Here is a 124,435-nt window from a genome sequence, read left to right as displayed (position 1 = left end):
AAGTTTTGAGCCTAGTTTTAAAAGTGGTCAAAGTTGAGGCGCTTCTGAGATCTTCTGGGAGTTTGTTCCAGCTCTGTGTAGCATAATAGCTAAACACTGCCTCACCATGCTTAGTTTTGACTCTGGGAATAGTTAGCAGACCAGGTGCCAGATGACCTGAGGGGTCTAGAGGGTTCATATGGTAAGAGCAAGTCAGAGATGTATTTAGATCCTAAACCATTGAGCGATTTGTAGACCAACAGTATTCAATTCAATTCTTTGACAAATTGGAAGCCAGTGCAGCGATCTGAGAACTGGTGTAATGTGTTCAGCTGTATTAGTTTTAGTTAGAACTCTAGCAGCAGCGTTCTGAATCAGCTGTAGCTTTTTTGTGGAGATCTGAAAAAAGACCATTACAGTAGTCGAGAGATAAAGGCGTGAATGAGCTTTTCTAAGTTTTGTATGGACATGAATTCTCCAATTCTTGTTATATTTTCTAAGATGATACTAGGCTTATTTTGTTGGCCTGGTTTTTTGTGTGCAAAGAGAGAGATTCAAGGTGAACACTAACTTTCAGCCTTTCTTTACAAGCCCCGAAGACAATTATCTGAGTTTTGTCTTTATTTAGCCGAAGGAAATTCAGGCACATCCAATCATTGATTTGTTTAATGCACTGAAGCAGCAAATCTATGGGACTATAGTCACTCGGTGAAAGAGCTATGTGAATTTGGGTGTCGTCTGCATAATTATGGTGAGCAATTTTGTTATTTTCCATAATTTTGCTTAACGGGAGCATGTAAAGTTTTTTGAATAAAAGAGGCCCAATGATTGAACCTTGGGGAACTCCACGTCATGTTGATTTGCTCTGGCACACACTTGCAAAATAGTCCCTGTCCTGCAGATAGGACTTGAACCAATTAAGGACCGAACCAGAAAGTCCAACCCAGTTTTCCAGTCCGTCTAGCAGTATTGTATGGTCTATGGTGTCATAAGCAGCTCGAGAGAAGATTGAGTAACACTAGAATTAGTGTTTAAACGAATGTCATTTAGAACCTTGACATGCCTGCTGTGATGGTGCTGAAATCCTGATTGTAGGTTGTCAAAGCTGCCATTTGAGGTTAAAAAGTTGCTAAGTTGCTGGTAGACAACTTTTTTGCTGATTATGCTTATGAAGGGTATGTTTGATATTGGTCTGTGGTTTTTAATAGAGGCTTAATAACAACAAAACAGTTATACCTACTAAGCCCTTGTATGATACATGAACTCCTACTTAAAATCACAGGGAAATGGCATTCCAACGGTGTCTTGATTCTGTAATTTAATGTATTTCCTGTTGAAACAGGATGTTGGGGTGGGACATAACGTGGGGAGGGACTGGTCAAAAGTGGGAGGGTTGCCGCAGAACAAACTAGAAGGGCACTCAGAGAGCGCAGACCTCCACCAAGGTTCGTGCTATTATTGCTTGTTCATGAGTCGGATCCGGATCCGCTCCAAAATTTAATGGGTTCTTCCTTGGCCCATGCTACACCCTTCCACGAAGTTTCATGAAAATCGGGCCAGTAGTTTTTCCGTAATCCTGCTAACAGACAAACAAACAAACAAACAAACAAAAAACAAACGGCACCGAAAACATAACAAAGCCAGTGTAGCCAGTGTATACTCGGTGTAGTTGGGGAAGCAAGGTTTAAGTCGACCAATGAGATTATCCCTGCCTCCGAGAAATATTTATAGAACTAAAACTCCAATCTACAAACAGTCGACTCAGTGTTGGACCATAATACTAGGTCAAGTCTTAATATGGTGCTGACTATCTCTGTTTGGATTCTACATTGACGTCCAATGTCTACTTGCATTTCTCAATCTCTAGTCTTAATTTGGATTTTTGTGAATCTTTAATGTGTCTTAAAATACAGCTTTGCAGATATTTTCCGTGGCTAAAAATTCCACAACACAAGTCCAAATAATTTCTATATGTTCCTTCACACCTTCATACCTTCATCTTCCCTTGCTGCCCTGAGTTGTGCTCCTTCATGTATCAAGACAATATAATGCATAGGGTTATCTGTTCTAACAGATAAAGTATTAATTTCCGTTTGTTCACTTTCAATTGCTGCTGCTGCTATAACTAAAACGTAAAGGTTTGTTCTGGAGGAATATGGCATGCTGATGTCAAAAGCCTTTTGCCTTTACCAGCTTCAGAATTCATAACTTAATTGTTGGCCATGAAGTGAATCAAACTGAAGATGAAAAAACAATGCTCCCATGATGTTTTGGCCTTTTATGGCACAGCGATACCTTTATGTTTGGATTATGGGCTGGAGCTGTCAGGATGTTTAAAGTATTTTTTTATTTGTGGAATAGTTTTCCACCTTTCTTGTCTGATATAAATCTGTATGGCTTAAATTCAAAGCTTACATCATAGCAAATATTATCAAACTGACGTAAAAAAGAAAGAAATGAATGTTTTTTGGGAAAATGTAATTGATACATAATTGACCCACCTTTTTATTGACCACTACATCAATGGAGATAGATGGAAAGTGCATGCATTTTAGCATTTTTCATGGAATATCAAACATTAATCATATGCTCAAATCTTCTAAAACTCTACTTATGTTTCCTCAGTGACCATTATGGGATGATGGTGAAAATGTGATGAAATGAAGCTGAAGTATTCACTGTGTGTCACTAGAGGGAGGTGTAGGTGTAGAAACTGGAAACAGACTGGAGGCCTGCAGGATGATCTGCTGCAGACAAGGGGCCACTGACGGCTGAGTTGGCTGCTTGGTATGCTGTTTAAGTTACTACTACAGCAGAAATAGTTAAATTAAATATATATATACGTATACATATGGAGAGAGAGAGAGAGAGAGAGAGAGGGAGAGAGAGAGAGAGGGGGAGAATTATATGCATTCAGGAAGTAATGTTGTAATTCATGGCAATGAATCATTTGAACAGTTTTTCTCAGTTTTAAAGGTGAAACATAGAAAGGCTTAACTATCAATAAATAGTGTCTAATAATAATACTAAATAATTGCTAATCATATTTTTGCTCTGCAATTTAGTTCAAATTTTAACTTTTTTCAGCCAAGCCAATGTTGTATAAACGTCCAGCTTAATTATTAAGGACTTTCCAAAGCCATCATAATTGTTTCCAAACTTATGCTTTAATTTGAAAATTGACTAAATTACTTGTATACATGAATTATAACAAAATGACTTGATCATGCAATAATATGATTTTTGCATATATTTTATATGTAATATGTTCTTATGCCATTATCAAGCACATGCATACCCTTTAAAGTTAATTCCTACAACTATATCAGACTTTTGACATCAACAATTAAAATGCCTATTTGCTGTTATATTCCCAAGATAGGTCCTAATATACTACATGTAATATTTCAAATGAAAAAAATATTAATATTTCCACTCACAGATCCAATAAGCAACTGAATAAAAATTTGGTAAGGTGTGTAAATATAGACCTATAGAATTTTTCATTGGCCATATCCTTGAAGACTTATAGTATTGGGACAATTTGCTCTAAGCAATGTCACATAGCCTGCTGAAGTTTAAGTGTCTTTTTGGACCACAATTGTAGTCTGCACGTCAGAAACAAGGAGATTTTGTGTAAAGTACACTCTTAAGACTTGGCTTAATAAGTGCTGAACATCTTTGTTTTCCAGTCATTCTCCTAAGGCTGCTAAGAAAGGGTTCACGGACAGGTTGGACACTTCTTAGGCTTACACAAAGGGGCGTGCATGACTCATAAAGCTGCTGGGCTACCTGAACATGGGTACAGATTATGTACAACTGATCTGCCCTCTCTCCCTTCTTCACCTCCCAGGCAAAAACCCATCTTTTTTTTAGCGGCAGATGTCAAAACAAGGCACTTTTTTATTTTTTATTTATCACCATTTTAGGCTGATATTAATCTGTATGACCTCAATTCATAGTAACATAGTAAGTAGTATCAAACTGATGTTCACTTATATGAGGAAAGGGTCTTTTAAAGGAAAAAAAAACCCATAATTGATTGTTCATATTGGTGGTTAATTTCCTTATGATGGTCATGCAGGCCTTATGGTCCATAGGACATATAAGAAAAATATACCTGTAATGCATAACCTGTTGATAAAGCAGGTTAGTATTAGTAATGAAAAATCACTATAATATTCCTAGTGACCTTGACATCCATTATGGTATTTTTTATCTCCTATAGTATCAGTATAATGTTCCTATAATATTCTTATAGGGACTTAAAGTGTGTTTGTGTTTTCATCTCCTGGTATCACTATAATAATCCTATAATATTCCTGTGGGAGCCTATTGTATCTCTGGTACTCACTAGTGAATTTATAGTGACCTTACTGTACTTTATGGTATGTTTATCTCCTATGATATTACTATAAAATTCTGATAATGTTCCTATGGGGACTTATAGTTTTGCTGTGATATTTGTATAGTATTCTTCTAAAATGTATCATAAGATTACTGGTTCCTTCTCATAAGGGCTCGATATTCAGCCTGATTTAATCTAAAGAACATTATTATACTGATGACTATTCAACAACTACAAAATTAAAGAATTAAGGCATACTGCATTTTGAAAAAAAAAAAATCATTTAAATTGAATTAGTCTTACATTTTACTTTTTAGAATTAGGCTTACATCAATTTACCCACCTTTTTAATCTGACATAAATTCATAGTGTATATCATAAGTAGCATCAAACTGATGTGGATGATGAGGATTGCATCTTTTAAAGAGAAAAAAAACATACATTAATGCTTTTCTGAGAATATATTTGTTTATATTGGTGGTTGTTTTCCTTATGATGATCACTCACTGGAGGTTATAGTTCACCCACTTTATTTTATTTAACACTACTACTGACTACTTGCATCATTCTGGATCTAAACTGCGCCTAATGGATGCTATCGTCATAAGTCTTTCAGTATAAACCTATCTATAGGCGACTGTCTCTCTAGAACAGGCTGCACACACACACACACACACACATACTAGTCAGTATGCAGGATGTGCTGTGAGAAAAACAGCCATGGAAATACACTCTCAGAAGTGTATGCTGCACATCCCCCCTGCGACAACAGCAGCTCAGCCCTCTATATCACAGTCAGAAGCGATTCTTCTCCAGACACCAGCCTAAAAAGAGACTTTTAAAGCCCACAAATACTCCCATTCAAACCACACCTGGTCAAGTTTGAAAACATGACTAGGAGGTTTTAATTAGAGGCAATTAGAGATGGCGACCATGCGAAGAGGTGCATTTGCCCCTACTTTTTAGACTGGGGAAGAGACGCGCTAATTAGGCCGGAGGCTACTTGTATTCGTGTGACCCGGCGAGACCCCTCGCAAGCTGTTTAACGTCACCGGTTAAACAATTAAAACATGCGAGTTTGTTTGAATGAGCCGCGCATGTTGACATAAACAGACACTATTACATTTTGCGGCGGTGGGACGTCGTCGTCTATCCGCCTTGAATGGCGGATTGCAGGAGTAGGCCCGGGCCTGCCTGAATGAATGGATAAACGGCAACAGGTGACCGGCAGAAGAATCCATTGTGCCGGCCATGTTCCTTTAAAGCAGGAGTTCCCAAACATTTTCATGTCAAGGAGCCCCCGAATAGACACACATTAAACCACACAGCCTGATTGGATAAGATTTTATCTGAAGAAATGCCATCTGACAGGAGTTTTCTGTTAGATATGCCTTCATACAGAATTACATAACGGTCTATTCTGGCCTGACGAGCCAAAGAGCAGCAACTGTGTGAGGAGTGAAACTGAAAAAAAACATGACTTCAAAGTCCTGTCCCAGTAAAAGTATTGCTGGTAGAGAAGTGGATTGTATGTCATTGAATAGCATGTGTGTGTACAACTTTTGTTGATATGAAATCTAAACCATAGTCGGGACCTTTGGCCTTTTAAACGCACAAAAAGTAGGCCTATACTGTTTTTTGGGGGACAGTGGGACACGTTCTCATTGTTCTAACTTCTAGTGAGTCAAATCAAAGCGCTCTTCGTTTTACTGTGGACCCACGGAACCCTTTCAAAGACCCCTGGAACCCCCCCCTCAAGGTCCCCCCGGCGGACCCCACATTGGGAAGCGCCGCTTTAAAAGACTTTCCGAGTTCTTTCCTGCGACAAATTAGCTACAGACAAATTTCATACAGGCCAATTTCATATGCCATTTGTGTCATTTAGACCGAACCCGAACACGCGCAAATCATTTTCTTGGCAGCTGCTGCGTTTTTTTTAATAAAAAGCCCGTAGGCACCCCGCTGTTGTAGTCTACCATCCTCTAGAGAGAAAAAAAAAAAAAAAGAAAAGAAAAAAGAAATGATGGCCCTATTATAGCCTCAGATGTGAGAGGAGTGTGTCCAGGAGGAGGCTGCTGTTTTGCTGTGGCTGGGTTTCATTGGCTGAAAGCTGCACCTTTTAGGATTTAACATCTTAAAAACGTGTCCCTTTTTTTTTTATGACAGCCCTGAATGGGGTTTTACTTTCTTTTAATATTGCCTGAGGCTTCTACCAAAACTATCGCTCTAGGCCTGCTAATCCCGCTCTGCCGTCTCCCCATGCAGCTCCTTCTCTATTGTAGGTAAGGTAATATGATTTTGTAAAAGTTGAAGGATCTGTTTCTCTGTTTCTGTCAGTTCATTTGCTTTATTTTCTGTTTTAAAGTCGTTGCGCTGCAGCACTCAACTCAGTGAGCGTTCATTATCTGAAGGGGAAGTTGCAAAGAACTGGGTAGACTGGGAACCGGCCAGTAGATGGGGGGGTTGGTGCTTCATCCAAAACACACGGCAGGCTTTTATTTTCTTCGTCCAGGTGGTGGCGGCAGCAACTTTCTAAGGACGAGCAACCTGACCCATAACCTCATGCGGAAGTAAACACCAGATTACATGTTCGAGGATAAATATTTAAGGGATATATTATAAATCATGTACATAAACTGTATTCCCGTGTACTCGAATGGAATAAGAACCAAGAGAGCTCATTCTTTGGATTCATTATTAATCTCATTCATAAAACTTTTGCATGTTTATCTAATTGACCTTACAAGCCTAATTAGGTTGATTATTTGCCCATGTCGCCTGGGTGCACCAATCAAAATGAGGCTCACAGAGGATTATGGGTGTTAATTAGGTAGGGTAAGGTGTCGGCATGTGTCATATCTGAGTCCAAATGTAATCTTGTAGGTTGGAGAGCAAAGAACATGGAAAAAAAATGGAAGAAAACCTATTTGGGAGTTGTATCCTACATAGCATCAGAGAGCGTTCAGGATCAGCGTTCCCTCTATAAGCTGATAGTTCGGTGACCTACATCTGATCATTTATCACATTGATCAAATCATATCTGGTCATCGCTCTACTTTTTTCTCCAGAAATGTAGTTGATTCATATAAGCGGGTTTGGAAGTTTTGCTGGGAAATGATGTTAGGTGTAGCTTAGGCTTCAGCGAACTGACGCCCCTGCTGAGGACGGGAGCGCTTTGATGGGACGTAATAATCTGTGGTGACATTAAACAGGGCTGTGAACCTCTGCCCAGTGCCAGAGCGATAGAGATAAAAGAGTTTCTCTCCATAACGCTCATTTTCCCTGTGTGTCAGATACGATTCGCGTCAGCGGCGTTGGTAGCAACCCGGACGCAACCTGGATTCCAGCCAATGAGCGCGGCCAGGGGCTGCGTGACGTGGGACGTCCGCCGGTGTCCCCCGGTTGACTTCCTGTCCTGGAGCAACGTGACCCCTGGGTAACCCCTGGGTGACCCCTGGGTGACCCCTGGCTACAGGCTGGAGCTGATTGAGGAGCCTCCTGGGGGGCCCCGGGGCCTCCAATCCAGTACGGTCTGCGAAACGCCAGCTTGAATTCGGGTAAAGGGAGGAGTGAAGAGTCTACATAGAAAATGTAACATGTTTATTATTAAGAAACTGGCCATAAACTGCAGACACCCCCCCCCCCCCCCCCCATATATATACTATAGTAATCCTATAGTACTCCTATAATACATTTACAAGGATACTATGGAAACATTTTAGCAAAATTATAAAATATGATAATTATAGCCATATTATAGGATCATAGGAGTATCATAAAATATCATAAGAATTACAAAAAATACCATAAGGTACGATAGGATCACTATATACTTACTTTTGAGTAGACACACTACAAGTCCCTACAGGAATATTATAGTAATACCATAGGAGATAATAAAAATAAATACATTTAAAAAAAAAGCTACCATAGGATCAGATACAGATACAGCACAGACAGACTTTAGGCCCCTAGAGGGATATTTTAGGAATATTATTGGAATATTATAGTGATACTGTAGGAGTTAAAAATACATAGAATATTATAGGAATATTACAGTGAATTTTCTTCAGTGGTTATACGCGCACGTCTCCATATTACGCACAGCCACATCTGCTAGTTTTATTTAAATTTTTTATTTTTATTTTTTTTCATTAAATTATTCTGCCCTGTATTTTTGCCTGTAAGGGGTTTATTTATGTATGTATTTATTTATTTTTAATCAGAAATTATTTCCGCGTCTGAGCTGTGCGGAAGAATTGAAAATGACAGTATAATATGTTATTATAATTGAAATGAGCCGAGGCTGCGGGCACAAAACCACACACATCTCCAAGGCTGTATAACTGTCTGAAAACAATGGGATTACATATACATTACATACACTGTAAAACAAGACACAACAAGCCATTAAAACAATTTAATCTAGTAGTGTGTCATAAAATCTAATTGTCTTGGTAAGATCATTTCACTTACAGTGTGGTTCCAGTTCGAGAGTTTCACTGAATACAGCGCCATTTTTTTTTTTTATATTAGTGCAGTGATTAGTGATCCGCAGTGATCCGCGTAATTCCAGAAAATACTTGAAACGACAGTGGAAACAATAGGAATTATGCAGAATATTTTACTTAGTTTAAGAAAAATCTGATTTTCACTTTTTAACGATACGATTGGAAGATCTTAAAGGATGAAAGTGAGGCTAAATGACCTGTGGAGACGGGAATTTTCGCAAAAATCAACTTTGAGGCAGCCACATTGTCAGAATGTGTCTTTTTTATGTTTTCCAACCTGTAGAGTTCAATGCTCAGTGTTATTTTGTCTCCAGAAGGTTCCAGGCGCATGGTGGAGCCCTTGACTCCTTGATCCGTCTTTATTTATGAGGAATTTATCCGTTCATAAAGCCAGATTGGTGCTAATCTCACCTCTGCCCGCTGGTTAACCCTGCAGCCGGTACAAAGACTAATAACAGAAACCCATGTCATGTGCTGCATAGACTATATAGTTCATCCTGTATGTGAAATGATTCTATATGAAACTGCTTATGCCCAATCTTTACTTGGAGCTTGTTTGTATTATACATAGGGGGTACGGCTTGTAATAACCTATTGCTAATGTTTCTTATATCCTTGACCTTGGTAATAACCAGTGGTATTGTAAGTCTAGTGGTAAATAAAAAGGTGATGATGATCATCATATGGCAAACAACCACCACTATAAACAGAAATCAATGCTATTTTTTTTAATATTAGACTACTAACCCAGAAAAATTATTTATGATTTTTTCCTTAAGACACCAGTTTGATATACTTGCTATATGAATTTCACATCATAAAGATTAGCTAGAAAAAATGATAAACTGCAAATAAAAAGGTGGGAAACGTCATTTTTCCAAAATAAAAAGGTGGTAAACTGCTAATATAAAGATGGGTTAAGTCATTTTTTTCTAAATAAAATGTGGGCCAACTGCAAATAAAAAGTAAACTCATAAATGTAAAGGTGCATGGTAAACTCGTTTTTCTACATAAAAATGAAAACTGCAAATAAAAATGAACTCAAACTAATTTTTCTGTAACTGTGCTAAACTGCATCCTGGAATCTGCATAAACAATAAACAATAAAGCCCCCGAGCAGACACACTGAAAGCTTTATGACCCATATTCTCATTTCTACCGCCACAAGTATTTGTAACTCAAATACGTGTAATTGTGTGTGAGAGAGAATTGTCCATTATCCCCCAACAGGATTTGAAAGTCAAGAGTTCATTGTGGGCATAAACGCTTCCCCCCTGGGTGATTAAGGTCACAAACTCAGTCTGTGTATTTTCACATCATATGTGGAGAAATAAAGCTTCAAATGGTCAATGGTTTAGGAGAATTATTTGTCCCCGCAAATGGTTACATTAGAGGCTCATATTTGATTGCGCCATGGCTTCAGGGAGACGCGCCGTGGATTTAAATTTTTTTTTTTTTAAATGTATTTGTCAGTTGAATCTGGGGGGTTGATTGCATCTGAAAGCATTTTTTGTGGTCTATACAGCAAAATCATAGATTGTTCATATTCTGATGTCTGTGTGGAAGCTGTGAAAATATAATGTCTCGCCATATGCTGGGGCAGAACTGCGGCTACTGAGGCCGACACGTCCAGGAATTCAAAATGCTTTTATTTACGAGGAGGGAGCGTTATTGAACCCATAGGCCTTTAGGCTGCAGTGGAAAAAAAAAGAAAAAAAAAGAAAAGAAAAGCAGTGTAACGGAAAAAAACGTTCTGATATATTATTCTGGATTAGGCCTAGCTATATAATCAAGGTCATTAATATAGATACCAAGTTACCAAGTATTATTATTATTATGCTATAATTAGGCTAATCATAGACCTATCATTTGATACGCCTGATTTATTATTATTATGTGTAGTGGTGGTAGTAGTAGCAGTAGTAGTGGTAGTATTATTAATTAATTAATTATTATTAGTATTATTAGTGTTATTAGTAGTATTGTTATCCTGGGTTTTAGTGTCCCATGATGGTCTAAATGCTGTTTCACAGGCTTTTCCACTCTGACAAGAATACAGTTGTTGTACTTCATACTTAGAATTTTTGGCATTAAAATGGTCAAATTGAAATATTTTGATCATTGCCACAAAATACTGGCTATCAGCAAATTCTATCCAAAAATATCAGGTATTTAAAACCCCATATAGACCATATATTATTGTTTATTATTATTATTATTATTATTATTATTACTATTATTGAATTTAAACAATTTCTGCAAGTGGGCCAAAAAGTGAATTACATCACCCTCTCATTTGCAGTGAGGAACTGCCAGGGTACAAACACCACCAACAATGGGTTAGTCTATAAATACATAAAAACACATTAAAGGTAAGGGATTACATTACATTACATTATTACATTACTAACAGTCACAGGATAACAATAAATACTTAAAATGGCTAAGGCCTACATTGTTAAAATAGTTGTTTTAAACCCCTTGTGTTACAAAAACTTTTTCAAATTCACTGTATGTAGCCTACTAACTAACTTTGCATTCTTGTGCCGTTCTATACACGCTTCTTCATTTGTTCCTGTGTACTTTTGTTGACAAATACTTATAAAGTTGGGAATTCAACTGGTCCTGTGACCTTGTGGGTGTCATTGCTGAGATTGAGTGTTTGTGAGTTCAATTCACAGCCGAGTAATAACTTGACACTCAACATAATGAAACTGCACCAGGGTTAAGGTCCTGCAAATAATGCCCCTCTGGTGTGTGTGTGTGTGTGTGTGTGTGTGTGTGTGTGTGTGCGTTTGTGTGTGTGTGTGTGTGTGTGTGTGTGTGTGAGTGTGTATGGGGAGGTTTGGGTTAGTATGTACTAGGGTTTGACTGATATGGGTTTTTGAAGGACAATACCAATATATTCCTATTGAAGATGGTGATAGCCGATATTTTGTGCTGATAGTATCTTTACATTTTTCCATGTTCATGCCGAAAATTATAAGTATGACAATGTGTTTTCCCCAGAATTGGGTGGAAAACCTCTGAAACAGCATTTAGACCATCATGGGACACTGAAACTCTCCACTGAAACCCAGACTAATGAAATTCTTTTAGTGTTAGCTGCTAAGGCCGGGTGACCCACCCCAATGGTAGAGGGAACTCTGGGAAGCATTACTGCCTTTAAATGAAAAATGTATTTACAACAAACATTATTGAACAATTAATTAAATAAATAAATGTGCAAAGAAACTAAAATGTCATGTCAGGTTTCCAGCCATGTTTTTTCTGTAGCTGTGGTCAGAGAGGAACCTCCATCATATCAGAGGTGGATGACACTGACTAGCTGATAATGAAAGGCCAATATTGGCCCCATATATCGATGTAACCCTAGTAGCCTATGTACTACACTAATATGTAGGCCTACTATAAAAACTGACCTGATTCTGGGGTCCTGGTGCCTCAGTGGTCATGTGCCATGTAACTGAGACGTCCTGGTTTCCAATCCGGCCTGGGACCTTTGTCGCATGTCTTCCCCCTCTCCTGTCTCTCTCTCAACTTTGCTGTCCAATAAAGCAGAAATATCATAAAAATAATCTTTAAAAAAGTTACCCAATGTACACTTCAGACCAACAAGTGTCTTAAGCTTAATAATTTATGAATTCCTTACCACTAAAAGTGAATAGTTAAGTTAGATTATGTTTCCAAATTGAACAAAATGTTTTTTGGCTTTGTTAGCTAGCTAACTAGCAAGCAGGCTAATTTAGCAAAACAACTAATGTTAAAGTTACATGCTAGACACTGCTAATGCTTGCTTCTTACTATATACTTTAGCTAGTGTGCTAATGTAACCATGTGTGACAGTGCTGGTTAGCTGACCAGATACTATGGTTAGTTTGCTAACAAGCTGACATTACCTGACACTCTAGCTTGGCCCCCCTGACACTTCGCTTTTTTCCCATATTAGCGGCACCCCTATATTATCATTACAATCAACATTACTTTATAGAAGTTACTTAGAGGTTAATAAAGTCATTTAATCCCAGCCAAATCTAACCATTATAACCAGATTTTTATATGAGCATACTATTTAAACTATATAAATAGACTTTTTCTCCGTTTGTACTATGTATATATGCACTCAGCCTAGACCTACCTCACAAACACAACTGTCATAAATTATCATTTGGCTTTATGATGGTAATGATGGGCAGTCATCCAATTAAAAACCCTAATTAATTTTGTTTTGCTGTGGGTTACAAAGAAGACATGATGTGCTCCTACAGGGAAAAAAAAATCTCAGCAGTTGTCAATTATATGGCAAAGTAAGGCATTCTCCATACCTTAGTACTTCGCCTAGTTTTTTTTTTTTTAATCATTTTAATGGATATGAATGTGTATAAATACAATCACTATCAATCTATAGGCTATATTAATTTTTGGAAAGTTTTAAGCTCCCTCTCTCTTTTCAAAATAGCATCCAAACACTTCAGTAGGCTACAAAATCAAGCCATCTATCAGAAAAGCCATTACAATCACCTATAAGTAAAATTTTACAACTAAAGAAAAATCATAACAACACAACGTGCAATCCTTACGTCACCCTCAGTTGCCGGGCAACTACTGTTACACCGGTCGTTTCCTAGGAAACATACCGACACAGAAACTACCGTTGAAGACTAGGGCCACTGAAAACATCTTGACAATGTCTTATAAAGGACTTCTTCGCTGTGACAGTCGGCTGTCAAAAGAGGAACATGACTTCTATGAACTGAAAAACAAAGCTGCTGAATTTTACCAGGGAAACAGAGTCCCGCAGGAGATAGAGCGAGCCTTGAGTGACTTGTTCTTCCACAAGCCCGACGACATTTATGGCTACCTGGTATGAGCTGCTTTCATTTTGAATACACGTCAAGTAATTGATTTGAAGTCTGGCCAGTTTGAGCAGCAGCACGTATGCTAACGTTAATGCTAGGTAAATTGCCACAGTAGAAACAGTAAGACATAACGGCTAGCTAGGTTAGTTATGAACTTACTAACAGCTCCCTAGCTAGCTTTTTAGCTACTCCTAACTTCAGGTACTAGTGCTGCCTTCAAGTGCTGTGGGGAATATCGTAATTACAAGCGGAGCGCACGTGAACCAGAAGCACGCCACCTGATGAACAGTGAAATTGGCTGGTGTAGTGTGTTGTTGGAATGAAAACCCGCATTGATTTGGGCCTTGATTGTACGTGGTGTAGAGCTAACGTTACCATTCTATGATACCCAAGTTGCCGAAATGTGATGTTTAGGGGGCAGCCTTGAGGGAAAATTGCGGCGAGCATAGAGGCCGTGTCACTAATAGAGCTGAAGAATGTAGTAATCTCAACCTCACCAAGGTTCTGGAGGTATTTTGGTCATTCAGTTCTAGCATAAACATTTCAAAATAGCTTGGCTGTATGTGGTTCCACTTATTGAGGACGTAGGAGGCAAGAAAATGGATTTGCGTTTTGAAATAGAAGAAAAATGAGAACTAGAAGGGCATTCGGAGAGCGCAGACCTCCGCCAAGGTTCGTGCTATTACTGCTTGTTCGTGAGTCGGATCCGGATCCGCTCCAAAAATGTAATGGGTTCTTCCTTGGCCCATGCTACACCCTTCCACAAAGTTTCATGAAAATCGGGCCAGTAGTTTTTCCGTAATCCTGCTAACAGACAAACAAACAGACAAACGGCACCGAAAACATAACCTCCTTGGCGGAGGTAATAAAAAGGTACAAGACTGTGTCCATTACAGCCTGACTACAAATTCTATAATTTAAGTGCCACACTGGGATTAAGCATCTGGTGTTCTGGAAGAAATATAGACTGTCTGTGCAGTCAACAGTAACAACAATGGTGCAGTGTTTTGCACATGATCGCAATTTAGCAAGTTATTTTTGGCTTGACCTGACAAGCCTGGCCAGTTCATTATCTAGCCTCTACATACAATATACTACAGCATGACTACAGCTACACTGCTCTACGTGTGCAGAATTGTAATGATTTTCACCTGTGCCAACATTTTTTTTCATCATCCTTGAAGCAGGACATTTGGGGTATTGGCTTCAAATCAGACGCTGCCTAGTGGGGCACACATCGCTTCTGTGGGAATCTAGCTAGGCTAGGCTTATGAGTATTGAAGTAGTTGTCATGGAAACCTCTGTAATTGATGGTGAAAAAGCTTTTTTCTCAAGACAAATTAATTCATAATCAACAATGAAATTAAATAGCTAGGCTATTAAATTGCATGAAACATCTACTATCTACTACTACGATTTGGCTCAATGTTCTTATTGCATTGCATGTGAAACAACAACTATTGGTTGAGGTCCAGGCAACCAGGGTGAAGATGTGGGTATTTTCAGACTGAATGAACAACTAAAGAACTACTTTTTGTTCATTGTCCCTGCATTTCAGGTTGGACAAAAGCAATTGGGCCGATTATGACTATATTCATAAGGTAGACATTTGTATGTCAAGCATTTTTGAATATATCTCTATGTGATGGATCTAAATTACTCTTCAAATTACTATGCATTATGTGGTTTGCTAAAATTTAAACTTTATGTAATCAAGGGCATGAGCTATCAAACCAGCCTTGAATCATCCTGCTCCTGCTTCAGAGCTAAAAGACACACATAGTTGTTTTTCTCTACTAATTTCCCCTCAGAGTTCAAGAGAAAATGGACCTCACTGTGTTTTCCTCATTAAATGTCACTCTAGGCAAATTACTTTACAAAACTGTCTGCACCACCAAGGATAAGCAAACTAAAGGGAAAGGAGGTTTACGACACAAGAGGACAGCTATCCATTCAGGCAGAGGTCTTCTGCATCATCAGAAATGAAGAAAAGGTAAAACTCATGAGTCATATTTTTACTTTTTTTTGTTTCATGCTGCAGACACTACCTTTCTTTCTCTCTGTGGTGGAAAAAAGTAACACTAGACCAGTATGTATTTATTATATTGCCATTTATAGTATGTGATGACTAACCATTGAGATTACAGCCTACCAAACTATACTTGGCCTGTTGCTGACACATGCTCATCTGGCAGATTCCGGATACTCAATCCAATGTATGCATTCAGTCAGTGGAAGTAATTAACAAATAATGGTGTAACGAAGGAGATCTGATTCATTAGTGGCGTGCTGACGTTTTGAAGGAAGCTCTGATGTGAAGAGGCAGCTTGGGGCGACAAGCGAGCAATAAGGGTAGCAATCAGAAGACAGCCCGCAACCTTTGACCCTTGCCATTTCAGTTTTTACAGTATCACACAGGCCAAGAAAAATTAGATGTGACACCATGAACCAGGGGCACGGTGAGGTCACTGAGGGCAGACACCTAGGGCCTAATAACCACCTCTCAACCTCCTTTTACTCCTCCGCATCTTATTAGAGATTAGATGCAAATCAAAATACTACTTAAATCCTATACTACTCAAAAAGGAGCCAGATGCCGCCAACACAGAAAAGCAAGCGCGTAAAATACGATTTTAATGAAACCTACAATGCCAAAAACAATTCAAATTCAAAGAGGATAGCATAGAGAGTTCTTCTTTTGGGTTTTGGTGTGTGAAGGAATTTGGTTTGGGAAGGGAGTTCCAACGCACTCGTCAAGCAAACATTTAATCAGCGTCCTTCATGCAGGTTGGTGTGCCACTCCCTGATGAACGCCACATGCACTGGTGATGCTTTGAATATGTTCTTTTGAATTAGACATTTGACTTGAAGTATCTAAAGTAACTGCTGATCCTCACGACATGTTTTGCTGAGCGGGCACCGAGAACAAAGCTCCCTCTCTCTTTCTTTCTCTTTCTCTCTAATAAGAAGAAAGAAAAAAAATGTGGCACAAGAAACGGGGTAGCGACTTTCAAGCCATGCTCTCGGATCGCGGCCGGGCCCGTTTGCGAACTCAGCACTGACCGTAATCTGTCATGACAGCAAACAGTGATGCTAGTGGTCCGACCTAAAGGAGGAGAGAGGGATGAAGAGAGGGGGATGGAGACAGAGAGAAAGAGGAGGGGTAAAGGGAGGAGGGTGGAGAGAGAGCGGACATTAACTCATATTCTCCCCCCCCCTCCAACCACACTGGCGGCTCCAGGTCAGGAGTATGTGCCTGTGTTGGCAAATGCAGCAGTAGCAGTGCTTTGGCTCATCACAGTCTGGGCCGGGGGTTTGTTTTGGCAGGGTAGCTGTGTGCAAAAAAATGCAAACAAGCCTTTATCTCACCGCACTACCTTACTGTAATAATTGGCTTGGTTCACACATTGGGTCCTGCCACAAGGCTTTTGCCATCTGTTGATGTGCTTTGACTTATTACTCCATCTGTGACATTAGAACTGGGGTTGGACCGATATGGGTTTTTGGAGGCCGATGCTGATATTTTGTGTTGATTTTCAAGCCAAAAAAAAAAACAAATCCAGAAAATTAGAAGTATTCAGTGTTTCCACCAGAATTTTATTCTTGTCAGGGTGGGAAAATCTATGAAAGAGCACTTAGACCCTCACAGGAAAAATCTCCATTGAAACCCAGGATGATGATCATAGAAATAAGAATAAGAATAAAACATATTCGGCAGATCCAAATGTCTCATTAGAATCAGCTTCCCATAGACAACCAGTGTATGACTGATCAATACAATACATATGTATATAATCAATCAAACTGCATCATATGAGAGGTGGACCACACTGACTGGACCAGATTGGATTTTTAATGAAAGGTCAATATATCCGTCTAAGGCTCATTACAGCCCCCACTCCAGTTAACTGTCCTATTCTAACTTTACATTCAAAACAAAAAAATCTCCCCTTGTTTTAGCCCATATGTGAGCAGATATGACGCCATATTCTGGTTGAGTGAGCAGATGAGGTACAGAACTATATTTACCTCTGAAGTTTGGTTTTGAGCTGCAGTGTTGTAAACCTTGCTGCTACCCCCACCATAACATGAAATATATATTTCATGCCATATCATAACAACACAACGTATAAAAACTGCAAGGATCTTGTGGCTTGTCCTTGCCCATTTCAACTAGTTCTTTCTTGTCTTGGTGTACAGAGGCTTTCCTCGGCTGCCATTTCCAGCGAATGTGGGCACCCTAAGGAGACTTCACTGGACCCGAGTGCAAAGAATAAGGAGAGGGCAGACCATGTGACGACTGCTCTCCAGTGGATCAATGAACCTTTGAGCGAAATACTGAAGGGCCTCAATCCCTGTGACCAGACAGGAGTCGACCACATACTCAGGTACTGTATGTTGGAGTCTTTTTCTAGTCATGGAGGAGAGTTTGGTTGCTGGAGGCATATCAGAATGAAAAAGGGCCCCATGAGCACCTTGTGTGATCATCCATCTCCAGAGATTTCGGATTAAAATAGCGCAGCCTACAAGATTCTTATGTTATCTTTCGCAATTATGAGAACAGCACTATGACTTATTTCTTCATATGTACAGTAGGAGCTATATTTTATAGTTTTGTACTGTAATTCAATCTGACAGTGATGATGCATATGCACTGTGACCTATGTCAAACGCCTGAAAAAAGCTCCTGTACATAAATGGTGCACAACTAGGTATTTCACTTTAAAGCTACAATATGTAACTTTTCACCTTGAGGCAGGAAGTGTATTGTCAGTCCTACCCTCCTCCCCCTCAGTCGGTCAGCACTTGTCTCTCATCTTATTGAGCTGTCAACCTTGAAACAGCAGCTAGCCTGAGACTGAGGTAACCGGCATCTGTAAAGCCTCCACAGGAGTTTAATAAGCAGATGGAGAACGCAGCCGATCTGCAATGAAAAAAGCAACGCTGCTCACCATGTTTTTGAATGTTTAGCTTGCTATTTTTTTTCTAACTGCTTTCCTCCATTGTTGTTGTTGCTGTGACTTCCTGCTCTGTAGCCACTAGCCTCACCTTGTTAGCCACAACCAGCTCACCACAGGCCATGCCCATACAACACACCCCAAAGGCGTATTATGCCCCAAAGTGACAGTGAAAAGCCTATTTGAAGCAAACAAGGAGATTTGGGCATGAACACACAGACTGATAATGTAGAATATGTCCAATTACTGTTATTGCAGTGTAAAAAATAAATGTTGCATATTGCAGCTTTAACAGATGGTGCAGCCTCTAGTGCCAAGGCTTGTATGCCCAGAGCATTCACATTAGATTTAAGATTTAAGAGGCGACAACCAAGGTGCTCCTCCAAAATGGCAGCTTAAGGCCATGAGGATCACACGACATTCAGCATGGACCAGGGATTCGAGAGGCCACTGGGTTAGGAAGGTGGGGGGGTGAGGTAGTTGCCAGGTAGAGGGGGTAAGGCAGGGGGTGAGTTTAGCTTAGTTCAAGTCTACTGGATACTCAGCAAACATACATTTTTAACATATAAACTCAATGCTACCATGTAAACATCACATCCAATTATACATGTGGGCTCGCACAGGGTACTGTGCTTTTGATTGGGGCTAGACCGATATATCAGACCGGTTACTGACCTTTTATTGAATATCAGATATCAAACAATCATGCCATCCATCTCTGATATGATGGAGGTTTCTGACCACAGCTACATAAAAATAGTCTGAAAAACCTGGCATAACTTTTTAGTTTCTTAGCAGATTTTATTTAGTTGTCTAATTGACAACTAAAATTAATTCTTCATTTAAAGGCAGCAATGTATCCCAGAGTCTCCCTACCATTGAATAGGTGTGGTGGGTCACCCTGCCTTAAAGAGCTGCTAAAACTAAAATAATTTCATTAGTCTGGGAATCAATGTGGAGTTTTAGTGTCCCATGATGGTCCAAATGTTATTTCAGAGGCTTTTTCACCCTGTCAATAATACAATTCGGGGGAAACACTGAAAACTTGTCATTTTTGGTCAAATTTAAAGATACTGAATATCGGTCCAAAATATCAACTATCTGTGGCTTTGATACAAAAGTAATGGTCTTAAAAACGTCATATCGGTTGAACCCTACTCTTGATATTCACTACGGCTATATGTGTGGCTGCTTACTGATTTAATACTGCATTAGGGAAAATGCATGCTGGGAGAGACACCCCCTGCCCCCAGGACTCTCCCAGGACACCAGCGTCTAGCCCACTGTACTGAATAGCCCCGTCACATCACTTAATATCTCATTAAAAATACCATTGGTTTATGAATGTATGGTAGAAATGCATAAACTCAGCTGCTCTACATGATTTTTGTCAGCAATGATTTGGAATGCAGTCCTATAAATTATAAACAAGACAAACAAACATAAATAAATAAGGCGGTTCTGTTTGTATGTTAAGATCCAATGGGGTCAAATGTAGCTGTGCGTTGACCTTCTGGAGTGGGGTCATGCAGGGGTTAAAGCTTTGCACTTGCTTGCCAATTGTCACAGCCTATCATATCATCACAGTGCACTGGGCTCCTCTTATTGGTTGCTTTTGCACCATCTCCCATGAACCAACAGAGGTGCTTGATGAGTTACTGTGCATCACTGTGGCTTGAGGGAGCAAACTGTGCCATAATTATTGCAACGCCGTTCTTTGGGTGGGTTGGATTTTGGTGTTTGGAAAGTCACAGAAAAACACAAACGGTGGAAATATTTAGGTTATAGAATAATTAGTAATTTGTAATTAGCATACACTATAAGGCTGCATCCTTAGGCAACAGCATCTAGGACTAAATTGACATTTGCATACTGCAACCTAGTCTAGATTCCAGGCTGCAGATGGATGCATGTTTCTAGTGGGAAATAGGAATCTGGCATTTCTACATGAAATATACAAGTCTTGTGACTACTTTAGGGCCTCTATACATTTTACATGAATACAGCTGAGATGCATACAGTGCCGCAAGCAATCTTCAACACCCTCTTCTTACGAGTGCCAGAAATACTCTATTCCACATTCATTCAGTGTCATATTTTAACATGGCTCCAGTAACCCAATGCTGGATGGAGGGCAGCAGAGAGCTTTGGTTTCCTGATTAGCCTCGGCCTTCTGAGCTTGCTGCTCACGAGCGGCCGACTCGTCCTCTGAAGGCCAAATGTGATTGTGTCTGTGGTATCTGGGCAGCAATTTCTTCATGGCTCGCTACCTGGAGGTGAAGGACATCAGGGAGAAGGAGGAGAACCATGCAGCCAGCGAGCCTGAGGTAGAGCCTCCCACTCCACCGCCTGCACAGACTAAAGAGAAGAAGAGTGGTGATAAAGGTAGGACAGCGACTAGTCATGCAACAATACTGGCTGAATCAGAATTTCCCCAATACTAAAATCCAGCACCAAAAGCCTTGTGTATATGTGTAACACGTCAGAAATCATACCGAAGAAACTTGATTTTTTGCTGTTTTCACACATAGTAGGATCTTATAACTCTTAGAAGAGTATGTCTGAATTTCCCACCTGGGAGACATGTGGAAGATGCTATTTTAAGAGTCGTTTCCTGTACGAGGGACAAGCAACTCTATGCAGAAGACTTGGGTTGAAACGGTGGTCCGATGCATTTGTGTCCATGGATAATATCTGTTCTGGTCTCTATGCTAAACCACCTTGTCTTCCCTCTATCCCTCTATTGTTGGATGATAGAAAAAAAGATTTTGGTCCAGAGTCACTAATATTGTGTTACGAAGGCAATCTGTTTTGGTCTTATTCACAAAGAAATGTATGCACGTTGTGGTGAAAATAAGCCCTTAAAAAGAGCACTACACAGGCAAATAGCCCCTTCATCACCAATCGTAAGCCCAAATTCAGCATTGAGACTAATCCACCAAGGCTGGCACCCTTGCTTCCTAAAGCCCCTTTATAATTGGAGCGTTCTCTGATCTGATCTGAGATTCTAGGATGGAAACCCTCTCCCTTACTGCCTGACTTGCTCCCTTGCTGGGTTTGTGAAGTGTTCGTGAATTAGGTGATTTAATCTCTGGTGAATTCTCGATTTGCATGACCTCAGCTACAAATAAATGTTATTGGGGCAAAATCATTAGATTTACATATAATTTACATATGTATGACCATGACAGGCAAAAATAAGTTTTATTTTCTGACCAGCCCTATTTGGCAACTTCCCACTCATTGTGCACAGTTTGTGAATAGCATTAGTGCACTCTCCCTGCACAAACCTGAGCCACTCCTGGATTCACCTCATGATGATTTTTGATGACGATTTTTCTACTACTGTTGCACTCCTTGTAAGACACTCTGAATAAAGGCCCATTCACATCTAGAACGATAACTATAAAGATAACTATAAAACAATAAACTAAATCGTTCTAAGTAAATAGAATATCCGTTTTCCCGTTACAATGATAACTATATAAACATCCAAAATGATAACTCACAGAACTTGAATGGATAGAACAGTCCTTCCACTATTTGCTATGGTAATTTGGCTAGTACACCATAAAATGGCAACTATGGAATTTTAAGGGTTAGTTGCTATGAGGTGACAACACAAGTCCGGGCATTCAGGCCGTTACGTGCGTCACATTTGCTTGAGAACTGTGCAGATGAGTCTGTTTTACGAGTGCTTAGCAAACTGTCAAAACTCAATGGAAAGCTGACGTTAGCAATGAGGCTAACAAAGCATTATCAAATATTGTGCTTCTCTTGCTAGGTCTTCTTGTCAAAATCAGCATATTCGCAAACTGGTAAGCATAATCAACTTAACTTAAAATGGCCCCTTAAATGCTATAAACTAACGTAGCTTAATCTACTTTTAGTGGAGAAGAAAAGTTAGCATTCGCTAACTTTAAACAGCTAACGGGCATCGGCTAAAACAGATTAACTCAACTATAACCTGCACTTCTACTCACTGTGCAAAGATGTCAAAACTTTTGAACGACTTAAAAAGACAGCAGTAACTTGTAAAAGAGCGCCACCTAGTGGCTTGAGTTACAACTTAATTCAGCTGCAATGGCAGTTTTCCACTGCTTTGGTCCTTGCTGCAAAACCACGGTTCACATAAAAATGTCCGCCGCTGCGACCGTCAAGGAACGTTGATTTGAATGGCAAAGACCTTTCAAGTTCTGGGTGATAAATATAATTATTTATAATTATATATTTTTGGTTTGATCTCAAATTTTATGGATGCAGAGACAACGACAAAACATTTTCAACCAATCAAATGAAAGTTGTAAGAAAGAAGTGGGCGGAGCTGCAGTGACGCTTTATCTGTTGATCAGATATCGCTGTAGTGTGAATGCTGCAGCAACAAGGTATCTTTATAGTTATCATTCTAGATTGAATGGGCCTTAAGAGTGTCACCTAAAAGCCCAAAATGTGAATGTAGACTCTCCATGTGTCACGTGAATCTCCTGAAGTCGCATTTCAACACTGAAGCGTTGACCCTGGTCTTTGCTTTTGCTTTTTTTTCCCAGGAAAAAAGGGCAACAGTGTAGAGAAGCCAATTCCTCCACGAGAGCCACCAGAACCGGTGCTGCCTGGAAGCTTGGCCGTCGGCTCTGTGTCCCTGGCTGTGGCCAAGACTGGGGCAAAAATACACGGCGTCCCACTGTACAAACACATTGCAACTCTGAAGAACCAAGAGGTTATGTTCAGCGCAAAGTCCACGCATGCATGTAGATGTACACAAACACACAAACATTCAGACAGCTGAGGGTGACATGTAATGTGTCCTTTACAATTTGATTCAGGTTCAAACAGAGTTCCACGTTCCTGTGTCCTTGGTAACTTTGCTGAGCTGCGGCAAGACATCTCCGGGAAAACTCAATTTACTGGAGGAAATCATCCTGATCCCCAAAGCAGGACAACAAGTCAAACAAGTACTAAACACAACATCTTTTCAGCCCTTGTCCTTCTCTATGCAGCTGTGACATGCGCTTTCTCTCTTTGGCCAACTTTTATGTCGATAGTTGGCATAGGCTTAAAGTTATTGTTCTTTGTGTGAGTTTTCTCAAGGTGAGGCCAACAAACACCTTTCTTTGTTGTCGGTATGATACGGTACATTGTCGGTGAAGCGCCTCAATTCTTCCATGTTCAATATTCGCCATAAGGTTTAAAAAACATGCTGAACTTCGGTGAACTTCTTCAACAGATCATCACAATGGCCCTCGAGTTGCAAAAGGAGATGATGAGAATAATGAACACTTCATCAAAAGCCGGGGTGAGGGACATTTCCATTTATTCACTGTAGGAAAGAAACGGAGTTCACACAGAATGTAAAAGGTGGAGGATTCAAAGCTTTCCTAACAGACACATACTAACCTGATAAAAGGGGATTTGTATTCGATTTTCATGGCTAATCTTCAAATTAACTCAAAGGTATGCGGGCTTGTAGTTATGTAGAAATGATTATTAAAGCATTGAAAACTGCACAATATCATTGAATACTTCTATTCAAGTTTTCCTTTCATGCAGTATTTGTAGTGTATACACAGAGTATTTCTACTTCATTGTTCAGTGACCCCTAGCACATAACCTTGCATTGGCAACTGTGTCTCTTTCAAACCTCTGAATACTCATCCACTGTGTCATTCACATGCAGCATCAGCTAACCCTACTTTTCAACAAATATGTTTCCAGGGAGAAGATGTGTTTAAAAAAAACCCAAAAAACCTTGTAGGTGAATGTGTTCCTTACGATCGAGGCGCGTAAAAGCGTAAAACACGCCGATTTTGCTGACAAGGCATGGCGTGTGTTTGCTCCCAGGCGGCGCAGGCGGCTCCGTCTGACACGGGCGCGCTCGTTGTCGGGTACGAGCGACCTGAGCAGCCTCTGGATCTGATTGCCGAAGCTTGCGGCAACCTTGGACTGGCACTTGGAACAGAGATTCATTTGGCAGTAAACTGTGCCGCTCATGAGCTAATGGACTATGTAAGTTGAGGAAAGGTACGCTCTCCACTGTACGTGAATCATTGGGGGGGGGGGAGTCCTTGCGTTGGGAGTCCTTGTGTAAATCAAAGCGATTCTATATGCACACTGCTGCAGAGTGCGGTTCAACTCGCAAAGAGGGAGATAAGACGTAGAATAGAATTTAATATGTTTTTTCTTTTCTTTCCTTCTTCCCAGTCTAAAGGAAAGTATGATGTGGCGACAGGAGGTCTCAAGTCTCCCGATGAATTAGTGGATATGTATCAAGCTCTGATCAGTAAATACCCGGCAGTGGTGGCCTTGATCGATCCACTGAGGAAAGAGGTAAGTTCAGAACGCCGTCATTCTTCCACAGCTGTTCAAGGTCTGACTTCATCATCTCTGGTTTCACTGCCTGTTGAGACAACCTGAAGGAAGCAACAATGTATGAGTTCCATTGCAGTTTCTATTCTGGCACTCACTGTAAATCAGATGTCGAAAATGTAAATGCGCTGTGATTGGAGAAAGGGATAGAAAATTCCCTTTAACTTGGTTTCAACTGGCTGCTTCTTACTTTTACTGAATTGAGTGGTGGAGTTTTAGGTTATTGATGCATAAAGTAGTTCCTCTGTGCCCTGAAGGAAATGTTTAAAATCCACTATTTAGCATGTAATGCGTTAGGGATGGGATGATATGTTTTTCTCATGATACGATACCATACGATACGATACATGATATGGGGTTCATGATTCAATACAACTACGATATGATGTAATAAATAAAAGTTCAATGACAACAAAGTATGACTGCAAAATTAGGTTTATTTCTGAGCCACAAATGCAATGGCATTGGCTTGCTAGAATGTAAACAACAATTTAAAAATGTCATTATACACTGCAAATAATATAATTTCACTGGAGAGCTTGTGAAATTGTGATGGGCAAGCCGTCTCATTTGTGATTACTACAGCAGAATAAAATGTAGCTATTATCACGATTAATTTTTCTGCCCCACGATACGTATTGTCACATTTTTATATTGCGCTGAATTTCGCTATATTGTCACATCCTTATAATGGGTATTTATTATCAACTGAAATTACACAAAGTACACAAATAATCCAGTAATCTATAATTTAATAATAATAAATGCTCCTTTTTAGCAGTTATTTTCCAGTTCAACCATTTTTTTTGCAGTCACTGAAATGAACTGACACTGACCCTTGACACCAGACTGACTCGGCAATACAAGCAGACAATCTGATAGTCACATATAAACCGATTATCTCTCGACCATTCAACCACGCTCTCTGCAACCCGACCAGCTGAGCTTAGGTATTAAGCCATGTACCTAGTTATGTAGAAGATGTAACAGAAGATCATGCATACTCTTCACAAAAAGGGTTCTACATAGTACCAGAAAATGGTTCTTTATGTTTGTACCATAGCAGAACTTTATGGTGTTTAAACTTCAGTAAGAGGTAACTGTGTGAATCTTGAGGACTTCAATACCCAGAAATCCTGTAAGGTGACGTCAGTAAACTTCACAGCACGCTCATGTTTACCAACCCGGCCGCTCTGTGATGCTTTATACCAAAGAAACCAAAGAGACAAGAGAGGCAAAAGATCTAACGTTGGTGAGTCCAGCTTTCTCTGGACAGAGTGTTGCTCACTGCTGTTTAGGAGACAGTTTGGACAGTTTTTCACTCTTAAGTTTTGATTTGTCACTTCCTTGTGGAGAAGATTTCCCACCAGTGACCATACCAGAATTTAAAGCTGCAGTTAGCGATTTTCCAAGCGATTTTCCACTAGAGGGTGACAGAAACCACAACACATTTGTAAATAAAGCACAGCAAAGCTACTGCACTACGGAGGCCCCTAAGGACAAACCTAGCAGAGCACCGTGCATAAAGGCTTAGCTAAGCTAACCGTACCTACGGAGAAGTGTCACTGGCTACCAGACTCTCTTTGCCAGATCTTTTTCCCGCTGAAGGTTACATGTCACACAATGACAAGTGAAGAGGTAGGTAGCAAGTTTACTAGTTTAACAAGTTTACTGGTTTACCAAGTTTATAAGTTTAACAAGTTTACTCGCTCACTTCAACGATTCCGCCATTCCGAGAAGTTGTTTCAGGAATGGGAGGGGGAGAGCGCTGCTTTTAAACAGCGAGGGAGGAGACAAGCTAGTTTAAAAAAAATGAAAAGCTACTGAATGGGCTGGGAGGAGCTTCATTCTGGTGCGGAATTTGACAACAAGCTTTAGAAAAGAGGTGAAAACAGCAACATAGCTGCTGCTGTGTGGATATTGGTTTATATCATTATGTGTCAATGAAATCTCCACATAGCATACATTAGCTTCAGGATTGTTTATAAGGTCTGATATCGCTTATTGCAGGTTTAATTTTGTAAATAATAGGGTGAATCTACAGCGTCTGAATTTGTGGAGATGAGACGCTCCTCTCTATTGCTTTTTGAAAACTGATTTACCAGTTTTTTGAGTTATTATGGCTCTATATTGAACCAAAGAACCCTTGAAGAACCCCCCTTTTTCTGTGCGTAGAGTCTGGTTTATGAGTATGTGTGTGTGTGTGTGTGTGTGTGTGCGCCTGTGTGTGCTTGTGTACATATGTACGTTCCTTTGTGTGTGTGCTAAGGATGTGGACCAGTGGGAGAACCTGAGCAGTGCGATTGGAGGCTCATGCTCACTGCTCTCTGACATCACCTCCAAGCCACAGGCCCCGCCCCTTCCGGGGGTCAGAGGTCACGTCCTGAAACAAACCAATGAGACATCAATCAGCGACTTGATCCGCCTCACATCAGAGCGCCAAGGTAACAGATCCACTGTTCATTCAATACTACTAGGAAATACTGTTCACTCTGCTTAAAATGACCAAAATGAATGGTTTTCCTCCCATACGCCATTTGGTGATCACAGATGTTAAAATGCCATGGCAGGACACAGCTACTGGTTGGGTTTTTGGTTTGTGGTTGCAATGTTTGTTTTGCTGTAAAACATGAATTCAGTTGTATCACCCACAAAGTTCATGTGTGTTAAGTGTGAAAAAGCTGATCAGGAGCAACCAAAGTCTCCCAAAAAACTTCAATTATGGCGCCTTGACAGCTAGTTTGAATGTGTAAATGCTTCCGAGTGGCTGCTTGAAATCATGAATATTTTCCATCAGCAGGGTTTATTCCTAACCCGTGTCAATCTACAACACCACCTCATGAAATTTACAATTTGCTAATTTCCACTTTTTAAAGTCACAATGAAATAAAAAAAACTTTTTCACCTCATTAGCTAATTATCCATGTTATAATATACACCTGTTGAACAATAAATGGCAAAAGATATTCAACATTTTTATTTTCTGGCATATTTTTCAAAAATCGCATTACTTTTACTTCCCAGAAAACAGCATCTTTTAGTCGGTAATTCATGGTGCACCAGTAGGCGAACATAACAATTCCTCTCCCTACGTTAAGTCCCGCCCCTATATCCTGTTTCAACAGGAAATACATTGAAGTATGATTCTATCAAATTGTGGTTTCACTGTGACTTTAAACTTATGATTGATGGATAAGAAAATGTGTGTGTGTCCATCCATGCGTTGGATCGCCAGGTGCAGTGATAATGGGGACAACATGCAGTGAGCCCTGCAGTGATGACTCTCTATCAGATGTGGTGAGCCTCATCCACGCTTTCTTTCTTTCTTTCCTTCCGTCTTTTCAGCTCCATGTCATTTGTCTCCTCAGAGCGTAGTACTGCATCTATTCACAACGTTGTGCTTGTTTAGCAGTTTCTCAGAGCGGAAAACCTTCACCGTTCCAATGCAGCAGCTAATTGCAGTAATAATGTGTTCTGAGTGTCACAGTCCACCTACTGTTTTTCAACTGTTGTGCTATAACAATTTTAGCCATGAATGTCTGCTCTCACCACAATGAAGTAACTAGAGTTTGACTGGTGTGGGTTTTTGGAGGCTGAAATCGATATTTTATGCCGATATTCAATCTTTAAATTTGACCATTTTCATGCCAAAAAATTCCAAGTATTCAGAATTTGATTTTGGGAGGGTGGAAAAGCCTCTGAAACAACAATTAGTAGGGATGGACCACGATACTCAATATGAGGTTCATGATTCAATACAACCACGATACGATGTAATAAATAAAAGTTCAATGACAACAAAGTCTGACTGTGCAGAATTATGTTTATTTCTGAGCCACAAATCTTTCTAGCGATGGTATTGGCTTGCTAGAATGTAAACAACAATTTAAAAATGTCATTACAAAGTGACAATAATATAATTTGGATGGAGAGTTTGTGAAATTGTGATGGTCAAGCGTCTCATTTGTGATTACAACAGCAGAATAAAATGAAGCTAATATCAAGATTAATTTTTCTGCCCCACGATACGTATTGTCACATTTTTGTATTCCGATATAATGAATTTCGATATATCATCCCATCCCTAGCATTTAGCATCATGCTAAATAGCATTCATTGAAACTCTTACAAATGAAATTATTTTAGGTAGGTTGGCAGCTCATTAAAGTGATAATCCTCAACAGTTTCCTTTTAATAAATGTCTATTTTGCAACCGTGAAAGCTTTTATATTTGCTGTTCAATATGCCCAGTGTCTGGTAGCTCTTTCCTGGGAAAAATCCTCTGGCGCACAGGAACTGATGCGTTTTGTTTGGAATAAACAGAAGAACTGGGTAGTTAGCATGAGCAGTGATAGCCATCATGGCTGAACGGACAAAGAAAAGAGTGCCACCTACAGAAACTCAACCTTCAGAAAATAAACAGAAAAACAGAAAATACAAGCTCCGCCCACACTGTTTGATTGACAGTGATCGCTTTGCATCAAAGATGTCAACAAAATCCCCCCAAAAACGAGGAACTCAAGGATTACCACTTTAAGACAAACCCATCAGTCAAACCCAAGTGACAATGTCCTCATCTCTCCCTCTCTGTCTCTTTTTCCTTCCCCTTGGTGGCGTCACACACCTTCGCTCAGCGCGCTGTAACGCCTCCTTCTCACCGTCTGTTGCCCTTCTTCTTCTTCTTTTTCCCCCTCAGGCCGTTGGGCTGGGCATGGGCTATGTCAAACTGGGAGGTCTGAGCAGCGGTGAGAGGCTGACTAAATACAACCGACTGATTTCTATAGAGGAAGAACTGGCCCAACAGGGAATCCTGGGTATGTTTTTTTTTTTTTTACCCCTCCCCTGTCTTTTTTTTTTTAAGCTGGGTAGAGAGAAAAAGGAGGCTAGACAAAGCCAGAGAGAGAGAGGGAGAGAGGTAGTAATGCCTGGGCTTGTGAGAACACATCTCACCCTGTCTCTCTGCTTTGGATGTGAAAGGAAACTGTGTGTCAGGAATCATACAAGTGTGTGTTTGTGTGTGTATGGTGGGGTGGAAGAATGAAAAAGAAACGAAAAAAAAAACCTACCTTGGATCTGTTAATTGGCCACCTAATTACTCTCCCATCCACCCTTCCTCATAAAAAAAAAAAAAAAAAGGGACAGAGACATTGGACAATGACTGAAAGGCGAGTTCGTTTGTATGAAATCAACTGCCGACAAAAAGTTTGTTTATTTTGCGTGTTTACTGGTATTGTATGGAGTGTGTGTTCACGTTCGGTGGAATACAGTAGATGAAAGCAATAGACAGAAATAGAAAATGTGACAGAGGTGGAGTGAAAGGCTTAATGTGCTTCAACTCTAGCAGGCAGCAGCAACACAGGTTTCAATCCAGTCATCTGAGGCTTATGTGCTCCGCTTTCAAAAAGCTTTTGTTGTCCATTCAGCTTATTTGCCCATCTTGTCTTGTCCGCAGTCTCCGAGGAGAAGCGCACCCCCCGGCTGTTTGGCGAAAAACCAGAAGAGCAGTCAGCTACTCCAGATGATATTCTCAGAGATGCGGATTAAAGGAGTATCCTGTATTTTATTTTACTGCCGGGTCACTAATATATTGTCAGATTTAAAAAAAAGAAGAAAAAAAAAAGAAAAAGGTAACACTTTAGATCAGGGAACACATATAAACTATTAACTATGGGTTTTCCCTTAATAGTTTAATAATTTCCCTTAATATGTGATACTAGCACCTTATAAACCCCATACTGAGCAAAGCAGACTGAGAGCCTGATTCATGTGACACAACTTCCTCACTGACTGCTATAAGCACTAATTAGGAGGGAAAACCCATAGTTAATGGTCTATACTTGAAGAATACAATAGTGCAGAATAAGATGCTAATAAGTGGTTTGTAATGAATAATAATGAATCATACACTACTAATATGTATGTTAATAAGCAACTTATTAATAGTTAAAATGTGTCCCCTAATCTAAACTGTTACCAAAAAAAATTTGGGAGATTTTAAAATCTCAATTTCAGTGATGCCACATTATATTTTCCTTTCACAATAAAAACCCTCAGTTATCGCCTCATTGCAAATGCAGGTCAGGATTTCCCTCAGAAAACCAAACTGAGTTGATTATACACAAAGTGCGTTAATGTTGCATTAATATATTTGTTATATATATATATATATATATATATATATATATATATATATATATATAAAAACGGTGGAAAAAATAAAGATGAAGCTATTCAATGGGAGACAACGTGGGTAATGTGACCTTGAATAAACCAGTTTTTAAAAGCCAAAACATCTTGTTGCCATTTCTGTATATAAGCCATATTAGCTATTGTGGGCTGCACCTTGGCCTTGCACAAACACAGGCCCGCTTTCCTTGATAAAAGAGCTGATGGAGGCATTAGCAGTTGAGGATTCATCATCCCAACGACAGACAGAGAATCCAAGGATAGCGGCTCTCATCAGCCTCAACGCAGCTACTGTAACTACTGAACAGTTTCAAATCAGCCTTCGTTATTAGCTCCACACGCGCTGTAAACAGTAGGAGATCCGCTGATGGAGGCACAAAGGCCCAGGCTCATTATTTGATATGACCGGTGCGATTTGAATATGGGTTTTTTTGAAGGCTGACAGATATTTGGGGATTGAAGCTGCCAAGAGCCAATGTTTTATGTTTTATTCAATATCTTTAAATTTGACAAAAAACAAAAAAAAGAAGGAGTATTCCATTTCCCCCAGAATTTTATTCTTGTCATGGTAGAAAAGCCTCTGAAACAGCATATAGATAATCATAGGACACTTAAACTCTCCATTGAAACCCAGACTAATTAACTAATTCTTTTAGTGATAGCACCTCTTTAAGGCAGGATGACCCACACTACATATTTAATGGTAGGGGAATTCTGGGACACATTGCTGCCTTTAAATGAATTAAATTACAACAAACATTATTGAAAACTAAATGAATAAATAAAATGTGTAAAGACACTAAAATGCCATGTCAGGTTTTCCAGATTTTCTGTAGCTGTGATCAGAGAGGAACCTCCATCATATCAGGTGGACGACACTGACTGCTGATATCTGATATTTAACAAAATATCAGCCTGATATATCAGTCTAACCCAAATTTTTATAGTGCTTGCCATTTTTGTGTTCATCTTTTTGTGTTCATCGCCATTGTTCATGGGGCAGCTTCCTGTTTTAAACATACTGAATGAGAAAAGACAATGTGGGATAAATGCCAGAGCGTGCGCACACACACATCCACACACACACAGCCTTCTCAATGTTGGCCAACAAAGAGAGCCTCCTCATTGTAGGATGTGTGAGGAAAGGCCCCCTTCATAACTGGTCAGCGCCTCGTCCGACCCCTCTCACACCTCCTCAGTTCCTGGAGGAAATGATTATGTCAAATTGTAAAAGAGGATAAGAAAGGTCCGTCGCTGCATCCGCCTGGCCGCCGAGACAGGAGGGCCGATTTTTATACAGTGGGAAGTGGAGGAGCTTCACAAGTGCTTTGTGTACCAGCCTCATACAGCTGCATCAATGGGCCTGTCAAGTGAGTTATCCCTTATTCACGGCTCCTTTCTACTTAACAGACAACAGACAGAATCTGGCTGACTTGGCCCTGGCTGTCAGCACAATAGGCCTGCTTAACTTTTTAAGGATACAAACTGAATATGAAAATTAATAGCAATGCATGTTGATGGAAGGTTCAGAGACGATTCAGAATTGAAATTGTGCTGAACTTCTAAGGAATTGAGATTCAATTCAGCTCGCTTCATCAATTCAACTAAATTTTTTTACTCTAAATCTAAAATAGAATATAAATTGAGTTGAAGGAAGTAGAATTTGATTGAGTGAAACTGAATTCATGAATTTCCCATGATCGCATTCTCTACATTTTCGTCCAATATATCGTCAGACGATTGGTATTAAATTGCTTCAGTTTCCTCGAATTTCATGTGTACGTCCTTTAATTTGATTTTCAATTTAAATGAAGTAATTCACTTAACAAATTCTGAATTGACCAAGAGTAGTACTTCAAATGACATCAACAAATGCTGTGCTTGCTGCACACTGCATACGTGCGCGCTCGCTGTAAATGTTGGGGAGCGTAGACAACCTCTAATCAATGAAATGTGCAGACGCAAAGCGAAGCCAGACAGATAGCAGCGTCTTAGAGTACTGGCCCTGAGCAACTGAGGCTCCCCACCAGGCAATTACTGTGTTTGGAAAATAAATGAAATGACTAACAAAATAGGTCAAATTAAGTGTTTCCCAGACACACTAAAAGGGCCTCCCTAATTGCCGGTCCCTGAAGGGACAAAAATACAAAAACAACAAAACGTTATATTGTATCGGCCGATGATGAGAAAAAGACAGAACGCCAAGAATGGGCCGCGCCGGCAGAGGGAAGGCAGAGGAAAGAAAAGGACACAGCGTGGTTTTGAGTAATTGCATGTTTCGTCTCGATCGGCAGAGTGTTTACCGTCCGTCAATCAACGTCGGCGCGTCCGACGGCCGGAGCAGATGGCGGAGGAAGGAATTGAACTGGTCATTGACTGTTTCTGGGAAGGGAAGGAAGAGGAAGGCGGCGGCTCCAAAGGACGTTCGGCATCAATCCTCTGAATGAGACTCCGTATTGTACATGCCGTCGACTTCTGCAGAGGCGGCCTTGGTCAGAACTACCTCATTGGATATGGAGGATATGAGGAGGCCACAGCTGAGACATAAATCATTACTTAGGCCTTCTCTTCTTCTTTCTTTACCTCTCCGTTCGGTGCGTGGAGCAGCTAAGCCTACTCGAGCGGCTCTACCAGTCATGGACACTCTATCCCTGACGACGTAATCTGAGATAATTCAGAGATAACCTCACCGTCCATCGTCCTTAGTCCGTGGAGAAACTCTTCATGGATGATTCTCCATTGTCCGTGAGGGCCATTGTCGCGGCTAAGTCTGCTGTTAAATAAAATTAGAGAGTGCGACTTCCTCTGTGATTTTTTGGGTCAGTCAAGTGAGGAATGAATGAGCTGAATGTATGGATGATGGGGTCGACCCTTTGAAGCCGGTCGGTGATGAATCTGTTTCAACAAGAAGGTGAGAGGAGGCAGTCTCGGCCACATTGAATTTCCTCCGCACTCTGTTAGGGGGGGATTGGAACTCATTCTCTGGGGTGGAAATTTCACCTTAGTGCTAAATGAAGCCTAAGCCTTAATTAGCAGCAGCACACAATAGCTGATGGACATCGCCCACAGTTTACAGCTCTCGTGTTTCAATCCCTCGCTCAAGAAACAGTCTGGGAAATTTGGGCAGGTGCCGAGGGGAAAAGAAAACAAAATGAAAGAAGCCCAACATTGTGGCTAACTAACCATCGCGGTCATTGTAATTTTCGGAGGGCACAGGTTGATCCTCCAGTCCATTCCTCAGTAAGACACATCCTTAACAACGGCTTAAAGGAACAATCCACCCTACAATAGTTTAATGCTGTTACAAAACAGCTATTGGCAATGTACCTTGCATTTCTGGGCCCATGTTGTTGTGGATAACTGGCCAAATGTAGACGAGGTGACGTCACCTCCAGATATTTCCAGCAGCTACAATGGAGTTTGATAGCACAAAATGTTTCAGTGATCTAAAACATCAATAGTGAATGTCAGGTTTTGATGTCAGTCCCTCAGAATCAAAGAGCGAGGGCTTCTTTCTAGATTTTGCACCAACGTTAAGCAATCATACAGGGAGAAATCCATCATAGTTTCCACTGACAGGAGCCTCAATAGACCAGAATGCAATGCAGCCACAAGTCATGTTGCATTGGAAATGTAGGAAATAACTAACTGAGGTAGAAGTAGACGAGGCAGGTTGAGGGAAAGTGGGTACACCAAAAAAGTAAATTCCAACACAGGATGACTTTTCAAGACAATGTGTGTAAAGTAATTGGTAACACAGGACAACCTAGAAAAGTTGCCACTGGACCAGAGTTGAGACTTTGGTCTGATCTCCACATCTGGATTGTTGTTTGTCATAGAAAAATGACAAAGTCCAAAAAACTTTGACTGTAACAGGAATAGGGCTGACAACAGGGATGTCAATTGGAACGGAACAGTTTTACCTGAGGTCATTTCTACTGGGCATTTTACAGGCCAGGCTAGTGTTTTTGTTTACTGACATGGCAGATTTGGACAAGATTAAAATGACAGACATGCAGTAGGGTTAGGGTTAATGATTACACCACACCTCCATGTGTGAAGCTAATCCCGTCCGAAAAGAACTTTCGTCACAAAAGTGACTCCTGGAATGCATTGAGCACCACAGATTGAAGATATCCAACAGTGTAAGAGTATCCGAGGGTGGAATTTGCCTTTAACTTTGGAGTGACATGGCCAAACACTGAAGTCCATTCTAAAGCAGTAGTTAGCCAACTAAGTAAAATACTGTATTCTGATATGCAGACTATTATTTAGTCTTGGGTGTGTTCGTGTGTAGCCATAGATGAGGTACTGTTATAAAGGATGCTGCAGATAGGAGACATCCCAGTGCCCCAAACAAAATGGTGGTCTAAGAAGGACAAGGGGGGGATAGTGAGTGAGTGAGGGGGGCAGTGGAAACAAAATCTGCCACAGTGCCCCGTAATTGCTCACTGGGAGGCTGCAAGGTTAATACTGGTCTAGACAGACCAATTCAAAGACATACTTTGCTTTGGCAAAAGCTCAAGGCTACAAAAGCTGGTCGACTGTTTCTTGCGGTGCAAACAAAGAGCGTGTCAATAAATTGGGCTTCACCTTCAATATTGGAAAAAGTTGAACAAAGCCTTGAAAAGGAGGTGTGGGAAACAAGTCTTTGATTCCTGCAAAATTAAATGGCCCGAATGTTAATCGTTCATACAGTTGTGCACTCTGTCCCAAAACTGGGCTGTGGAAACTGTGGCTTGATTCATAACCGGGGTGTCTATCCTTCATTTTAATTTCTTTATGTGGAAATCCACTTAAATCTCACTGAATGCATCTCTGACCATCTCTCTAGTAATTATTTAGAATTTATTGTGCTGTATACACAATAGAATGAAATGCATCATGTGATCGCCAATCACCCACATGGACTCCGTATCGATGGAGGCTTACGTCTGGGCCGACCTCAGCCCACTGGCATCCATTATACTGCTGGGGAAGGGATGGGATGAGGACCTGTACGAAGAGACAGACATTCAATGAAAGCGTCAATGTTGTGGCTTTTCCCACAAACCAGGTAAAAACTGTTACATTGCGCCTCTGACTGTCATTAAAGTCACAATGAAACAGCATTTGGATGGTGTCTTGCTTCTATAATGTGACGTAAGGTAGGGAGGGACTGTTCAAAAGTGCTCAAAAGTTCCAAAATGCTTTCATCTTGAACTTCACAAAATCTGTGATGGTTTTATTGGTTAGAAATTGTATGTATGCATGTTAAATAGGTATACATTATGATGTGGAGAATTAGCTAAGAAGGTGAAAAAGTTATTTCTCATTTCATTGTGACTTTAAGTCAAGTGTAACATGGTTGAGAATGGATTCAATGTGAGCGCTGATAGAGTTACATTCACTTCAACATCTGTTCAAAAAAAGTTCATAACGGGAAAATTATTGATAATACAATTATGACTGATGTTTTAAGGTTTGTGATACATTCAAGAGCTTTTCCAGCTATTCTGCCTCTCCTTGGACAACTAATGAGACAATGCTCTTATCTGCTTGAAGAAAGAAAGATATGCTGGAATCAACATATTTGAAAAATCTGTTCAATTAGAAATTGAAGACCAGAGTCTAATCATACACTAAACCAGTGATTCTCTACTTTTTCATTACAAGGACCCCTAATTTAGTACACATTAGAGCCCCATTTGACGAGATTTCTCTCAGACCCAAATCTGAGAATATTTTTATTGTTAGATATGATTTTGTCCAGAATTCCATGAATATCTGTATTGTAGGTAGAGAGATAACAGAGAATCTATGATCAAAACAGTCATTCCTTTACATTCTCTAATTGTGTTAACTTGTTGTAAATGAAATAATGCTGAAGTTTAACAATATATCAGTTTGCTGGGGACCCCGTGGAACCCCCTCAAGGACCCCTGGTGGTCCCCGGACCCCACGTTGAGAACCACTGCACTAAAATCAATGAACGAGCAACACTGAAGACTACAATACATCTATTATTACTCACAAAAATTACAAACGTAACATAAATCCCCCTCCACACACACAAAAACCAGGAACTCTTTAGTGGCAGGTTTCAAAAACACAACATAAGTTTTGGCTTCTTTCATGGTTCAAGCTGAAGGAGACAGAACTCACCGCCGTTGCGTTCGGTCTCCAGGGCATCCCGCCGTTTCAGCAGGATCTTCCGCAGCTCTGCGTCGCTGTTTGTGGACGGAGATCGCGCCTTCGGTTTGGGGGAGGACCTACCGAAATTCTCCTGGACAGTTTGAACAAAAAGACACATATACATACAGTAGGCACGGTGGGGGGGGGGGGGGGGACAGAACAGAGGTGGAATGGAACTAGTTACAACAACAAGAGTTGATTTTATTGACTGTGCAAAATCTTTTATGTCTGAAAGTATTTGAATATTTATCTTTACCTACACTCATTTCCTACACACTGTGACTCTGACCACTGTAGAATTTAAGAGGCAGCGGTGCTTTGACTTTCGCAAAACATTTGAGTTCTCTTTAGATTCGATTTTTGAATAACTTAAAAACAATACCTTGCTGGTTTTAAAGCGTCCGCGTACAGTATATTCTCTTACTTGTAAAAATCGAGCCTCCGCTGACAACAAAACAGTTAAAGTTCAAGCAGTGAAATGTTCTCAAAATGTACTTTGCAAAAAAAAAAAAGTGGATATTGGCTGTGAGGACATTTGATTGTTTGAAAGTCCCATTACCATGATTCCTTTAAGTTCCTGAATGGCAGAATTAGAGGGCAGCCTCTCCATCTAGTAAAAATAAAAGGAGAGGGAAAGATGGGTTTGGTAAATAAACAGCAGTTTGACACATTATACTTATTTTGCCTCATTCAGCACTTAGAGGCTGAACTCTGCGTCTTACCATAGAGACTAGACACTGTAGGCAGGCGCTGGGGTATATATTTTCTAAAAGGAGTAAATGTGTCAACATTGAATCATTTTGAGTCAAGTCAATTTTCCCATCCTCACATTATTGATAATTACTTCACAGAACAGGTCCTAATGCTATCTAATTTTGCAGGGTTGTTGTGGCAGAGAAACAGACTAAAAGATGTCTTGGACGTGTGTCATGTTTTTATCAAAACAAGCTACACTTAGATAATCCCCCACACTGATGGATTTAAGAGCATTGAACACTATACGCTAAACAATGTACAAAAAATAAATAAATTCGGATTCAAGAATATGTCTGGCGCCGGGGTTTTAGTTTGGTGATTTCAGTGAGGGTGAAAACACATTTCGGTCAAAATTCACAAGAGTGAGAGTGCCCATGTACTTTCTGTGTTGGTGTCCAGTGATTCTTGCCAGTGTTTTTTACTTAGTCAAACAGTGTGTCCAGTACTTTGACAAATTTTTCCTTGGATTTTCTGTTGATGAAGTTTCTGTAGGTGGCGTTCTTTTCTTTGTCTGTTCAGCCATGGTGGCTATCACTGCTCATGCTAACTACCCAGTTCTTCTTCTGTTTATTCCAAACAAACCGGAAATGTAAAGCGCATCACTTCCTGTGCGGCAGAGGATTTCTCCCAGGAAAGAGCTACCAGACACCTGAGCTGCGTTCGGAATGGTTGACTCGTTCACTCACTCACTATTCCCTATGGTGTGTCAAATAGTGAACTATATGGGCAACGACCGAACAAAGTTTCAGTTTCAAGTTTCCCAGCGTCTCATAAACAAACCAGGCATCATGACAGCGGGTTGTTGTTGTTAAATTACAAATAAATTGTTGAAATTCTAATCATGTGCAAGTGTGGTTTTGTCAACTAAGGTGCTGTCTCCTAATGGTAGCAAGCTGTTTTGGTTTGGCAAACAATAAGCTTGTGAGCTAATGTTAGCTAGCTCACAAGCTAGCGACTAGCACGACTCTTCTTTGTTGAGACACGATCGCATTGCATTGTGGTATACAGGAGAAATTGACATCTGTTCACTAAAATTTGCAGTACATTGTGGGTATTTTATAGTGAACTATATAGTGAATCAAATTAACCATTGAGAATTCGGACACTAGTACAAAATGGTGGACACACTATATAGTGCACTATTTCTGTAACAGGGAATGTCAACCAGCGATAGCAGTGGCAAAACGGATAGTTATTTATATGAAAATATTGCAGATTGCAAACACAACAACCCCCAAATACTGTAGGGGTAGTACATGGTTTAAGGAAATTATTTATGGTACCCGTCTGCTCCTATTGGGCGACTGGCCGACGGGTCGAAGTTGAACCCCTTTCTTGATCCTCTGCATCATTTCGTCCACTGCCTGCTGTCTAACGTCCACCTCTGGCAGAGAGACATACAGAAAAAGAGTGAGAGAGACACAAACAAGTAGCGTAAGAGGCATACTGTGTTTGGCAGCTGGTGGTAAATGGGAGAGTGACTTAGTGGAAGCCAGTGCCAGGAACCAAAGTGCGTTTAAGTGATTTTGAGAGGATATGGAGCACAGTTTCTCATTCATAACTGTTAGCACTACAAATGAAATGAAGCTCATTTGGATGGAACGGCTCAAAAATTGTTATGAGCCCACAGAATCCGAATCAATAAACTGTTGATGGAGCAGCTCCAGGTTTTGTCTCTTGATGATGTCACACTTGTAAATATTGATTGAACTGTCTTACTGTGAATTCTGTGCTTTGCTTTATCCACGGAACAATTATGATTATTATTATGATTATTATTATTGTTATTATTATTGTTGTTGTTATTATTATAACAATAATAATGATGTTGTGTTGTAGCCATTCTTTTGCAGTGCCACATTTTATGTTCTGTTAAGAATACCATTGAGTGTTGACCAGTGAGAAAGTATTCAAAGCAGTTGGGTTCAGGCTTCAAATTACAGGGTTCAGGCCTTTGTCGTGTGTGAGGTTATTAAAATTACACTGGAATGAATTCAGCTGTGACAAAAATAAATACTATCAAGCAATTTTTCTTTCCAAAGTTCTGCAGGAAAAGGAAAGTTCCTCAAGTTCACAAAAGACGTGAAAAAAAAAAAATTCCAATCCTGCAATAATGTAACCGGTTGGCAAAGCAATGTTAATATTTAATTTTCTAACATCTAACATTCAATGACATACACAATGGTCCTATTGTCAGTAAGATGTCTTTAAAATGTCATACAAAAGCTATTTCGTATTAAAGTAATATTAAAATATTTTCCTCCAAAGTGCTCAGAAAGAGTCTATTATTCAGATGTCAGAGTAAAAGATCCTTGGGTGGCACCTATTCAGCCCTGTATGTAATTCCAACAAACACCCAGTGCGTAGTGCCCAATTCAGGCATCAGAGATTAAAAAACTATTGACAAAATGAGGACATATAGCCTGTTCAGTCAACATGGACGCCCCACCTGCTTCAACAAGTCAAGGTTTGCCTTTTGTTTGCGCAAATTGAAGAATTTAACATCGTGACCTAATAGGCCAATGGTGGAGGCTTGAGTTTTAAATTCTCATACACCACTAGCTCCAATATTTGTCCTTCTACTCATAAGTGATTTAGATTTGCAAAAGAAAAGGCAAAAAGGAAAAAAATCTCAAAGGCAAAAATATGATTCAAGACCAGTTCTCCTGCTCTGAGATGCATGATAAATTAAATAGCAACCCTGGATAGAATAAATCCAAAATGAACATAAATCACCGCAGGAAAGAGATGTTTGAATTTTGCAGGTAGAGAGAGTATGAGTTAAAGAATCAGGTCAGTTATTTAAATATATATTAATATATATATTGAAATATAATGAAATCCTGCATATACTATATACCAATAAGGCATGCATATTCAAAAATCCCTATATAGTCTTCTTTAAAATTAAAAAGATTTAACTATCTATCAGCAAGTAAATCATGACCATTTAACAGAATAGGCTACATTATTACACTGTTGAACATTTTGTTAAATTTGGTTAACTGGTCAGGTGGCAAACTTTTATACATTAGTTCAAACTATAGAGGCTTTGCAATTGCTTCACAAATCTACAAACAACCAGATTTGGCTCCATCATGGAGGCTGTACACATATAATGTCTAAATATACACCAACCAGATTCAATACCCAATATGGGGTACACGATTCAATAACCACGATACAATGTAATAATAAAAGTTCAATGACAGCAAAGTGTAACTGTGCAGAATTATGTTTATTTCTGAGCCACAAATCTTTATAGCAATGGTGTTTATTTAAAAATGTCAAAGTGCAAAAAATACAATTTCAATGGACAGCAATTGAAATTGTGATGGGCAGCAGAATAAAATGTAGCTAATATTGCAATAAATCTTTCTGTCCCACAATACGTATTGTCACAGGTTTGTATTGCAATATATTGAATTTCAATATATTATCCCATCCCTAACAACAACAACAAAAAGAGAGATCCCTAAAAAATCTTTTTATCTAGCATCTATCTTGATGTAGCTTGAGAAGAGTCAGCTAGTTCACCTAAACAAACTGTTGGTTTTTGGCTTTGTTAGCTAGCTATGTAACGTTAACAAGTGTGCAAATCAGTTGCATTTACAATGAGACAGTGATGTTTAGCTAACCAGATAATATGGTTAGCTAGCTATCAAGCTGACAAACAGAATCAATCAGATGTATCAGTGATGAAATAATCAGTTCAAAAACAGCACAGAAATGAACCATGTCTATTACATACTGTTGAGATGGCCATAACTTTAGAAATTCAATCAGCTGTTTTGTCATGAGCTAAAGATCTCAAATATGGCTGCCAGAGGGCTTGATACATCACTTCAAAGCCCTCTTTAGTCTCCTGTGGAGATTAAATCTTACAAGTTATCAATTCGGTCTCAAAAGCCCTTTTCACTCTGCACTTCGTCAACTAACTGCATTGTACGAGGTGTTGGAGAAGTCCCTGGTTTCTGGTCTCTGAATGGAGGTGGGGGTTTGAATCCCACTTCTGACAAGCATTTTTAATTACTCGTTTAGTTGGCGGATTCCCTATTCCAGACTTTTTGGACACACAGAACCTTCCTGGCCCAGGGTTAACTGGGCCCTCAGTCATAAACTAATTGTGCATTCAAGTGTTGTCAGGATAATTGGATATGACTTTCCCACCAGGAAGTACCACCTCCTCCCAAGTCGAGCACTGAAGTCAGGGAAATCGGGATTCTACATGGTAAACAAATTGGCAGAGTTGTGACATTGCTGTCTTATGGTATATTCAGATTATGGGCTACAAAAACTACAAAACGGTCTGGCGTACCAAGCTACACTGTCGCCAACAAAGCAGCAAAGTGGGTGGTCGTTGACTGTTCATGTCGTCATCACGTTGGAGGCACAACTAATAATGTCATACTGTCATAGCTTTGTTTTTGTCTTGTTTTTATTTTATCTTTTTACTTTTATCTTGTTGTTCTTGTAAATAATTCATCAAGTAAATAATAATAACGTAAATATAATTACCCTATGCAACTTTCTCTCTACTCTGATTGGTTCACCGCATCATCAGATCGTGGAAAAAAGTTGAAGCTGAATTGTAGCTGCGCTCGCCCGACACGCTGCTACATTTTTCACGCTGCTGTTTGTAGCTTTGTGTCGCCAGCTTCCATTAAAAATGAATGACTTCCTGTTGCTTTGTAGCCCGTAATCTGAACGTACCTTTAGCCAACATAATTGACAACAACATCACTCTTTTGCCTAGATAATTACTTATTTCCTATAATTTTTGGTTATGCTTCATTTTCCATTCCTTTTCCAGGACTGGAAGACAGAAGCCACGACTTTTCCAGGTTCCCAACGACCTGGGGAAACCTAAAATGTGATATCTGTCATCAGTGCTTTCTTAAATGAAAACAGAGAGGTCAATAAGATCAAAAGTTTACCTCAATGAGCCGAACCCTAGATAAGGTATGGTTCTTTGCAGTGGTTGGGAAAAGTTACTTTTGAAACTAACTAGTTACTTTACTTCGTTACTTGCCCTAAATAGTAACTAGTTACGTTACTAAGTTAGTCTTTATTAAAAGTAACGTGTTAGAGTACTTTCACGTTACCCACTTAAAATAATGCCTTTAAAATATGTCTTCTGCTGATGTCATCACTATTAATGTACAGAAATCATCACGTTTGGGACGCAGCCTTTAATAACATCTACCGTTGTCTAAAGAAAACATCAAGGAGCTTTCAGTTACCACAGTAAATACTCAGTGGATGCATTTCTGCCGTCACTGCATCACAACTGCAGGTGATTTTGACTTTATCAACACTGTGAAACATTGGCTCCGTGTTCCTCTCTATAAACACACACGACACGTTAACGCTAACCCTAACCGACACGTTAAAAGCGTCAACCGTGAATATCAAACTTCAAACTAACGTCACCCCGGTGATCAACGGAGCCTTAACTGATCCGGTCTGGTCTCAAAATAAACGGCCTGCGCTCACAAGCGCTTTCAATTCAAATCTTCAGGTTTGATAGTGAAAGCTAAACTTACAGTTAACAATAATGTTCTGATCCTTCTTCGATCAGTTCAAAGTAATGTGAATATTTCCAAGTTCTGCAGTTTATTGTTGTTCATTCTGAAAGTGAGTCGTAACCTACAAGCCTCCACCGCACTGCCAGCCTGCTGCACAGTCTGTTTTTAATAACATGCTTGCAGTGTTTCAGCATGGTAGGTCAGTTTACCTCCGTTGTTAAACTATAATAGACAGTGGTCAAATTGTGTAGTAACATGTGTAACTATCTTTGCCGTCAAAAATCATGTTGGTAGCCCAAGTGTGTAATGTGTGCAAACTAACGTCTGCATTTTTTGTAAGCATATAGTTTGCTAACAAGCAGTGTTTGTGCTAGCTAGTCTGCACGTTTGCACTTTTGCTGTTGTGCTTTGCTTGATTTATTCTTACACCGCCTAGGTTTTGTTAAATGTTCACACACAATAGAATTTTTTTGGTGCTCGATAGTGGAGGTTAGTCTGTTCTTGATAATGACATCAAGATTGAAGAATTCTGTGCTTTGTTAACGACTATTGAAAATGTTGCTTTGAGGCTTGGGAATGAGACTTTTAATTTTTTGATATAGAAAAACTCTAGAAAAAAAGATTTTGTGAATTATTGGGTGTATTTGTGAACTGGAATCGGTTACACAAATGGCCCCTGATGGCGGGAATTACATAATGTTCGCACTTGTTCTATTTGCACTGAGTATATATTTTATGTACATTACTACACAGCTTTTTTGAATACATGAACACATTCTGAGGTCTGTTCTTGCTGAATAACAGACTGCTGTTTCACATCTAATCATATCACTCCGCAGTCAAGTATTCCAGTTGATTTTGTTGATTTAGAATCAAATTCTTGTGGTAAAAAGACGTTACTCCTTGATTACTGCAGGCAAACACTCGGCTAACTTAAGTTATCCACATTTAAATTTATTCCAACAAAACTTTTTATTGCTGGTTAGAAGCTGAACAGCAGTCTTACCGGATTTGTTTATGTTGTTATGGTTCCAGATCTGCTACAATGTAGCCATGGATGCTAGCTACAGATGTTTCTATGGTTACAGTTCTGCTACAGTGTAGCCATGAATGCTACTTAAAGATGTTTTTATGGTTACAGTTCTGTTGAATAATTTATGGCGGAAGCTTGTGAATTGCTATAGCTTGCGATAAATCAATTGAAATCAATATTTCATGTCAAATGATTCATGTATTTGGTAAGTAGCCGTGTAATCAGTGGGATAATGTACAGGGAGCCAGACATTATTGCAAAATAAACCTCAAATTATCCCTTACTTAACTGTTTTATATTCTATATGTTTATATACTCCACTATTATGATGATAATGATGATTATTATTATGATTATATCAGTTTTAATTTTATGGTGGTTATAACTAGCCTATACTTTGATACTTTTAAAAAAATGTTCCTCATTCCTATTCTATTCTATTACTATGACTATACTATACTACTACTATATGTTTGTGATAATTGCCTATCTGCTATCTGTATGGAAGTTATTACAGCAGCGTACAGAAAGCAGATTTGGTTTGTACCTGGTTTCTTGGCTGAGTCCTGGACCACTAGTGGGATTTCAGTGCTGATGCCTCTTCTCTTGCGGATCATGGACAAGAGGGAGCTTCAGGGAAAAGGAGAGTGGAAATGGAGATGCATTGGTAGTTATTAAGGCAGTTACTTTCATAGGCTCCAAAAGGTCTTGTTTGCTGCTGAAAGCTTTTGTCATTTTAAAGACTTACAGAAACAAATATAGGTTTAACACTACTGCAGTGGTCTTTTCTCCGGTCTCCCCAAAAAAACTTTGGGGCGTTTACAGCTCATTCAGAATGCTGCTGCCAGAGTTCTGACTAAGACTAAGAAAACAGAACACATTACACCAGTTCTTAGATCACTGCATTGGCTTCCAGTGTGCCATAGAATTGATTTTAAAATCCTGCTGCTTGCCTATAAATGGCTTAGCTCCAAAATACATTTCTGACCTGTTCTTAGGATATGAGCCACCCAGACCTCTGAGGTCATCTGGGACCGGTCTGTTAGTTGTTCCCAGGGTGAAAACTAAATCAGGTGAAGCTGCTTTTAGTAATTATGCTCCCAATTACTGGAATAAACTTCCAGAAGCACTGAGATGTGCTCCCACTGTCAGCTCTTTTAAAAGTCGGCTCAAAACATTCCTTTTCTCTGTGGCCTTCCGCTAAATCATCTGTATGTAGATGTAACAAGTGTTATCTTTATTATTATTTATTTATTTAATTTATTTATGTTTTACCTATTTTATCTCTATCTTTCTTTCTTTCTCTTTTTCTTTATTTTTTAATGTCATTTTAAATAGTTGTGGTGTGTGGCCCTGAGCAAGTTGGCTTAGGTGGACTGTTATGTATTTATTCTGTTTTATGTGAAGCACATTGGATTTGCCTTGTGTATGAAATGTGCTATATAAATAAAGTTTGCTTTGCCTTGCCTAACAGTAATCATACATTAGCTTACCCCAGAACTAATATTACCATCAGAAATGCTACACAGCCATAAATCAAGGTTCTCAAACTCTTTCTCTCAATACCCATAGTTTTGTTGCCCAAACTGATTTTGTGGGCTGTTTTGTATGTTAATCTATACAAAACAAAGCATGTTTTTATGCTCCTGCCCTACTGTATTTCACTCAGCCTACCTTGTATTATAGGTAGTTTCATGGCAACACAACATATAGTGGATACATAGCCTCTCAAATTGTCAAGTTTTTTTTTTTTTTTTTTTTCCCCTCATGCCCATTAAATCTACCTTTTCAATTACATTTGGATTTGGATTTGGACGGAGCCAGCAAAATCAAGGTAAAACAAAAGGATACTCGTTTCTGACAATGTATTAAAATGGCAAACTAAGACATCTTGGCTGCGTAAGCATGCACACTCTTCAATTAGTACTTAGTAGAAGCACCTTTTACTTTGATAACAGCTGTTTGGAGCAGACTTGACCAATTTAGCACATCTGGATCTAGCAATTTTCCCCATTCTTTCATTCTTCCTTGCAAAAAGGTCATGATGATCTCTCTTCATCTCTGGTCGTTTTATCTCTTCCTGACATAATAGCAGTTAGTTGGATACGGTCAGACACTGTCCTTTCCACAAATGAAATGTGTTCATATGTCAAAAGAAGTTGCGTCCTCCCTACTGAGTTTTGGGTGAGGAGGCTGTTACGAGGCTTTCAAATCCCTTATTTATTCTTCATTAGCGTAATTAGTTGTACTGTAATTTGCTCCTTCACAAAAAATCTCAAAAGCTAAGGCACTGGAGGAATTGCTTCTGCTATTAGTTTTCCATTTTTAATATGGTGTCAGAAATGAGTAGCCTTTTGTTTTTACATGGATTTTGCCAATTACTATATCCAAATGAAAGTGAAAAAGTCTGATTTAATGGGTTTTCATTTCAGGCCTCAAGGCAATAAAAACTACAATGTTCGAAATGGTTTATAGACTTCTGATATCCACAGTAGTGGACAGTTGCTAGTTTCATACAAACATATTGTAGTGTCAAAATCCATTAGTTATTTTAGTCACTAACTTGGTAACCCATCTGTCCACCTTAATGTGCTCACCCAGTCCATACTGTCCTTGAAATCATGAAAGCTTACCATACTCTGCTTAACTGACTGTATACATTATACTGTACATATTGTATAAACCATACAATGTGTTACGTATGTATGTTAGAAATGGTTCAGTCTCCGAATATGTCCTCCACTTGCTTCCAACTGCCTGGATTCAAAACCCAACACAGTGTGTTGTTACATCTCTCTCTACCCATTCCCCACTTCACTGTACTATCTAAAAAATTGCTTGAGGAAGAAAAATGACATTCTATTGATATACTATGCTATTGTATTGAAGATATACTGGGGATACTGCGTCTCATCAAACCTGAGAGGGTTGGAGGTGGGTGCTGGGGGTGGAGGAGGCGGAGGTGGCGGGGGAGGTGGAGGTGCCGGAGCAGGGGGGGGGTTGGTAGCCGCCTGGAGCTTCTTCTGGAGTTCCTCGACTAGCCAATCGCAGACATGATGAGTAACACGCACAGACAGACAGACAGACAGCATCGTCCGATTATAATAGACAACACATACAGAAACAGTGCTGAGAGCAGAAAAGGAAACTTTGCTCGCCAAAGAATATTCAGGACTCTCTTATACCGAAGAGCGACCTTTATTTTTTCAGACAGACAAAAGAGTTCCTCGCTCGTCACGCCCACATGAGGCCTGGCGTGACCGCTGTGCCGGTTTAAATGTATTGCCAGCGCAAGATATCGTGAAGAGAAATCTCAGGGCCATACCTTGACTCAAGTGGGGCCTACTAGGATTGTTGTGTGCATAATGTTCCCTCTTTAGTGGAGTTTCTGTGCTCTGCTGTATAGCGCGCAGCACAATGCCTCTCACTGCGGCCTCTCCTTACAGGTCCAAATATTTCCTCACCAGTAAACCGCAGATCCTTGACCGCCACCTCGGTCTTGGAACACTTCTCGCTGCACTCCCTCTTCTCCTCTTCCACGAGTTCAAGTTTGCGCCTCAGCGCTGTCAGCGTCTGCTGAGTCTCGCTGCTCCGGAGGCTCTCCTCCATTTTCTTTATCTGGGGGACGGCCGGACCACACACACACACACACACACACACACACATTGTTGTAGAATAGGTGCTTGATTTTGCCATGGAGGGTCTGTAGAGTACTGATGCGAGGAGACAGTCCTGACCAAGTTCAGAGTGAACTCGCTTAACTTCCATTCAGCATGAACTGAGCCTATAATGGCGCTTTTAGAGATCTGCTCTGTCATTTTAAACACACTTCTTAAAAGGACATTCCTGCTTCTTTTTTCGCTTTCCAAAAATGCTGGAACAGGTTAATGTGCAATGATAAATCAAATGTTTTTCTGCAAAAAAAAAGAAAAAAAAGAACAGTGATGCAGGGTTGTGTTTGGAGTGGGTACTGCAACACTGCTCCTGCAGTGATAATTTCTGATAAGTAGCATTGGGTAGCTGCCAGTCGACATTCAGTCACTCGCTCCCCAACCCCGGTTCCTTAACCAGTGTTTTAATTGTTCGTTAAATGGAGGGTATGGCTCACCTCCACCCCGGCACCAGGAGAGATCAGTGATCCCACTCAGGCATAATTGGTTTCCATCAGTGCCAGAGGAAACGGGAGGCAACGCTGCTTCTTGTCATTATGAATCTGGCAGGTCACTGCCCTTGGTTTTCTGTCATGGCCCATGATAATTCACCAGGCATTTCCCCCCTCTAATTAACCAGCTAAATGATTCTTGTTTTGACGCATATGAATTATGGAGGCGTTAGAGGTGTAAAGCACAGGGGCAAACCCTTTTTTCTTAGCGGATATTTGAGCTGTTTTAGCATTGCTAATGAGTTGAATGAATTACTGTATACATGCTTTTGCTTGATTGTCACCCATGATCTGATGCTGAAGTTTGACATTTCACAGGCATAAAGCTTTATCAATTTATTTCAATCACAGATCTCCCCTGTGTATGTCTTGAACTAAGATGTAATATTCGAAGACAGCCAACACTGTAAGACTTCAAACCTGAATTAGGTTTATTCTTATGTTGAGGCCCAGTATGTGATTGGACTCCAATAGCGCTGCTATTATTTTGTGTAATCAGGAAAGTTAAGATGTGTTTACACCAAGCATGTTTGGAGCAGTTTATCTGAACTCTGGAGTGTTTAATCCTTTAATTTGATTCAATTGGCCAGGTGAGAACAATGCCATTTGAACATGGGTGGCACCAAATAACTGTACCGAGACGCCTGAAAATCCGGGTCTTGGTCCTCTTCCATGCAAACTGCGGACTGAGAACGTAATCTAAAGCAACGACATGAAACGACCCCAAAACACAATGGTTTATGGGTATAAGGAGATAGATGTTGACATCTGATGGCCAACAGTTCCTCATGTTTGGAAAGCCTTGCATAACAAAATGAACCGAAGGCAAACTGCAGTCTGGACTGATGCTCATATTCTGCTTCGCATGTTCTTAACTGGTATAAACACCAGAGAAGGTAAATTAAGGTAGTTAAGTGTGAACCAAATGCAAAAATGCAACAAAGTAAACTTTTCTACTATGGTTCAGACCAAAGAAAACAAACTGTAGATGTGATCACACCCCACTTGTCTAGTTCATATAACAGTTGTATGGATAGACCTGGTGCTGGTGCTCCAGCCTCTGTGCTTCCAGGTCCTGGGTCAGTCTGGTAACCTGGCAGAGGGCTTCCTGCAGGGCCTGGCTGGGCGAGGAGCTCTGGAGCAGGATCTGGCTCTGTCTGTTCAGCTTCTTCTGCTCCACCAGCATCTGAAGGACGGCACACAGGTTAGAGCGACATTCCAGCGTATGGACAACGGCAAACCACTACTGGGAAACTGGGAAACTACTGGGAAACACAGCACTTCAGAAGTTAGAAGGAGGTGAAACAGAATGAAAACCCAGCAACTAAGAAGCACAAAAACACACTTCCAGCATCTTAGAGAGACATGCTCAGAATGCAGCATACTACTGAAAACATGCATAATAGACTATTGAACATTACATGGTGTTGTGATTTGGGTTAAAAAACAAAGGTGAAATTTAATGAATTGACCATTACCTTTATGGAAATTGATTCATTGGCATGCCATAAGCTTATTCAAAATGTCTGATCAGAGCTGTGAAACATCCTTTTTCAGGCAGGAGGTGGTTCACTGAGCAGCAGGTAGGAATACAAATGGATTCCTCTGGCGTCAAACCATAATGTGTAGAGTGTTTCTAAACACTGTTGAGGCTGCAAGAACAATGGTATTAATCTGGACGATCTAATGTAGAGCCTATTCTCTTACTGTGTATCTGAGAGATTCAATATTATAATCTTGAAGCAATGTCCTGAACCACATGGTGCACATTAGACGACAAAATCCAAAGCCAAAGAGGTGAGACAGAACTGAATTTATCTGAATTTCAGATTTCAAAAATTGAAACTGAGACTGAGACTGAATGGGCACAATGCATAGCATAAGCCATTAATTTAGCAGGGAAATTCCCTGTTGATAAATGTAATTAAAAGCAAATCAAGTGCAAATTTGACTGTAGGGGACATTCTGAGATGTATATGTCCTTTCCCTCTTCAAAGGCTGTATCAAACAATGCAATGTTATTTCATGAGGTGAACAGTAAGGATGTGATAGGATAATCAGGTTGTGTGTAATGAGTTTAGATGTTGCATTGAGCCAGCGCAAATATCCCTCCAACCTGATGAGCCTGTAATCGGTATACAGAAAGAAAGACAGACAGACAGACAGACAGAGGGAGGGATAATGTAGAAATCTCACCTCTCTGGCAAACTTTTCTGCCTCTGCCCTCAGGTCCCTCTCCAGGTTCAAGTTCTCCTCTAAGACCTTGTATTCCTCCACAGCAAACTGCGACACTGGAAAGAGAGACAACAGGTTTCACAATCTTCACATTTTGTGTATTCTCTCCATGTTCTTTACCAACAGAGATTGGGTCAATTAGGCCTTTTACGGTAAAAGTGCTACTTGCATCATTTTTCACCATCAATATATCCTTATCAAATTAATGGTGCTACCTTGGTATAATTACCGTAAACAAATGAGACCATGCCCCCTCGCCCTCTCTGGCATCTTTGGCTTTACTGAAGAGGATCAACATGTTGGAAGTGATTTTTCCATCGGCCTTTCATTCCTTCCACCATCTGCCATTACTAGAAACTCTGAAAGCTTTAGCTCTGTTTGCTCTGGAAGAACAGCGCCCTCTAACTGGTTAGTGCCGTAAAGCAATCCAGCAGATTTCCCGCCAGCGATGGTCTCATTTGTTTACAGTAGTGTTGTAGTACTCGAGTCTCAAGTCCCAATTTTGATGACTCGTGACTTAACTCGGACTTGAATATCGATGACTTGGATTTGGACTCAGACTTGCGCACTGAGGACTTTAACTTAGGACTTAGACCTTAGACATAGGCTACGCATCTTTTTAGCATTACCCTAAATTTGTACCTGATCATCTGTTTGGTTAACAATATAGGCTGTGAAAATGTATCTTACAACACGACCACCGATAGGATGATGTAACAACTGTTCATTTTTGGTCTATTTTGAAACACAAATCAAAACACACAAAGGAAATGACTGAAATCTACAACCTAGAGTCAGAATTCTAACCAATAAACTAGTTTTTAATGTGACAGATGTAAATTTGTATGTGTTCTTTTCAATTTGTTCTAGCATGGATCACCTGAACTCCGACTGGTTAGTCGAGTACTGAGGACTTAAGAGTCAACTCGGACATCTTGGTGACTCAGATTTGAACAATTACAATTACTTGGGACTCGAGGTTTGGTGACTCGACAACAACACTGATGTTAAAATGTGTTTTAACCTTCCTTAAATAACTTAACCTCAAGGAAGAGCGCGAAATGACCAAAGTAATTGTGATTACAGTAGGGTTTAGAAAAAGTAGGAATGTATGATTTGTATACATAACTACTGACAGAAACTAGAATGCTGCAGAGTGGGAGAAATATCAACTAACCTTGCTTTTGTAACCATCTGTATTGAAAAGCACTGCAGATTGCATTAGATTGCAGTTATAGCCGTCCCAAGAATGCTTGTCACTTTTACGACTAGCTTGGCTATACTTCAAGACGACTTGAAACTTATTTTTAAATCAAAACTTGAAAACCAATCATCCAGACTATTCACCTGTCGGCTTATGACAAAAAACAAATAATTTTGCTATTTTTGCTTTTCTGAGAGAAACATATTTCCAGACATTTAGGATAACTAGCTGCATTGTGAGGGTGGGCCCAGACTTCACTTGACTTTTCCCTCTGCAAAATGCAACACCACTCAAGGTTACTTCACTGAGAGCATCTGAGAGTGGGGTTTCTTAATTGCTACGCAGGATAGGGGCCACATTGATATCATTCTTCTCGCTTCAGGATGAGTGCAGCGGTTGGACGTGAAAACATTCCTGCGAAGAGGAAGACGCCCGCTGACCTCTGTTATATTTGCCCAAGAGCTTCTTTTGTCGCAGCGTCTCGGCAATCAGAACAGTGTTGTCGTGTTTCTCCTTCAGCAGCTGCACATGTGGGAAGAGAGTAGAAAAACTTAAAAAAGAGGAAAAAATAGAGCTTGCTCGCTTTAATTGATAAGTGATTTGTTACCTTGCATGAGCTCTATTTTATAGGAATCACTGTGTTTCATAATGGAGGCATGGAAGGCATTCACGGTAGCAGTCATTGTTATCATTGTCAATACTATAGTGTAACTCATAAGCCAGACTTCACATGTCATACACGTGTCCCTGAGAAGACTGACCCAAAACAACAATGATTTTCTGCATCAAGGAAGAATGTTCCTACCAGTAACTTCAATTTTAGGCTCAAAAACATCTGAAATGCAGCCTAAGCCTTTGTGTCATCCATGCCAGGGAACTAACTTTTTTGTTTGGGATGCAGGACTCTAAAATACACCAGACACCAGGAGTTTACAACCAGTAGAGGATGCTTGTTTATCTGTAAGTGCCTGGTAGAAATGTTACATTTACTAGCCACAGTCAAAATGTAACAGAATTTGGCTGGTGGGTAATGGCTGGCGTTTCAGATAAAGACAATTTGGGGGCATAACAGTCACTGGGCAAAGATTTATTGTATTTGGGATGAGATCAAAGTGACAATGCAAAATAACCCACAAACTCACTTCTTCCCTGCATTCCCTTAGTTGCTCTCTTACTGCCTCGAGATCGATGACAGCTTGCTTTTTCTCCTCCAGTGTCAATTCCAACTTATTTCGCAGCTCTGAAACAAAGAAAACAAATCTAATTCCAGTTCCTATAAGTTACGCTAAGCATGATGGACCTGTCTGTGCTCTTTGCTGTAACTGACTTTCTAAAACTTCCTTAAGACTTAAAAACCCATGAAGATATTTCAAGGTTTATATGGAATGGTCAAAGGCCAAGAGTCAAATTTGAAACATTACAGATTGGGAAACATAAAGGGGGTATGGCGTTGCCAAATCTTAGGGAATATTTCCATGCAGCACAAATTAGACCAGTGATTTATTGGTGTGCTAAGGACTATGAAGCAAAATGGAAAAATCTAGAGAGATATGTACAAGGAAGGGAAATTCAAAGCCTCACTGGAGACAGAGATGTAGCAAAGGATTTACTTGAACAGGTAGATGCTGTTACTCGATTTACATTAGAATTGTGGTTTAATTTAGTACAAAAATATAGATTAGAGAAAGAACTCTACTACGACTACTTCGATGGATAGCCTATGACAGACATTTTATCCCGGGCACTCTTGACCAGAGGTTCAAACAATGGATTCCAAGTGGTATAACAGCATTATGCACAGTAATAAAAGATGGGAATGTTATGAGTTTTCAGGAGCTGAAACAACAATATACACTAAACAACCAGGACCACTTCAGATATTTGCAATTAAGGGACTTTTATGACAGAGAAATAAAGCACAATGTAAATTTAGATAAAAATTGAATAATTAGAACCATAATTGGAGTTTACAATTCAAAGAAATATAGAATAATATCTACATTATATCAGCACCTAATGGAGAGAAGAGGAAACACAACATTATATGTAAAGCTGAAATGGGAAAAAGAATTAGGTGTGAATATTGCAGAAGATGAATGGTTGCATATTTGGAGAACACAACAGTCTACAACATCACATACTTGGAGAGAACACTGTTGGAAGAATGTAATTAGATTCTTTATTACACCCAAAATTAAGAGCAAATACATGTCTATAGCACAACCATGTTGGAGACGATGTGGGGCAATAAATGTAGACCATTCTCATGTATTTTGGCTTTGTCCTAAAATTGTACAGTTTTGGGAAAATGTTCATATGGATATTATCAAAATTCTGGGCTATGATATACCTAGGTCATGTATAGTACTGTACTTTGGTAATATGACAGGAGATATTGTGTTAAGAGAAGACAGATATTTGCTGAAAGTCTTGTTGGCAGCTTGTAAAAAGGCCATTACGAAGAGATGGTACACGGCAGAACCGCCAACACAAGATGGATGGCTGAAAATTGTGAATGAAATATATGATATGGAACAGTTAACTCATAGGATAAGAGTTCAAGAGGACCGATGTCAAGAGAAATGGGAGAAATGGACAATATTTACATGTCAACGACAAGACAAGAGAATGAACCACTGAATATGTCACAGGAATAAGTAAGCCTTGTGGAGAAGGTGCAACCCAGACCTTTTCTTTTCTCTTTTTTTTTCTCTATGTGTATGTGCTCTTTTTGTAATGGAAAAGCAATAAAAATAAAGTATTAAAAAAAAACCCATAAAGAAATAGCTGAATATGAGCATCAGTCCAGAAAGCGGTTAGGCTTTCCACTGCTGGCTATCAGATGTCAACATCCGTCTCTTTGTTCCTATAAACCCTTGTTTTGGGGTTGTTTCTTGTAGTTGGTTATGTTCTCACTCCTAATGAACTGGAAAAAGAGTGAGACGCAGATTTTTAGGCATCCCATTATGGATATTTGGTGGCACCTGAGTTCAGATGGCATTGTTCCCACCTGGCCAAAGGAACCGAGCATGCTCCAGAGTTCGAATAAACTGCTCCAAACACGCTTGGTGTGAACGCACTCTCAATGTTGAGACTTTATTCTAGAGGAAATAGGAATATCTGAATGACTGTATGTACACAGCATGCAACACTGTTATTCTGAGGACCTTGGTGATGAAGCACCCAGGACACACAGCATACTTAAATACATCTACATACTGTAATTCTCTTTAATATATCACTGTAAAACTAATTGTGGTGGTTATAGATTAAAAAAAACAACAGCAACATCAAAAGACCACTCTATTGTAAAGAAGTAGATTCAATGATCTGCTTCATGTGTTTATTTCGTACAAGTTAGGAATATCTGTGCCCAAGACATTAGAGAAATCTTCAAACACTTCTGTAGTGAAATCTTGTAAAGTTAGAGAGAAATTCAATCTGTTAATACAAAGCAGCTCACAGCAGGACCATGCTGAGACATTTAGGAGGGTACTTACGCAGAAAAAAAGGTCGCTGGCTCTTCAAATTAGCCCTTTTTTGAGTAGGACACATATTTTTATGGATGAGCTTCCCACACTGAGTGAAAATGCTGGTTAAAAAATTGTTTAACGGATGAACAAATTCTATGACGGCAGTTTATGAGTGGCAGGGCCTGACAATTCATTTGATTATGATATATTTAATGCAAATCCTACACATGATACTTTTAAAGCAAACACACATAGGTGAAAGTATCCCATGTGTTTCCTTATGGCTACTGAAGCAACAGGCAGGAGCAAGCGCCTTGACCAGCTGTCCATTAACGTACAATTATGAATCTGAAACATAATAAGCCCAGATCTGCGATCTTTGAGCCAGTCAAGACGCGGCCTATTTCTAGATTCAATCATTTTCTGCATCAGTTAATCATTGGCGAATTACATTATTATCCCTTCCCTTTTGAATGCAAAGAGCCTTGAACAACTTGATGGGAAAGGCGTTGTACAGTATGAATCCAATCCATTATCATCCCAGTCATAATTACTAGGAGACTAAAGGAACTGAATATGACATTTCCCAGTGACAGCTGGATGTTAAAGATGGTGGTTTTGCCCAAGTACTGTACTTCACTTCCGTTTGAGGTACTTTGTTTGACTATTTCCATTTTAAAGAACTTTATACTTTGGCTCCACTATAATTCAAAGGAAATATCCTACTTTTTACACCATTACGCTCATCTAACATCTGTGGTTACTAGTTATCTAGTTAACATCAGCATGCAGATCACAGATTATCACTTAATATACTACTACAAGGCTTTTTACTTTCAATACTTCAACACTTTGAGCCAACCATCTTTTAGATATTCTGTTGAATGTGTACTTCTTCTACTAGGTACATTTAGCATCAAGTAATGCATCATCAATCATTTTAGGTCTTTTCACTTTTACTGAACCAAAGAAGTAAGGTCAAGAATTTGGCAAGAAAAGCTAATTTATAGGAAAGTATTGCCTTAATTCTTATACCATTAAACTCAGGCTGTTATCATCCCAAACCTGTGACAACTCCAATATAGAAAATTGAACTGATGAGTAATACCATAGATTTTTTGAAGTAATTTTCTAATTGTTTACCTACTTCGTTACAGCTGTAATTACTTGGTACCTTCCTATTCCTACCATGTATTGCTGGTAAGTACTTAGTTCTTTGGGTGAGTGTAAAAGGAAGGCTTAGCAAGATTTGAACACCTTGTACCTGAGATGGTGGCCTGCGTTGAGAGGCAGGCCTTGCCGGCTGCATGCGGACCCTCGTCGTCCTCCTCCCCCTCTTCATCCTCGATGTTGATCTCGGCGATGGTCTCGGGGCCGAGGTGGGAGAGCAGCAGCATGCTCTTCCTCTTCAGGGAGCGATTCTGACGGTTCAGCTGAGTGGAGCGACGGAGAGAAAGAGGTATAGAGGAGGGGAAAAAAGGAAAGATAGGTGATCACAATGAGTGTCGGTGTTGAGTACATTTAAGAGAATCATGTGGAGAAAAAAGAGAGATCCAAGGTACTTCAAAAATCTGTCTCCTGCTTCAAAGTACTTGCAAAGTGGAACAGTTCTTGTTTTGTGTCATAAAGCAATCTCCCCTTGTGCTGTAAAGCAATCCAGCAATTCCCACCTGGTGGGAAATCTGATCCGGGACCTTTGTCGCATGTCATCCCCCTCTCTCCTCTCGCCTTTCCTGTCTCTCTCTACTTTGAACTATGTAATAAATGCGAAAATGCCCCCAAAAAATGCTATGTGCAGCACTTAATGGTCATAAAAATATATTTTATTTGAATGGTCAAAATTGTAAGTTAAAATTGTATTTTATTTTATTTTTCAATCTTATTATTTGAATTACAATTTTTATTTTTATTTTTTTATCATTTTATTTATTTTATACTTTACTTTTTTATACCTTCCCCTATAACTGGCACTAATAACTTAAACTGGCACTAATAACTTATCCAAATCTGCATTTATTATTTATCATAGGGTTAGGGTTATTTGTACTGTCTCTACAGTTTATATTATTTACATTACCTTTAGTTTTCTTTTATTATCTTCCTGTACTTGATTTCCTTGGCACTGTTCCGTCAATTGCTGCTGTAGCACCTGAATTTCAATAAAGTGCGATCTTATCTTATCTTATACACATATTGAATTTACACATAAGTGATGTGAAAATGCGTGGATGGTTGGACTAATTGACACAAATAATCTGGTGAAAACTGTACCGAGAGCAACTGAATCCTTTTATACGACTGATCTGAGATCTGGTGAACATGCAAGCTGTAGAAGCAGTAAGCCTAAACTTTCCAAAAGCAGAAAAACAAAATCATTTCACAGCGACAATTTGCTCATCACTAGCTAGTGTGAGCCATACAACACAGCCATGACAATAACACATAGTTTGACTCGAGAGGACGAATACAGTCGCAACACTTTTATACAAGATTACATAGCGCTGCCACAGAAATGACACCTGAATGTGCAACTTATGGCATACTCGACGCACGTATTCCCTTTAAAAATGAGATGAATCCGAGAAAATTTGATAGTACTCGCATTTTATAGTGCTTTCATGTTTTAAATCTGTATAGTCACAAGGGTGTTCTGTATTAAGCCGGTGGGAAAGAGCAAAGAAATGAGGTGGTGGAGCGACAGACGGGCCAGATGAGATGTTTTTCTGATTCCCTCGTTCCTTCGGCCCTGCAATCAGCCGTGGTGGCGGGACGCATGCAAAAGCAATGATAAGGTGTGAAATAACAGACGTCTCATTAGAGGAGCAGAAGGAGACGAAGGAAAAAGGCACAGAATATCTCTCCTTTTAGATGTAATCACAGTTTTTTGATGGGACGCGTGTATTTGAATCTTGCATTGCCGTGCGGCGATTTGCACTTATTCTTATGTGTGTGTATTCTTATGCGGCGTTTTCCCTTCAAATTCAATGCAATTTGATCAGTTCTATATGAGGCATCCATACTAAACTGCCACTATGGGCATTCCATTTCTAAAAGTTCTATCATCAAGACAGCCATATGTGTCAATTAGGGAGACCATCACTAAGTAAAACACTAATGAAGCCTATGGGAAGGAGATGGATGCCAATTATGCATATTTCTTGATGTCATCTCAAGGAGGAAAAGTGCCTGGAGAAGGAAAAAAAGAGAAGTAGAAAAGGCAAGCCATAAAAGAGGCATTTATTAATGGCATCCTGGTTTGAGCAGATTGCAGCAATTCCATCTTTTGATGATGCCCTTCAGAGTGCATCTTTCCCTGAAATGCAATCAACAATACATAACATGGAATCACACACTTTTGATAATAATCTACGATTGATGAGAGATGTACGCGTGAAATTACATAGTGAGATAAATCAAGGCTGGCGCAGCATCGGGCTAGCACTCTCCGGAGGTCACTATTATAAAGTCACGGCCCCTTCATCTTCCCTTTGATCAGACATCAACACAAAAATGTCAAGCATCAGGACTGCGTTCTGATTTGACTGGTTGCAAATTGCCGGCACCCTCTATCATTGCTTTTTAATTCAAAATGTTGGGGAGTTAAGGAATCACGCGGAACTTTCCCTTTCTCTCTTACTGGCCTTGGCAACATTTGGCAGGCAAAATTACAATCATTGGGCACAAGGAAATTAATGCAGAGTTCAATTTGTCTGTCTTCCTCTGGTAAAACCTCCCCAAATATTTTGGGTCTGATTTAAATGTAAATGAGCAATAAACCCATGCTGACACTTTCAGAGTCGAGGGATAGTGAATTTGTCGGTGCTATATTGCTGAAATGCTAACACAAGGTCTACATTCTGCTCAAAAAGAGAACGTCTCACTCTCCAACCCTATCCTTATGGCAGTACATGTGGATTTATGGTAAACAAATGTGTTGCTTTTAAACACCTAGTAACTGAATGAACAGTCACACTGTATGGATATTCTTGGATATTTTTAAATCAAGGCTTATCATGTCAGTGTCTGCAACCATTAAGCCTACTACAGTGAGTGCCAATACACAGCACTATATTAAGGCTACTACAGTGAGTGCCAATACACAGCACTATATATCAGAAAGATAGGCAGACGGGGTGTGTAGTTATAGACACTGATTCTCAACCTAATAGTTTATCAAGGAGGAAGAGATGGAAAAAACAGCCAGCAGAAGGGACTACAGACATCAAATAAAGCCTGATAGAGAGTAGTCACTTAGACTGCAAGGAAGCAAGCTTTTAGCCAGTGAATTCTAAGGAAAAAATAGATTCATTCCTATTGTCAGGGCTGGAGTAGGGTGTTTCAGTGCTGCCTCTTAGCAGTTCCTTTTCAGTGTACATGGCCAGATACATTATGTCTTTTGTGTTCCCCTTAGGAAAGATGGCAAATGCTTGCATTGGGTCAGTAGGAGAGGAAAGTGGAGGTAATTTGACACAAAATAATCTCTCTGCCACAGTTCATGGCAATGACAATCCATACTGTTTGATTTGGTGTCATCAACTGTTAAAAACTCACTCTGCACAAACCCCCAAGGTCTATTTCCAAACCTGGACATTTGTGTCCATTGTGTACAATGACAAAGAGTTAAGATAGTACGGCAAAATTCATATCAGCGCTCGGTGATCATTCTGCTCTTTCTTGGAAAGTTCTTTCTTTTTGTTCATTCTTGGAAAGATTCATTTGGAAGCAATCGCCACAAAAGCCCCTATGGGCAAACAGAGGTATGTTTACTATAGCGCTGGTATTGTCAACCTGAAAGGAGTTAGAGGAAGAATGCAGCATATTTCCCCCGCGGTGACCGACCTGTGTTGCATCTCCGCACCTTTCCCTCTTCTCTGTTTCCCGTCTTTATCTAGGGACCCATTTTTATTCACAGCAAAGGCCTGGGAGGGAGATGTGAGATGAGGGACGCTTGCACTCATTGTAAGATCCTATGACGTGGCATCTTGAGTCCAAACCCATTCTAAACCAAGACCAGGTGCTTCTTGCCGCATGGTATGTGGTCAAGATTCCATCCAAGGTCTTGAATGGTTTGTGTTTGAACTCAAGATGCAAGTAAATGCAAATGAATTGATCTGCAGTGTGTTTTTCCATCAGTATTTATGGTTATCTAGCCCCACAAACTCAGACAGAGAGCTAATTCACTCATCAAGAGAAGGGAACAATTCTGATTCCTTAATCATTTCTTGCTATTTGGTTTGTGTTACAGCATTCAAAAAGGGCTGATAGCATGAAACTGAAACCAATATGGAGTTTTTGAAGGGAAAATGAATGTAAAACTGATGTGTAGGGGATGATTCAGTGAGATGACATGGTAAAAACTACTCACAGAGCCCTCTAGCAATAGGAGCAAAATGCAAACTAGATCTTCAGTTATCACGATGATATTACTTTCTGTGGAGTCATTTTTTACTTCAATTATCATTATTGCATCGCCTTAAATGAAATCAGTTCTTGACTTTGATCGATATTCAGCATAAATCACTGTCAGATTAGTCAAGCTGACTGGGAAAGGAGGGGGAAGACTGGAAGTGGACAGAATTAGTATGAGAAGGAAGGAACTAGCAAAGGAATAGCAGCTGGAGAACAAGGTAGAGTTAAAGGTGCATTAAGTAATCTATGACCTGTTTCCACCTCTATAGGCGACCATGCAGTAGGAACGGCACCAGCATCAATATAAATTATTTCGTCCTACACAAGTACACAATTGGGCTTCTCTATGAATGCTCACCTTTAATATTTATGGCACAAATGACAGCAACATCAAATCCTGCGTATTGGAAAATAAATACTGCTTTGTCATTTGTTTTTTTTGGGCTTGAGAGTGAGGCTTTTTAGCGTAGCTTAAATGTCGCGCGACGCCAGTAGCGCCATCTGCAGTTGAAAATGCCAGCAGGTCGGGGGGAAACAGAGTCGGAAAGTGGGTTTTGAAAGCCAGAAATTTCAGCACCTGGCAAAGTAATCCTTGAGTCATTGGTATTGATCAACAAACCTATCAACTCCCCTCAGATATATTATGGTCATTTTGTGCTATGGGAGGGTAAAAATTTGACTTATTGCCCCTTTAAGATGAGGATGATGAAGAACACAGAAAGGAGGAGGAACACTCAAGGCCGAGGAAAGTGAAGAAAATGGAAAAGTCCTAAAAATAAAAGTTGCCCTTCACCACCCCTTCTCCCTCAGCCTCCTGTCGCCCAAAAAATCTGGTGCTGCCAGGTGGGCTTTTGTCCAGAAATTGAATGAGAAATGATTACAGTGATGAGTCCGGCACCAGTGGGCTGCAAAATCACTATGTTCCAAGCTCCCCCACTCTCAATCACAACTCACATTTTGGTAAGGACTCCGAAAAAGTGTGTTCTGAATCAAAAGAATCCAAGGCAATTTTAGACACACAAATATGGGGAAAAGTACCAGAGTTGAGTGAACAGAGGGTGCCGGTGATTGCAACATAACAAAAGTTGTGTTTGTGTTGAGGTGACAATTACACGAACACACTGGCCAGAATGCCATCATCAACGTGAGCGGTATTTCTTTTACAAATTTCATTCTATCTCAAGCATCAGATCTTAATTTGACTTTTTGGTTATCTCGTGTGTGATGTTTTGTAAACAGAGCTTTAGAGATAAGATTAGAACTTTATCAGTGAATGTCAGTACCGGGGAAATAATCCAGATGGCTTGACAGAATACTATGGCACATTGTCTGCAGGCATTATTGTACACATTTCTCTCAAGATGAACCGTACCTTGGAGGCCAGGGCTTCAACACTTTGTCTGCATGTCCTCTCGATCTCCAGGTTCTCTTGAATGACGTTGACCTCCTCAATGACCATATGGGAAACTAGGAGGGAGAGAGACAGAGAGAGAGGAGGGGGGGAGGCAAAGCATTAAAGACAAAGTAGAGGATAAACACACCACACACCTCTATCTGAATGCTCTCTTGGAGTTCATTGACCTTGATCGTCTTATACAGTGTATGGGGAGGCAAAGCCTTGCATTTCTGGCTGTAACATCATACAAGAAACAGGGCAACAGTACACATGTCACCCATTAATCATGCAGTCTCCCTCTAGGCCAAGTAGTAACGAATATGTCACCTTGTTTTCACCAGTAATTGTAGCTCCTTGGGTCAATCAGTGCAGTTTTGATACCAGAACGCAGTGGTGAGATGCATCATTTTCCCAAGTTTTGCTCACATCTGATCAAAGGTGTTTGAGGTATTGCGTGTGACGGACGAATGAACCAACGAACCAGCAAACCGACAAATGAACAGACGGAGACCGATCCATCGTCAATGACACCGACATACATAGAGACATGGAGATAATGCAAGTTCATCTTACAGTATGTGCTCCTTACCGCACGAGTCAATAGTCCGCGGTCTCTGTTGATGTGACAATGTTAATGACGTGAAAACCAGCATGTAAAATTCTACTGAACGGTTGCATTCACGTCTACAAAGTTGACTCAACCTGATCAAAATACCGTCAAGAAAACAAAGAATAGGATTAGGATTTCCAAATGAGTGGGTGCATACCTGCAGCTCCTCGTTTCATTGAGCGGTTATTTGAGATAAGAGCGCCACAACGACACTGAAGTATATTTCTGCTCGCTATTGTGTCTGCCATCTGAGTAGCCTCAACGGTGAGCCACCTACGTACAATATTATGATTTGAATTCAAAGGCAACTGAACTAAATGTTGTTTCCAATGTAGCCCGGGTCTTTTATTCAGCTAATTTTCCCTACCTTTTCAACTTCATCAACTGGGGCCGATCTGTAAAGTGTATAGACTGAATACATGCTGGAAATAACTTTAGAGCATAAGACCGTGAGTAAGTGTTTGGAGCATTTGTGGGCATTTCTTCTGTGAAGAATGATGCACCTGATGTTGCAATTAACCCAGGGCGAAGGGAACTATTTGCCTTTCAGTATTTGTTTGTTACACTAGCATTAACAACAATAGGGCTCATCCACAACAGAGATGTCTTTGCAATGTATTTGATGAAAGGGACATGGTCTTTATTTGATGGTAAACTGCAGGGTGTTAAAGCACTTAAGCCGAGAGAGGCATTGAATTTGTTTCTTCGAGACTATGCTTGTAACAATATCACAATATCCGTTTGTTCAATATGGCAGTTTCAAATGAGAGCAGGCGCAGCGAGCTGAAGGTTAAACCCCAGCCTAGTCTGCTGCAAAGGTCAGTAAGGTGCAATGCGTCCATCTGGGCTTATTGGAGAATAATGGGTTATATTCTAGCTCCTACAATTTCTCCGCTGACTACCAAGGTGGTTAAAAAAATCAGCTAAAATTCAAAATCAGAAAACTTAATGCGCCAGCCACTGACATAATTTTAATCTGTAATCACACCTCAGTACAATGAGAATGCGCTTCCTGCCACTTAACTAATTAAACATTGTGGTTGAGCGAGGGAGAAATTAGGCATTAGTGCCGTTGCTTCGGGCAATTCCTTCCCCCCAGTGACACCTAATTAAAACTTGATGAACGCCGGTGCCTGGTGATATCTAAGTTCCTCCGGCGCCCTCTCCACATCAGTCATTCAATAGCACTTAGCTGCCAGTTTCATCCCCGGCCTCTTCTCCGTTCCTCCCTCACAGACTCCATAATGCCGTGGCCACACTCAGCAACCACCAAAAGGACGCCTTGAACTAAATGACATGTTAATTATAATTACTGGTAGCCATGGTAAATAAACAGCGGTGGATGTGGAAAGTGTATGAGCGCGAGGGCGACGGGGGGCTCTGACACGTCAGAATTGGCAGTCTTAATTGTAAGTTTCGGCCTCCCCATCATCATCGCTCTATCTTTTTTTTTTCTCCCCTTTTTTTTTGTGCCCATCTTTTTTCACTCTCCTCTCAGGAAAGACAGTGATTACCCCTGTGCCGACGTGCTGCATAATGGTATCAGCGCCGCCAACGGAGCAGTGAATTAAATTGTATCTGCAGCCGCTGTGAAGCCTTGATGAGGGGGGCAGATGCCTTTGTGGTGTTATCATTATAACACAATGGTCATGTTGTCATCAACCTTGCCATCGCCAATGAAAAGACATGATTGTGTGTTGGGGGCTTTTTCTCCCTGCCACCCCCCCACCCCCCACCCCTCCATCTCCCCCACCGCCCCGCCACCCCACCCCCAGCCGTTTCGTTGTGAATAGGAGCAATTTTCTAAGAGCTATGAAATCACGTAATAGGTCCTAATATGCAGCTGCTTGGCACAGTGAGGCAGCCTCTATTAACGTGGAAGTCAAACACAATATGTGTTTTGGCTGGAGAATCGCTGAATATACGAGCACGGGCCAGATTTATTCATATGAAAATCCGCGCAACTGCCGTGATTACAAAGACAAACTATTTGCTCCATCTTTTGACATGCGGTGCCCTAATTCAAATTCTGTCTGCATTAAAGTGGTCATAGCAAAGCATTCAACCTGTAAGAAAAATCATTTTGGAAAATTAAACAGTGGGCCAAAACATTTGAAACATATTTGTAGTGTTGGGGAGCGTAATCATTATAAAAGCTGTAGCAGTGCTTTTCAACTGCATCATTTGTGGCCCGGTTACTGAATCTAAGGTCCAATGAGTACACTCTTAAAAATGTATTTGTCTAATTTTCAAAACAGCATATGTTGTCCCAAACTAGATATATAGATGTGTTGAACTGACACAGCCTGTAGGTTCTTAACCTTTTTTGGTACCATGGCACATGCTGACATAAACTTCAAATGCGGACTGACTTTGAATGGAAATGTCAGATTGCATGGAAATATCCGATTACTAGCCTAATATGATTATGAGAGGGACAGTAAACACAACAAACTGCCGACCAAGTCAAAGTCAATCATTAAATTGAATTTCAAGAAGTTTTATGAAATACGTTTGCCTAAAACTGGTTTTCTTGACATTTGAGCAAAATCTCGAGCCAGAACTCATCAATGTGTTGTAGCCGCATATCGAACCACAGAACAAAATAATGAACATTAATAAAGCAGCTGCCTAACAGATACCAGTGTATACATTAGGCCCTTTCTCTAAGGCACCTTGAGCAATGTAAAGTACAGTATAAACTCCCAGATCAGCAGAAATGTTGAATTGCACTGACATTCTGCAGGGAGAAAATGAAGCTCTTTAAACTCGATCGTTAAGGTGAACCCAGCAAATACATGACATTGACATGCCAAGACAACAAAGGGCGTGACATTGTGCATAGTGCTCTCCATCTTCGTAATGACATTTATGAATTGCTGTTTACATCTTAGTAAGCCAGTGCCGTTGCTAGAAAGATTTGTGGCTCAGAGATTAACATAATTCTGCACAGTCATACTTTGTTGTGTTATGTCAATGAACTTTTATTTGAACATTGAATATTTATTACATCGAATTGTGGTTGTATCGAATCGTGAACCCCATATCGCGTATCGAATCGTATTGTGAGATAAGTATATCGTCTCATCCCTAATGCAGAGTGTCCAAGTCCAATTTGCAGGTTAAAAACTGCCTTAAAAACTCTCCGGACCGCTGTTGAACCAAAAGAGACGAACTCACCTCGCTGGAACTCGCTCAGCCTCTCCACGGCCTTGTCTCTCTCCTCCTGCAGCCGTACGCACTGATGTAGGCGTCGTGGGAGAGACAGAGAGAACAGCTTTTACAAAGGACCACTTCCACTTTCATCAGCCTTCACCCTGTCTACCTATGCGACAATGCATTTACTTAACTCACTGAGAGACTGAGAGATCTTGGAGGATAAATAATATACAAGGTGGAGGGCAGGAGATGAAACACATGGGAATGATTGTCCATTAGGGATTAACATTGGAACTAGATTTAGGCCCTGATGTTTGCATAGACTACTTCAATATTTATACCGAAATGCTGATTTATTTTAAAGATTTCTGGGTATTGAAGTTCAAATTTTTTAAACAGTTACCTCATGTTGCCGTATGGAGCCGCCAACATATGAAGTTGCCCGGTGCAGCTTTAAATTATTAGAAAAAAGGCTTTTCCAGACTTATGATAAATGACATTATGCATGTGTACAATCGGCACACATTCAGCACAGCGCTTGTTTGTTTGGCTGTCTTGTCATTTAAAATGAACCACAGTCTTTGTGGGAAAATGGCAGATTTTTCCCCTTTGTATCCCAAACCATGTCTGCTGTAATCAGCGATGTATATAATCATACAAGCATGGCCACCACACTTACGTTTTCCTCTCTCCATACCTCCAGTCTACCTCCACACATACATATACACACACACTATACCACATTATACTACTACTACTACCACTACTACTACTAGTACTGCTAATACACTACTAATACTGCTTTTACTACTGCTGCTACTACTTCTACTATTACTAGGCCTAATACTACTACTGCCACTACTACCGCTACTACTATTACTATTACTTTACTGCTACTACTATTTCTACTACTAAAACTACATTACTACTACCACTACTACCTAATACTACTACTGCTAGCCTACTGCTACTGCTGCTTGACAACCAGTAAAGTATTAATCAATTATACAATAAATACTAAAATAAATACAATAAACACTACTATTACTACCACCACTGCTACTATAACTACTTCTACTGCTACTGCTATTACTACCATTACTACTACTACTGCTATTACTACTACTACTGCTACTACTGTTACTACTACTACTACTACTACTACTACCACTACTTTTACTACTACTACTAAAGCTACATTACTACTACCACTACTACCTACCACTACTGCTGCTAGCCTACTGCTACTTGACATCCAGTGGAGCATTAATCACACTACAGTAAATATGTAACACTAACCTCCATGGTTGCTTTCTCATGCTTTCTCTGCAGACCTTCGTACTCCTGGAGAGCTGTGGGGAGCAAAGGATGCCAGTCAGCCATCTTCACCAGTAAATCAAAAATAAACCAAATAGCACTGAAGAACATGGAGCTCACATCCTCCTTGCTAAAAATGGAGCAAACAAGTGGGAACTTCTCCAGCATGTGATAACTTCTCATCCAGTGACTACTGTAGCTTGATGTCCTGTGTCACACATGACTATTACAGTGTGTTGGGATGTTGGAAACAGTAGCACTCCCAATGTGAGAATATTTGCATTTGGGTGTAACTACATTGGTTAGGGGAATTGCCTTTTATAAATGTGTGTAAACACATGGGCAATCTGGGTGTGCTGGTCACTGCCCAGATAAGCTTTGTGAGGACAGCATGCAGCCAAAAAAAATAAAAACTATATTTGCAAGACATTCATTTTTTTATGACTGCACTTTTCAGAACAAGGGAGATATTATGCACAGTATTCACAATACATATCAATGAGTGAGTTAACAGAGAACCTGTTCTGTGCACACAATAATAGTTCTATATAGTACCATATAGGTTCAGTAGGGTTGCACCATTGCAGAACCCATTTTGGTGCTTTAAAGAACCCTCTAAAGGTTCTAAAAGGTTCTCTACAGCACTGTGTTCAAATGGACATATGATGAATGGACATAACCAAATTATCCAAATTAGCAGTATTAAAATAACTTTAAGAACCACACTGGGTTCTTTATTCTGATTTGCCAAGTTTTTTATTTTAACATCAATCATTACAATTTTATATAGACCTCTACCCTAACTAAAGAACCCTTGAAGAACCCTCCTTTTCTGTGTATTGTAAAAAGGAGGGTTCTATAGGGGTTCTTTGGTCAGGAAAGTGGTTCTACACAGAACCATAATGAATGTCACAAAATCTCAGAGTGCTAGGCCACAAGCACGAGGGGAAGGTGGGTATCCCAGTCACGTTGGTGTTTGTTTGTTACAATGGCCAGCTGCTCTGCCAGCATCTGGTTGAATCTTTCAACCAGCCCACCACTCTGAGGGTGTAGGGGTGTGGTGCAAGTCTTGTGTGAACTGCAGTGAACACACAGGACTCAAAGTTTCTGCCTTGGTCAGTGTGGATAGCCTCTGGAGCCCCAAATCTGCTCAACATGCCGATGTCCCTCTTACGCTGGCCCTAGTAGAAACCTTGGTGGAGTCGGCAGAGTGTCTTTGTGACCCCTAAGTGTCCAGACTTCCCCACCAGCGCATGAACACATATTTCTGAAGCTAACAGTAACAGCTCTAACGTTAACAGTCCCCCAGGATGCTACAATATCAACATGACACTATTGCAAACATGTTGAGAGAAAAAGTGAGAGACAAATTCACATCATAGACCTATAGCCTATATGTAGAGACACCTATCCATATTTAAGATATTAATTATTACATTAATCTTTATATTGCTATTTCAAAAGACACCAACTACATGATGCAGAGCTTTCAAAGTGCACCAGTGTAAGCTACCATATACTGCATGGCCGCGGGAAGTAGGGGTGCTGCCCCTTAGTGGCTAGATGATGATTTTTATATTCGTCTTTTTTAAGTTTTTTTTTATAAATGTATTAAAAACATTTTGCATAATTATCCTGTTGTTTGGGGAGGTTTCGGGAAATAATTGCAATACTGATATACTGAAAATGTTTTTTAATTTACATTTAATTATCATTAACATGGAAGTTAGCATACACTTGAAACGTTTCCCGCTGCTGGAGCATTTCCTGAAAACTAATTCACAAAGGATCAAATCACAATGGTGCAAAAACGTATTGTAGATTTGTTTGGTAAACCACCAGCTTCTAAAAAGAGCACAACTGAAGTCCAGCGGCCCAGGAAAGCAGCTCGACCAGCACTTCATCGCTTTCGCCTGGTTGTAGTTTTGCCTCGGAGATCGCCGACGACAACACCCGAAGTATCAGCCCTAGCACCGAAGTTACTGAGCCTGCCGTTGCACCTGCAACCAGATGTCAAGCTAGGAATGACTTGGCGGCATTTGAGGAGCCTTTCCAGCCATCCAACTTCAATTTTCCACGGAGCCAGAGGCAGTGGCGCACGACGCAGCAACAGTGATTTGGCGACGTGGCTTTTACGAGGCTGTTGATTTGGTGTCGGCGGAGCTGAAGAGAAGATTTGATCAGGAGAGTATGAAACTAGCAGCGAACCGAGAGAGGGCAGTTATAGAGGCAGCAGAGGGAAGAACAGTTGATTTGGAGCCCCTTCACCTTCCCAAGGAGCTGGACACAGGCCGCCTTGATCTCCAGCTCAAAATGCTTGGCGATGTCACTAGAGAGTCTCACTGTGTCATAGTTCAAGATGTAGTAACATGTCTACCCAAGCTCCATCCACAAACAAGAGCTCTGTTTACAGAAGCTGAAAAACTCATGGAGTTTTGTCTGTGCCTACCCATCTCTGTGGCCTCATCCGAGCGGACTTTCTCTACCTTGCGTCGCTTGAAAACATGGCCACGCAACACCATGACCCAGAAGAGACTGACTCACCTCTCCCTGATGCATGTCCACACTGATATTTTGAACTCATTGGACATCCATGCCCTCATGAGGGCCTTCATTTCCACAACCCCTGAGCGCAAGGCCACATTTGGATTATTATAACCACTGGAGCAGCTGGCCCGCAGCTCAAGGTAAAATATTTGGTTTATTATAAGCTGCCTCTGAGCAGTTTAATATTCCGTTGTCAATACCTTTTAACATCACACTGATATACCTTTGCTGAAAAAAATGTGCGTATTTGGATATGTTCTTGTGTGCTGTGCGCAATGGGCTTTTGGACCTGTTAGTTGCAATAGAGTATGGCATAAATTTGATGGTGCAGTGGCTCAGGTTTGTGTCAGCTGATAAAATCAGTGTATTACAATGTTATGGCATAATTGTGAATTTTAATAGCAATAGCATTTGTATTACTGAGTTGATAGTTTCTGTGTTTTACAGACCTGGCTACTGTTGTTGTTGTTGTTGTTGTTGTTGTTGTTGTTGTTGCTGCTTTTTTTGGTCTGTGTTGTAGTATTAGTATTATTGTAGGCCTATGTTGTATTTGTATGGAGAGACACCCAATAAGAATTTTTACAAAATAAGCTCCGACATGCATACGCAAAAATGCACCTCCCACTACAGCAACATCTTCCCGCGGCCCTGATACACTGTATGTATGGCATGCCAGAGGAATGTGTAGGCCTAAATATTTACTTTTATTAAAGCTTTTCTTCGGTAAGAAAAGAAGGAATAGGTTTGTGTGGCATGTCCACTTCCATATGGACTTTGGCCTTGGAAACAAAGCCCTTGAACTTGGGCCAAGAATGAACAAATTCAGGATTGAAAGTCAACACCTAGTGACAATAACTTGCGAGTTCAACATTTAAATTATATTTCTCAATCAAATAGGCTAGTCGAGAAGTGAAAGTTAAGGAGTATGAAGCCCTGATAGGCCTACGTAACGTTCTTTCCTGTATGGACAGAAAGGCAGGCCAAACTCCATTCAAAAATCTGGCAGTTTGATGTTTCCTTGTTTATAGGTAAAGGTACATACATCGTGAAAGATGACTTACGACATTTCCGAATCATTGGCATTCACTCTTTCATTCGCTAAACCTCAATTACATAAACCAGCTCTTATTTCAATCAAATCTCAGCTTTTAGAATTGGTTCGCCTATATTCCCATCTTCTTCCGGTGGCGGGAGCGAGCAATGTGAACGTGAATGTAACTATTTTAATTGAGATTTAAATGAAATAAGGTACTGCTGGTGGATGACTTTATATGCCGAATTTACCAGAATACCCTAAACATTCGTTGAAGGTCATATGTCATATTCTATGATGTGTGCATGTTTACCAATAAACAAGGAAACGTTACATTTCCAGATTTTTTAAAAGAGTTTGGTGTTACGTTCCATTCTGTAGATGACGGAACGTATCGAAGGTGTAAAGACACATTCCCAATAGCATACATTTATTTATGCCAAAACACATAAAAACTAAACTTATTCGTTGGGCTCAAACCAAGCTTACCTTGGTTTGACAAGTCTGCAATGACATTGATTTTCTCGAGCTCTTCTGCCGCCATCATAAGAAAATCTTTATCGAAGTTTAACAGGAAGTGATGCGGCACACCTGTTCAGGTATTCAGCCAGTCCGGTACCTGAGCAACGACTGGGTTATAAACTAGAGAGATTCAAATGAGTTATTATGAGGCATGGCACAGTAATGATTTTTAATGATAAATTTAATGTAAATATGTGTCTTTGTACCTATAAGAAAACACGGTATTTCCTATGTAAACTATGGTAAACTATAGCAGATACAGTGGTATGCCATAGTAGCATTAGGGTAAGTACCATTAGGCCTATGGCAGTGATGATACCAGTGGTAGGCAGTGATGATATCAGCAGTCATTTGTGCCTATTTGGTATAATTGCTACACTAAAATATGTGCCACAGAACAAAATTACACTATCATTGCATAATCACAATCAACATGGTATTTTAATGACCTTCTAATGGTGACAAATAATTGTTTCCCCTTAATATGCCACAATGCAGTACATACCTAACACATGAACTAACCTTTACAATACACAATCACTGGATGTTTTATCCAGATATTCCGTTATTTTGACAAATACTGTCGCAGGAATTTGCTGGTAAAGACACCTGACAGTAGCCTGTAAGCTAAGTAGATGAATAATATATTATATAAATTTTGCATTTTTAATTAATTGTATCAACAATTGAAATATGCTAGCTGTTGGGATGGGTCTGCTGTCAGTATCAATATATATTTTTGTTGATTTGAAAATTCCACATTCATCAATTCAAATGGGGTGATGTGAAGCCCAGCTACCATAATTTCCAGACATTTTTATTCTGTGAAATTTGTAATTAATAAGAAAGCTAAGAGGACTTTATCTTTGCTAACACATTTTTAATTTATTGTAGGGTGAAATCTTTGTATGTACATGTTTGACACTGTATGTATGGTGTATTTCTGGTGTTTTAATGATTGAAAGTGCTTCCCCCAAAACTTTATTCTTGTCAGGGTAGAAAAGCCTCTCCATTGGAACCTAAACTAATGAAATTCTTTTAGGGTTAGCAGCCTCTTAAGGCAGTGTGACCCACCTTACCTATTCAATGAATAAATAAAATGTGCATGTTCAATAAAGTTTAATTGCAGGTTTTCCAGGCAGTTTTTATGTAGCTGCGATCAGGGAGGAATATCTTCATGAAGAATATCAATGTTGGAGACAGTTATAACCGAGAAAAGAACAACACACGCAGTTCCAATATAATTTAATTTATTCATGAACAGGTAAACTCACAAATCAATATCAGCGCACAACATAGAATCAGGTTCTGCAGACACAGATGGGAATGTTAAGTAGACTCTTACTCGTATTTTTGAAACACAAATCACTCAAACAACGAAACACAAATAATGTAAACATCCATTGTATTCTTTCCAGAGTAGTTGGAGGAAGCAACAGGGATCAAAAGAAGGATTCGGAACATATAGGGGAAACGCAAGCCAATATACAGTAGACATCTGAAATTAACTTAAAGTGGCCCAGTGTCAACCCAGAAGTCAAACATACTGGACAACCTGAAGCCACTGACATGAAAAAATAGTAATGCAACAAATGGCGAGAAAAACCAATATATAGATCTCTATATTCATTTTGGAATCCTTTTGTTTTTGGTGGGGATCAAAACCAACATTGCATAAATCAAAAAAAAAAGAAGGAAATCCAGCAGTAACGTTCCCCAATAAATAACATGGACTGATCTATGAATTCAAGGGTAAGTTTACTTTTTGCAATTGAGTATAGATATTACAGTCACAGACACTTTCCATACAAGACTTCTGAACATAGATACAGTACAATACACCTACAGAAGGGGGAGCTGAGATTATTGCCCTGTTCTCTTGTTGGGTGGGGGTGGGGGTGGAGGGGTGGGGTGGGTCGGTGCAGCAAGGTGGGAAAGGAGATGAATTGGAAGTAAGAAGAACAGTGAAAGAGGACGAAATGGGTTTGGGGGTGGGTGAAGGTCGGACAACACCGGATCTCAGTACGCCCCTTTAGGTACAGGGCTGTAGGGTGAGAAGGGTGAGCTAGAAGGAAGAGAGGGAGGGCAGGGTGGGTGGGCGGGTGGGGGTTTGGAACCAGAGCATCCATCGTCGCCCCTCAGTGGCGGGCGGCAGACTCCCTGGGGTAGAACTCGGCCAGGGTGCTCTGGGGAATCCTCTTCAGCATCTCCTTGGGGAAGATTCGCAGCAGCTGCCAGCCGATGTCCAGGGTTTCGTACACCGTCCTGTTGTCGTACGGGCCTGGGGGAGACAGCGGGGCGGTGATTAGCATCCGAGCATGGCAACACACACACTTTACATGGATACAACCACTGCTATATTACAGTAGTGCTCTGTAAAGTGTGGTTACCTTCACTATTCAGGTTTCGCAAAGCCAAATTGAAGACTTTTGAAGACCTTTTCAAAGCTACCTTGAACTGAATTTAAAACCAAGACTGAGCTGCAAAAATCTGAATATAGCTGATAAAAGTTCTGTAACTATAAATGGGCAGTATAAGAAAAAGAGCATCATGAAATGTATTTTATGAGTCTTTTTAGGAGTTTGGCTCATTGGTCACCTTACCCAATATGTGGCACCAAAATCATCTCTAGTTCCGTCCAGTGCGCATGCTAACGCTTTACCATACAGTATGTTAAATAATTGTAGACAACTAGAGCATCTGTACTTGAGTCTGTGCATTTGTTTGCCGATGATATAACGTAATACTTCCATGGTACAAACAAATAGAATGAGGCAGTCCTGCACATTTAGCGCCAAATCGTACCCCAGGACAAATAGACCAAACACATAGAAAGCAACACATAGAATGAACCAATTTTCACCGTGACGGTCTCATTTTTCTACAACCATTATTCTATGCTATCAAAATTAATTTGAGAATGATACATTGAGATATTCTACAAATAGGACCTGTGGATACCCTGCTGTTGAGTGATCATCAACTTGAACTTTGCCTTTAAATACATTAGCCAATAATATGGGCGCTGCATACATGTTGTTTTATGTGTTCTATGTGTATTTTAGACCCTGGCTGCAAACCAAATTTCCCTCGGGATAATAAAGTTGACTTGAGTTGGAAGCTTACTCTTATCAGTAGGACATGCCAATCATTATGTCAGGCATTTCAGAAAGGCTTAAACACTGTAAATCCCCTACAGTACCCCATTGTGCCTGTGGCGCAATCCCTACTTTGCAACCTCATCATGCTACAGACATAGGAGACACAGTAAGGACATAGTAAAGAGGGTTACTTCATGGTTTCAGTTCACATGGGGCCAAAACAAAAACCCAAGATGGCGGCTTGAAGGGAGGTTACGTTTAGGAGAGCTGGTGCGCCAATTCGCTGATTTCTACATTTTACCCTGCAATACATAATACTCCACGAACTTTCATAACTTCATAGTCTACAATGAGCCTTAACAACTACTTTCTGAGGCAGTCTGACAACATGCCACGCAAGAAAAACCCAGTCTCCGACGTCTCGGACGAGCTTAGCCAACAAACCAGCGAAGCTAACGCCGGAGCTAACGCTAGCTCACTTGCACCAGCACTTCGTTAGTGAGATTATGGCTAACATCTCCAATTATTGATGAAAAGCTAGGGCCACTATCACAACTCCTACAAGTGCACCGTGAAGAACTCGACAGTCATGAAAAGCAGGTCTTGTAAGCAGAGACGAGAATTTCACCGTTGGAGGATGTTATGGATCCTGTCGAGGGCAAGCTGAGAGCACTGGAAAAACGAGTGCTTGACTTGAGTGAGCGCAATGATGACTTGGAGAACAGAGGGAGAAGAAGAAGAAAAAACATTTGCATCGTCGGATTCCCAGAGGGTGCTGAGGGCGGTGAACCGACGCAGTTTTTTGAGACCTGGCTCCCTAAAACTAGGGATGCACCGATACCGATATCGGTGCCGATACCAGGCTAAAATGGAATATCGGTATCGGAGATTTTACCCAAGACTAAAATCTGATACCGAAAGCCATGAGTAACATGTAAGAAATAAAAGCAAACTGTCTTGATTTTATGCATTTGTGGCACATAGAAGCCTGTATTTCTCAAACAGTGGGAAAAACAAGGATTTTATCTCAATAATTTTGTCCATTGACTCCAAACTAAGGAAGTAAGCCTGCACTGTTCAGTAAAAGTAATGGATCGGATCGGTACTCGGTATCGGCCGATACTTAAACTTTCATACTCGTAATTGATATCGGCATTGAAAAAGTGGTATAGGTGCATCCCTACCTAAAACACTGAACATCGAAACGAAGTCGGGCCGAATAAAGCTAGAGAGCACACCGCTCGTTGGCCCCCGAGCCTACCCCCACCCAGAGACCACGATCTGTACTGGTGAGATTTCACAACTATCAGGATAAACAGCGTGTGATGAACGCATCGTGGGAGATGGGGAGAAAGAATCAAGCATTGAAATGTGGGAACGCCACGGTGATGATCTTTCAGGATTTCTCAGCTGCTGTTCTCTGCAAGCGTAAACGATTTGACGGGGTGAAGAAACGCCTGAAGTCACTCGGTGTTGAGTACAAGCAAGTCTACCCTGCCTCGCTCAAAGTCACCTACCGCAGCTCCACCAAGATGTTCCATGACCCGGCTGCGGTGGAGCACTACATTGAGTCACTGGATGTGACCCCTGCTGACAATGTGTGAACGGCGGACTGACTCAGGTTTTTTTGTGTTGTGCAGTGGACTAATTGGGACGTCCATCAGGTCGTGAGTATAGGCTACTGATGTGGACTACACCTTAAATCAAGCTTTTTCTCTACAATAAGTCTATGTAGGTTAGAATAAGGGCGATGCCTCTCGGCGTCCTGAGCATATAGTTTTCTTTTGTGGTCAGAGAGCCCTTTCACTCGAGTTCTCTTCGGATTAAGAGAAGGACAGTGTTTAGCTTTAATGCCAATGTTTGGCAAGTTATGCCTTAAGTGCATGCTTTTTTGTTACATGTATGATAGTTGTGTGTTGGTTGTTACTCGGCTCCTCTTTCACTTTAATGACATGTCAACTTATAGGCGAAAAATGTGCTCAGGAAATATCTTACTTTGTAGCTCATGACTATGTCAACGTTGAATTTATGCACCTGGAATGTTAATGGTATCCACACACCTGTTAAACGGAGAAAGGTTTTGACTTATCTTAAAAGGGAGGGAGTACATATAGCGTTATTGCAGGAGACCCACTTAAATGATAAGGAACACTTAAAATTGCAACAAGGGGGATTTGAGCAAATCTTTTTCTCTTCGTTTACATCAAGGAGCAGAGGTGTGGCTATTTTACTTCGAAAAAACTTACCATTTAAACTTACCATTTATCCTTTATACACCTGTATAAAGGATACAGGAGGACGTAACTTAATTGTGAGAGTTGTATTGTATGGGGAAGAAATTGCTATTATGAATGTCTACTGCCCCCCTGGTCATCCACGTGATTTCCTAACTACTGCATTCTCTAAATTGGTAGATCTCAACGTCAGGAACTCGTTCATTGGAGGAGATTTTAATTGCCATTTAAGCCCAATTATGGACAAATCTCCTCCGGGCAAATCCTCTTTATCGCACCAGGCCAAGATTGTTACTGCCCTTTGTGAGGACCTGGATTATGTAGATGCATGGAGGGCTCAGCAACCGGTAGATAAAGAGTATACCTTTTTTTCCAAGTCCATAAATGCTATACAAGAATAGATTATTTCTTTACTCCAAAAATATTGCTGCAATCAGTTACTTCTAGCTCTATAGGGAATATAGTTGTGTCCGACCTCAGCAACCCGGTTACTCAGACTAGACACTGGAGGTTTAACCCTTCCATTCTGACGGATTAAAAGTTCATATCTTATTTCACAGAGGAATTTAAATCATTTGTATCTATTAATTCAACCTCTACAGAAGATCCATCACTGCTATGGGAAACATCCAAAGCCTTTTCAAGAGGTCTTATCATATCTTATATGTCCAGTAAGAGGCGTAGGCAAGCTGAACAAAGGGAGACCTTAGAATCCAAACTTAAGCGGGTTGAAAAAGACTGTTAAAAGTCCGTCTACATGGAAGCTTAAAGAAATCTCTGCACTCCGCTCTGCTTTAGACTCTCTTTTAACAAAACATGCAGAGGGGAAAATTAGATTTGCCAAACAAAAACTATACGAACATGGTGATAAAGCAGGGAAATACTTAGCATATCTGACGAAGAAAAAGGCAAACTCCCAAGTTATCTCTTCAATCACAGATAGTCATGGTAAGCAATCTTTTGACACTGCAACCATTAATGATACATTTAAGAGCTTCTATGAAAATCTATATAAATCGGAGCTACATGCTGATGCCCCAGAGTTAATGGATGCCTTTTTCTCCTCCCTTAATCTCCCCAGCTTGTCAGATGATCAGAAATCTACTCTTGATGCTCCTATATCTAGGACAGAGGTGCTTGATGCTATTAAGGGGCGACAGTCTGGGAAGGCGCCTGGGCCAGATGGGCTCAGTAGTGAGTTCTATAAAGAGTTCCAGAATATATTAGTTGACCCTCTGCTGAATATGTTTAATGATTCCTTTGAAAAAGGCGTCCTACCTATGTCTTTGAGGGAGGCAAATATCTCCTTAATTTTGAAAAAGGGTAAACAGCCTGAGGACTGCACCTCCTACAGGCCCATTTCTTTACTAGACGTGGATCTGAAACTCCTCTCTAAAATACTTGCGACACGATTGGAAGGCTTACTCCCTCTGCTTATTAATGAGGACCAAACTGGTTTTTATTAAAGGTCGTAATTCATGTAACAACATGTGCAGGTTACTAAACACAACCCAGTTTTTTCAACAACAGTTAATAGATGGTCTGGTTCTTTCTCTGGATGCTGAGAAGGCATTCGACCGTGTTGAATGGCCTTACCTGTTTCATACATTACATAAATTTGGTCTAGGTGAAAAGTTTATTGGATGGATCAAGTTATTCTATAATAATCCTCTTTCTGCAGTACTTACCAACAGTTTGCGATCTCCCAATTTCCCCATTTGGAGAGGTACAAGGCAAGGCTGTCCTCTCTCACCTCTACTGTTTGCCCTAGCCATAGAGCCACTCGCTGAGGCAGTTAGGACAAACACTGACATACATGGCCTAACCATTGCAGATAGACAGCATAAGATTACTCTTTATGCTGATGACGTCCTGGTCTTTCTGACTAGGCCTGAGGTATCCATTTCCACTCTTATTGAGACCATCAGCAGGTTTAGTGCTTTTTCAGGTAACAGAATACATTTCAGCAAGTCAGAAGCAATGCCCTTAGGTAGTTTAAAACAAAAACCTCAAACTCCATCTCCCTTCCCTTTCAAATGGTCCCCAGCGGGCTTTGTATATTTGGGAATATATATAACACCCATTTTTGACCAAATGTACAAAACAAACTTTGCTCCTCTATTTGAACGCATTAGACTAGATTTAGAGAGATGGAATGCCCTCCCTATTTCTTGGTTAGGTCGTGTTGCTCTTTTAAAAATGAACATTCTCCCTAGGTTACTATATCCAATTCAGATGATTCCAGTTTTCTTCCCACATAAAGCTATCAAAAACCTGAATAGCTGGTTTAGCTCCTTCATATGGGCTAAGAAGAAGCCACGCCTCAAAATAGCTACGTTATGTCTCTCATCCTCAGGAGGGTGGTCTTGACCTCCCTGACATTCGAAAATATCAACTTAGTGCTCACCTAGCTGACTGGGTGCACAATAAGCCCGCATCTCTTTGGTTTGATATAGAAAGCTCCATGTCCAAATTCCCCATAACAAACCTATTATTTATTAAAAACCTTAAATCTCTGAAGCCTGCCTGTAATAACCCGATTACAGTCTGCACTGTTAAAGCATGGCGGACTATTAGAAGATTAGAGGGTAGATCTCGATTCACCTCTGTCTTCACTCCAATATGTGATAACCCTGATTTCTTACCAGGAATGACAGACAATGGTTTCCGGGTCTGGGCAACTCTCGCAAGGACTCTCTAATCTGTATGACTTACTGGAGGGATCCACTTTGATGTCTTTTAGTCAATTAACCGAAAAATACAATATTCAAAAACAGGACTTTTTCCGTTACTTACAGATAAGGGATTTTGTTAAGAGGGACACTACAATCCCTGACAACCAAAATGTCTCTCACTCTGAGAGGCAGCTTTTCTTACCACAGTTGGGCAACTCCATAAGCTCTTTCTACAGCGTGCTCAAAGGGTATGACACTACAAGCACTTTTCACCTAAAGGAAACATGGGAAAGGGAACTCAACGTAGAGATTGCGGTTGATGAATGGAATGAAGCTTGGGAGAGTGCAAAAACCTTGAGTGTCTGTAACAGAGTAAAAGCAATTAAACTCAAGATTTTACACAAAGCCCACATATCCCCCTCCCAACGCCATAAGTTTAACATTGACTCCTCCCCCCAATGTCCCAAGTGTAAAATAGAGACAGGTAGTCTCACCCATTGCCTGTGGTCTTGCAGGAAAATACAGCAATTCTGGCAGATTATAGGGCGGGAAATTAATAAGATCCTATCTATTACTATAGAGTGTGATCCACTATGCATGTTACTTGGGATGGCTTTATTACTGCTAAATATAAAGGGAAACTCTACAAAATGCTAACATTCTGTGCAAGAAAATGCATTCTTTTGAACTGGATAACAGACAAAGTTCCATCTAAAACATATTGGCATAAGGTCATACTTGAATATGTATCATTGGATTATTTGACATGCATGTTACATCGCAAAGATAATGTATTTCGTAGAACATGGGAGCCTTTTATGTCATATATTGGTTTAGATATCTCTGCTATTCTTACAAGAGGGTTTATGTAGTATGGACCTGTGTGATACCTGCTATTTAGCTATTTGTTATTTTTATTTTATGTAATTCCTGAGTCACTTGCCTGTTTGAATGTGTGAGTCTGTGAGCCGAGATGTTTTGTTTTGTTTTGATTTTATCCCTCTTTTAATTGTTTTTGTTGATGTGTGTTGCTTTGACGCAATCATAATGTTTTCTGAATCAAAAATCAATAAACATATATATAAAAAACCCCCCCAAAAAAAACATTTGACACTTATTGGTATCTGTTACTTTAACGTAGCAGGAGGCTCCATTTGATGCTTCCAATAAGTCACCTCATCACCTCTAATGAGATCATCTCAGTTTAATACAGCCCACAAAGCTTTGTCCGTGCAAATTCTGTATCATAGTAACAATCGCTAAGACCGACGAGAAAAGCCTTTGAATCATTCATTTAATAATCTCAGAGCAGTGTGAGGACAGACCCAATAGTAATAATACTAATGATGATAATCATAATTGATTTAAACAGCAGCTTTTAGGACACCAAAGTATTCTACTAAAAAAAAAAAAGAGACTAAAACAGCTTATAGGAAATGTGGATAAATGAGAAGGAAAATGTGTCATGGCATTAGAGGGGGCTGAAATTACTGAGAGCCCCTTTCAGAAAATAGATTTTGAATCTGGTTTTGATGGCAGAGATGAGCAGGAATTTGGTATAGGCTTGGGCATCTCTGAAGGCCTTGCCTCATTCCTGTTGTTGCTACACCAAAAAAAGGGATGTATCCGTATCAGTGTTTCCCCATAAAGGTCTTGTGTATCTCAGTTGGAAGAGCATGGTACCTGCCAACACTGCCAGGGTTCAGGGTTTGATTCTCCATTGGAACACCGCATGCTAACAATATATGCAGTCAAAGTACTGTGAAGTGCTTTGGATAAAAGTGCCCACCAAATTGTACATAAATGCCCAAATTCATGACTTGCAGCTGCGGTAATTGAAAGCAGTTCTGGTTTTGGTTCCATACTTGTCCCTGTTCTGGTCCCAGATTTGCTTCTAATGGAGGTTCTATTGAAACAGTTTGTATTTGGATACTTGTTTGTGATTTGGAGAGAAAAAAAAAAAGGATTTTTTCAAGTTTCACATTTTCTCTTGCTGTTCTCGCATAGGTGCCCACGCACAAGAGAGGAAACGCAGATCCGTATGCATCTAGCAAGAAAATTCAACATTGTCTCAAACAAATAGTGCACAAGGCTTCATTTAGTCCATTTCAATTCTCAATTAAACTCAGCTGCGGTTCCTGCTCTTCACTTAGAATTAATGAGGTGTTCTCAAGCAACAAAGGTGCCTATACAGCCGAAAGTTTCCCAGGGACAAACACTGCAAAAATACAATCCTTTGTTAGAGCAATATCGCGCAATAGCAGAAATACTCAAATAACCTAAAATATTTCCTTATTGTAGGTTACCAGTGATTTCAGACCTCCACTCAGCATGCATTCTGATCTTATTCCTGTAACGTGTAAAAACCTCTGCTGTTTCAATCAGTAGCAATTCATATTCTGCCGACACTGGATAACATAGGATAATATCTGCCATCAAGGTTAACTACCTTGGGGCTTCAGGGTCAACACTTTTGAGAAATGTGCAACATAAAAGGTAACTACTGTAGTGCAAACACATTTTCGGCTCAGAGGGAGGAGCGCACTGTGTGGCAGCGGGCAGAAAAGGTCGCCTGGAGTCTTTACACGAGAAAATAGAATCACACACACACAAGACGCCAAAGCAGCAGAGGGTGTCAGTGATCCAGGCCAGGTGACGGCTAATGCCACCCACTTAACGGTGTGAAAAGCCTGCCAACACACTCGTTTGCTTACAAAATCCTGCGTCTCCCCTGGGAATATCACATGGCAAAATGCTCTTGCGCTGGCCCCATTTTCACCTTTTGATTTTCTTTGTAATCACCATGCCATTGCACTGGAGATTCAATAGGCAGCTTCCTTTGTTTCCCCCTGCTTTGTTTGGGGTGTTTTTTTTCACGTCCTCTTACCTTGGGCGATGAAGTTCTTCTCGAACTTCTGCAGGAACTCGAGGTAGAGCAGGTCGTCAGAGGTGAGGGCCTCCTCTCCCACCACGGCCTTCATGGCCTGGACGTCCTTACCGATGGCGTAGCAGGCGTACTGGGAGGGAGCGGGAGAGAAAAGCATGTCTGAGAATTTATGCTTGATCTGTCTCAATAGACTAGGAGGCTGATGACGCATTCATGTTACATCGGAAAAAGCGAGAGAATGGGATGATATCTGGTTGCTACAACTTGGATCATGCGTTTAACTCATTGGAATGCCCGTATCTAAGATGCCGCTTTTAAAGGTCAATTGTTGTCAGAAACAAGTTTATTGTATTGTGTGAATATAACTGGTAATTTTGATTTTATTATCATGGACCAAGCGGAAGATATCTGAGCCTACGAAAAATTCCCACGTCCTACTTGTACTTACCACTAGGAGGCTGTTCGTATTTTTAAATCTGATATGACGTGAATACAGCAAGAGTCACCAAAAGTACGCAATTCTTTAGCCGACACTGGTCGAAAAAGAACTTGTGTACCCGTTTATCATCGATGTCTAGGCTTATACACCATAGGTTTATTTAGACTTCACCCAATATGAAGTGAGGGGAAAAACCCCACGCTCAGGTTTTTACGATGCATTATCCAAATACAGTAGGTCAGAAAAGTTACCAGCTGGTTGGAGACATCGGCATGGTCCTTCCTGGTCATCCCCTCGCCGATGGCAGACTTCATCAGACGGGACAGAGAGGGCAGCACATTGATGGGTGGGTAGATCTGAAAGAAAAAAATGTCCAATTACATATTATCAATGCAAATGTGAACTGAGAAGTGACATAAGATAAAAACAATTTTCACAGGAATAGCTTCAGGAGTGGCTTAAATTATAGTAGTAATGGTTTATTGTAATTTATAAAGATAAATCAGCTCACAATGTACATACAGCAGCAGAAAGCTGAATTGCGAGTACAATAAATACAATAACCTACAAATTTACTTTAGATAAAATAAAGCAAAAACAACAATCAAGGTTAAAAAACATGAACATAAGCATGGAACAAGTGAGGGTGTGATCACACCTAAAGTTGGTTTTCTTTGGTATGAACCACAGTGGAAAAGTTTACTTTGTTGCATTCAGTTCATTTAGGTTCACATGTCCCAATTACAAGTAAGTAATCACAATCAGCATGATGGACTTGTCTGTGCTCTTTGCTGTAATTTTCCTTCTCTGGTGTTCACACAAGTTAAGAACACATGAAGAAATAGCTGAATATGAGCATCAGTACAGACTGCGGTTTGCCCTCACTTCCTTTTGTTATGCTAGGCTTTCCAAGCGTGAGTAACTGCTGGCTATCAGATGTCAAGGTGTCAACATCTGTCTCCTTATACCCATTAAACATTGGGTTTTGGAGTCGTTTCTTGTAGTTGGTTCAGGTTACAATCTCACTCCTAACAAACCGCATCGCAGAAGACCGAGACCTGCATTTTCAGGCGTCTCGTGCCATTATTTGGTGCCATCCGAATGGCATTGTTCTCACCTGTCAACAAATCAAACTAAAGGAGTAAACGCTCCAGAGTTCAAATATACCGCTCCAAACATTGCTTGGTGTGAACATGTCCTTCCATTACCAGTACGGAATATGACAATTCTAAAATCAGAGCTAGCCCAGGGGCAATCTATTAACAAGGACCCAAGGACCAGTACCAGTTCCTGGCCCTGAGTTTGAGAAACGGTGCTTCAAAGGAAAGGCTTAAAAGGACCCAGGGTGAATGACTTCCAAATAATACCTGTCTGTTGTGCAGCTGTCTGTCAACGTAGACCTGACCCTCAGTGATGTACCCAGTCAGATCAGGAATCGGATGGGTGATGTCTGTTGGAGACAAAAAACATGGATTCATTTAATCACACCATATGCAACAAATAATCTAAATGTATTTTTTTTTTTTTTTTTTTGTGGATTAGACTGCAATAAAACACTACTGAACTAGCCCTCATCACTTATACAATACGTGTATACCTTTAATATCACAGCTGGGTTCATGTTCATCATAGTGAATGATGTTAGAATTTATGTTAGCGTCCTAGTTTAAACACCTTTACCCTAAATCAAGAGCCCTAAATCTAGCGGTCGGGAACACTAGCCGTGTTTAATAAAAGCTGACACAATCGCCTCCCTGTGATGCTGTGACGGGGGACTCCTGTTCAACTAGATAGGAGGAGGCTCTTCAGATGCGTTGCTATAGTAACAGCAGGCATCAAAAATGTCTCCTCTGTCCATTTCAGACGCTTACCACAGCCATTCAAACAATGATTCACCAAGAGGCTGAGGCATGTAGGGCAGAAATAAAAAGTAGAACCTTCATGAAAACATTGATATCAAAACAGATGGATAGGAATGAAACCCAAGTAGGAAAAATATTATTCAAATGGCAATTGTGGTCTATGGGAAGCCCTTCACCTGCATTGACTAACCGATTAATACAATTCTGAGGAAACTGAATACTGAATACCTAATTTTGGTAAAGAAAGTGTCAAAGTTAAAGTTACTGCTTACCAGCACAAAATATCAGCAGTTTCAGCCTTCAAAACCCCTATCAGACAAGCCCTATTCTATGGCTATTGCTCTCACCATCATTGGGCATGGTGAGGATGGGAATCTGGGTGATGGAGCCGTTTCTGCCCTCCACTCGGCCAGCGCGCTCATAGATGGTGGCCAGATCGGTGTACATGTAGCCAGGGAAGCCACGACGGCCAGGCACCTCCTCTCTGGCGGCAGACACCTACGGGTGGGGGTGGGAGGACAACATGGCAGTGGTGAGAAAGATAAACTCAGGGAGACAGGATCAGCAGCTAGCATAGGTCACTCTGTTGGTCAGTCTGAAAAATTAAGGAAAAAATAAAAATAAAAACTTAAAAGCAATATTCCATTTAGTTTTAATATGGGGGTTATTTGGCACTTGACCGCCATGAAAACCAGAATATAAACTAATCACCAAGATCAGATGCAGCTGGACGAGTTTGTAATGTTCTGATTTTTGCTTCCCATTCATTTGAATGAGGCCACGAAAATAGACTGAAAACTGACATTTAACACGTTTGTGAACAGATTCAACAAAAGATCCTTTGAGTTTAGCTCGGTTGGTAACACATAGGTTGGCAACACTAGAGATCCCAGGTATTAATGCAGAGTGAGCCAATTTAGTGCCAAGCTGGTCGCAGCTTATCATGAATTACAGGCTTGTTTAAAAACAGCATTGGTTGCTTCTGGTAACTTTTCACAGTATATTGTTATGTTTTGAATTTCTGATTTTTACAGTCAAGCGACTGTCAATGGTAGGTCGGTAGAGATGGCTATTACATAAAAAAAAAGGTTTATACATAGTAGAGTTTGTTGCATTGGGACTGATTTCAAACCAAGGAAACAAATATGTGATTTCTAATTTTCAATGTTTTTTTTTTTTTTACCTCTAATCTCAACACCAAATTAAAAAAACAAACATAAACACAAAAAAACACTCTACCAAAAAGCCATTTACTGCTAGAGAATCAAGACATGTGTGGTTAGAAGCTTTCAGAAGAGGCAAACAGCAGGTTGGAGATGTTACCATTCTGTTATCAGGCCCTCTTAAAAAAAAAAAAAAAAAAGACAAAAAAGCAAAACCTTGTTCCAATAGTCCAGTGAATTCAGAGCAGGAGGGAGACAAAACGCATCCCATTCATCCTTGGATGCAAAGGTTGATGGGCGGGCCAAACACTTGTGAACTGTGGATTCAATGCAAAACTCAACCTTCGAACACGTAAATGGGAACAGAAGTTAAACGTTAATGTCCTCCTGGCTCTTTGTAAGTGGCGAAATACCCAACGACATGCCTGAGTCTTAGCGGACTCTTTATTGGCGCGGCGCACATGTGCCAAGGTTATGGACAGCAAATGCAAGGAGGGAGACGCTCTTTCACATGCACATACACCATTTAAAAACCTGCATTGTGCTGCCAGCATATTGAGACAGCAAACCCTACAACATAAAAGGATTATTACAGAGACATAAAAGAGGGAGTCGAGAGGGCCTGACTCCTCACCATAAAGAGAAAGAGAAAGGAGGGCAGTGGGGGAGGGAAAAAAAAGCCCCTTTTCCTTTTAGAGCCGAGCTGAGGAGAATAATGAAGTTAAGGTATTTCCTACAAGGCTGAAGAACACATTATCCTCCCTTTCAGCAAAGGACACAAGACATTAGTGAGTCTATCACCTATCTGCCAACACCTTACCAGAGGTTTGGCATTGGTGTGCGTTATGTTGACAATCTAATTTTGGTGTTACAATTGCTGCTAGATTCTTCTGAGATGATTCCGTGTCTTCTGCGTCATACAGAGCTTATTATTGGATCTACAGGGCGTGCATTAGGCATCTAGTGTTTTCTGAAATGTGCTCATGCTTCTGATCGACCCTATTCTAGACATTGTCTTCTTAAGTAGTCAGTAATCAGCAGTGAACGGCTGCTGGTTCATTTCACACTCAACAGGAATGTGATGATATAGCGAAATTCAATATATCGCAATACAGAAAAATGAATCGCGATATTAGCTACATCTGCTGCAGTAACCACAAATGAGACTTTTGCCCATCACATTCACTTTGTAATGACATTTACAATTGTTGTTAAATTGTTGTCATTCTAGCAAGCCAATGCCATTGCTAGAAAGATTTGTGGCTCAGAAACACATAACATAAACAAACATAATTCTGCACAGTCACACTTTATCATCACTGAACTTTTATTTATTACATCGTATCGTGGTTGTATCGAATCGTGAACCCCATATCGCGTATCATTTCGTGAGATAAGCAGATCATCCTATCCTTAACACTCAACTGAATTCTTGTGAAGGGACTGAGAAAAACTAAAATGTGTGCTTCAAGTGATTCTCTTGCGAAAAACATACAGGTTGTAGGGATTAGGCCTAGCTTTTTCTACTTTCCCTCAAACCCAATGTGTTGTGGCCTCCTGCTGATTCCTAACAACTTCAGGACCAGTCAAATCAAAGAGAATATTGAAAATTTTCCACTGCCATTAAACAGAATATTGAATATTTACCACTGACATTCAAAGCGAAGTCATGGCTATTGCAAACATGTCTAAGAATAGCAAGACACCGACTTGAATCTGTCTCATGTTTCCGACAGAAGCAACACAATATGAGAGACTTACATGCGTGGCCCTGTGACTCTGTGGAAAAGACAACTGCTTAATATACACAAAAGCAGCATCAGCCTATTTAAGGCTGCATAACATTGGTGGATGAGGTGGACAATGTTAGAACTGTGAAGCGATTGTCATAATGCGTCAACATTTACACAAATTGCTCTGTAATTTAACCTTGTACACCAGTCATGCTAGTTAAGCATGGTACACCTAAAAAAAAACTTGATTCACGCTTGGAAACTTAGAAGGAAAAAACTTACAAGGGATGAAGCATGGTACCTGACTCTGACCTAATCAGTACTAAATGTGGCTGGAGCTTTTTGCAATGTCTAAGGAAATGGTAATCTCAGAAAAGCTTTCTGTGGAGAAAGGCCAGACTATACTACAAACAATTCTCAGCTAGCTAACAACTGCTAGCTGAGGAAAATCATGTCTTTTTCACTGCTTTGGTATTGCCTCTCATAACGTTGCATCTTTTGATGAGTTAACATAGCTAGCAAGCGCTAATCAGGCAGCGTTAATTGAAAAGAAACAGAAAACAACTCAATAAAACTACTTCAGAGCTTACCATCGACCTCAAGTGATGGATACAAACATCGTTGGGTTCGTCTTTTAAGACGTTTTATTCCTGTAGTCTTTCAAATCAAAATTGTAGAGAACTGGGAAGCTTTGAATGGCTGTAATCAACTTCTCCATTTTGCACTTGCCAGGCAGAACTATTGTTTATGAAACAAAATCACATCAGTAGGGAAACAAGGAAGAAATCTGATGATGGCTGTTGAAGGCTGATGACTTGTAAAGTTCAGTGGTGGCCAACTTGGTTGACAAGCTTGTTGTTTTCGCAGTTGTCAAGCTTGTTGATGTACTCATTATGCGTAGACATGCATAACGAGTACATCTTCAATACATCTTCAAGTACAAGTTGTGCTGTGTCTAACTGGCGTCTCATGGTGGGCAAAATTGCCCACCAAAAATTTCTGGTTTCCGGAGGGCTGCATTAACCAGACTGACATCTACAACTATATTGTATTGCACGCACATGTAACCATTTCAAAACAGGAACTTGACCGATGCAGGCAAACGCCAGCCACCCTTTCACATATGTTTTGGTTTTGTCCAAAACTAAATAATTTCTGGCAATCAATATTTAAAACCTTGTCAGATGTTTTGGAAGTACCCATAGAACCTTCTGCTACTACTGCAGTATTTGGAGTAGCTCCACAAGATACACATCTTAGGTGCCAGGCAAAAAATATGATAGCTTCTGCATCTCTTTTAGCTAGACGACTTATACTGTTTAAATGGAAGGACAAATTCCCTCCAACCTTTAAGCTATGGATTAAAGACTTTATGCATCATTTGACATTGGAGAAAATTCGCTATTCTACAAGAGGGTGTGCTAAGAAGTTTTATGCTATATGGCAACCATTTTTAACCTATATAGAAAAAATGGATGCCACTGATATTGCAGTTTTGTAATACTGACCCCATATTATATATCTCATTATTTATTATTATTTATTTAATTATTTATTTATTTATTGTTTATTGTATCTTTTAATTTTATTTATTTTATTTTTTTGTATGTCACCTACGATTCTTGTCACATTGACTTTATTTATATGTACATGTAATTGTTTGTGAAATCTATTCCGTTTGATTACAAAATGGTACAATAGGGATGGGGCTCTGTTGGAGCAGAAACATGGGGGGGGGGTATATTGTGTTTATCCAACTGTATCTGTGATTTATTGCATTTTGTATGACTTTAAATACCAATAAAAAGACCTTGAGCAAAAAAAAAAAACAGGAACTTGGGACAAATGTGCATCTCGGAGAATATACAAATTTGTGAAAGGCAACCAGTCTGTCAGAGAGAGAGAGAGATTACTTGGTAGTCGTACCTCTCTCAGAGCCTCGGCGTAGGAGCTCATATCGGTCAGGATGACCAGGACGTGTTTCTCACACTGGTACGCCAGGTACTCCGCCGTAGTCAGCGCCAGGCGTGGGGTGATGATGCGCTCGATGCTGATTGGAGGAAGAAACAAAGAAGTTACTCTACCACACACACAAAGCCTGAAATTAACATCCACCAAGTGTCAAATGCTGATAAATTTGTTTTGATGGATAAATTAGTTAGGGTCACCCACCACACTGGCCAGTAACTTTTTGAGACAATAACATTTCAATGCCTCAGTTATATGCAGTCTTTGGTCTTTACCTGTTTGACCCTGCTCACCACTGTACACTGTGGGCCAATCAAACCAAAGCAAAAGAATGGCTCTGTATTAAAGAGGCTCTCCTCTATTATGCAGGCTCCACACAAAGCGGTGGCATGTAAAGTTAAAAAATGACATTTCTATGAAAAATCTATATTATTATTTTGGCCGGCAAAAAGTATTTTTTCTTTTTGTTTACTAGTCCTTGGCAGATTAGCCAAAAAGTTAATTTCAGACACTACTCATACACTTTCACAGTTTGGAATATCATATACTTGAAGTTAGCATTCTGTGTATATTAAAATGTATCTAAGTTTTTTTTTTTTTTTTTCAATTTATTTTTTAGGCATTTTATGCTTTATTGACAGAGATAGTGTGAGAGAGACAGGAAGGTATGGGAGAGAGAGAGGGGAGGACATGCAGCAAATGACCGCGTGCTGGATCACTTCATAAGAAACTTGCTGGCAGAATCTTACGTGGGGTCGTTGGCCAGGTTCAAGAAAAGGCAGACATTGTCCATGGAGCCATTTTCCTCAAAGTCGGACTTGAAAAAGCGGGCGGTCTCCATGTTGACCTGAGGGCAAATGACACAATACAAGTTAGAATAGTCAGCACCACAGAGGAAGGCCTTGGACCGTTCTGACAAAGCCTAAACCTCTGCCTATGCACAATAAATAGCTCCCACCCCAGCGGTATGGCTTTGCCTTTGAAATACCACAATGCATCAGAAGGCATTCAATAAAAGTACTGCAGTGTAGCACAAGCTATTCCGCAGCCAAGTCTTAAACTCTGACTAAACATACTTGTATGAAAATATTTTTTATTGTTAATCAGATGCTTTGCTGCGACTAACCGCCCTGTTTACTGTGTTATTTTCCTTGGATTCTTTTTCATAAAAAATGCAAAACCACAGGTCGACAGGTCCAAATCCCTATTCACACTGCTCCTCTAATATGCAGTGCATTTCAACTCTCCTGCTAGACTTACCACAATGGGGTGTGAATTGGCGGGGAAGTGGAAGAGGAATGGATTTGGGTTTAGCGAGTGAAGCGAGTAGGTGTGTGTGTGTGTGTGTGTGTGTGTGTGTGTGTGTGTGTGTGTGTGTTTGTTACAGGTCAACCTGTCACAGTCACGGCATTAGAATAGACAGGAGGAGCAGCTGAGAAGGAGAGAATTTGATACTGCTGGGCTGATTGTGTTAAAGGGCCTGTTGAATTAGTAGCCTGTCTACGTGGCCGGGGGATCTGCTCAGAGGTGCAGAAGTAACGAGAGGGACTTAAATGTTAAATCACCTGGTGAATGAGAGACAGAGGAGGGGAGGGGGAGAGGGGACAGGGTGTCACGTCAGGGTTAAGAGGGGGGATTAGCTGGATGGGAAAAAAAAGCGAATGGAAAAAAAAAAAGAGATGTGTCCATTGAACGTTGCGGTTTGCTCGCTCACCCCCATGGCCGCGAAGACGATGGCAAAGTTCTCTGCGCTGTAGTCCATCACGTCCTTTGACTTCTGCACCAGGCCGGCCTGCCGACAGATCTGGGCAGCAATCTGAGAGGAAGGAAACACATTGTTAGAGAATCCTAAGGTCTCAGTGTTGACACGATAAAAGATGGTTAAACAGTAAGGCCTTTCAAAATCTTTGGTCTTCAACAAACCCTCAAAATGTCTACTTATTGGAGCTTGGTGTATGTCTGAGAGTGAATGATCAATTTAATGTCTACATTTCTGTTTCCGGGTGACTGTGAGAGTGCATGAATTAGGGTTCAACTGTTTTTGAAGGCCGATAGCGATACTGTGGGAATAAAACTGCCAATGGCCGATATTCACCATCATTAAATTCGACCAATCGCACACAAAGTATTCCCTAAAATTACAAGTATTTATTGTCCCCCCCAAAAAGCCTCTGGAACAGTATTTAGACCATGGAACACGACCATGGAAGAAGGTCAGATTAGAATCAATTCAGGTTAGGGGTTTCTATAGACAACCAGTGATCAAACAATCAAACTATGACATATCATCATATCATATCATATTTTTAATGAAAGGCCAAAATCGTCGAACCGATATATCAGTCTAACCTTAGTATGAATAAGCAGAGTGAACAGTTTGTGTGCTACTCTGCGATTAGGGGAATGTGGAAGGGGAGAGGAATTTCACGCTTATCACTTAATGTAATGGCTGCTGTGTGTTGATTCCGCCTGACCTCTCCGTGCACCCTGAGCTGAGACACCTGGCCCATAGAGGCGACCGCCACACCAATGACCTCTGTGACATCTGGTTAATGAAACGACAAGCTGTTTTTTTTTTTTTACACCGCCCCAGTGGCATGACAAGTGGGCCGGCATCATTAGGCGGACAAGGCGCGCCCTGTTTGGCTGCTTTTACAGTAGGACTAGGCTGCGATGCGTCGTTCCATTCAACCGACCCCCTTTTGATCATGCACTTTCAAACCGGGGAAGGGAATGGGGTTGACGGGCTTTATTTACGCTCAGAATGTAGTTGCCAGATAAAGAAAGCGATCCTGAGACAGCATTGTTTAGTAAAGTTTAGTAAAATACCAGCTAAGAAAGATAAATGAGCCATCTTGTTTCTGGGATAAAAATCTCACCTGAACTTATTCGAAGTTTCCCCTATGTTCAACTTGGCTGAGCAGCCCTGACCGTCTCAAAAGAGTGTAGGGTCGTCCATTGTTTAGACCTATAAGGTCATTACGAGGCTGTTTGCAAACGCTGATGACTGGTGAGAGGACAGCCACCTCAAGCGTTAACAGCCTCATGGTTTGGGCTAGCGCTCCTATATTAATCAGTGCCATTCACACGATCGTCTAATCCCCCTCTCGCCACCATTGTCTTATTGGTTTAATTCGGTGAGCGGTTCAACCACGGGGCCCTCGCTAGGCCATGGCATTCTCTCGGTCTCAGTCCTCCTCCCGCTCTACAATGGTCTCTGTTAGGGATGACAAATTAATCTTGATATGCAGTTAGCGGTTTCTTCAGGAAAGATATCTTTGAGCGGGCCAACGCCTGGAAACGACTGCATTCACTTCTTTATTTGCTCCGTTATGGTTCGATCTGATGTTCAGTGCCATGAAGAGCAATGCTGAGTTTACTCATTGTGTTGTCCTTTTTTTTATTCTGGTTGGGACTCGTGGTAATCAACATTAATTATCCAGCTAACTGATTCACAACATTATCCACATTACTGACCAGTTGACCAGATTACATTTTAATTTGACACATAATGTATCTTTGTTTGACATTTCTCTGGAGCTTGACAACATAACTGAACACCTCAATTTTCCCTAAATTTTACATTTTTCTTTCAGCAATGGAAAGATTTGACCGTGAGGGTTAGTATTAGTATTAAAATGTTCCATTCCACTTCATCCAAAAAAAAGATACAAAGAATAAGGCTAATTAGTACTTATAAGGCATTCAAATAGAACTACTGCGGAAGGGACAGCATTTCCATAATTAAACAGACTATGACAGATTGCAATGGTAGACAAAAACGGCAATAGATATAAAATGGCAAGGCTGCCTATATATTTGTGGTTGACACTGCAGGGTTTGGTCTGCCGTATAACAAACTCAAATGCATCTTTCACTCAACTCAAGTGTATGTGTGTTAAAGGATTTCTCTGGTGTTAGTGTTAGTGAAAGCTAGCCTGCCTTGCCAGATTTGCATCTCTCCCTTATGAAACTGCTGTTGTTTATTTTTTAACTTTAGATAGAATATTCTAGATGTTTTACGTAATTATCCTAACTTTTGAAAACAGCGTCATAGCAGAGACCAAACTAGCTTGTTGTTATTAGTAGCTCCAGCTAATATGTGGGACGAATTGTGGAATGATAAAGCTAGCTTATTCCACACGGACTATTTTCAGGCGGATAAACAGTCTATCAAAGCTAAACGGCTTGAAGTAACCATGCAGGATGTTAGCAATTGGTGAGAAGTGCCGTGTAAGGCGGGACTTCCAATCTAAACAAACCCAACTTCTTCAAAGTGAGTGTGCTCAGTGATTTGAAAAGAGAACTTACATCAGCCAGGAACTACTTTTCATTCACAAATAAAATGTACCACTATTTTATGCTTACATCTTCGACCGATATATCTCCTCCATGGATTACGTTGCTACACATCTCTGAGGTTTGGATTTGACATTGTAAATGATGAGCAATATCATGAATGGGATTGAATGGCATCTAGAAAGCAGGGAACAGGGAGAGAGGCCAATCTGGAAAATGAGGCCAACTTTCACCAACACCAGAGGAATCCTTTAAGTGTGAAGAAGGTCAGAAGAATTATAAGCCACAATAGTCTACAAAAAACTATTAGAAAACGTTTTGGGCATTTCACGGCTTCAGATGAATGTTTGAATGCATGAGCACTAGTCATAGTAGAGTGTGATATAGAGGGAGAGAGAATGACGTAAAAGAAATACCTAATAGAGGAATCGGCATTCCCGATTTTGTCTCAGAGACTGGCCCAGTCTCCAAGATTTGGATCACATAATCATTACACCGCTAGGTTCTGTTCACATTTGGGAAACAATTGGACACTGGTGACTGTTCAAAGTCAAACAAATGTAAATGGTCATGGTGCTATAGGTTTGGCAGTAATGACAACTTGAGAAAATGGATTTGGCATTGTGAGCCAATAACAGCACTTATATTTTGTCCCTGAGCAGTGAAGTGTAAAGGACTGAGGGAGTGAAGAGACGGATACAGGGGTCACTATGGGTTTCTAAATTCTCTTTCTAGCTGAAGAGGATCAAGAACAGGCAATGGCCTTTCATTCTAGAAACCTCAATTTACGGTGAGTGCTGTAGCAGATTGAATCAATTTTGTTTCCCCAAATACAATGAAGTTTCCTCTGTGGCCACAGTTTGTTTTTTTTTGCCTTGGGACCATTTCTGAAGCTGTCCTACTTAAACTGTCTTATTATGAAAAAACCTCCTTGACACGGAGGAGTTGCTTCCATGCATTGTATCCAGCTGGAAATAATAGATCATTCTCGATCTTTAAGTACGACCTGATCTCCTTAGTTTAATTTCCACTTGGCCGAGATAAATTGTCTGAGCTGCACAGTTGTCTTTGAGAACGACTAAACCAAATATCTTATTGAGCAGAAAACCGTGGCTCGGTAAATGGTGCAGGAATAGGAGGTGGTACAGGAATAGGAGGAGGTGAAGTACCATTTCCATATGCAGACACAGAAAGGAAGGAAGCAAACCTCAGACAGTGGTCACTTGACGCTGACTCAAACACTTGACATTCAAGGACGATCTGACTCATATCATTTCCATTATGAGGCAACCACAAATACAAAAACTAAAATATCTGAAAGTCTTTATATTTTCACACATCCACGGATCATTCTGCAGTTAGATTTTAGCATCGAGTAGCAAACCATTTTGGATCACATTCAAATTATGTTGTAATTACATTCCAATATGTGGTTAAAGCCAAAAAATGACAGCAGTGTTCTAATGATTACTGAGAAAAATGAAAGACGGTTCAAATTTATCATGCATTAAAATGGAAAAAATCCACCCAAGGATACTCTTTTACTGTTATAAATCAATTAGTGATGTTCAATGTTTTCCAGGAGTTATTTTGTAACACATTGTTGTCGCCTACTTCTACTTCAGTTACTGATTTCCTAGGTTTCCCAGAAAGATTTTAACCCCTAATTCAAAATGCAACATGTCTTGTGGTTGCATTGCATTCTGGTCTATTGAGGCTACTGTGGGTGGAGAAATTGGTCTCTCTTCCTCTTCTGCGATGGATTTCTCCCTGTATGATGGTTGAACGTTGGTGCAAAATGGCGGCTCTAGAAAGAAGCTCTTGCTCTTTGATTCTGAGGGACTGACACCAAAACCTGACGTTTACCACTGATGTTTTAGATCCTGAAACATTTTCTGCTATCAAACTCAAATTATGTGCTGGATATATGTCAATGTGATGCCACATTGTCTACATTTTGCCAGAATAATAAAAAATACACCACCAAACAACAAAATAGACCCAGAAATGCAAGGTATACCACCAATAGGCATTTTTTTTTAAACAGTGTTTAAATGTTTTAAAGTGTTTTTTCCTGTAACAGATGTGTGTGGTATAAGGGTGACAGTGGAGAGATAAATAAGCAGAGAAATATCACACTGTTACTCCTCTGGCCCACTTCCCCATTTCAGCCACATACACTGTGCACCATAGGGACTAAATAATTAAATCTGCACCTATCAGCGTTAGTTATTCAGACTGTCAAAACACACACACACACACACACACACAAACACTGACTATGAATGAAAGCACAGAGAAAGACCAGATTATCATATTGCCAAATTGATCAGGCCTTACTTGGCATACATCCAATTAGAAATCCCCAGGGCAACAAAAATGTAGAGATCAAAGCAAAGCAATAAGAAAATACAAGGACTGACTAATACCACTTTATCACTGCTGATACTGATTCCAAATACTACACTTGAAGTATCCAATCTGAACCACTACTTTTACTCTGCAATACCAACCATTCATTTGGGTTTATTAGAGAAAAACAACTGAGATATAATCAATTTTTCATAATATATAATAAAAAGGCAGAAAAACAAGTTGCTTTCATCAAACATTTTCTCTCTCAAACCCCACGGAAACTCTGGTCTGGTCTCACCTCATTGTGGGGCAGCCCAGCAGCAGAAAAAATAGGGATCTTCTGTCCTCTGGCAATACTGTTCATGCCATCGATGGCTGAGATGCCGGTCTGGATCATCTCCTCGGGGTAGATACGGCACTGGGGATTGATGGGCTGGCCTGTAGAACACAGAAAAAGTTAGCTAGGGACCCTTCTGAAAAAAACAAGACCTTTTCGTTTATCTTTAAGTAAACACAGCAGGCAAATGCCAAATTGCATTCCATAAAGTACTGTTCTTTCTGTCCATTGTGGTGGGATTGTAAGGTCAACGCCGGAGATGAAAGAGTCTAATGAAAAAAAAAAAGAAGAAAAGACGCGGCCTTCCTACAAACGTCTTCTTCTTCTGTCATCTAAAAAAAAATCTATTCCAGGAGGCGTCCTACTGACTAAGTTGGTTAAGGCATGTACCATGAAACTGTGACATCCTGGGTTCGAATCTGGCGTGGGACCTTTGTCACAGGTCATCCCCCTCTCTCTTCCCCTGTTCCTATCTCTCTCTCTCTCCACTGTATTGACCAATAAAGTAAATTGAATAAAAAAAAGTTCTGCGTTGGTGATTCTGTGCGTAGACCACTGAAATGCTAGATAGCAGTGGTGTGCTTTGTTAACATGGAAGCAATAATAACAGAAGTAGCAGTGTTTGCATTCTCTGAAATTCACCTTCTGGGATATTTCTCACCACGAATTCAGTAACATCTGGTAATCTTTATAATTTGGAGATAAGGTGTCGCACAAATTAGTTTAGTTTGCAAACCTCCTCTCTTCAATCTGCTCCATTGTCCGGATACAGGCAGGAGGAAATAAAAAGCGACCCAAGCAGGCCAATCACAGTTCTTGCGGTCTTGCGTCACCCTACGCACAGTTACATTTATGGGGAGGTGCATGTAAGCTACTGTGGAAGCCTCTGCGGGCTACACCGGCACCACAAAGACCTACAGTGCAGCTATGGCAACATTTCAGAAGTATAAATTGGCCTTAAAGCCACAGCAATGAACTGTCTACAGTCTATGGCAGTGAAAGAGAGAGAGAAAAAAAGAGCATTTTGAAATGGCCTAGGAGAAGAGATCAGCTTTGGGGTTTGTGATCAGCAAACTGAGCTGGCACCCAGACCATGTACAGTGCCTTCTAAAAGTATTCAGACCCCTCGACTTTTTGCACATTTTTTTGTGCTATTAAGTTATTTGAAAATAAATTTCTTCAGGATTGTTAGTCTGAGGTCTATGCAAAGCATTCTGTTCTTTAACATACATTTCTGTCTTGCTTTCTTTTTGAAAGAATAATTAAATATATAAAGTATAATTAAAATAGCGGAGAAAGGTCCAGGTCCCTTAACTAGATCTTAATGGCACTCTATGGGGTTTTAAGGTGTAGACTGGCATCTCTGATGTTTGCGGATGATGTTGTCCTTCTGGCTTCATCGCAGTGTGACAGCCATGGTTCTCTCCTGGAAAAAGGTGGCCTGGCCCATCCGGGTGAGGGCTGAGCAGCTACCCATAGTGGAGGAATTCAGGTATCTCGGGGTCTTACAAGTGAGAGTAAGATTGACCACCAGTTAGGTGCATCGTCTGCAGTAATGCAGGCATTATATCAGACCATGGTGGTGAAGAGAGCTGAGCCATAAAGCAAAGCTCTAAATTTACCTGTCAATCTTCGTCCCGACCCTCACCTATGGTCACAAGCTTTGGGTAGTGACCGAAAGAATGAGATTGGGGATACAAGTGGCCGAGATGTGATGTGAGATGAGTGGAGGTTCCTCCACAGGGGGGATGCATGATAACGGTGAGGAGTTCAGTGATCAGAGAGGATCTCGGTATTGAACTGCTGCTCCTCCATATTGAAAGGAGCCAGTTGAGGTGGTTCGGGCACCTGTTAAGGATGCGCCCGGGCACCTTCCTTTGGAGGTGTTCCGGGGTCCTCGGGGTAGACCCAGGACATGCTGGACTACATCTCCCAGCTGGCCTGGGAGCACTTGGGGATCCCCCAGGAGGAGTTGGACAAAGTTGTTGGGGAAAAGGACATCTGGGCTGCTCTGCTTGCCCTGTTGTCCCAGCGACCCTGACCCGGATAAGCAGCTACAAAATGGATGGATGGATAGGTTGCAGCTCACAAATTCTGTACTTGTTTAGATAGGCGGGAAAAAGTCGAGTCAACATCCAATAGGAGCCAAGACCAAGACAAGGCTAAGACGTGAGCAATTGTGATTTCAAGGCCAAGACCGGACTCCAGTACTACAGCCCTGTGTACTATAAACTGATTTATACAGATAAAACATAAAACAATTTCACTCAAAAGAAGTGGACACAGGGCACAGTCTGCCCTCTCCTACAAAAGCAGTTCTTCCTGAGAAAAAGACACTGCTTTTCTAATGCTTCTGCTCAGTACTTACGAATGTTGGATACGGTTTAGATTTGCTACTGGATGTAGAGCTCTCACTCATCATTGTACCTTATATGCCAGAGTTACTGGCCCTCCCTATCCATGCACGGACTTACTCATTGGTATATTTTCATCTATCAATCTATTATTAGTGTACTGCCTTCTGTATCTGTGTAGTTAAATCTCTCGGAAAGCTGGGAGTTATACTTTACGTTCTAGTGACTTGTTCTTGCCGTCCCTACGTTGATTTGAAATTACGTGATCTGATCTCTCTGGGAGAATTTATAACTGTGGTGAATGGCTAAGAGGCTGACATAAGAACTTGCCACTGTTTTCCAAATGTCTTGGCTTGTACTTATTGTTCGTATGGACTTGATGGACTTCAACTGATCTCTTTTGTTGTTTGGCTTTCCTGGTTAACTAATGGTTAAATAAATGAAAATAAAAAATCCCAAGGTTCAAACATGCGGTAAGCAAACCTCTTATCGAGAAGTATCTTTATGGAATAAGCTTCATAAAGCAGCTTGGTGCTATAAAATACGACTTTAAAAACATTGAGAATATGTTCACTGGTCACAGTCTAAATTTAAAATAATTTTGTCCATGAAGTATCTAGTGAATGTGTATGTGCATATTCATACATTTGTAATCAGTGTTTTATTAGTGTGTTTTATTCTGTTTTCATTATTAAAGTGTTTTTTTGTTTTAATGTAACACTCACAAGAGTAGCCCAATTGGGCTAAAAGAGATCCTAATAAGAGAAAGTTTCTGTAGCAAGGTCTTACCCATGATGTCCAGGTAGTCCTCAGCCAAAACAGTGGGCCCACGGTCAATAGGTTTGCCTGAGCCATTGAAAACACGTCCTGGAAAAAGGAAGATTTTCTCCTTAAAGCCAAGTAGAAATCAAGTCTGTCATTTGATACATAACAAATATTTTATTTATTGGGAAGTTGACTTCAAATCTCATTACTAAAAAACACCAATGATATGAAATTCATTAGATGACACTTCCAACCAAATCTGATCCATTATGTTTTGTGTCAGACTCTAAACAGATAAGAGTGGCTCTGATGGCTCTTGTAGAGTCTACAAGTAACATTTTAAATTCATGGCCGTGATTAATGATGCTTCAGCGACAAAAGCAGGTTTACTTTCTACTCTTATTCAAATATATGTAACCTTGTGCTGTACTGAGATGATCACACTGATTGAGACATTCAGGAACAGTTAGAAAAAAGGTCAGCCATCAAGCTCAAAGGTTCAATTTAGTGTTTTGTCACTCTTACCATTTACTAAGTACATTCAAAACATAAGTGAAATACGGATATTGAAGGGAAATATAACACAATATAGAGCATTCAGCATACTTTGAAAGCACAGCTAAAAGCTCAGATACTGATTGGGTATTTCCGTCTTTGTGTTAGACAGATGGAGGGATGAGAGGGGGGACTGTGATAAAAGCCCTGATGTAGGAGCAGCTCTAAAGAAGAGCCTAATTGTGGATTAATCAGAGGAGGATTTCACACTGTATTCTGTTGGGCTCCACCACCGAATGTGGTTTCATCTTGCAGTCACCGTAGTCATCTTACCCAGCATGTCCTCTGACACCGGTGTGCGTAGGATATCGCCGGTGAACTCGCAGGCCGTCTTCTTGGCATCAATGCCTGATGTTCCCTCAAACACCTGAAAATAAAAACAGTCACAATAAGCCACAAAGGTCTAAGGATTACTTAAGAGAGCATCTCTGCTGTGGTTAGTTGAAGTGATAACCAACAAGATTCACATTTTATTATTTTGTCTCCATCTTTAGTGGTTAAGTGGTCACACATTTCTATGTGATGTGTCTGAATTTGTTAGCATCAGCCTGATCATTACTTACAGTAATAAAATCCAGCCATTGACAAGTGTTTGGCTGACAGAGGGCAGATGACTGGACAAGAGCAAATGGATTCATAGCTCTGTATGCTTTACATGAATGTTTGATTTCAGTACGTGCAATCGTTACTAAGACTAATAAAATCATTAGAGTTACAAGCATTCTGTAACTCTAGTATTGTATCACAAAGACTTTTTTATTATTTCAAGTTTGCAAAACTTTCTTATGAGCACGGAAACTCAAACACACAAAAGGCACAAATTCCTTACTTAGCCTTCAAAACTTGTGTCAGATATTTCTCTCCATACTATATCTATTGATTGTGAAATCACAGTGAGATGTGTGACGGCTCATTGAACTCAAGAGTTACTGAAGCATCTGCCCCTTTCATGATTGTTTTGTTGTATTATTGTAATCTATATCTATTTATCCCAAAGTTGCACTGAGATCAGTGATGGCACGTCGGACTCGGATGTCGGAGTTGCATTAATGATAACTATGATGTACCTAGTATGCAGGACTTCATTGATAAATGTATCCTCACGCTATATGAAAAAATTTAACAGTTAATAATTAAGCGATAGGAGCAGGATGCGCTGTTTTAAGTAACCAATAAGCTGTGTTAGGCTTTTGTATGTGGTTTCATACAGCCAAATAGGTTGCAGCTTATCACAATGCTTGTTTTATTCTGTAGCCATCTTTGGAACCAAGCAGTTATTGCTGTGTTGTTTTTGCACTGCACTTCCCAGAGATCACTTGTCAATCAAACAGTGCGTCCAGTGCTGTGACATCCTTGGATATTCTGTTGAAGTTTGAGTTTCAGTAGGTGGTGCTCTTTTCTTTGTCTGTTCCGCCATGGTGGCTATCACTGCTCATGCCAACTACCCAGTTCTTCTTCTATTTAATCCAAGCAAACTGGAAGTGTAAAATGCATCACTTCCTGTGTTCCCAAGAAAGACCTACCCAACAGCGGGTGTTTAGAGCAGCAAATGTAAAAGCCTTCATGACCTGGGTATGGGTTGAATCACTATTGTGTTATATCAATCGCAGAAAGTAGGAAAACAGCCATTTATTTATATGACAATTTGTGGAATATGACTCAATGCTCATATGCTCTCAACTGTGTTGTGACAGCTCACAGCTGCTATTCAGTCAGTGTGGGTGACGCTTCTCACCTGGACCACTGCCTTGCTTCCAATCACCTCCAGGACTTGCCCGCTCCTCTTGGTTCCGTCCGGCAGGGTCAGGTGAACAATTTCAGCGTATCTGGGGAACTGGGTCAAAGATAGGCAACACAATGTAACTAGAGCTACACAGATACCAATTTTTCCACAATCAATACAAGTACCAAGTACTTTATTAACTAGATCGGCCAATACTAGTACTGATCCAAGTACTACTCAATTAACAGTCATTTATGTCACCTAATATTTATAATTATAAATAAATTATAGGAACAAGTGGATCAATTATGTTTATTTATTAATTTGATCAAATTATGCAATGACAACTGCATCAATAAAATTTTAAAAAATGTTTTGTTTTTTTTACACTGGTCAACCAGCTTATCGATGGACTCTCAAAAAAGCTTCTTCAGAATAGGTCAACAGATGAAGAACAGAACATTTAAATCTTGTTTGCTCTCAATTTGGGCATGGAAGTTGGAATAACGCTGCTCTGTCAGTGGCATGTATGGATGACTGACACAAACAGAATAAAAGTGTGGTTCTGCAATAGGTGGAAAAACATGCTGTAGCACATTGTTCAGAGATAAATTATTTTTATTATTTGTTATTTGTTAAATATGGGACATAAATATATGACAAAAACTGCTTGTCAGGCTCACCTTCACATTATCCAGAATCACCAGGGGTCCGTTCACACCAGAAACAGTAGAGTAAGCTGAAAAAAAACAGGAGAGCATTTCATTCATTCATTCATTTCAAAAGGCCACAGGAAAGTAACGTCAAGTAATGAAGGCAATATTGACAATATGCGCTTTTTCTTCTTCAAATGCAAGCCATCAATCAACATGGGAATGAGTAGTCTTCCTTACAGACAACCATGTTAATAATCACAAGCTGACCTTTCGCGGTGAGATTTAAACACCTGTCAAGCACTTCCGTGCCCAAATGTCAAGGCCAGGCAAATGTCAGGAAAAAATACATGAGATGCACTTTGCACATGTGAAGTACAATTGACAAGGTGCATGGCGGTCTCCAAGCCTTGTAACAACAGGCTATAGAATGAAGGGTCATCATTGCTGGACGGTAATTGTGGTTTATTGTTTGGAAAGACTTCAGGCTAATTCCACTAACCGTCCTCAAACAAGACAGACTTTGGCTTGTTTTTTCACCAACTTGCATGAACTCTGAGGTACAGATTAGATATATAAATATAAACTAATAGAAAAAAATAATAATAATAATAAAAACTACAAAATAAATATATCACCAAAACCATTACTCATTACTATTTTGACTTCACTTACAGATGCTCCATGTAGTATTTTTAAACATCAATATATCATTGTCAAAGTAATTGTAATAAATTGGTAAAATTACCATAAACAAAGCGGATCATGGTCGAGACGATTGGTAACCTATGTATTATTAGTGCTAAGCATTCCTCAAAATTAAAACCACGTTTCCCATAAACCCTGTTCCTGTACCTCCTCGCTGCGCTCTTTAGCTTTACTGAAAAGGATAAACATGTTGGAAGTGATTTTTCCATCGGCCTTTCACTCCTTCCACCATCTGCCATTACTAGAAACTCTGAACGCTTGAGCACAGTTTGCACACAGTTTTGCTACACATTCACTCGACAACTTTTCCTGCAGCTGCATGTGGCCTAAATGCATTACTGGCCACATCCAGTCTTGTTCCTGTGGGGAGTCTATAGTCCAGCACCGCGCCAGGATACAGCAGCACGGGTGGGCCGCCTGGACTCTCATTGCTTAGTCTGTCCTGATTTAAAAGCACCCACAAACACACCATCAAAGACAAAATGATGCCTCATCAGCCAAGCATCAAGGACTCTTTGCAAAAGATAGAATTCCATATATTCTGCCATTACACAATAGGTTTAGAAAGAAGGATTGCAGTTTAACTGTCTAATGACCATTCATTCAGGGTGTCTGCTACTTCAGTCAAGTTAAACATACACCAAAATCATCCATGTGGCCCTGATAGATTGTTGGCTCCAGTGCTCTATGCTAACACTTTAGCATACACTATGTTGAGTGATAGTAGCCTCCATGCTAACACTTTAGCATACACTATGTTGAGTGACAGTAGGCTCCATGCTAACACTTTAGCATACACTATGTTGAGTGACAGTAGCCTCCATGCTAACACTTTAGCATACACTATGTTGAGTGACAGTAGCCTCCATGCTAACACTTTAGCATACACTATGTTGAGTGACTGTAGGCTCCATGTTAACACTTTACCATACACTATGTTGAGTGACAGTAGGCTCCATGCTAACACTTTACCATACACTATGTTGAGTGACAGTAGGCTCCATGCTAACACTTTACCATACACTATGTTGAGTGATAGCAGACCACTAGCAATATCGCAACAGTGAGGAAATCACAACATGTAGCAGCTCTAAAGCTAAATGGTAAGTAATGTGATATGGTTGCACAATATGGTAAAAACTTTGGTTTTATTGGTTGGAATTTTTATGTACGCCCACTGGTCCACATTTAAGTCACCACTAAAGATTTTCTGTTTTCCAGGAACTAAAAGTAATGAGATTTTGGAAAATACAAGAAAATAATTTTTTTGTCAATTTTGTGGCATAAATTGTCAAATGGGTGTATGGTTTGAAGTCATTTTTCATTTCAATGTGACTGTTAGCATGGAGCACTGAAGCCAACACTCTGCCAGGGACACATTTTGGTGGATTTTGGTATCTATGTTCTCATCACCTAACCGCTAAGTTGACCAATGGGACAATCTACCAAAAACTTGGTGTACTGCTTTACGGATCCACAAGTTTCACCGTAATGGGACAGAGGCAGGTCAGAGGCAGGTAGGTCAATCTGTAGAGGTTGGGACCATCAGGAAGAGCCTAAGTAGGGACAAGTAGAGGAGCGAATGTCCTGGACCTCTCTTTCTCTGAATGGAGCGAAAACGTTAGCTCTGCTGACATGGGAGCCAATTTAGGTCAAAGAATCCACGGTCTCCTCCATCTGTCTCTCCCTGCACATCTGCAGAGTCGGGGGGTAAGATGTGAAGACAACGGGGTGAAAGGGGGTTTTGGGAAAGCTGGAGGTGGTGGGCGGGGGGCTGGCATTGTTACTGCTAGGTTTTCTATCATGGTCTGGTGTTTCCTTTTATGTGTGAACCGTCAATCTCTGGGCCGATATCAAAGGCGCAAGGAAATTAGAGTGGACTGGTTCTAACACGGAGCACTAAAGCCTGGCGGGGTGCATCCACTATGCCACTAATTAGGCGGAGGCCAACAAAATAACCTGTCAATGCGCTACAGCACTGCAGCCATTTCCCACACACACCTGCATTTCAGTCCCTATTAGTCAGGCTGTGAGACAGGCTGTGGGAGACAGAAGTGTGTGTGTGTGTGTGTGGGGTGGGGTGGGGTGGGGTGGGGTGGGTGGGGGGGAGACTGTGTGTCCACAGACACAAAACATTGGCACTTTCCTTCTCCAAAATAAAAACGCATCTTATTCATAACGGCCTTCATCTCAGTTCTTGCCTCAGGGCCCAAAATTTGGTCAATGACTTAATTTCTTGCATGAATTTTTGGGATTTACTACACCTAGTTCTGCAGTGGAAAAAAAAAATGCACTTGATCGGTGATCTCTTTGGTTCCCTCATCGGCCAATAAGAGCCAGGATGCAGGTTAATGAGTCGTAGCATGGTTTAACATTGCACTAATCCTCAAAGCTGGGACAGCCCACACACAGCTTTACTGAAATGATCCTCAAATGAGCTAAAAATCCTACGTTGCTTTTCAAAGACAAAAGAGTAGCCAAAGTGCCAGTCTCCTCCCTGTCAAATAACTACAACCAATGTGCCTTTGAGCAAGGCACTTGACGCTAACTGAAGTTGTACTACATATACTACATTCACTCTTGTATACTACAACATTGCAATGACTCCCCCGCTACCTGAAAATAATAAGAAATTGATAAAATCTTGAGACAAATTTTAAAGGCTTTAACAATCAAACTTTTCTCAGTAACATCCCCTCTTAACTCTGCAGGTTCTCTAAATAAATTGCTATTGTTCCCCAACAGTAAACGCCATGTTGAAAGAGCAACATAAGTATAGTAAATATCCCTCAAAATGAGTGGATGGCACAATCCATCCAGCAGAGTAAAAATACACACATCCCTGTCTTAACCAGGTGCCAGACAGAAGTCCGCACACTGCAAGTATATGAATTTATATGTATAGGTGTTAATAAATTCATACATCTTGGGAGCAACTTGCAGTGTGGACAATCCTTTTGCTCACAAACACAAATCAACCTGTGTCATTCTCCATTGAAGATCAGGCCTTGCCTTCAAAAACTGCCTAAAGAATTACGAAGGATTATTATGATTACAAAGATGGATGTGTTTATTTTTCAACCTCAGACAGCTCCCCATACCCAAATATGCCCTTTGCAACAAAAAAAAAACATGCTTTTATGAAAATTCCATCAAATTTTCAAGACAATATGTTTTTTGTGTTCAGCCCCTTTTTTCCACGAATTGCAGAATGTGCATGGTGGTCATGTTTATAAATGGACTTAATAGCTGCACTTAGCCTACAAATTGCCCATATGTCTCAAAAGAGATACATATGGCTATTTACTGAAGGGTGATAATAATGATGATGCAGGGAAAATTGCGGCTGCATAATTATACAGCAACCTCTTAGAAATCCATAAGTCCACTGCTGAGAGATGTTTGGTAACAGCAATGGGGAGACGCAAACGTAATTTTAAGACATTTCAAGTGACTTTACCTTCCCACATTTACTGTGAAGAAAAAACCCTTCCATCTGTTGCATCCAGTCAACTCACAGTAAAACAACTTTCTAAATAAACCATCAGGTCAAAGTTGACAGCCACAATAAAAACAGAAGTCACAAATACAAAAATATATGATATTATATAATTCAGTCATTTCTACTAATTCCATTGTAGCTGTGCTGGAAATATCTCCATGTGACGTCATCTACGTTTGGCCAGTTATCTACGGGAATAAGAAAAACACACCATCTTTTAACAGTGTTAAAGTGCTTTGGGGTGGATTTTTCTATTAAGCAAATGGCCGTTTGGTGGACATTTATCTGAAGTGCAGAACAGCACCATGAATGCATACAATTTTAATATGGGTAGCCACAGTGGGATTCGAGCCCCTAACCCTGCCCCTACACAGGACCAAATCATCATGAAAAACAGAACAGTTCAGGGTAGTGGTACCCTCTTACGTTCAACTACTATGATAAAAAAAGATTTGGTTTGCTCGCTCATTTCACAAGATAACGACTACTCAATGGGCTATACATTCATACGGTGTGAAGTAGCAACATTTCCCATTAGGTTTGAAAAACTTTCTCCACCCCTCTTTTGCTACTTCAGCTCAAGTGCAGCGGTCCCCTGGCTTAGCATGCAACGGCAGTGTGGGTCACCCTGCGGCCTGTTCAGCTGCCAGAGCCCTTTGTGTACAAAGATGTTAATTGGTCCTAATCCGCCACTAGAAGCTGTTTTGGTAGCCTGACCTCGCACCCTGAAGGACACCTTGGTGTGAAATACTAAAGGGCCCATTCAAGTGCCAGAGAAAAGAGGCACAGAGCATTCCAACACAATTCAATTTCCCAGCTGAAAGAGGGGGGACCGGAGGGGAGGGGTCGGAGCTGGGATGGAGATGGGGGCGCATCATCATTCTGACGGTGAATGAGCGCTACAAAGCAGTGGTAGCTGTGATGTGCAGCCTCACAATCACATGTCTTAGCCCCTTGCTGCAAGCACGCACACAGGGATTCTCACAGCCACTCTGGAGATGGGAATGCTAATTGCCTTAAACCTGAAACCCTGGCGGCTGAGGGAATATGAGCATTTAGAAGCTGTTTGATCAGTCATAAAGGTGCAGAGATCTTCCAACAACGGTTCAGTGGGAAGAGTTGAGCACCAGATGTTAGTAAGGACATGGAAACAAAGGCAATGAACTGGAAAAGGAAACGGAGACACTTCTCCAAAAAGCAACAAAACCAATCATGTGATACTTTAGACCAATTACAGATGGCTGCACAGTGGGGTCTGGTATGGAAGAGTTCAAATAGTTTGGCTAGCAAGCCTGGAGTCTGAAGCCAATGCAGCACTTTGCGTGTCCCGCAAATGTGTCCTTTTGACTGTTACGAATTTCTGCAACCAATATAATGTGGCTTTAAAGGAAAAGTCCACCCACAGATACTCTTCAGGGCTTGTCATTTCCATTAGTCTGCTGGCCCGACTGTTTTCTCAGAGCTCTGGGCCAGCAAATATTGATTTTTAGTGGTCTGCTGGCTAGTGATCAGATATAGTCTGAATTTGGGCAGACTCGTTATGAAATGATATGACAGAATGATTATCTTGTCAGTGAAATGCTTTCTTCTTTGCATCAAGCAAGCATTCATCCAATCGGATGAATGAGACTATAGGCCCACGTCATGAAAACCAAAGTGGAACTTTCACTCCAAACAGCTTCCATCTGACACTGAGCTGAGCTGGAGTGTGTGTGAGTGTATACCTTGCCACTTAGTTTGTCTACATTGTCACCAATGTGCAATATAACCTAGCCATCTGTTAGAATTTCATGTCCACACAACTTGGCTACAGCACTGAGTAGAACGTATGTTTGTTCAATGTCAGGCAGTCACCTTTTGGCGATGCAAGTCCAAAGACCATATCAGGGGGTTCCCCAAGCGCCGGCTGCCGGCTATTTAGCCATCTACCCACCTCTGTCTGGCCAGCTACTTTTATAACTGAATGTCACTAAGGCTACGTACACACTGCCAGAATTTGGTAATGACAACCGAATTGAGTGAATGCGCATATGTATGGTACACGGGAGTCACTCCACTCCTACGATCTCGTGATGGCTGTAAATCATGTCTGTAACCATAGTAACATTTACTTCAGATCAATATGGCGGCTACCATTGCCTGTATTTTCGGTTACTTGACACCAGTAACCAGAGGCGTCAATTTATCCATAAGGTTTAATAAATCGCCACTGACAGCGGCGTCACATTCTCTTTTTTCACCGCATGGACTTGATAGTTTTAACCGCAACATTTGTGCCGAAGACCGCAGAACTGGTAGGAACAACCGCAATGTTGAGGAAACAGACTGGATAGAAAATTTGAGAATGTCTCACAACACTTACCTCTGTCTCTTTCAAATTAACGATGGTAATGTTACGTAACGCAACGAGTGTTTCACCTTACGTCACTTAACAAAAAGTTGTCCAGTCCGGTTCTGCTACACCCTACTCGGACTAACCCAAACCGCTCTCAAATTCAGTAGTCAATACCTGATTTTTTCAGGTTGGGGGGGGTCTAAAGAGGCTATTGACTGAACAACGTCATGTTAATCTGCGCAAGCCATTCTGGTCCTTGATTTTGATTTGCCACCCAAGTTTAACCAATCCTGACAAGTCCCACTTGCACACTAACTCCATTTTGCCAATGTTCAAAATATAAATGGGAGAAGTAAAGGGAGGAACAGGGAAAGATCATAGGGGCTTCTGTTTAAGGAGGGTTTGTTAAAGCCCCAGTATGCAGGTGTTATGACCATGTAAAATTGGGGCATTTCCTCATTATTTAAACTGATTTATGTTTCCATAATTATTGGATCTCAGTTCTGTGAGTGCAGTAGTACTCAGGAGAGAGATCCAGTATTGCTCTGAGAAGACTAAAATATGAACTTTGTTCTTAGATTTATTACTATTTGCAGGGCAGGAATTATACCACGGCCAAACGGCCAGTGCCGTGGATGCCCCGGAGTGTGGCTGTAATACCCCTGCTAAAATTAACTATCCACACGGCCAGTTTGGCATGCCCTGTTTTGAACTGGCCGTTGTGCCCTTAAAAGAAAGTTGTGGATTTCCTCATTTAAAACTACATGCGACGCAGCAAATAAACAAACTCACGTTTCCCAGTGTCTCCGTCATCACGCTGGACAATAGTAGCGCGAGATTTCTCCCACTCCCGCAAACGTATGTGTAACGTTAACGTAAACATTAACAGCTAATTATTAATTAAACTGAGAGGGAAAGAGAGAAGCCATTGCTAACTGCTAAGCTATCGCTAACTGCTAAGCTATGTAACTAGCAGATCTGAAATGCGTGTAAACAACTGTGGGATTAGCGAGAAAGTCGCTAAAAGGAGAGAGCTATGAGTGCTTGAGCAGAACTAGTGTAAGTTTAAATGTACAGCAGGTAATTAGCCGCTAAATTGTAGCGTCTACCGATAGTCTGCATGTGAGGTTTAGGGGACATCTGTAATTTGTAGCTACAGAAAATAACCTGGGTTACACTTACGTTATCGTGTGTTACTGGACATGTAACTAACATGTAACTTTGCAGTCTGAGCCATCTTACATATGTGCTGTATCACACTGCAGCACTTAATTTTTCTATTAGGATATTTATTTTGTTGAGGAAAAAGGACTGAAAAAAGGATGTTAATAACCATTGGTTTTGGCCTTGATGCCCTACATTTTGGCCGCGATGCCCCAATAAATTTGTATTTATCAAAGGCCAAAGTGGCCTTGCCCTAAAAATGACTTAATTCCAGGCCTGTATTTGTTATAATATTTTTGTTTTAGCCTACTTATTTCCTACAATTAAAAATTGCATTTCTGCACTGACTCAAGAAAGTACATTAAACATTCACAATTAATAAAGATTATCCGTTTATTTTTCAATTGAGCATTGAGCCTTTAATAAAAATGTTTATTCATGTTATTTTAGTTGGCATGCTTTCATAAACATATTTAAGGTTTGGTAAAAAGTGGCATCACCGGAAAAATGTATCTTGCCGCCACAAACATCCCTTAGCCGGTTACTTTTCCCATCTGGCTGGCTACTCAAAAATTTGGGGAACCCCCTGCATATGTGAGATTTCTGAGGCTGACTTGTAATATTTTGGCCTAACGAACATCAATATTTGATCGATTAGCACTTGTGTGCAAATCGATCAAGATTTTTTTTTTAAAATGTGCATCCCTAGTTGAAACACAAAATAAGTGATCACATAGGCGACAGAAAGTTGGCTTCTTAACATTGCTGGCAATGGTGAGAACCGACCTATACCCTGCAGAAGTACATCAGCCATGTTTGTGAAAAACATCTATAGCACAACAAGATGTGCCAAAAGTCAAGCTGTCTTAATACTTTTGCAAAGCACTGTATATAACTGTTAAGAGTATGAGGGTGGATTTTTCCTTTACTCTAACAAGGAACAAAGGGAAAAAACAGTGTCCATAAACTAAAGGACAAAACCACTGTTTGAAATGTGGGATTCTTAAAACCTACAACATTGTTGTTCTGTCTCCTAACTTGATGTCTCACTGATATAGCGCTCCTCAGAGTATTAAATGAAAAAGTTCAGATAACCATTGCACAAGTCCACAGAGTTTCCCATTCACTGTCAATGGAGCAGCAGATCACAGATTTGAGTCTTAGTTCTCTGGACTCTAGGTTTAAGGCAGATTTGTTCATGTCAAAAAATACAAGTGACATGGACCTGTCTAATATTATGGAATTAACAACCAACAACACTTGCGAAGAAGATAATCTAGGCAAAAATGTCTTCAAGATCAAATCCTCAAACTGTAGAGAAGTGGCACTAGGAGAGGAGGTAATACAAATAAAAGTGAGGGAGTAGTTGATCCACTCACTGTTTGCTCCAGCTTTATCTCACCACACAACACATTGTCTACAACCTTGCATTGTTTATCTTCTCAACTGGATAGAGGATCTAAGCTTGAGTTGTGGGGGAGAAGATGCCATGTCCAAGTCCTACTCTGTTCAAACCTGTGCAAAACCCTACCATTTCTAAATCACTCCCAGATCGCCAGAACTAATGTTTGTTTCATGAATGGATGAAAAATCATCTTAAAAAGACAAAAAAAAAAACTATTATCTGAACAATTCTGAGCTAAATGAAACTGAGGTAACCTTCAACGGAAAACATAATGAAACTAAGGTCATAACAAACAGAATAGGGGCAGCAGAGATCCCTAAGGTTTGGTAAAATGAAAAAAAAAATGTATTGTGGTACAAGGACACCAAATATTATGTTGTTAGAGTTCGAGACTGAACAATCTGGTCAATTTTCCTAGTATTTTTGTTGTGAAAAGAAACAATTTCTATGTCCAACGCCCAAAAACGCAGCTGGGATTAATTTTACAAACAGCAGAAACTGCGCTGTGCTTTTAATATTATCAAATACACTAAAACCAATCTGTTGTAAGGCTGAAATAAGCCCAAACAGGATGAAGGCCAAGTTCAACATTTCAGCAAATAGATAAGTTTCAAAAACAGGGATTGCCATAAACGGGACTGCTGCCAGGGTAGACACACCTCCTTTCTCCGCTTAATATTTGTTCCCAAACAATGCTCCTCCTAGTGATGACACCCCTACAAAATGGGATATGCTTTTAACCCTGCAGGTACACAGGTACCCTATGTAAAGAGGACTCCCCACCTCCCTGCATTGATTGGGAGAGCACGTAATCAAGCTCGGACCGGGAGCGAATTTGCGAGCAGAGTGGGGCCTCTTGTGTGCACGGCCTTTTTGCTGGCGGGGAGTACAGTGGCGGGGCAACCCTGCCTATACAGCGAGGCAGCTGGTTAACCCCAGAGCGTCGCCGCAAAGGTGGCAAAGTGGTTTGGTTACAATAGCTTGAAACAAGGGCATTGACAGAGCAACAGTTTACAGCCATTTGCTGTGGATGAAGCACATTTTGGCACTCCTGGTAACCTGCTCGGTTCAGCAAGCCTTTCTCTTATGGTTCCTCATTGTGACCAGGGACAAGGTTCGAGGCCGAGTCCAGGACGTTCCCTCAATTTAAAAACAAATCTTACAAATAAAACATATGAATTTCCGAAATAACATAAAAACTATTCTCTTCTACAAAAGCCTTTCAGCTAAAAGTACTGTACAGAACTTTAGCTACTAAAAAATGTCGTGTGTATAGAAGTGCACCATTGCATCGATTTTTCCATATCAATATTGAGTTGATACCACATGTCTTTTGGTACTGTCCAAAAGCGGCACTGCCCCGGTTTCAATTCCAAGCTTGTCTAAGGAGGTGTGGTATTGAGACTGAGACCGACCAACATATGGTATTCTTGGGGGACTTGAAAAATACAGACCAAATGCTCATAAACATGATTACTCTTCTTGGCAAGGTTTTAATATAAACACTCGCACAAACACACACACTTTAAGCAATTGGTGATGTACTTGGCATTTCTGGGCCCATTTTGTTGTTTGGGGGTGTATTTAAGTACAGTGGAGGGGTTACAAACAGGCTGATTGCCCGTGGAAATGACAACTACAAAATGTTTTTGAAGTGATGGGATTGTATTGAGTGGGTTGAAAGACAGTGATTAGGCCACATGAAGAATTTACCTGTATATATATTTTCAGCCAGCAGAATATATCGTTAGCTATGGGGCAGCAGTTATTGGAAACATTTTTGTTCTTTTTTTTCTCCCGTATCCATTTTGTCCTTCTGTGAAGATATCTCTTCTTAGAAATGAACATTGAGGATTTAATGAGAATACGTAAGATAGAAATTTTAGTGAAGGGTTTAAGTAGTTTTAGCGAAGGGGGGTATAAAGACTATGATGAAAAACGGACCAGAACATTCAAAGTTCTTCGAAGAGGCCTTGTGCCAACTGCATGTCTTCTGAAAAAAAAAAGAAAAAAAAAGAAAAGACAAGTTTTATCTCTTTGATAAGACTATACGCAAAAAAGGTGCACACTGAACCATTAACAGATGCCTCCCAATATTCAGCCCTGTGTGGATAGATTTAGCCTAATCATCAGCATTACCTTGATTGACACAATGTGGACATCACAGTTTTATTCACCAAGGCTTAGAGGAAGTTAAGCAAGGGAAGGGGATTTCTTGGCATCTAAAATACACACCATTAGCCTACTTCTCTAAATGACCCAACAAGTCTTAAGATGGAATATGTCAGGACATTAGATTAACCATGAATGGTCAGCAAAAAAAAATGTGTACCATTCACTTGGATAGGTTTCTCTTCATGCCACAGCAGAAATGGTGTCACATCTTTAGCCTACATTTTCATGCTCTTTCATGAAAAGAATGGCAAACGCCCACGGGAGAATCTTTCTCGCTCTGACAAGCTAGCTGCTTAAGCCTAATTAGAATACGGATTATAGAACTGTTACAAAAATAACATTGATTTCATAGAAATTACTTTCATGGTGACAGATGAGACATTTGTTTATCATGACTACATTATTACCATTAATTAAATCTTCACAAAGAAGCATAGTGCCTTGCTCAGTGTCTTTTCATACCACTAAATGACAGAATGCGCCACTAAAACAATGGCAAGCCATTTCGTGGGCTAATAGCTTTTGTCGCATTTGACATGAGAGAGACAAAGGCCTCTTACAAGAAAAGACTTGCTCTGATGAGAAATCTCTTTATTTGTTTATTTTCCTTTTCTGTCTCAAAGAGTCTTTTCACTAGCTGCCTCTTTTAGAGTCCTGTCAAGTCAATAAGGTAGTGCAAAACCATCTCAACATATTGATCTTATAAGCTACTTTGATGCTTGGCAACTGGCTTTATTGAACAAAGTCTCTGCGCTTTCCTCCACTGATGACACTAAGGTTATGGGTTGCTTGAAACTAATAGTGTCAATGCATGAAACGTATGCCCCAGAAGAATTCATAAAAAATAACCGTTAGTTCACTACCATCACTCTAAACCTTGGTTCAGTTATTGTGAGGTATGGATATTAAGTTTAAATAGGGTACGACTGCAAATTCAAAGTGCTACATTAGAATAATTACCGTTAACAAATGAGACCATCACCGAGAAGATTGGAAGCCTCTACCAGCCTCTACACTGCATTTTACATTGTGTGCCACCAGGTTGGATTTGTAGGGACATCTGCTGGATTGCTTTACGGCACAAAACAGTTTGAGGGCGCTGTTCTTCCAGAGCAAACAGAGATAAAGCTTTCAGAGTTTCTGGTAATGGCAGATGGTGGAAGGAATGAAAGGCCGATGGAAAAATGATTATCGTCGTCAGTAAAGCCAAAGAGAAAACCTTTGACTGAAGGTTTTTTGCAACAGAAAGCAACACGGTTTATCGGAAATGTGGTCTTAATTTTAAGTAACACTAGCACTAACAATACCAGTGGTGTGAGATAGGGGCTACCAATTGTCTCCACCATGGTCTCATTTGTATACAGTAATTACACCAAGTAGGGCTGTACCGAATGTCATTTTTTTACATTCGAAGCTTCTATTGAGGTTTTCGAATGAAGCTTTGAATGTCTGCCGTCATATTTTATATTATATACGTCATCATAAAAAAAATAATAATAATCCTCGAACAAAATCCTCAATTTGAATAAAGTGATTCATCGGATTAAATATGAGTTAGTCTTTTTTTTATTAAATCAACTTTCTTTAATGAATATAACTCGTCAGTTTCGTCAACATAAATACATGTAGGCTAATCCAATGAAGGCATAAAATAATGATGAAATAATAATCACGCCCTTAGGCTTATAGCAACATTATGCTATGACAGAAATGGCAATAAACAATGAAAATGACTTTTGCAAGCTGATTTAAACCAAATATGTTAAAACAAAAGATATTCACAATTTTTCAAGTCTGTCTTAATAGTCAGGTACCCATATGTAGATTTACGGCACCCAACAAAACAAAGAATATGTGGAAACACCAGGAAAAGTGGAATTTCAGCCAGAAGATATTGATATATAGGAATAGCCAAAGATCCTTGACTTTGACACAAAATCAGAACATTTCAAATTAAAGTCTGAACAGTCCGGAACTAGAAGTTCGGTGTGACCGACACTCACTCGTGCACAGGACGGGGGCTGTAACCTAGGTAACAATAAACAATGTCACAAACAAAACTACTGTAGCCTAGCTTACCATAGCTTAGCTTACCAAAAGAGAGGCTACTGTTCCCAGTGGTCTAGGACTTGCTAACTCTTTTCAGGTTGTGGGCCAGGAATATCAGCTTGTTGACATGGTCTGGTAGGAGCGCCGAGCGCCAAGCGAATGCAGATACATATGATCTTTTTTTTTTTTGTAACGACTTACTTAAGTAATTTACTATAATAGTATAATACTATAATATTAGTGTAGCCTAATCTTTATCTGCAACTGTGCAGAAATACGGTATACATCATTGGTTTAAACAGAATGAACAGACGTGCAAAAAAAAAAGCTGCGCAGCATTCGAATGTTGATTTAAAATTCGAATGTCAACGTTATGAATGAAGCTTCGAAGCTTCGAACTATTCGGTACAGCCCTAACACCACGGTAACACAATTAATTTGACAAAGATATATTGATGTTTAAAAATGCTACATATAGCACCTTTAAAATGGCCATGATGAGTGGACATGCAGCGTTTGAGGGGCACATCAGAAAGTCTCCAATGTTTTCTAACGGTTGCTTGAGATTATGATTTGGGTCCAAATTGCTGCCTCATCATCAGAATGTACCACTGCTGTTTGGTAATATGTTTGATGAGAGCAAAAAATGGGAGCCATTCTGGCACAAGGAAATTAGGACATTTCAAAAGTAGGATGGTTAGACGTTTTTAGGACAAGGGTTCCAACACATGGTGCATCTTCTCTGCTTAGCTCTCAGATGCCCTCAGCTCCATTAAGTCATTTCCTACCAGTTTGCTAAGAGGCTTTTAGTCAATGCTTGCCTCTCTGACACTCCCAACAAAGAAAAACATCACCTAGCTAGCTTCATGCCTCGGGCCATGTTCAATGGTGTAGTGAGATAGACAGGGAAGAGGCTGAACATCAGTCAGATGCAGATGTGCAGGCAAAGTGCCAAACAACACAACATTTGTAGATCTCCTGTGCAGAGCCAAATAATGCAATCAAGATGGCAAGAAAAGGGAATAATTGGAAAACAAATATAAGTTAAATGTCCAAAAAACAATTAACTCCTGTAAAACTTAAATTCATAAATGTCCCGTGCAAACCGGAACCTTTCATCTACTGGTACCGAAATCTCACAATGCCATGACACTGAACACAATTGACCACTGTTAAACTAATCACAGAGGTCAGCCAAGGTAGATTAGGCTAGATAGATGGGGTCTGCGTCTATGTTTTGTGATCCTAGGTACTACTGAGTGGGGAAATGAGGGGGTAAATCCTAGTCAAAGGAGGATGCTTATCTAAAACTCTGAAATCATCCAATTCAATGTGGTTCACTAAACTAATCAAAAGAGGGGTCTAAAGTCTCATCAAAACCCTGTGTTGGTTTAAGGTCACTGAAGGGAGTCTCTCCTAAGGAATGGCTTCTACTGATTTAAATTAGCCTGGGCATTGCACTTTAAACAGAGTGATTTTCAGTACAAGTAGTCCTTTCATACTGTAAGTAAGTACTAGGGTTTGACCGATATGGGTTATTGAAGGCCAATATTTACCGATAATTTTAGACTGAAGTTGCCAATAGCTGATATTTTGTGCCAATATTCAGCATCTTTAAATTAGAGCATTTAGATCGTCATGGGACAGTAAAACTCTCCATTGAAACCCAGAATAATTAAATTATTTTAGGGTTGAAAGCTCTTTAAGGCAGGGTGACCCATCACACATATTCAATGGTAGAGAAACTCTGGAATACTTTAGGTCTATAAATGAAGATTTAATTAACAAAAAAACACATTATTGAACAATTATCTTAATAAATAAAATACTCAAAAAGGAAAAAACTTTTTTTTTCCAGCATCTTCTTAAGATGACATACAGAAATATAGAGCTGCCAAAAGGGCTGGGCAATAATTCAATATAATCATTTATTGTCTTTCAGTGGAATCATATCGTGATGATATGATGATATTGTGAAATACAATCAGTTGTCTAGTTTGATTTTATTTAAAAATTCTGACAAAATTAGGTATGAAACATTTTAAGGAATAGGGCCTATTTGAAATTTTTGTTTTTTTTCACATGACACTTAACATTACCATGCAGTTCAATGCAATTTGATTATTTAACATGGGATTTTGCATAGTTAAGCCATATTGTGATATACAGTATATATCGATATAGAAAAAAAATCCTTATGATTATCGCGATACTGATTTCAACCATATCGCCCCGCCCTAGCTGCTAACGGCCAAAGTCTTGTGATTGTCATGTTTAGAATTTTTCAATGTGTCAGTTCATATTTTGAATCTGGCCAGTCATTGGCTCTGCCTCAAAAATCTAGAATACAAGCAGCAGTAAACTTCTGAGGCAACGTGGTGACCAAGACCATTCCAAACTGCAGATTTAAAGCCAATTTGGCCTAATTTCTTAAAAATCTGGAACATTTAGGTCCCATTTCCATAAAAAAACGTGAACATCACATTGATGCCGATGACTCCTTGTACCATCGTTTGTTAGACTGGGCCCCATATCAGGGGTGAAAACTGGCTTATCACATCCTTATGAAAAGATGCCTGCTTCTCTTCCAAGGCCGCAGTGGTGCCAGCATGTAACAGACTTGGCGGTGACTCTTAGTCATTTTGTGTGTTTCACGTGTTTAAATTTCTTAGGTAAATATTTTTGGACTTGAATAACGAATGTGGATGGCAACATTTTATCAGTAGATTTAGCCTAGTCATCAAAATTGTTCCTGCTCTCATTTCTGCATTAGTACTGAATCTTTTTGCGCTAAACTGGTGAAAAACAAGATGCACAGCTCAGGAACACTGAACAGAAATATGAGTTTCAATTTAAAACCCTATTTATACTTCAATTTAGACTATACAGAGCATGACCAAATGTTAATGCAGATTTTCCATTTTCCATAAGATTTGGTCTGGTATTACATAATATTTCAATGTCACAAATATTTAATTCTCTTCACAGCCTCCATCCAATGAGGGCTTCAGACAGATGAGCTGTCATATTTTATCTCTTAAGTAATTCATATTACTGTTCAACCAATAGGCCTATGGGTTTCTGAAGATAACTGATTCCAATACATTTATTTGGATTGAAGTGGCCAATAGATATAGAACATTGTGCCAATATTCAATGGGGGGGGGGGGGGGGGGGCATCTGAAACAACACTAAAACTCTCCAATGAAACCCAGGACAGCAATACTACTACTAATACTAAGACATATTCATGCCCATTTGTGTATAATCCATATTAGGATGAATTCAGAACCTTTAAGGACTTTACATAGACAACAGTGTAGTATTAATACTTGTAATCAGTGATGTAAACAAATGTCTACTTTGCAAAACTACCATACAAGGCATTGCATAAAAATACATCTTTCTTTCCACCAGACCAGAAAGTGCAGGTTCTCTGATCAGACCAACAACAGCAATGCAGGCCGTGCCTCTCATGTGACTGTGTCACATGATGAATCATCATCCCATCTGTCACCATACAGTTATCCTCTATTCATACTATACTACATACTATCGAACCATGCAAAATATTACAAAAGCCATACAGTTACTTTCTGGCGAGCAATGACACTCAAAGGCGATCGAGCTAAATGCTTTATGTCTCGCAACTAAACATAATCCCAGACAATTTAACACTTGCACGGTTTCTCATTCATTCGTCCGTCATTGAGTCAGCTGACTGTCTGAAGGGCTAATCCACAGGCCCGTAACGTTGACTGTGTCAGACTGTATAACTCTGTCCGCAACAATCACAACAGTATATTTCTTAATATGCTGAATACAATACAATGAGTTCAACTTAAAATGCACCTGATAAAAACAACAGCTCTAATAATGGTTATTTGGTAGCCAACCAGTTAACGACGACCCCGGGGCCCACTAGCCACTGTTAGCATTCGCTAGCTTAGTTGGCTTTCAAACGTTAGTTGACACGAATGACTTGGATGCAAAACTACAGCTAACGACTGTTGTGCGAGCAAATTATACACAGCACCTTTTTTGCGGTTGTGCAAATTAGACTGCTACCGTGCTAATTACCATTCTCCCAAGAAAATCTTGCAAGGTTAGCACATTATCCAATGTTAGCAAGGTATCAAATGCTGCGTTCAAGTGTTGGGAATATGTAATTCCCAACACTTTCAATATTGGATTTCAAATATGTCCTTACAGGTGACATTCAATACGAATTTCAGAGAGCAAAATTCTGAGAAATTTATGTCCGTCGCAAAACGCCGAGTTCCCAAGTAGTATTAGCCAACTGAAAGCTGAAATTAATTGTCATTTCTAGTATTTACCACCTGAACGCTGAGGTTAGCTGTATTTTCTAACGGGGAGCTCGTATTTACCATCTTTCCCATATAACATGAATGTAGCATAGCAACCTTAGCCACAGTAGCTAGCTAGCCATCTGCACTAGCCAGTTAGCTAACGTTACATACTTAGCCTCGGTTGTGAGATGTAGTTTCTTGTCACAGCCTGGGTGTGTGTCCTTGCTGCTGCGGCTAAGCCATTGTGGTCCATCGCCCTGTTTGCCACCAACGTTGCCATTGTCGAATAAATGGAAGAAGCAAACCTGAGAGAGCTAGACGATATGCTTTGCTAACTAACGGTAGTGAATGACAGCGCCGCGCTTGTCATATGACTGAGGGAACCGGATGTTTGATTTTAGAAGGAACTGGTGTGTGTGTGTGTGTGTGTGTGTGTGTGTGTGTGTGTGTGTGTGTGTGTGTGTGTGTGTGTGTGTGTGTGTGTGTGTGTGTGTGCGTGCGTGCGTGCGTGCGTGCGTGCGTGCGTGCGTGCGTGCGTGTGTGATTAAATTATTTTCCTTCTCTGTCTTTCGCTCTCACACACACACACGCACACACACACACACACACGTTTGTCACGACCCTCGATTACCTGCATTCCCTAACTCCAAACCCTAACCATAACCCTCTCCACTACATGCCTAACATTAACCCTTAATGCTAATCTTAACCCTAAACCCAAACACTAAATCCAAACAAGGATAGAAGTACAACACACACACACACCCACACACACACCCACACACAATTTGCACTTAAAAGTATACCATTCAACTTCATCAGCCTCAAATTGCTCCCTATAGCTAAATTAATGAGCACAAAGGAAATAAAAAATCATAACCAGGGGTGGAAAAGAGCAAAAAATATCCTATTAAAGTAGAAGAAGACACTGTTACTTTTTTTTTTACTTAAGTGGAAGTAAACTCACTGGTGCAAAACATCTACTCAAGTAAAAGTAAAAAGTAGCTCATTTATAATACTCAGAGTAAAACTTATTGAGTTAGCCTACTTTAAAATATGCATTCTTCCTATCTTTCTCATGCAATGCAAAAGGGCGAGAGGACAGAGAGTGAATGGGATATTATATGTTATCGACTATATTGTGCGTCCTAAAAGTAAGCTTCTGAATTTTATGTCATAATTAATCCTGTCATGAAAAACTGAAAATGTCCATCCCCATGATCCAATAATATTACTACAGATTAGGTACTACTGAGGTTTGCTATTAGCTACTAGCTAGCAAGGCTAGCAAACTAGCTAGGCCACAACCAGGCTAACATAAACCAATGATACTGCAATGCTATAATACTGCGCCTGGCTTTGTTGCTAATGTTTATTAAGCTACTATCATGGATAGATTTGAGCATTTAATATTAACTTAACATTTCCTCTACATGCTTGCAGATGTAATTTACCATTCTCCAGTTTCTGATGCAATGCTTATGGAGAGTCTGCAACATTTTGTTCTCTGTAACGGATGTGATTAAAAATGTTGCAAAGTATACATCAGTCAAAACACACATGAGTAAAAGATTACTGACTTAAAATACAAAAAAAAAGTTTTACAAGTACACACAAATGCTCCTCTATCACAGTAGGCTATGTAGGTAATTCACTAGGCTACTTCCACCCTGTAGGCTATAACAATGTGAAAAATGATCATGATACATTAAATAAGGTGAGGTAATTAAGGTAGGATGTCAGTGGTGGAACTGGACCACTGTCGTTATAGTAACTTATTACATTGACAGTTGCAGTCGGCCATCTTTTTTTCTATCTGTGCAGCAAAGAAACATAGGAAAATTAGCTCTGACACAAATCCAGAAACTGAACAGGTGACAAATAGTTACGTAAAAAGGAAATCATTATTCAAATATGATGTTCTGTCTTGTTCAAGTACGCTTTGAAGTCCAAGCAAGTCACAATTGATTTCTCCTCACTGGCAAGAGTGGCCAAATTTGCCAACTTAAATTGAAGTTGTGGAATTTCAAGTCAAGTTTATTTCTATAGCCCTTCATCACAAGCCTCAAAGGACTTTACAGAGAAGGAGCCTAACGATCTAGCTGATCAACAATCAATCGGGACAAAACAATAAAATGGATTACAAGGACAATGACAAAGAAACTGTGTGTCCCGAACTAGACGGGAACAATTAGCTTCCTCAATCACAAGAGGAAGTTGGTTCCAGGGATAGGGACCTCAGTAGGTGAAAGAATTCAAGTACACAACTCTGCTGTACTTGTGTTAGTGTATATTTCCATTACATTCTCATAACTCTAACAACTAATCAGAATACACTTTCATATTGGTCTTCAGATGATAGAAATCTATTAGTGAGTGATCTGCTACTGCTTTGTGACTTGTGGCTTGAGCAAGTGCTGGTTACCTCTGCTGAATCCATATATGTCTCTCTCTCTCTCTCTCTCTCTCTCTCTCTCTCTCACACACACACACACACACACACACACACACACACACACACACACAATGTCCTGGTGAGTGCACTGTTGAGGGACAGGGGACAGGTAAAATGACATGATTGCACACATTTTCCCCTTAAAAACTTGCTGTTTGCTGTTTTCTCATTTTTGAAGCTCTGATCCTTTCTCATTTGACGCAGCGTGTTCTGCACAATAGGTTGTAAGCGACTGTTTGAAGATGATTTTGAACCACTGCCCCCTGCACAACCAACACACCGGCAGCCACACATCACATACACACGCGCAAACTCACACACACACACAGCTACTCTGATGGTATAAAAAGTACTACAGATTGAAGTGGTAAGCACTGCCGTGGTGAGGCTGACGGCAGCCCCTGGAGAGCTCATTCAAACGTTTCAGGCCGCATGCAAAAAATAGCAAATTAATGCAAGTGAAGGGCTTCTGCCTACGGGAGTACTGCCCTCGTTTTAGAAATATCAGCTTTTTTCCCCTGAGTCTTTTATGATGAGTTCAAAGGGATATGATTTCCCAGAAACACCTCAGAGCCGCCCATCTAGGCAAATAAGAATCATAATATTCATGCTTTCATGGACGCCGTATATCTACTGTTGTTGTTTAACAGGCTCAAACCGTACTCTGATGTACTGTATAGACTAATGTATATAAGTTAGAGGAACTATGTGTCATCCAGTGAAAACATCACACAATGGCTTAAATTTGGTCAAAAGTGAACAGTAGATGACATTGTGTGCTTACTTGCAATGGAACTTCATGGAATTACTGTTTCATTTTTAGTTAACATTTCATTCCAAGGGCTGTCAGTGTTTACTTCATTTGTGCCCTTAAGTTCAAGTATGACAGCACAACATCCTCAATATATACCATTCTGTGCATCAAGGCCAATCATACAGCATAATTAGATGGCCTTCAATTTTACAAGGCAGAAGAAAATGCAGTTTGTCTGGAAGGACATGCTTGAGGACAATTGCACTTATTATACAGTATACTGTACTCTTTCGTGTCAGACACTCATAAATGCCTTCATTCCCTCCAAGTATTTTACAACTCCTATCTAACATAATCTATTAACAGGGATAGGAAACTATGTGCCATGGAGGGCAGAAAGTAGGCCTATACAAGTTTTCTTTCCAACCAAAGACTACACCAGGTGATTTTACTGATTAGTTCTTCCTCAGTGAAATCACCTGAGCTGCGTTCGGAATGGTTCACTCGTTCACTCACTCACTATTCCCTATGCAGTGTTTGTCATATAGTGAACTATATGGGTAACAACCCATATAGTGTATTAAACATAATTGCTTCAAAAAAATGCACTGGACATTCCTTTGATGCAGCCGGATGCGCCCAGCATCTCATAAACAAACCAGGGACTCATGACAGCTGGTTGAAATGTACTCAAGTATCGATTTTGCGAAGTT

The 124,435-nt window shown here is 40.2% G+C and overlaps 3 protein-coding genes across 3 annotated transcripts; 1 reads left to right on the top strand and 2 right to left on the bottom strand.

The window, feature by feature from the left end:
• Positions 1–13,525: 13,525 nt before the first annotated feature.
• eno4 (enolase 4) lies at positions 13,526–30,562 on the top strand. Its single transcript, XM_071901935.1, has 13 exons — positions 13,526–13,702; positions 15,562–15,690; positions 17,898–18,085; positions 20,904–21,040; positions 23,203–23,372; positions 23,479–23,607; positions 23,880–23,948; positions 24,494–24,658; positions 24,854–24,979; positions 27,288–27,462; positions 28,254–28,315; positions 29,715–29,832; positions 30,471–30,562. The coding sequence occupies exons 1-13, from the start codon at positions 13,526–13,528 to the stop codon at positions 30,560–30,562; spliced, it is 1,737 nt and encodes a 578-aa protein (XP_071758036.1).
• Positions 30,563–35,961: 5,399 nt separating this feature from the next.
• shtn1 (shootin 1) lies at positions 35,962–71,800 on the bottom strand. Its single transcript, XM_078288601.1, has 16 exons — positions 71,730–71,800; positions 67,643–67,695; positions 66,365–66,425; positions 62,551–62,645; positions 57,034–57,202; positions 53,439–53,536; positions 52,737–52,818; positions 51,054–51,148; positions 49,897–50,043; positions 48,160–48,313; positions 47,615–47,732; positions 45,243–45,325; positions 39,418–39,518; positions 37,938–37,988; positions 37,349–37,469; positions 35,962–36,199 (listed from the first exon to the last, which is right to left on the bottom strand). Exons 1-16 carry the CDS (start codon positions 71,785–71,787, stop codon positions 36,168–36,170), a joined length of 1,518 nt encoding a protein of 505 aa, XP_078144727.1. The 5' UTR covers positions 71,788–71,800; the 3' UTR covers positions 35,962–36,167.
• A 1,192-nt stretch (positions 71,801–72,992) lies between these two features.
• Positions 72,993–120,871, bottom strand: atp6v1ba (ATPase, H+ transporting, lysosomal, V1 subunit B, member a). The gene is made up of 14 exons (XM_071901911.2): positions 120,685–120,871; positions 102,896–102,951; positions 102,225–102,323; positions 100,763–100,856; positions 99,959–100,036; positions 96,777–96,916; positions 91,539–91,640; positions 90,574–90,671; positions 89,783–89,906; positions 85,308–85,458; positions 84,466–84,548; positions 83,350–83,454; positions 82,660–82,789; positions 72,993–74,043 (listed from the first exon to the last, which is right to left on the bottom strand). Exons 1-14 carry the CDS (start codon positions 120,791–120,793, stop codon positions 73,901–73,903), a joined length of 1,512 nt encoding a protein of 503 aa, XP_071758012.1. The 5' UTR covers positions 120,794–120,871; the 3' UTR covers positions 72,993–73,900.
• Positions 120,872–124,435: the final 3,564 nt, after the last annotated feature.

This window comes from Centroberyx gerrardi, chromosome 15 (genome assembly GCF_048128805.1).
Source record: "Centroberyx gerrardi isolate f3 chromosome 15, fCenGer3.hap1.cur.20231027, whole genome shotgun sequence".
Classification (NCBI taxonomy): domain Eukaryota; kingdom Metazoa; phylum Chordata; class Actinopteri; order Beryciformes; family Berycidae; genus Centroberyx; species Centroberyx gerrardi.
Note: the sequence above shows the minus strand (reverse complement) of the source record. Positions and strands in the feature narration are given on the sequence as shown.

Excerpts from the sequence above, each read along its gene's own strand:
- eno4 (XM_071901935.1), top strand. The coding sequence starts at position 13,526 with ATGTCTTATAAAGGACTTCTTCGCTGTGACAGTCGGCTGTCAAAAGAG. Across the intron at positions 13,703-15,561 it reads ACGACATTTATGGCTACCTG|GCAAATTACTTTACAAAACT; the intron begins GTATGAGCTGCT and ends ATGTCACTCTAG. Across the intron at positions 28,316-29,714 it reads ATGACTCTCTATCAGATGTG|GCCGTTGGGCTGGGCATGGG; the intron begins GTGAGCCTCATC and ends TTTCCCCCTCAG.
- shtn1 (XM_078288601.1), bottom strand. The coding sequence starts at position 71,787 with ATGATGGCGGCAGAAGAGCTCGAGAAAATCAATGTCATTGCAGACTTG. Across the intron at positions 53,537-57,033 it reads AACGCAGGCCACCATCTCAG|AGCTGCGAAATAAGTTGGAA; the intron begins GTACAAGGTGTT and ends TCTTTGTTTCAG. Across the intron at positions 48,314-49,896 it reads GGCTGGAGCACCAGCACCAG|ATAAAGAAAATGGAGGAGAG; the intron begins GTCTATCCATAC and ends GCCGTCCCCCAG.
- atp6v1ba (XM_071901911.2), bottom strand. The coding sequence starts at position 120,793 with ATGGCAACGTTGGTGGCAAACAGGGCGATGGACCACAATGGCTTAGCC. Across the intron at positions 82,790-83,349 it reads CCGATGTCTCCAACCAGCTG|TACGCCTGCTACGCCATCGG; the intron begins GTAACTTTTCTG and ends GCTCCCTCCCAG. Across the intron at positions 74,044-82,659 it reads GAAGAACTTCATCGCCCAAG|GCCCGTACGACAACAGGACG; the intron begins GTAAGAGGACGT and ends TGTCTCCCCCAG.